Source organism: Podarcis melisellensis (genome assembly GCF_964234715.1).
Source record: "Podarcis melisellensis genome assembly, chromosome: 16".
NCBI lineage: Eukaryota > Metazoa > Chordata > Lepidosauria > Squamata > Lacertidae > Podarcis > Podarcis melisellensis.
In genome coordinates, this window is record NC_138533.1 from 5261 (window position 1) to 143040 (window position 137780).

Here is a 137780-nt window from a genome sequence, read left to right on the forward strand (position 1 = left end):
CTGGGCTTCATTAATGCACATTTTTTTAAAAGAGGATTGGCTCCAAGCAGTGCTTTTTGTCTAAAAAACAAGTTTAGGGGTACTCTCATTTTCCTACTCATATTGAAATACTGCCCCTCAGTGAAGCCAAACTTACACACACAAAATGTTTAGGGGTATGCGTCCCCCCAGGTCCCCCCAGAAAAAGCACTGGCTCCAAGTAATATTAGGAGTGGCAGGGGGAAGAAGCATCTTGGGTGTCGCTTCTCTTAGCTGAAAACTTATACAGTATTGGGGATTTGGAACCTTCTGCTTTTGCTGACTTTTGGTTCAGATTTTCTGCCTGTTAAATTTCATCTGGCTGCCTGGTGCCCTCCCTCAGGCTGGCAGCGCCATTCCTGTGGTTTGGAGCTCATCTCTTCAGCATTAAGATGAGCGACACAAAGGCGGCAAGTGGGGGCGGAGGGAGGGAGGGTCTTCCTCTGCAGCATCAGTTCAGGAAGGCAGAGCGGTCCTTTCCAGGAATCTGCAGCGCCACGGCTGGCACACACACTCGGAGGAGCCTGGCACCAGCGCCTGTGCTTCTTCCCACTGCCGGCACACAGTGGCATGGAAGGGCGGGTGCTGGCAGGAGTTCACTGCCTTTGAGCTGCCCAGGCCAGTCTGTGGACTCCTGGGAGCCTATTGCCGCTGGGCTTACCTGAGGGAACAAGGCTTCCCCACAGGCCTCTTGGGATCTGCCTCTGTCCCATCTTAGGGAGAATGTTCAACTCTGGGATGCAATTGCCGCATTGCAGGGGGTTGGACTAGATGACCCTGGGGGTCCCTTCCAACTCTACAGTTCTGTGGTCCTCTCTAAATCTAGCCTGCATGGGGGCATGTTTAGAAACACACCTTCCAGGATGCTGTGGGGCTGGGCTGGGCTATAGCGTAGGAGTTAAGCAGCTGCATTAGATTTGCTGGGTCTCTCAACTGGGGCAGCAGGCCAGCTGATCCACTAGCATTAAGGATGTCCCCGCGGGCCTTTAAGGAATGTTCTTGCTTGGAGATCCACCCTGGCCAGAGAAACCGGGAAGTTCTGGCATCGCTGGGCTCGGACTGTGTGAGAGGGGAGGGGGGGCTCCTGGCAGGTTCCCTGCTTCCCACGCAGTGACAATTTAGCCGTAATTCAAGCCAGCCTCTCTTCCCCCTCCATCCCATCTCACCACCACCACCAGGGCTGGCTGAGAGGCTCCCCTGACACCCTGCAGGCTGTTTCTTCCAGGCCAGCTAAGCGCCACCTCAGTGCCCTCCAGGCCTCCCCTTCCCACTCTCCCCCTCAATTTTCCTCCTCTTCCCAGGCGCGTTGCTCCCTTTGGAGCTGAGCAGGCAACTGTGCTTGGCAGAGCCGGGCTCACCACCAAGGAAGCAAAAGCCCCCTTTGCAGGCTTCTGGCGCTACTTGGGGAATCGCATTCCGGAATCCCCCCCCCCAGGGGAGCAGCACCTCCCTCTTAATGCCAGACAACATTCCCCTCTCTGAAGTGGGGTCTTGGGCAAGCAGTGGTCCCTGCTCAGTCTAGGCCTTTGCTTGTAGCCCTGTACAAAAGGAGCCTTTTTGTCTCAGGCCAAAATGAAAGGCCATAGCTGGGTGGGGAAGAGCTGCAGGGGGAGAGTGGTGCACCCTCCACAAGACCCTCCTGCCTCCCCATTCAGGCCCCACAGGTGACTTTTCGGCAGCAAACCACGAAGCAGCAGCCACGGTGCTGTGTGCAGGTCCTAGCCTGGCTTCAGCGCACCCTGACATTTTTGTCCTTCAGGGCAACTCAAGAGCAGGCGGGGATGGGATATCCCCATTTCTGGCCACCTTCTTCCTGGCGATTCCCAGCCACAAGGCGGGCTGCAGCGCTGGTGTCCTTGGCGTGGCTGGGAGAGCGGCAGAGCTAGACAGCCCCTCTTTCCCACGCAGCAACCTCCAGCTGGTACTGGGATGAGGAAGCTCCAGGGGTCATTTCCTGTTTCCAGTCAGTTGCAGAAGGAACGTAAAATGCGCACCGCAAGCATTAATGGGGAGGGGTATTTAATTACACTAAAAAGCCACTACAGGGGGCCGATGGAGTCCAGATGTGGGCCTTGAAAGGGCGAGGAAGAGCTTGGCTGCAGAGCTTCCGAAAAAGACTTGCAGCCACCAGATTTATTTCAGAACCTAGACCAGCCTCTGTGGAGTCTGAGCCGCTTTTGGCCTGCTTTGGGGGTCCCTCAGTCCCATCTCTTATGGCTCCTGGGACGGGCATCTGGTTGGCCACTGTGAGGACAGGCTGGTGGGTCGAATTGGCTGCAGCCGCTCTTCTTAAGGTCTTCTTGCTGCTAGATGCTGTCTCCAGTTTCAGAGGTGGTGCTCTTCTGAATACCAGTTTCTGGGGATCCCAAGTGGGGAGCGTTGCTGCTCTTGCTCAGGCCCCGCTCTCGTGGGCTTCCCCTTTGAGTATTTAGCTGGCCCCTTGGAGAAGAGGGGGCTGTACTGTGATGGGGCCCCTCTGGCCTGATCCAGCAGCAGGGCATGGCTCCTCTGACGTTCTCATGAAGCTCCGACTTCTTGTGTCGCTCTGGCTATGACTTGCGTCGTTCTGCCTCCGTCTCCCAGGGTCTTCCTTGGCAGAATGCCATGTCCATGTCGAGGGAGGCAGAGTGAAGCCGCCGCTCACAGTCAAGGGCTGGAACAGGCAAATCTTCCTGGATCTCTGGGGCTAGGGAGTGGGTGGGGCCACCCCTCTCCAACTCCTCTCTATGTGCCTTTGGGGCTCCTGTAGCCGCAGGAATCTCGTTCTGTTCCTGAAGGCAATGCGGGGGCCGCACACAGGCAGGCTGAGCCCCTCCAGGGCCCGGACAAGCCCTGGAATGCCTGTTCCAGCCAAGCTTCGGGGCGGGTCCAGCCACAGCCAGCCAGGAGCGCATAGAAACTCCCACCCCCCGCTGGGAATCCGCCCCCACCTGCCTCCCGCTCTCTATAAGCGACTTTTGGAGCTCTGCAAGGGCTGGGGGCTGGGAATGCAGCCCCCCGCCAAGGTCGTCCCCTCTCCTCCTCCTCCTCCACGGGTGGTCCCAGCGCAGGAGGGTGGCGAGCAGAGGCTGGATTTGTATCTTCTACACAAAAGCAGGAGGAGCCCTCTGGTCTGATCGGTTCCAGGCGCTCCTGGATGTGGTTTCAAGGAGTGTGTCTCCCCCCCCCCATTCTCTGGTGGAATATAGGTTGCCCAGGGAGGCAGGGGCGGAGGAAGGGGACAAGGGGGTGGTCCGCCCCAGGTGTCTTTGCTGAGGGGGTGACATTTGGCACGCCACCCACCTGCGACTCCCAAGCCTACCCCGAGCCATCGGGGGAAGGGGGAGCTGTGTGTTCCGTCCCCTTTGGGAGTGCGCCCACCCTGGGCAGGGCGGGCTTATGCTCTGCCGCTTCAGTCCTGGGGGCTTTCTTTTTCCTCCCTGGTTTCACAGTTTCTGGCATTTCCCCCCTCCAAAAAACGCCTCCCCAGCTCAGATCCTGGAGTGGGTGGGGCTAACTGTGCAGAGCACCTTTGGGTGCTCCTCAGAGTCTCCTCCATGCCACCCCACCCCACTTCCAGCATCAGGGGGACGGGCAGAAGAGATGAGGGAGGGGGACCCACAGGCAACAGCTTGCTCAGCAAATAACCCAGGAGACTTGCTGCCAAAGGGAAGGGGGCACTTCGAGCAGCCACTTCGGGAGGCAGGCGAGCAGGTGCAAGTAACCCGTTCACAGCTGAGACCTGCTGATGACTCTCCTAACTGCAACAGAGGACACTTCTTTCCTGTTTAACAGTGAGATAAAGCAGAGTCAAGCAGAGTCTCTCTCTCTCTCTCTCTCTCTCTCTCTCTCTCTCACACACACACACGATATGTCCGTAGTGTTAAGAGTGGAGGAATCTTTCCTTTCATTTTTTTAAATGTAATTTGTTCTGATAGCGTAACTGAAATCGCCTCTAAGCAGCGTGCAAGTAATTCAGTGCAAAAAAACCCCAGTTAAAACTATGAAGTCAGAATTCAGTTTAAATTCTCGCTGCAAGGCGGAGGGGGAGGTCTCCCATAGGTGCCAGAAGATCAACAGGGAGAATGGGCCTGCCTGACCTCAACTAGCGCATCTGAGCCATGGGGGGGGGGGCTGGGGGTGACCAGCTCATTGGCAGTGACGGATGCTGCTGCCAGCTGGCTCTCCTTGTTCCCGTAAACGAAAGGCGCTGCAGCCATCAGGGTGGCAAAAGGGCGTGTGAAGTAGACCCAAGAAACACGCTTTCCCCCGACGGCAGAACCTGTCCAGCTATGGAGCCGCCGCCGAAGGCTTGGCTGACCAAAAGACCAGCCACTGAGAAGAAGCAGCACGCAGGGCGTCCTTCAATGTGTTTGCACGGTTGAGGGAGACCACGCAGAGACTCCTGGGCTCCTGGCGCCAGCTTGCATTCCGGATTGGAGAACAGCCTTTTGCAGGAAACGAGCCATCGGCTCAGAGATGAGCAGCTGCCGCACCAGGAGCCTGTGCTGATTTGCCATAGGGAGCGAGTGGCCCCGTAACAGAGGCAGCGTCCGCCCAGCGCAAGGCCAGGCAGGGGCTTCCTGCGTCCTGGGATGGGCTCGGCGAGCGGGATCTCTGTGGGGAGAAATGTTTGGCAGGAGGTGAGATGCGAAGGAGCCATGAAGTTCCCCTCCAAGCCTGCTGTACTTTTCCTGCGTGTGGGTGGCTGCAGCTGGCCTGAAAGGTGTCCCTGAAGAAATGGGGTTTGGAGGGGCCATTCTGCTGTAGAATAAATGCCCTGCCAGCAACCCCATCCTCGGAGAGCGGGGGGAGGCGGGACTAGAGATGTAAAATTTCCAGAAATTTTGAAGCCATGGGGGGAGGGAACATTCCCCCCCCCCGGTTTTTTTTTCTGGTAAAAATTGAAAAAAGGTTCGGTGTGGAAAAGTTTTACAAATTGTGTGAAACACAGTGTAGATAAAAAGTATTATGCTTGCAATAAAACAGGTAACCACCCTCCTTTCCCTCAAAAGCAGCAACAAAAAAAGCAAGAAACCATCAACATAAATAATAATCAGATTTGCCCCTTAGCACCAACAGCAAAAGGGTGGCGCTATGGTCTAAACCACAGAGCCTAGGGCTGGACGATCGGAAGGTCAGCAGTTCGAATCCCCACGACCAGGTGCGCTCCTGTTGTTCGGTCCCAGCTCCTGCCCACCTAGCAGTTCGAAAGCACATCAAGTGCAAGTAGATAAATAGGTACCACTCTGGTGGGAAGGTAAATGGCATTTCTGTGCGCTGCTCTGGTTTGCCAGAAGCGGCTTAGTCATGCTGGCCACATGACCCAGAAGCTATCTGCGGACAAACGCTGGCTCCCTCGGCCTATAGAGTGAGATGAGCGCGGAACCCCAGAGTCGTCCGCAACTGGACCTAACGGTCAGGGGTCCCTTTACCTTTACCAACAGCAAATAAAGTTAAAGTTAAGGTTTATTCTATCTCATTTTCTGAACTACAGCTATCATTTTCCATTTCTTCTTCCTCTTTGTCATTTTTCTCATGGACTTCTTATTTATGTTGATGGCTTCTAGCTTTTTTATATACACCGCCTTTCGCGCAATTTTTAAACTACTCCACACTGAACTTTTTTTCACTTTTTCCAAAATGTCCATTTTTTCTGGGAGGAAACCCGGAAAAAAACTTTTTTTTCTCATGGCTTCAAAATTTCTGGAAATTTGACATCTCTAGATAAAACACAGTTAAAAGCAGGTATTTAAGAGTATTCAAAAGATGATTGAAGGCAGCAGTGGTTAAAAGGAAGTAAATCACATGCAGCTTCTACGTCTTCAGATGGGCTGGCCCCAACAAAAATGTTTTGAGCAGTTGCTGGAAAGAGTACAGTGAGAGCACCTGCCTGGTGTCAGTTGGCAGGGAGCTCCAAAGTGGGGGTGCTGGAAGCCCTGGGGGGGGGATGGAAAAATTGGGAGGGGGGCAGTTTCCCCCCTGTTTTTTCCCAAAGTCTTTTTTTTCAGGAAAAAATGGGGGGGGGAGTGTGTGGAATATTCAAACTATACCAAATGATTTTTTTCATTTTTTCGGGGGAAAACCGGCTTCTGGAAAAAAACCTGGTCCCCCCCCCAAGTTTTCTGTTTTTTCCCCAGGCCTTCCCATCTCTAGGTGGGACTGCTTGGCTCCAGGGCTCATCGTGCCCCTTGGGCATCTAGAGGTGGCCCCGGCTGGAGGTGAGAGAGGAAAACCTTCTCTCTGCTGGCTTCCTGTTTTCACTGGGGGCTTCCTGTGTTTATCTCCGAGCTGGACAGCTGGCATTGGCATTGAGGGGTGGGGGCTTCAGGGGGCATCAAGGGAAATCTGGGAAGTTCTTCTTTTGGAACAGAACAGATGAGGGCAGCAATCCAGAGAATAATGTATGTTGCTTGGCAGAGTCAGGTGGGAACTTTTGCAGAGACCCAATATCACCGATCTCTTCACCTCTCTCCTGAGGGTCATCCCCCTGCAATGGAGGATTCTCACCCAAATCCTGCACCACAGATGACCATCCAACCTCTGGGTCTGAACCTGCACTGATTTGTTTTAATTAAACAACTGGATTCTATGTGCAGCTTCTGGCTGGGCTGGATTGGGAGGTGTGGAGAAATCTTCCTGGAGCCCAGAGTCACTCCCTGCAGGTGCAAAAGGAGTTGAATCTTCCACCTGCCCTCCTGTCTGGCATCAGCACAAGTGGCCTGATGGCCGCAGGGAGGGAGCGCTTGGTTCTCCTTCAGCAAAGGATGCTGGGGCAGGAATACCAGTATCTGCAGTACCCAAAATGTTGCTTTGTTTGGCCCGTCCTCAGTTTTGTGTCGCCTTGGCAACAGAGCATTCAGCACACTTGCAAGGCTGTATTTAGCCTCGATCAATCTCTCGTGCCAGATACAAGATAATTGTGACAGATGACTTTCCCCCTTTGGAACACGGTCTGCCTCTCCTGGGCTGCCCCTCACTTCCGAGGCCAGGGCTGGGAGCGGAATTGTCAGGCGGCTTCCCTTGGAAGGGCTTTGGGTCTCTGGAGGCTCCTCCTGTCTCATCGGGACTGACCTGCCCTCCTCCCTCCTCCTCCCTAGGATGCTTCAGTACTCCATTCTCTTGCTGTGGATGCAACTGGATTGGGGCCTCTTGCTCAGTCCCAGCGACCCCAACGTGTGCAGCTACTGGGAAAGGTGAGGAACTAGGGAGACACGGAGGGTTTGTGTGGAATGCCTCAGGAAGTGGGTGGGAATGAGGCTCACATGGCAGAGGGATTGCGCGACTTAGAATCACAGCCCAAATGCTGCTGTTGTTATTAAAATTTCTATACCGTCCTTCACCCAAGGCTCACAGGGCAGTTTACGATATATGATACAGATATACGAGATGTGTGTATACAGATACACACACACACACACACAACCTCCCAGAGGAGGCTGGGGAAGTGGGCCACATACAGAAGGCCCTCCAGGAAGTTTGGGAACTCCCTGTGCACTAGCCCTGCCTTGTCTAGCAAAACGTGCATTTCTGATTTGGCTGCAAACCCCACGGAAGGGACCCAAATGGTCCTCTAGTCCACCCCCCGGCAATGCATGAATCTCAGTTGAATAATCCCTGCCCATGGGACAAAGGTCTCGGGGCTTCTCTTTCAGCCCAGCCACCCCAAGACTGCCCCCCCTCTTCTTGTGGGGCTCTCACTGCATTTCAATGCCATTCAAATAAAGATCTGAAATAAATCAGAGGTAAGAGGGTGCCTCCCTTTTTTTCTCAGGAGTAGAAATCTAAACAGAGCAAGTGTTTTGTGCGTGTTTATTTCAATGTGGTTGGGGAGCGGGATCCAGCTTGTTTTTGCCTGTGATCTGGGGATCTGCTTCCGCTGAGTTCTCGGTGGCCGGCCAAGCCAGGCCAGTGACCCCCAGAGGATTCCCTTTCTCCTGCCTCCCCTCTCGCAGCTTCACAACCCCCTCCAAGGAGTCCTATGTGCAGCCGTACTCCCAGGCCTTCGAGGAGCCTTGCGACGGAGCGTGGCCCTTCGCCAAGACCTGCACTCGCCACAAGTAAGAGCCCGGCTCCTCCTTGCATTTTGCATTTCTCCAGCAGTTGAAGCGGGGTGGGCAACGGCAGATGCTGGGTGCTGGCCTCAAGGCTCTCCCGGGTGAGCCAGGGGCCTGTCTGCCTGGGATGCCGCGGGTGGGGAGGGGGCTGTCTTGTGCCGGCTTCATGCATGGAGAGGTGGCCAGGCCAGGCCTGCTGTTGCTGATGCTCCAATCTGAGGTTCCAGGGCTTAAGCTTGATGCTTCCTCCTGCTCCTTGCAGCAGGGAGTTCCAGAGGGCTTCTCTGGCCAAGCCCAGCTGCAAGTGGCAGCAGGGAGATCTTCGCCTTCAGGGCTCTTGCCTCTCCCAGTCGCCCTTTGGCAATATCTCCCCCCCCGGGGGGGCATCAGGAGTAAGGGAAGGAGAAGGGGGCTGCTGCTGCTCCTCCTCCATTGCTGCAAATGCAGTCAGCAGCTTCCTTGGACCCTGGCCGCAGCAGCCCACCCTGCAAAGTAGGCCAGGCCCTGACCTTTGGCCTCGCGCAGGGTTCTCTACAAGGCAGCCTATCGGCAAGGCGTGAAGATCGACTACAGGAGGCGCCATCACTGCTGCAATGGCTACTATGAGAGCGAGGAGCGCTGCGTCCGTGAGTCTGTCTGTCCGTCCATCCCCATCCCCAACCCCCACCCGGCCCAGCAACCAACCCAGTTGCCGCGGGGTGTGGGGGGGTCCCCAAATCAAACTCTGCCTTTGTGCCATCCCTCCACCTGGCCTGGCAGAAGCCAAAGTGGGGAGGGGGCCAAGCGGCAGGTGGGGGGGTTGGCTACGAGTCTTTGAGGCTGGTCCCCTGCAAGGGGTGGTAGGGAAAGGAGGGGAGGGGGCTCTGCTTGCTTTGGCAAGCCACAAAGGGGTGGGTCTTCGTTTGTGGGCCTCCCTCCCTCCTGCTCCTGGCCTCCTGTCTGGCCGTCCAGGTGGGGCCCTTTCCCACGGCTGCCTGAAGCCCCCTCGGTTCCTCCACAGTGTCTGGTCTCCCCCCGCCCTGCTTGACCAGCTCCCTCCTAGCCTCCCTGAGGTCCCAGTGGAGCTGCTTTTCCAGCAGCTGCCTGGAGACCTCAGAGCAGGCAGGATGTGTCCCTGACCCTGTGCCTCCTCCCCCCTGCAGCTAGCTGCACCCAGGAGTGCGTCCACGGGAGGTGTGTGGCCCCGAACCAATGCCAGTGTGCTGACGGCTGGAAGGGCCCCGACTGCTCCAGTGGTGAGTCTCCACGAGGTCTTTTCTTTGCTGCACAGAGGGCTGCCTACTTGGGAGTAGCTGGAGCTGCACCTGGGGGAACTGGGCCTGCTTCTCTCCCCCTGGCCTGTCGCCCCTCTGAAGCGGCAAAGCATCCTCTCTGAGGGCATCTCCAGGCCAGCATTCTTGGTCCTTGATTTATGGGGGTTGTGAGTTGCTGCTGCGCCTCGTCCCCACCTGCTGCCCCTCTCAGAAGCTCAGGTGGTCACAGCAAGGCTTGGCCTGCGATGGAGGAACCAGGTGCACCACCTTTGCCCTTGTGCACATGCAGATGGACACCCAGAGAACTGCCTCAGGAGCCCCTCCCCCTCCCATGCGCATAAAGGGATGGGAGGCAGGGATGCCTCTTGGGTGGAGCTTGTGGGGCTCACTGTGAGCCTGGCAGGAGTGGCCAAGTGGGTCCTGTTTTCGCTGCACCAGCCTGAGGCAACAGAGGGGCCTCTTCCTCCAAAGGTCGCAGAGGCAGCCAGTTCCCAGGCGTCCCTCTGGGCCTGGAGTTGAAAGCAGGTCACTGGCTGGGAAACAAGCACTGCAGAGGGAACAGGGGCGGGCGGAGAGCGGGGGCTGCCTGCAAAGGGGGCTGCTCAAGTGTGCATGTGGGGGGAGCCAGGCAGACAGGGACCGGCCTCAGGGAGGCTGCCACTGCTGTTGCTCCTCTGGGGCGAAGCTCCTTTGGGCTTCCTGGGGAAAAGAGAAGGGGCTTTTCATGGCACGGGGGGGGGGTGTGTGTTGGGAGCCTCAACTTCCCCTCCTTGGTGAGGGGAGCCAGCAGCCACCAAGGGCCGTTGTGAACAAGATGAGGGGTCTGTCAGGCAGCAGCCCTGGGGTGTGACACACTGCTTCCCCCCCCAACCCCAGAAACCCTCACCCTGCTGTGCGCTGGGTGTTTGGGGGGGGGGCTGCCAAGCTCCTTATATAGAGAGAGAGTGCATCTGAAGAACTGTGCATGCACACGAAAGCTCATACCAAGAACATCTTACCGTAGTTGGTCTCTAAGGTGCTACTGGAATTTTTTTATTTTGTTTCAACTACGCAGACCAACACAGCTACTACCTGTAACTAGTTACAGGTGGGTACTACAAAAGAATTTCAGAAATAAACTGGAAAGAGAAGTTGCTGAATTGCAACTTCTTACCAAACTTAAAACCATGGAGAGACCTGATCTGAATAGAGACATTGGATTCTTCTCTCATTATACATGATAAAGCTATTTTTAGCCATCTCAGCCCTTGCTTTTTCCTATAAGACCAATTGCAGTCATTAACAGTCATCAACAGGTTTACCACACCCACCAGCCAATCATCCATTCCCACCCCCCTTCTGAGTAATCCCCCTCCCCACCCTCCCACTACATAGAAGGGTCTGGTGACTTCTGTTTCAGTGTATCGGAAGAAGTGTACATGCACACGAAAGCTCACACCAAGAACAAGGTTGGTCTCTCAGGTGCTACTGGAAGATTTTTTTTTATTTTGTTTCAACTACGGCAGACTAACACGGCTACCTACCTGTGACTGAGGCTTTATTGTATGTTTTTAGTATTTTGTTGCAAGACGCCCAGAGTGACTGGTGCAACGCAGTCAGATGGGCGGCATGTAATTTTTATTTTTATTTTAAATATTATTAGAGCCTTGTGTGGGAAGACCCTCCCAACACTCACCCGGCTGGTGGGGGTACCCCCATTTTGTGTGGCCGCCCAGAGTTATTGGCCATCCTTTGGTCGGTGCAGTCTGCCCTGAACCCGGCTTGCCTTTCCTCAGCTGCTCTTCCTTCTTCTTCCTCCTCTTCCTCCTCTCCTCCCCCTCCCCCTCCAGGGTGCAACCGCCTGTCCTGGGGGCCAGACTGCCAGCAGCCCTGCAGGTGCCTGAATGGAGGCAGCTGCCACCCCCTGTCTGGGGCCTGCCTTTGCCCACCGGGCTACAAGGGCCCCTCCTGCGAGGAGCTCTGCCCCCCGGGTACCTACGGCCAGGACTGCCAGATGGGCTGCCACTGCGAGAATGGTGCCCAGTGTGACACGGAGACAGGGGCCTGCCTGTGCGCCCCGGGATTCAGCGGCCCACAGTGAGTAGCAGACAGAAAAGCTGGGGGGAGCTGTAGAGCTCTGGTGAACTGGCCTGAGGTCCGTTATGGTCTGGAGCTGGGTTCCAATCTCTCCTCAGGGCAAAACCTAGAATGAGTTTCTAGTGCTCCTGAGAGTCGCTGTAAAGGTGAGGCTGAGGGGAAGGGTCCTTGCCAGCTCAGCCTCACCCTTCCTCATCTCTTGCAGCTGCGAGCAGTCCTGCCAAAACGACACCAGTGGCTTCCAGTGCCTGGCCCTGTGCCCTTGCCAGCACGGGGGCATCTGCCACCCCCCTGAGACCAACAAGTGCGCCTGCCCTCCAGGATGGATGGTACGTTTATGTGTGTGTGAGAGAGAGGAGGGGCCTGGGGCACTTGTGGTTCCAGGCCTTAGGATGGGAATGGGGGAAGTGGCCTGCACTGTCCGTCCAGCCACTGACCTGAGTGCTCACCTGCTCAGGTGCCACCACAGGTGAGGAGAACGCAGGGCTCTGCCTTTCCAGCTGAGTCCCAACCTGAGCGAAGTGGGTTTTTGTGGGAATGTTCAGGGATGCAGGAAAGGATATATTGTTCGATTATAGCCTTTCCAACTTGTGTTAACAAATTCACAATTTAGCAGAGTAACATTCCCCCTTTTAAACTCACAGCGGATGCATTTGCTGAGGCTGACTAAAGCCTCTAGAATAACTGTTCTGGTATTTTCCCCTTATTACCTCATAAAAGATAAGACACGAAAAAGTCTTCTATAAAAGTATAAAAAGAGTTTACTCACTCACATTCTGTTCACAATCGGGTCCCAGAAGGCAGACTCATCTTAGAAAAGTAACACACACCTGGAAACTATCTCATAAGGAAACAGTCCCTTTGTCCTCTCTTGGCTGGAGACCAAGAGAGCATCTTTGGCTAAGCAGATGTTGCTTCTTCAACGCATGTAGTCATAGAGAGAGAGATGGCTGCCCTGCCCTGTGCTTTTGTCGTTACCTGCACAGGTGAGGCCATGCCCACCTCTAGTCACTTGCAGAGGAAGTCTGTCCCAGCCCAGAAGGAAACAGGAAGTTTACCAGCTGGCTGGACAAACATTCCTCCCCAGGTGTAAACATGTTCACTCTAGGAATGTTGTACTTGACTGCTCTTGTGTTTCACATCCCACAGTTTTGCAGGGGGGTTGGGGGCAGCATCCATTGCAACCTACGTGGGGGCTGGGATTTCCTGCCCCCTTGCTGCAGGGCAGGTGAGGGCCCTGGGCTTTCTGGCCTCACTTCCCCCCAGTTTGTATATTACTTCTCTGCTTAGGGTGTGGCAAGAAACGCTCTGCAGCTCCTCTTTCCTCATCTCCAGCTATCACCTCCTTTCATTGCAGGCCACCTGTCTTCTTTCTCCCCTCCCGTCTCCCCCCTGCAAGAGGGTCCTCAGGGGCCCTTGAACTGTCCCTGCAGGGAGGCTTTTGGGGGTCAGGAAGAGTGCCCTCTTTCTCTGTGCACCCCATTGAGAGAGTCATTCCTGCTTCGACAGTCATGCCCAGGCATGATTTCATTTCATTTATTTTATTATTACTATTGCATCCCGCCTTTCCTCCAAGGGGCTCTCCCTCTCCCCATTTAACAGCCCCCCACAACAACCCTGTGAGGTAGGTTAGGCTGACAGGTGGTGACCAACCCAAGGTTATGCCCAGTGAGCTTCATGGCTGGGTGGGGGAACTGAACTCTGGCTTCCCCCCAATCCCAGTCCAACATGCTAACCACTAGGCCACGCTGGCCATTAGGTGCCCCCCGGCCTCCACCCAGGCAGGGAGTTGGTTGTTTCTTCTTCTTGTGGACAGGTAGGATTGATCCTTGGGGGGCAGGGTGTGCGCTTGGCACCACTGTGATCGGGGCTCTCTCTCTGCCGCCCCCCCATGCAGGGCTCCATCTGCTCCTTCCGCTGCCCCGAAGGGCGCTTTGGCTCCAGCTGCCAAGGGGAGTGCAGGTGCCACAACGGAGGCCTCTGCAACCAGGAGTCTGGGCAGTGCCAGTGTGCCCCAGGCTACACGGGGGAGAGGTGAGTAGACTCCACCGGGCAGCAGGGGTGTCCACATGCTTAAAAAGTGAAGCAGGAAATGGGGGGGGGGTAAAAAAGTCTCAAGACTCATCATTTTGGGTACTAGGAAAAGGGCAGCAAAGGAAATAATGGCATCTATAGAAAACCCACTCACTGTTGACATTTCACAGCAGATGAGGGTAGAACAAGCAAAATCTCTTCAAGAGGTGAGTGAAATTAAAAATGAAATTAAAAATGATATGGACAATTTGGATTTTAAAAATGACCCAAAAAAATTGGCAAGACCAGAAGGAACAGTTCATTGGGAGGCGTTCGGCTGACCTAGCATGTTGCTAGGATAGAAGAAAGGATTCTTCTGTTGTCTGGAGAAATAAGGTAACTAAATGATAGTGGAGACTTTGGAAATGTGGAGTAATACACAGAGAGAGGGAAATATATTTGGATAATTTGGCATTAAAGGAGCTGAGAGAAAAGAGTTCTACCTAAAATTCAGGAGGGGACAAAGTGATTGGGGACAAAGTGATTAATTGCCTTGCATCCTTTTTGAGGGGAAGTGGATGAAATAAACAAAACCTACAGAATTAATACACGTTCTACAAAATTAGCAACAGACTTTATGGAGAAATTCAAATGGGAAATGGAAGAAATGCTAACGGATGAGACTGAAGACATGGAATTGGGAGCTGTGGGTTAACAATGAAATGAAACCAGAACTTTTCCTTCTAGGAGTTATGGATTTATAATTAGAAGGACCATGGAACATTATTTCAATATATGACCACAGCAACGAGACTTTTATTTGCACAAAGATAGAAAGATTCATCATTACCTACCATGAATGAATGGTTGCTAAAATGATTGGACTTAGCTGAGATGTCAAAGCTGATGTGTTTAATTAGAGAAAAATAATTGTTGGTATTTACTAAAGACTGGAAATCCCTTTTGGACTTTTTGCATGAAAAAGGAAATGAACTTATGATATCTGGATCTGAGAATTGAAGAAAATATTGGTTTTTAGAAAGCGGAATAGTTGGGTATTACCTTGGAGTGGATGTTTTGAATAACTTTCTATATATAGCAGGAAAACGAAGAATCAGAAGTTTTCCTTTTATTCTTTTCCCTTTTTTTCTCTCTCCCCTCCCCCACCTTTTCTGTTGCTCTTTTTGGCTTGTGTTTTTATTTTATTTCATCTTTGGGATTCTAAAAAGATATTGGATATTAGCTTTTGTATATCTTTTTTTGACTTTAATAAAACCTATGGCAAATAAAAAAAGAAATGATGATGGGAAGACAAGGGATACCTAAGTAGCATACCTGTATTAGCCTTACAAGGGTCCCCGGCAGGTGGGGAGATTGTGCCCCTGGGTGGCCCAGCAGCCCCCTTCCTGGAGTCCCAGGGCTGCTGGACAGGCTGGCCCCACGTGGCCCTTCTCCTTCTGCCCCCAGCCCCTCCTTCTCCCTGCTGTGCAGCTCAACAGCTGCAGCCCCAGTTGGTGAGTATTTGTGGAGGAAGCCACTTGGGCCCCCCCTTGGCGAGTGGATCTTTCCCCCGGGTGAGAAAAGGATGCAGCCTGGAGGGGAAGGAAACACTGATCTCTGCCAGCTTTTTAATGCAGACAATGGAGGAGAAAAATTAAGCCCCTGATGGTTTTCCCATCTAAGTCAGAGGAAGGAGAGGAGGCCAGGGCATGCAGGGGGCTTCAGGCACACCTGGGGGGCATTTGTGGCACCCCCATGGAGCCTGCCTGGCTGAGCTGAGGGGTGGAGGGGGCAAAGCTCCTTTCTCCTGGGCACCTCGCTGCACCAGTTCTCTCTCATCAGCTGTGCCAGCCACAAGGCTTGCCCCTCCCTGCCCCCCCATGAGTTTTCCCTTCATATAGAAAAATAATCCCTCAGACTTTAAAAGCAGCCACGGGGATGGTGTTAAATTCAGAATCTGTTGCCAGCTGTCATTGGTGTTTCATAAAACCGCATACTGAAGAACGGTGTCCTTTCTTAAATGGATCTTGATCAGCTCTACATCCTTCTGCACCCCACCCCTTGTTTGGGGGGGTGTCTGTGTGTGTGTCTGTGTTGATGATATGCAGAGTAGCTTACAGCTAGGAAGCTAAATAACTCTTCTGGGTGATTGATAAAGACCATAGAATATCCAGACTCTTTATAGTCAAATAACTTTCCTTTCATAAACATATAACTGAGAACACACCTACAATCTCATGCTTATTCACTTTGTTCCTGCACAGGATCTCCCTATTAACATTTCGGGATCTTCCTCTTTCTGCTCACTTCAGGCAGATCATGCTGACATGCACTCAGGATCTCTCAGCCACTGTCCCTCACTCACACAGAGAGAAGAGCAGAAAAGGCAGTTAATAAATGACAGTTGCTGGAATAACAGTCACAACGGAATGGAATGCCTTTCCCATGTGACTCACAGTCAACCAATCACATGAGAGAGCTATAGTCAAAGGAAAAAAATTACCATACTAAAAGTACACAGCAAATCCACCTAAGCAAACATTCCCATTTCAGGAAATAAATCGTTATCCATAACAACCGTGGTCTCTTTCTCCCCACGCTCTCAGGTGCCGCGAGAAGTGCCCCATCGGCCGCTACGGGCAGGACTGCGGGCAGGAGTGCGACTGCGCCAACGGCGGGCGCTGCTTCCACATCAACGGAGCCTGCCTCTGTGAAGCCGGCTTCCTGGGCAGCCGCTGCGAGGAGCGAAAGTGCCTGCCAGGTCTCCACGGCCTCTCCTGCCACCTGCCCTGCCTCTGCCACCCGCACCACACACAGAGGTAGGCGGGCAGGTGCCCCCTCTTTCTCCTTTTGGTCAATGAGACTTCCAGGTGGAAAAGAAGCTCTGGAAACTCCCCTTGCCCTCCTGCCCTCTTTATTTGTACAGAGGCTGCCTGGATCTCTCTTGGCCCAGCCCTCCTTCAAGAGCAAGGTCCCACCTGAGTCCTCCTGCTCTGCCCCCTGGCAGGGGCGTCCCTGCGGGAGACGGGCTTCTCCACTGATCTTCCCCCATTTGGCAGATGGGGAAGATTAGCCTTTTGCACCCCCTGCCCCCCACAAAGCCCTTCTTCTCTGGGCCTCCCCCCGGCCTCCAGGCTCAGAGAAGCTAGAAGCTGTCGAGGGACGATGTCCGGGAGCAGCCATCATCTCCTTGTTTGCCCCCCCCCCAGCTGCCACCCACTCTCGGGAGAATGCACCTGCAAGCCGGGCTGGGCAGGACTCTTCTGCAACGAGACCTGCCCCCCTGGGCACCACGGCTTTGGCTGCCAGGAGCCCTGTTTGTGCCTGAACGGAGGGACCTGTGACGGCGAGACGGGGCTCTGCGCTTGCCCGCCAGGCTACATGGTGAGTCCCCCTCGGAGGTCCCTGGGCTTCCGTCTTAGGCGGACGCTAGATCTAGCATGGGCAGGAAAGGGTTGTGCCCCACTGGCAAGCAGAGCCTGGAGCGTGTATTTGGAGGGTGTGACAAATTGGAACTGCAAGTAAAATCGCTCTCCTAACCCACAGCCTGATGGCCACTCTGAAGGTCCTGTGGGCTTGCATTGCCAGGTGGGGCAGGCAGGAAACGGATTGGGGGGGGGTCTCAAAAAATTTAAAGGGCCATTTGCAGGAGAGAAAAACTTGGGCATCCTGATAGGGGGTCTCACCCCTGGTTCTGTGCTGGAATATTTTCCTCCCCTTGATGCCAGTGTTAAAGGAAAACTCCTGGCTCACTTGGATTTGCCAGACAGACACCAGCTAAGAGTACTGGAGCAAAACAGCAATCTGTAGGCCTGCTTTTTATTCAAGGAACTGTTGCAACAGGACTTCCAACTACCACATGGAAGAGGCAGAAAGAAGCCCTGCACAAAGGGTGGCTCGCTGTTTTATAAGTTTCCCCTTTTACCCACAACACCCTGAGTGAAACATCACACATACATCATATACACAGCTATGCCATAATCTGGGAGGGTCTTCTGGCAGAAACCTGAGCATCAGGTTTCCCCCCATCCCTCCCTTGACCTCCACCCCACACCCATTAAGTAAAACAAAAGGTGAGTATGTACATGTTCCTGGATCTTGCACACCCCTGGATCTTGACCAAGATCCTAATAAACTGAAGTTGGGTTTCTATTGTTTCTGGAATGGCTACCTGTGTCTGGCACTCAGAGGCCAGGATGCCAGCGATTATCACCCAGGCAAGGAAGCTGCTGAGTACCATGGTCTCAGGCTTGAGGGATTATGGCTGCTGACATCCCAGACTCCCCTCTTGGTAGCCATTTCCTTCCTGAACAGAACGAAGTTGGAATGGTGCAAATGCAATACTGACTTTCTAAAATTTTTCCATTGAGCCAATACTTACATTTATCAGTGAACTGTTGCATTTTGTAATGTGCAGCGGAGGCCCTTTGAATAGAGATAGGAAGAAACTGTGTGATGAAGTGTTTCGTGGGAACATTTGCAGGAGTGATTGTGTTGAGTTTGGTAGTTGGGGGGGTATGATGTCTGCTGGAGGGGCAAGCCCCCCAATCTTTCCATAAATTCAGATAACACCAGAAAGGAAAGGGGTGCATTGGGGGGATTGTCCCCCCAGCTGTGCGTGGCCCCTCCTTCCCCTCACGCCCATCTTGTGCCCTCAGGGTGCCCACTGCTCCAGCCACTGCCCCCCTGAGACCTTTGGGGTCAACTGCTCCCTGCCCTGCACCTGCCACAACGCCCTCGCCTGCTCTCCCATTGACGGGACCTGTGTCTGCAAGGAAGGTAGGCAAGGTGGTGGGGAGACATGGGGTGTGGGGAGGCAGCAGGTTACGGGAACCTGCCTTTAGGGATCCCTTGAGGTCATCTGGAGTTATTTCCCTTGGCCAGGCTTGGCATGCTCTGCTAGTGCAAAGCATAAGGAGGGGGCAGAAAATCCAAGCTCCATTTCTGTGTGTACCTCTGTTCTCCCTCTCTCCCCCTCCCTGCCTTGGGCACCTTGTTTTCTGCCAATTTTGCCTCCCCAGGTTGGCAAGGCGCAGACTGCTCCCTCCCCTGCCCCGCAGGCACCTGGGGCTCTGCTTGCAACGAGACCTGCCGCTGCGCCAACGGAGCTTCCTGCAGCCCGGTCAGTGGGGCATGCGCATGCGCAACAGGCTGGCATGGCCGCCAGTGTGAGGAGCCCTGCCCGGTAGGTGGCCCTTGGGGAAGGGAGGGGAAGGAGCAGGGTTAAGCTGCCACCAATATATAGACAGATTCCTTTGGGGGGCTGCTGTGGCTGTCCCGGGAGAGGCACTGAGCGGGGGGCTTTCTCCACTTCCTTTTCCAGGTCCCCCCACTGCGCCATGTGGAGAGTTTCCCCCTCCCCTCTTTACATGGCTCAACTCGGGGTGTGGGAGCTGGGCATCAACCTGCTTCTGGCAAATGGATTGTAGTGGGGTGAGCAATTGCCCCTGTCTGTTGCCAAAGCTGAGGCTGCCAGCTCCTTGTGTGCCCAGTCTGGGTGATCCAGGATCTGCCTGACAGGAACAGAGCTTCTCAAAGGGCTGCTTTCTGACCCATATCACGGCAGAGCTGGGGTGCCCCCTGGGCACACCTGTGGAGCGGCCTCCTGCCTTGGCACCTGGGCAGCTGGAAGAGGGCTATGCCTCTTGTGCATGAGACATCTTGCCTGACGAGTGGGGGAGCGGGGACTTGCCAGAGTTGTGCAGGGGATGGTGGCGGGACAGTCCCTCCTTTCCAAATCCAGGGGTGGCTGGCAAAGAGGGATAGAACCACTAGTGGGGAGATTTCTCTTGTGCCTTCCTGTCCACTGCACGGCTGAGCAAGCCCCCTTCTCTCTCCCTCCTTCCCCCAGGAAGGCCTCTACGGCCTCAGCTGCAGCAGCAGGTGCTCCTGCCAGAATGCAGAACGCTGTGATCCTGTTCTGGGGCAATGCCACTGCCTACCTGGGTGGACAGGTGAGCAGGGGCGGGGCTCAATCTCCCACCTGCTGTGGGTCCTGGGCTGGAGAGGGTTAGGGGTTGTCTGGCAATGCTGGGGTTCCAGCCACCTGTGAGTGGCCGAAGGGCAAGGCAGGCCTGCTGGAGGAACCCTTCCTTCTTTCAGGGTGATCTGAAAGTGGGGCATGTTGACATCAGTCCCTTGTCAGGGAAAGATCACTTCCTGTTGAGATTGAGGCTTTCTTCACCTTTTCACCTTTGCAGAGGTGCGGGGGGCACAGACCCCTATGAGGATGGTCCACCCTTGGAGGCTGATGGATCCAATGGGTTTCCAGACAGCTCAGGGGGATTTTCCAGCTGATACGACTGGCGCTCCTCTTGAAGCCCTGGCCAAAATGTGGACTATCCTGATAGGCGGCTCGAAGGCTAGTGGAGGGAAGGTCTTGTGGAATGCAACTGAACCTGGTGAGGGAGCCTCCCGAGTGGCAATGAGAGCAGCAAAGGCCTCTCACTGTGCTGTCCTGCAGAGCTTTTCTTACAGTCTGGCCTGACAAAGGTGGCAGAGTCTGCAGGATCTCACTGTGACTTGTTTGCGAAGCATTTTCAGTGTAAAATCTCTTGGATCCACCAGAATTTTGACTCTGCTGTTAAAGCAGATGAACCTCATGGGGTGTCCAGAGCACAGTCTAGCCCTGTTGTGATGGATGAGTTTCAGTTAGTAAGAATGTAGAGAAGGTACTTGGAGAAGGTGGTTTGGAAACTTCAGCTGGTGCAGACCTTGGTGGTCAGGCTAAACTACCCTGTAGCTGAAGGGCAGTATAGAAATTCAATAAAATCATAAATATATACATTTCCCCGCAAGCTTTGCTTGCTAAACCATGACTTGCCTTGCATTTCCTTCAGTGCCTCAAAAAAGCAATTGTCCTAAGGCCATGTGATGATGATGATTGTAATTAATAATACTAATAATATTAATAATAGCCTAAAGGTCTGTCACAGGAAGATGAAACAAGCTTGTTTTCTGCTGCTCCAGAGGGGAGGACCTGAACCAATGGATTCAAAATGCTAGACAGGAGTTTCCAACTAAATATTAGGAATTACTTTTAGTTCACCACTGACAGAAGATCATTATGTGGTGACTGATACAGGTAATCTGACTATTAATCTCAGTCTGGAGATCAGAGTAATGATGGAGAACCTCAAATGTTTTGGTGAAGGCTGCTTTCTGCTGTCTGCGCCTGGGGGCTTGGGCAAGGGCTAAAAGATCTGGCAAGCTGAAGAGCATACAGCGCCATGTAAGCACCCGTCGTGGGTAGAAAGACTGGCATCCTCTCTTAATAAATTGTGGGACAAGAAAAATGGCAAATTGGAGATTTATCTGTCTGCTGGTGAAAATCTACAATCGGAAAACTGGTAATAGCCGTTTTCTGTCTCTACAAAGAAGGGGAAACTGGCCGTTAAAGTGTCTAAGGCAGAGTGAAAATCCTGATTGGTGGGGGGGGGGCTAGATGATCCTGGGTGTCCCACCCAACTCTACAATTCTGATTGTAGTCTAAGGCTATGATGATTCTGTGAGCAATCCATGCCTCTAGGATTCCCTCCCTGCTGTCAGCCACTCGCAGGTGGTGCTGAGCTGCTTCCTGCTCCTTTGTCCCCCAGGCCCCAATTGCAGCCAGGAGTGCGCAGACGGCCTGTGGGGGCCCAACTGCAGCCAGCTGTGTCTCTGCAAGAATGGGGCCCCCTGCTCCCCCAAGGATGGGAGCTGCGACTGTCCCCCAGGCTTCCGGGGTGTCACCTGCCAGCGCCGTAAGTAAGCTAGCCAGCCTACCAGTGGGGGAGGGGCGTGTCAGATGGGCTGAGTCTCGGTGGGCTCAGTGATGGCCCTGGCTGCTGGGGCAGACTGCCCTCCCCACGGGGACAGGTGGTGGGGAGCCCAAGAAGTCTGCTGCTCTGGCACTGAGCTCCCTCTCTCTCCCCCCCCCCCCAGCCTGTCAGCCAGGGCGTTACGGCAAGAAATGCTCTGTGCCCTGCAAGTGTGCCAACCACTCCATCTGCCACCCAGTGGACGGTTTGTGTGATTGCCCTCTTGGCTGGACAGGCAGTGACTGCTCCGAACGTGAGTTATCCACTTGTTGGAAGGAGACAATGCGGAGAGGAGGGGGAGAAACTTTGGCACACGGCCAGTCCTGGGCACAACCCTCTTGCTAGCTGCTGTGCCCCAAGGGAGGGTTCCTGTGCTACCTGGCTGTGGAGGAGGAGGAGGAGGAGGAGGAGGAGGAGGAGGACCCACCTGGCCTGTGTAGCTGGGCTCTGCCTACATTTCAAACGGTGGGCGGCCCACCCGCCGCCTCTGTGCCCCTCTGCTTCCTCCACAGGCTGCCCTGCAGGGTTCTTTGGGGCCAGCTGCACCCAGCGGTGCCAGTGTTGGTGGGAGGCCCCCTGCGAGCCAGACTCCGGGAGGTGCCTGTGCCCCTCTGGCTATACTGGAGCCCACTGTGAGACCCGTAAGTACGAAGAGACCCCCGCTTCCCTTTCTCCGCTCCCATGAGTGAAAGGGGCTCTCAACTGCCAGGAGGAGGAGAAGGCTTCAGCTGTTGATTCCTGCATTACAGGGTGGGAGGTTTGGACTGGATGAGCCTTGGAGATCCCTTCCAATGCTAAAACTCAGTGGTTTGAGGAGGAGGAGGAAGAAGGTGGTGGCAGGTCAAAGTGCCCCTTGGGCATCCACCACAATAGACTTTTGTGAGCAGAGACAGGTGTGGAGAAACTGAAATGGCTCTGCTCAGGTGGGGAGGTGAGAAGATCTCCTCCTGTCTGCCAATCTCTAAATGGTGGAGGGTAGGTGGTCCCCTCTGAACCCAGGAGGAGAGAAGCTCTTGGAGGGGGGAGCTTGTCCACCCTCTTCAAGAGATGGGGGTCCCCATTTCTGGCAAGAAGGGGCAACTCTGCTGCCTCCCTGTGCAGGGACACTCGACCCACCCCCCCTGACCATGGTTCCTGCCATTCCTGCTGGCAACCCCTCCCTGGGGGCTGTGATGGGCATCGTCACCCTGGCTGTTCTGCTGGTGGGCATGCTGGCGGCCTTCCTCTGCTACCGGCACTGGCAGAAGGACAAGGAGCATCGCCACATGGCTGTGGCCTACACCACAGCGAGGATGGATGCCTCAGAGTACGCCGTGCCAGGTGAGGAATGCCCCGCCTGGCTCTCGCTTCACGCCACCCTCACAAAGCAAGACTCCAGTCTTGGAGAACTTTCGGACTCCCTTGGAAGGCGAAGAGGTCTCCTTCCTTGGAGGTTTTGAAGCAGAGGTTGGGCAGTCCCCTGCCAGCATGGCCACCCTATAGTCTTGTAGAGGGGTGGACTAGATGACACTTGGGATCCCTTCCAACTCTGCTATTCTGTGATTCAGCTCGACAATATCTATGAAATTGGGCTGGGGCGGGATGGTGAGGGCGGTGAATTTCCAGAGAATGGGGGGCTTTTGTACTGACCTGTCTCCGTCTGCCTTTCTGCCTAGACGTCCCTCCCAGCTGCACCCACTACTACTCCAACCCCAGCTACCACACCCTCTCGCCCTGCTGCCCCAGCCTCCCCTGCCCCAGCCCCCCTGAGCAGCCTGGCCCCAGCAAGGTAAGGATCTCTCCGGGGAGTGCAGCACCACTCCGGGGCTGGCCGGGGCCTCGGGCCTTTCACCTGGCGAGGGCCTTTGGGCATTCATTATGCAGTAGGCCCACAACTTACATGGGGGCTACATTCTGGGGGTTTGTGCACAAAGGCAAGACCCCTGGAAGGGACAGGGGGCCTTGGTGAGATCTCAGGCGGCCCTTTTCAACTGCTCTCTCCCCACTTGGCATCATTCATTTATTCCTGGACCACTGACACAAAGCTACCATTTCGTTAAGTTGCGGGTCTACTGTAATTTACAGCATAGGATTACAAAATTGCCAGGAAGTTTATTGTGTGTTGTCAGATGTGTGCTTTTGGATTTGGAAAATAAAGAAACGCATGTCTAAAGGGACATTTCCTCTCCCATTGCTGAGAGGTGCGCAGGGATTGGGCTCTTTGCTGCAGGAGGCAGAGTGGTGGCAGCGTCACTTTCCTCCTTTTTTACTGCACAAAAAGTCCGCTCACCAGTCTGGGCACCTGTGTGCAAACCAAAACCCAAGTAGCTGTAATGTTTGGCTTCTTCTGATTTGCACCCCTGGAGGGAGCCAGCTATGGTGCCAAGTGTGGCTTCTGCAGGGTACAATTTTGGTCACTTGCAAACCGCAGCTGGCATTGGACAGTTCCATGTTGCTGAGCCCCACTTGGCTGTGGTCAGTAATAAAGACAGACACTTTCCGGGATGGGTTTTAAACAGGGAGACGTGCCTGGAGCACAGAAGCCACGTGCTTAAACATGACCCGGAAAGGGAGCCCCATAACAAGCCCCACCCCAAGGCAGGAATTTCATCTGCCAGGCCCTTGCCCGTTCCACCCCCAGCCTTCACAGATGTCTTGGAGAAAGAATCTTAATTGTCGGAGAGAAACTTTTGTTTGAGTTAGGGTCCCACGCGGTCTGGCGCCAGGGTGACTGCCTGTTTTCTTCCCCCTCCCCAGCTGATCAGCAGCACAAAGAGCCTAGAGCGCGACTGGCCGGGAGTGTGTGGGGCCGACTGCAATGCCACGCTGCCCGCCGACTGGAGGCACCACAGGGCCCCTCCAGCGGAGCCAGGTAAGGCTGTGGCATCTCCCTCCTCCTCCACCGTGCCCGTCACTCAGGAACACGGCCACTTTTTCACAGAGTGCCCTTGTCCCTCTTGCCGCTCCTGTAGAGACCCTTCCCCAAAGGGCAGCCACCCCAGCACACATTTCTCCCTAAGGGGTTTGGCAAACCTGGAGGCCTCCCTGGAAATGGGGGAGCAAGGAATGTTCCAGAACCACCTTCAGCAACATGATGGACCCCAAATGGCAGCAGGTGTCGCTGTGAGGCTTCACATGAGTCTGTTTCCAGCATCAGCTGGTCAGGGTGTCCTCTCCTCCACATGTGCTGTGCCAGGTCTGAACCCCACTGATAGGTTCTGGGGCTGAGACCCAGTGAGCTTCACCCAACAGAATCCCTCCCCCTCCTGGACTCCGTTTCCTTTTCTGCAGGAGGCCCCCAGATGGACCGCAGCTACAGCTACACTAACGGACTTGGAAGGTATTACAGCAAAGGTAAGAGCATTGCCTGCCTGTGGAGGGCACAGCATAGCCATTGATAGGCCTCTCCTCCTCCAAGAATTTGTTTTCTCCTCCATCCAGGTTGGTGGTCGTCCCATCCTCCTGTGGGAGGGGGTTCCACTGATTAACTATGCCCAGCATGAGGAAACTCTCTTATCTGTCTGAATCCTCCCAAAATTTTGGGACGTCCAAAAGTTGTGGTGTTATGAGAGAGAAAAACTTTTCTCTGCCCACTTTGCCTCACCATGCATCATTTTAGGCACTCCAATCATCTCTCCTCCTTCTCCTTTCTCTAAACTGAAAAGCCCCAAATACTGCAACCTTCCTTCATAGGGGGGTCACTCCAACCCTGGATTGTTCTGGTGGGCCCTTTCTGGCCTCACTTCTGCCTGGTGCCACCAAGTCCAGGGTGCGGTCTGCAACTGCCCTTGCAGGGCCCCCGCGATACTGCTCAAAGCCCCTCCTCCCCTTCCAGGCTACGCCAAGGAGGAGACCTTGTACCGACGGAGCGACAGTTCCCTGAGCAGCGAGAACCCCTATGCCACCATCAAGGACCTGCCCGTCCTCACAGGGAAGCCCTCGGAGGGGAGCTACATGGAGATGAAGTCCCCCGTCAAGCGCGAGATGTCCTACGCCGAGATCGGCCTCTTTGAGGAGGCTGCCCAGAGCCTGGAGGAGGAGGAGGAGGCAGGAGGTATTGGGGGGGGGGTTATGGCTCTCATTTCCCTTCTTGGTGGCAAGGGATGCAGCTCAGTGCCAAGCAGAGAGGGACTCCCTGCCTGGACTCCTGGAGAGCTGCGGCTGCCAGTCAGTGTAGACAAGCCTGAGATGGGCTGTTGGTCTGGTTCAGCAGATGGCAGCTTCCTCCGTTCCTCAACATTTCCATTTTTGCAACTGGGCTGAGGTTCCCCGTGCCCTCACTTGGCGCCCTCCTCTGTGTCCCGTGGAAACGCTGACCTCCTTCTTCCTCTTCTTCCCCATTCCAGGCAGCTGCTCGGCTGGCGCAGGAGGCATCTCTTCACACGCAGCCTCCACCATTCCCCCCAACCACTACGACTCCCCCAAGAACAGCCACATCCCTGCCCACTACGACGTGCCCCCCGTCAGGCACTACCCGCCATCGCCCCCTCTCCGCAGGCAGGACCGGTGAGGAGGGCCAGAGCCCCCTGCCCCCCCACCCTCTCAGGGAAAGACTGAGTTCCAACTGGCTCAGCAGCAGCAGGACCTCCATCCCTCTGGGCACCAGGCTTCTTCGCAGCTGCCATGGGGGCAGGACGTGGCGGATCTGGGCCCCAGCGCCACTAGAGGAACCACTTTGCCCAGTCTCCTGGGCTGGCATTTTGACTAGCTGGGATCATTTCCCAAGGCAGCCACCAGCAGAGGCACAGCATCAAGGGGACGGCTGCTTGGCTCCTTTCCAGCGCTTCTTGGGTGGGGGCAGATGTCTCAGTCTCTTCCCTGCCCCCAACTTCGACAGAGACTAGCCACTTCTTCAGAACTCATAAGCCTGACTTCCTTGCAGGAGTCTGTCAATCCATGTACAAAGGGGTCACATACTCTCTGTAAGCCAAGTTTTGCACTGTCAGAGACTCTTGAAAAGTCTTCAAAGATCAATGCGCCAGGGAAACAGGGCACCTTTTCCAGTCAAAAGCCCACATTCCTTTATGAACCTTAGAGGCGCCACATGAGCCCAGTGGGGATGCCCAGAGCTGGAGCAGATGCACTTATATCACACACGTGTTTTTGTCCGTGTGTCCGTGAGAGGGGGAAATCTTCATGGAGCCAGCAGCTGATGCAGTGGAATAACCCCTCTCACCGCAGCGACACTCTCTTAACAAACACACACCGCTGCAGCTGGGCTAATTATAAAAACCACCTGGTCCCATTAGAAACTTAATTCCTATGGGAGGGAGGTTGGTTTCAGTTCTTCACGCTGGAAGCAAGTTTTAGCAAAGCTGCCTCTTGCAATGCTGATAAAAGAGGCGCCCATCGGGCTCACCTGGACATCTCTACAGGAAAACAAACTGGTTTATTCAGAGTTCAAAGGCTTGCACTTCACTTTGTGGAAGCAGCCGATCACATCCAGCAATAACAAAAGCACCTTTGCAGTAATGGGGGAGAGGAGGAGCAGCTCATGCAGCTCTTATGTTTATACCCTACTTTTCTTCCAGCACAGAATCCAAAGCAGCACAAATGGTTGCATGGAGAGAGGGTCCCCCCATCCAGGGAGTGACCTCACCTGAACCCCTTAGTTTCAGCAAAATACTGACCCCCCCCCCAGTGCTTCTAGTCCACATCTGGAGAGGCCAGTGAAACTGCAGGATCTCGTCTGTGACAAGGAGCAGGCATTGGGACTGAAGTGGCCACTTGGTCTGAAGAGATCCTTGCAACAGCTGGGAAAGTGCAGTGGGGAGGAGGCCCCAGCTGCCGGGCCAGAATCTGGGACTTTGCAGAGTAAGGCCACACTGGATGGGAGACTTCCTAGGAAGCCTCTCTCAAGGCAGTTGGTTACTCTTCTATTTATTAAAAAAAAAAGTATGCCAGTCTGGGTGCCATTCTGGAAGAGAGGTGAGATATAAAGGAAAGAAGGTAACTCCTCTGGAGTGGCTGTGGGGATGAACACATTTGTGGCCCCTCATCCCCAACACACCCAGAGTCAGGAATGGGCTGTGGGAAAGTCTGCCCGTCCTTCGACCTTCCCAAAGCCAGGGAGCTCTTCAGCCAGTCCATTTGGCCTTCAGCTTCCTTCACAGGCGCTGGCTGCACCTTTTAGCCCCACGGCCCAGGAGTTCACTTGTACACCAGTCCCACTTGGGAGCGTGAAATCCCTGGGCAAGGCTGCCACAGGGAGCCTAAGTGGATCTCTGGCTCCTGGACCGCTGAGGAGAGCCAGTTCGCCCCCAGCAGAAGGATTGCAAATTCTTCCCACGAAACCACAGCCCACAGTGATGGGGGGCAGGGAGGAGGCTGCCCACGGCACCCCCCTGTCCAAAGTGGCTGAAGGGAGAAATGCCTGCAAGGCAACCTGCAGGCGGCCAGAATGGGCCAAGGCCCTCGGGAAGAAAAGGAGCGCCCAGTCAAGTCATCTGCTCCTAAAAAGAGACTCCATCCTGTCACCCTGAGGGAGTGTCACCAGGTGGTCCTCCTCCTGGAAGGGGTCTTTTCTCCACTCCAGCCGCCATGGTAGGCAGCCCAGAAGCATCCTGGCTTTTCCGCAGGTCCCAAAGAGGGCAAAGGGGGGTCTCCTGTGAGGTGGGCCCCAGGGTGGTGCCCTTCTTCAGAGGCCCACCTTCCCATTGGGTTGGAAGCAGTTTGTAGGCTGGCTCTGCAAGGGGTCCCTGCCAAGGCCGAGAGCGAGGAGTGGGCTGCCGTTGAGGATGGGGGCGCCCTGAGGGGGGGCTGGCTCAGGTGCTGCTTCCTCCTCCTCCTCCCCACTCAGAAGTAGCTGCTCCGTCTCTGTGTCCGAAGCCTCCCAGGAGTTGCAGCATTTGTTCTCCAGGCTGTAGAAGAAGGAGTGGGTGCGGAAGGCGGCGCTCATGTCGTCCTTGATGCTCTCCAGGATCTGGGCGAAGGTGGGGCGGAGGCGGGGGTTCTGCTGCCAGCACCAGGTCATCAGCTCGTGGCTGGAAGATCCACAAGGGCGGGAGTGGGGTGGAGAGTGAGAACGGCAGGGGGTCACTTCCCCCTCCACTACTGCACCACCCCCACCCCAAAGGCTCCACAAGGCAGCCTTGACACCAGCCTGCTGCTGGCTCCCAAGAGGAGGAGTGTTTCAAGCCGCCTTGCTGTGGGGGCCCAGATGGGGAGGCCCCCACAGGCCATGCACAGCCCAAGGACTGCCAGCAAGGGGCCCGAGGGGAGGCGAGGGGGAGGGAGGCGCATCTGCCTTTGCACAGCCCAGATGCTACCTGGATGGATGGACTGACAGACAGACACTGCTGGGGCGCTTACAGCTTCTGGGGACAGTTCTCTGGCTTCTCCAGGACGCCGTTGTCCATCACGAAGTGCAGGACCTGCTCGTTGGACATGCCCTGGTAGGGCTGCTCAGCCAGCGTCGCGATTTCCCACAGCACCACCCCAAAGGACCTGCAAGAGAAGGGGCACAGGTGAGGAGAGGCGCCCAGGACAGCCATTGGGCACAGGTGGTCTTCGCAAGGTTTACGGTGGGAGGGAGCAGACAGGCCCTCAACACGAGGGTCCAAACCAAGATGCTGCTCAAGTGCAGGGCCTCCGCCTCCTCCCTCTGCCCCACAAGGACCAGCAAACAAGACGTGGCTCACTAGAGAGTGCCATGAGCAGGAGCCACACCTGTCACCCTCAGCCTCTGTCCCACACATCCTTGAAAGTACCTGCTTCCAATCCCAGATTATCCTTGAGTGAAAATACCATGGAAGGGTAAACAAAGGTGACAAGGTGTGCCAGAACTCCCTGGGACTGGAAACCTGCCGCCCGCCCCCCCCGCCCCGGATGACAAGCCTGCCTCTTCCTCTCCCAAACACCCACCAGATGTCCGAGTGTGTGTTGAAGAGGCCGTCCTTCAGGGCTTCCGGGGACATCCAGCGGACAGGCAGCAGACCTTTCCCCCCTTTGCGGTAATAGTCCGTCTCATAGATGTCCCTGGTCATGCCGAAATCTTTTGAGGGGAACCAAGATGAAGAGAATTTGGCAGGGAGGGAGACAGGCAGCCAGAGGAGCTGCAGTCGGAGCTGCAGGGAGCCCTCGGGGCACCAGGAGGTCTGGTCCAGGGAGGCTGGGGCCACCAGAAATGGGGGAGGGGGTTGTTGCTGCAGCAGCAAACAAACACTGCTACCCCCCTGGGCGTCCGAGCCTCAACCACGACCACCTCTACTTGTAGAGAATGACAGTGATAACACCCCTGAACCCCAACCTGGCCTCACCCCCAATCTTCACAGTGAAGTCCTCTGACACCATGCAGTTGCGGGCAGCAAGATCCCGGTGGACAAACTTCTTGGCGTTCAGGTAGGCCATGCCATCCGCGATCTCGCCAGCCATCTGGATCATGTCCCTCAGCGATGGGGGAGGCAAGCCAGGGTTATTCTAGGAGAAAGAACCACAAAATAGCCTGTCCCAGGGCAGGGGGGAAGAGACCAACAGGACTTCTTCTCTGGGAAAATTTCCTCAGCCACTCCCGGAGAATGCCATGCGCTCAGTCTGTCTCCATACTTTGGTTTTGTCTTCCAGCTACTATTCGAAGCTGGCAAAAGCCGGCAGGCAAGGAGACCCCAGACTGGACGCCACCCTCCAAGATGGGAAAGGAGTTTATGAACTCCCTCAGTGCCCTGGGCAATGGAACTTCAGCACAAATCAAAGCCCAGCTTCCCATAGTGTAATGTGGGCAATCCCCACCCTCTGGCTTTGGACTGTATTGGCGACATGTTGCTCTGCTGCAAACAGGTGCAACTGCTTCTCCACCCAAGCAGGCTGCTTTGCTTGAGCCCTGGAAGAAAGCCTGGGGGAGGCTCTGCCCGTCACTCACCTCAGCTTCCGGCCTGAGGGAACGGAGGTAGCTTTTCAGGTCCCCCCTCGTCATCAGCTCCATGATGACCAAGGCAGGCTGGCCCTGGGAGACTACGCCAAGAAGACGGACCTGAGAGCCAGCAGAGATAAAAGAGGCCAGCTGGCATGTAGAGGACGCTCTCAAAGTGCTCAGCGCGCACACAGGAGGGGGGTCCAGTAACCCTAACGCCACCCCCACAGAGTAGGCCAGTATTAGCATTCCCACACTGCGGAGTTGAATGGGGCAGGATGAGCACCTGGCAGATCACCTCCAACCCTCTAGCAGAGCAAGACGGGGGCAACGACTTTCCCCCTTTGCATTGCTGCAGTTGGTCATCCAAACACCAACTTTGGCACACCCCACGTCATCCAGCCACATGGAAGCTGAAATCTAGCCTGTTCCTCTCTGGGAATCCAGGCAGGGCTGCCCTGAGGTATTTTGCAGCAGACGCTGCCCACCAACCCACAGAACAAGTTGCATAATCCCCAAGGCTGATCAAGTTAGTTTGGCACCCGAGGCAGAATGTCCCACGAGTGTCTCCCCCAGGAGAACAAAGCACAACAATAGCAGCTCTGGTACCATATGCTGCTTTTCCTCAGCTGTCCAAGGGGAGGGCCGGCCCACTTACCACGTGGTGGCACCTGAAGGCTTTCATGACCGAGGCCTCATTCAGGAACTCGATGCGCTCCCGCGTGGTGGCCAGCTCGTTGACCGTCTTCAGGGCCACCCTGGTCTTCTCTCCCTCCTGCTCAATGTCCTTGGCAAGCCCTTCGTAGACCATCCCAAAGGAGCCCTGGCCCAGCTCCCGCAGCACTGTTATCTTCTCCCGCGGCACCTCCCACTCGTCCGGGACGTACACTAGCCAAGGAGAGGCACCGAAGGAAAAGCACAAAGCACTCAGTGTGGGGCACACACATACGCCCCCCAGAGGCAAGGCTGGGGGGCCTGGAAGTTGGTGGAGTGGCAAGGCCAAGGGTGGAATCAGGTGGGGAGTCCTCCTGCACAAGCCCTTCTGCAACACTGAGCGGGGGCGGGGGGGCACAGCTGCTGCTTCCCCAACCTGCTGCCCCCTAAAAGAACTGGACCAAAACTCCCATCAGCCCCAGCGTGGTCAGGGATGATGATGCAAGCCGGGGGTCCAGGAAAACCTGGAGAGCCCCCGGCTAGGGACAGGGGAGGCGTAGGGCATCAGCAGCAGCATCTGTCAGTTCCATAGCAATGCTCCACCTTTGCCCTCACAGACAGAGGGTGCCCCTGGTGTCCTCCCCGCCTCTGCCTCTGCCTTCGAAAGGTGAGCCGTACTCACTGTTTGAGGTGCTGAAGTATTCAGGGTTGACTGAGGCGTACAGCGTGCCACTGGGGTATCCCTCTGTGCTTCTGGGAGGGAGAGACAAAGGGCTCAAGTCCTTTGCATGGCAGGGACCACAGTGGCGGTGAGTTCCCCTCCCCCTTAGGACCCTCCTGTGGGATTTTGGTCCAACGTCATTGCTGACCTGGTCCATGTCAAGTTAAATCAACACTTCTCTGCCAGTAGAAAGTGTGAGCCGACCCTTCCCCAGAGAAGGTTCTGGAAGGGACACACACTGACCATCAGCCAGGCTGGCTCTTGGGGGGTGGAGAGCCATAACATCTGGAGGGCCACAGATTCTCCACTCCGTGTTGCGGGGGGGGGGACGACACCTCTAACAGTGCCAGGGTCCTGCCGGTTCCATATTACCTTTTCTTGTTGTATAAGAAAACAAAGACGGCCAGGCAAGTGATCCCCACCATCAAGACAACGGGCATCAGCGTCAAGAGCACATAGAGGTTTCCGGGTTCCTCTTCCTCTACTTGTAAGGGGGTTCATGATGGAAGTAAGTTTTGGGGGGCAGAGAAAGAAACATGTAATTATTACATAACTATTTAACATTGATCAAACAACTTGCCCCAACTGGGTTTGTTTGTGTGTTTTTAATATCCTGAGGGGGAATCCTGGGCCATTTCAGGCTCTTAGAAACGACATGTACACAACTCTCTCTCTCTCTCTCACACACACACACACACACACTCACACACCCCACTCAACGGCTGCTCTGAATTCCATCTGCTGGTCTGGGGCAATATTTTGTCTGCTTTCCTAACATTTGGCACCACGTGATAAAAAGGATTCTAAATTTATGCACTAAATGACCCACAGCATTTTGGTGCAACTGCTGGCCATCATTTGGGCTCCCTAATTAAGTGGATGGGACATGCTAAGCCTCTGAGGAATATAAATATTGTCCCCATAAACATCCTCCCTTCTGCGCTCCTAGAGATAGAGAGACCACATCACTTTCTGCACAATGGCAGCCTTGATTACGGGAGACATAAAACAGTTGCTCCCTTTCTATCTATTAATCTCTAGACACGTGGACTGGAGGATATTGTTTTGGGAGGGGGGTGTTAAAGGGGGTTGTTACTGATTTTTTAAATCTTTATTTTAGATTTTATTATGATTTATGTGGAAATTGTCCAATTTGGCTGTGTATTTTTTAATGTTTTATTTACTGTTGGTGATTGTTTCTGTAATACTGTATTTTTTCATGTTGTAAGCCATCTCGGGCAGGGTTTGAACTATGGAAAGGCGGTATACAAATAAAATTATGTATTATTGTGAGTTTGTGGGAGCCGGACTACTCTAATCCCTGGATCTAGCAAGTGTTAAAATCTTAATAATAGTAATAATAATAATTTATTCTTTATACCCCACTCCTAAAATAATAATAATAATAATAATAATAATAATAATAATAATAATAATAAAGCAATAAAAGATCAAATATTGAAAACTTCCCTAAACAGGGCTGCCTTCAGATGTCTTCTAAAAGTTGGATAATTGTTTATTATGGGAGGGTGTTCCACAGGGTGGGAGCCATCACCAAGAAGGCCCTCTGCCTGGTTCCCTGTAATCTTCTCGCAGGGAGGGAACTGCCAGAAGGCTCTCGGCTCTGGACCTCAGTGTCTGGCTGAGTGATGGGGGTGGCCAAGGCCATGTGGGGCTTTAAAGGTCAGCACCAACACTTTGAATTGTGCTCGGAAACGTCCTGGGAGCCAATGTAGGTCTCTCAGGATTGGTGTTTTATGGTCCCAGCAGCTGCTCCCAGTCACCAGTCTAGCTGCTGCCTTCTGGATTAATTGCAGTTTCCGGGTCTCTCTACATAGCCCCACATAGAGTGCCAGGCTAGGTTCCTGGGTGATGCTCACTTTTGGGGCTGATTAGTCTCCTTTTGTCACCAAGGCCCACAAAGCGACCATCTATTGATGGAAGGGGGTGAGGACTGCACTACAGCTCCTACCAGGTTTCCAGGCAGCTGGTCCTGCTGTCCCCTGGGACTGGAGCCCAGGAACAGCAGCAGGTTCCTCTCCCCTGTTTTTATTCATCCAAGCAGCTGTGTGCTTCTCCTCTTTGCCCCAAAGGGATCTCTTTCACCATTAGCCCCCAAGCTTGCCCTGAAAGTGGCGTAAAGGAAAACTTTTTTTCTGGAGTTCCCCAGAACACCCACCTGCCAGCATCTGGGGACACATTTCATGAGAAGTTAAACCAGAGATACAAACTGTTCCAGGCGTCCTGGCTTGCCCTGCCTCCCGCTGCCCCCCCCCCCCATCATCACAGGGTTTCTCCGTTGTGTCACCAGATGAACCTCCCTGAACTGCCAGGGTTGCTTAGTCCAAGTCAACCATTCTCTTCCTTCTCTCTTCTGCTCGCCTTGCCCACGCTCAGCCTCCACCACCTACCCGGACCCAGGATGTAAAACTTGATCAGTCCGGTCCACGAGCCGTTCCCTGACAGTGAAGTGGCCCGGACTTTGGCAGAGTAATTTCCAGGCTGGAGGAGGTCGAGGAGGTAGCCCCCGTTCCGAGTGTAGCGGTGGCGAGAGACGCAGACAACCGAGGTGACTTTCTGCAGGAGAGGAAGAAGGAAACCGAGGAGGAGACAGGCGTGAGTGGTGCCTCAGGGCAGTGGCGTAGCGTGGGGGTGCAGGGGGGCCGGCCACACCAGGCGCAACATCTGGGGGGGCACTCGCACTCGAGTGCTAAAATCCATGGGTTAGGGGGCGCAAATTACTTGCCTTGCCCCGGGTGCTGACAACCCATGCTACACCACTGCCTCAGGGGCCTGTGGATCACTCTTTACAGTAGGCCTGTAGGTGGGGAAGTTCGAAACCCCAGGCTTGTGGCTGCTGGCGGGGGGGGGGGCAAGGATGCAGTGGCTGCAAGTGGCAGGGTCTAGTTAACCAGAGCCAGGATGCTACTACTGCTGGATCAGGCCAAAGGGGGACCAACTCCTCCAAAATCCTGCTCCTTCTCACAGTCACCAACCAGATGCCCCGAAGGCATCTATCCCCACTGCTGGTGTTGCTGAGCACACTGCCTCTGATCCATCATGACTGCTAGTAACATTAGAGAGCCTTATCCTCCATTAAGAGCTCTAATCCCTCTTTGAAGCCAGTCACCATCACTGCCTTGTGCGGCAGCAAATTCCTCTCTCCTGCTTGTCCTGAATCTTCAAACCTTCCGTCTCCTGCTGCTAATAAATGTTCCAGCGCATGGCCCTGCTGCCACCACTAGGCCTCCAGCCCCTTCCTCACCTCACTCTCCCGGCTGTACTTGATCTCGTACTTGAGGATGAGCCCGTTGGGGTTCTTCGGCTCCTCCCACTTGAGGAGGACTCGGTTTTTCCCTGCTGGCTCCCAGGTCACGTTGCCAGGGATGTTGTCTGCTTGAGCTGAGCAGAGAGAGCAAAGCAAAGGAGCTCCTGAGTCGCTTCAAGTGGAGTCGGGTGTGGGATTTAGTACGGCTGACGGAAGCCCATCACTCTCTCCCTTCCTTCCACCCTTTGCCCAGGCAGGGCGAGAAGGAGCACAGAGCTCTTCATAGCTCATGGGACACCTTGTGCAAAATGCTCATTCCTGGATCACATTTGCATCATTCCCAGAGCCGGACCACCCATGAGGCAGACTACGGCAACCGCCTCAGGTGGCAGAATCCAAAGTGTGACTCCACAAACAAGCCCCTGCCACCGTCACCACCAGAGAAGCGGTTGCAGCAGCTTCCAAGTTCCAGCAAGATCTCATGAGAGCCCTGCGCAGCATTCCTGAGACCCCAGAAAGTGAGATGGAGTGCCTTGCTGAATGAAGTCTTGGGAAGCTGGCGTGTGGCCTCTGCGTGATCTCGTCAGAACCTGGAAGCCACAGTCCCACAACTCCAGTAATCGAGGCATCAGCAGGGGCAGCAAGGGGGGGGGGCAGATGCACTGGGCGACATCTTCCCATTTCACTGCAGGTGACGAATTGAGACAGGCCGCCCCGATCATTCTGGTAGAGAAGAGCCCGTTGATTCAGACGATGGACTGCACAGGCTACTTACCAGCTAGCGATGGGGACGGGAGTTGTACAAAGAGGCAGGACCAGGGCTGGCCTTACCGTGAGGCAAAGCAGGGCAGGCAGGCATAAAGGGGCAGCTGAGCTCTCTGCTCCTGCCTGGGGCTGATGCCCCCCCCATGTGGCTTGCTGGGGGGGCTCTCTGGCACTTACGTTCCGGCATGGTTCTGGCAAAGACAAAGGTGGCAGCGCTGCAGCCCACAGTCTGCGCAGCGTGGTTGCAGGCATGGATGTCGATGCGATATTCAGTAAAATGGCGCAGGTTAGAGATGGCCGTCCGATCCCGGACCACTTTATCCTCAAAGATGCGGAAATCCTTCTCAGTTTTGGAGCTGCTGGCCCCTGTGCGGTTTGGGGTCACTCCATTCCCCAGGACCTCTGGGGACGATGTGTTGGCAAAGGCATGGCCAGGAAGAGGGGTTACGGCAAAGGTGTCCCTGCGCCTCTTTGGGATCCTGTCACAGCAAAGGAAGCAGAGCGGTGAGGCCTTGGGGCAGAGTGTGGGGTAGGGCAGGCCTGTCTGCTGGGAGATGCTGTCTACCCTACACCTCAAGGTAGACGACGAGTGTCATGCCCAGCCCTTAGTCCATGGAGGACAAACCAGACACAGTCGGGTTAGGGTCCAAACGTATTACAGTAGAAAGCTGGACAGGAGTTTCCACCGTCCTTCTGCCTGTGATACTGATTCCCCCAGGATCCCCCAACAGTTAAGAGTGTGGGGATGTTGCCTGGGGCTTGGTAGGCAAGGGCAGGCAATAGGAAGAAGGGAAACGTCTGGTCCTGCAGGGGTGGGGGAGAGGGGAAGAGACCCCCTTTTCTTCCTGAAAGGGGTCCATTCTCTGCAGCCCAATATTACTGTATAGTCTGCACTGTCTGTGCATTTTGAGAGAGCCTCCAGATGGTGGGACAAACTTGAGGCATCCCTTTAAAGAAATGTTTCTAGTCCTCAGGAAAAGCCTGAAATGTGTGAACATTCCTTTTCATTTTCAGCTACACTCTGCAGCTTACCTGTAAGAGATCTTGTTGATGGAAGTGACCTTCCAGGGGGGTCTGAAAAGAACAAAGAAGGTGAAAATCTCTGCTTACTACCCCCTGGCTCCAGCCTTCTCCTTTGCCTCTGGTGAATATTTCAGCTGCTGAGAGCACAGCCACAGGGGTGGGAGCAGGTGAGAGTTGGTGGCCCAAAACATCCAGGATGGAGAAGGCTGAGGTTGCATGTCACTGGGGAGGGGACTCCCCAGCCCCATCTCTGCCTCAGACAATATTGGAGAGCTGCTGTTGCTGCCAGTCAGAGTAGACATTACCAGGAGACAGATAGGTAGCCGTGTTGGTCTGCCATAGTCAAAACAAAATAAAAAAATTCCTTCCAGTAGCACCTTAAAGACCAACTAAGAAGTGTGCATGCACACGGAAGCTCATACCTAGAACTAACTTAGTTGGTCTTTAAGGTGCTACTGGAAGGAATTTTTTTATTTTGTATTACCAGGAGAGATGGGTAAAACCACCCTAACCTAGAATAAGCCAACTTAGGCCAGTCTTTTCAAACTTTTTCAGACTAGCCCTGCAGGACACTTGTGGAAATAAGGCTCGGGAATCTCCAGAGCCCCAGTTTGGGGGGGGGGGGTGCTGGGCCTGCAAACAGTTGACAGTGCCCTTCCTGCCTAACATTTTCAGGCTCAAGATGCCTGCTCTGCAGTTGGGGAAGAAGCGCTGGGAGTCAGTGGAAGGTTTGGAGTGCCAAGACGGCAGAGAGAACCAGCACCAGTTCTGACAGGTTCTCCCGTCAGCTGACCATTGCTGCTGTCAGCCCTGACTTCCGCCCGCCCACCCGCCCATGGAGTCACAATCCCAAACCCCACAGCCTGGCCTGCACAGCTCTAGCCCCGGTCACCTGGGGATGATGATGGAATTATGCAGGAAGTTTTCAAACTTCTTCTGGAAAGAGACGGTTTCATCCCTCAGGGGGGTTTGCCCCACAGGGCTTTGGCATGGGCAGCACTGCTGCTCCTCTCCATCCTCCTGGCCTTCGCCATCGTCTGTGTCAAAGCGAGTGTCTGCGCTGCTGGTGGGCAGGCGGAGGCCTGGCAGGGCGAGAGGAGAGAGGGTGTGAGCAAAGGCCCTTTGGGAGCTGCGCAAGGTCCATGCGCCACGGAGCAGGCCAGCCACCTCACCTTTGTGGCAATAGTCATTGACAAACAGCTCAGAGTCCTCAGCCAGCTGCTGCCACAAGACCAAGTAGTAGGTGATGTTGCCATTGGGCTGGCTGGGTGGCTTCCAGCGGACAATGAGGTGGGACGAGGAGTTGGACATGGAGATGACGTCCCGGGGAACTGTTGGAGCTGGACATCGGCAGGAGGGCAGACAGTGTAATTGAAAGAGAGAGAAAAAGAGAGGGAGAAAGAGAACCAATATACAGAGCCAGTGTGTTGTGGCAGCTAGAGTGTCAGACTACAACCTGAGAGAGACCAGGGTTCAAGTCCCCATTCAGCTATGAAGCTTTCTGGGTGGCCCTGGACCAGTCACTTCCTCTCTCAGTCTAACCTAATCTCAGCCATCTTTAAAGTTTTGAGGTGGCCTCAGTGCAGCCCTCCATCTCATGCTAGGCCTCTTCTGCCTCCACAGACGGGAGAGCTCCTTTCAAGGTCCCTCTGCTGCAGGCCCAGAACCCCCACGGCATCCCAGCAACTCTACTCAGAGCCCGGTCCCCGTCCAAGGGGTGGATGACACTGGTCACAGGCTCCTGCTCCTCCCGCCCGCCCGCGTTACCTGCAGGCATGGTACGGATGTAAACCACCTCGCTCTGAGCCCCGTAGTTGCGCCTCTCCTCGGCGGTGGTGAGGGTGATGGCGCGCACAAAGATGGCATACTGGGTCCAGGGCTTGAGGCTCTGAAGCACCACCCCCGGCTCCTGCTCGTTGTTCAGGGGCGGCTCCACGTCCACCACGTTCCAGCTGTTGGCACCGCAGGCGTCCTGCCCAATGTATTCCGTCACGTTCTGGAAGGGCCTGGGGGATGAGGCACCCAAGGGAGGGTCAGGCCTGCAGGAGCAGCCGGGAGGGAAGGCAGCGTGGCTCCCCTCCTGCCACCGCCACTGCCTCTCCAACTGCCGGGCACTCGGCAGACCAAGAAGGAGGCTCAAAGAGGTCCATTTTGGCCTCTCACTTTCCCCACCTTCAGTTCGGTTCTCCACATTTCCACATCAGTTTGTGGATATATATTTTTAAGAAGGTTCTCCTAATACACACGCTCTTGCAAAGCAAGGTTCCCAATATAAGGCATTTCCTTTGGACTTTTCAATAATATATTTATTTTTATGCACACTGCACCCTCCTAGCCTGTGCTTTTCAGAACACATTCAAGTTTCACTGCATACGGTTCCAGAAGGGGCGGATTTGGTATCTTCCCCTTCAGGTGTGCTGGGTGTCCAGCAGAAAAGAGCAAATCCTCCCCCCCCCCCACACACACCTGAGGCTCCCCAAAGACTTACGATTCCTTGTAGTAGATGATGAAGCTCAGGCGGTCGTGGTACTCTGGGGGCCGGTAGCGCTCCCACTTGAGGAAGATGCGATCTGACTCAGTGGTGTTGGACACAAAGCGCAGGATTTGGGTCTTGCCTGAAATGGCGGGGGGGGGGTTTTAAACTGGAAGGAGTCTTGAAAACTGGCAGGGGCGAGGAGTGGGGGAGGAACACAAGTGGCTTCAGGGAGCAACAGTGGAACTGGCAAAGAGCTGGAAAATTTCATGGGCAAAGGTCAAAATGTCTCTTTCATTTCTAGCTGTGCAAATGACAAAAATCCCAAACCCTGTTTTCACTGAAAATGTTCTGGGAGAAAAGACCTGGAATAAAAGTTGGTCGGGGGAAGGGGTTGGGATGACGGCTGCTGCTGCTATTGGGGTTGCAGGTATTGACTGGGGCACCCTAAAGATGTAACAGTTTGAAGGTCTCTCGCCTTTTTGATGCAGCAGATGAACAGGGCTGCTGCCCCTCTGAAATGGGAGACAGACCAATGAAGGAAAAAGCCGGGCTCCATGAGCTCTGGTAGTGGCCAGTTTTAAGCAGTGAAGCCAAAAGGACCAACCAACCACAAGTCCAGCCTTTCTCCAACTTGGTCCCCCCCCTGCCAGATGTTGCTAGACTCAAGTTCACCTCATCATCTCCCCTGACCCTTGGCTGTACTGGCTGTTGGAGCGACGGGGGGACAAGAGGAACAACAGCTGGGGGCACCAGTTTGGGAAGGCACCCCAACTTCCTTGTGGGGCAACCCCCTCTCCATCTCCGATTGCCACTGCTACCCTCATTTCTGCTACGAGGTGCCCACCAGGGTCCCTCAATGCTGTGCCCCCCCAAGCCCTCTGCCCCCCAGAGCAACTCACAGGAGGCTCGGTCGCCATTGGTCCGGGGATTGATCTCTGCTTTGTTTTGTCTGCCCTTTGTCCCTGTGATCTCCTCCATGCGGTAAATCTCTGACAGGCAGAGCCTGGGGTTGAAGGCAAAGTACATCTTGCCGACGGGGATAGAGAGGCTGTGGTGGCTCCAGTCCCAGAGCTGCTGGAGGTTCTGGTTGTCCAGCACGTAGAGCGTGTAGTTCCTGGAGGCGAGACGGAGGAGGGTGTTTTACAGCCTGCCCTGCCGGGGGGGGGGGGGGCGTGCCCTTGCCCATGACTCACCCGTCCACCATGGAGTCCCCTCGGATGAGCTTGAGGTTCTTGAAGAAGGACAAAGAGATGAGGGCAAAGGAGTGCTTGATCTTCAGGAAGCCTGTGATGGTCTCAATCAGGCCTAGGCTGCCCTGCAGGGCGGAGGCCAGGTTATCTGTAGGAAGGGAGAAGCAGCTTTTAGGCTTTTTGCATGTTTGAAATGATTGCCTGGTGCTGTGCTGTGATCTTTCTTCAAGCACTTTATGCTTTTCAACACACATTTCTTTTACTCTTTTAAAAACCTGTCCCAAGAAAGGGGAGGTGGCTTCCTAAATGGCATGATTAATAATAATAATAATAATAACAATAATAATAATAATAATACCTTTATTGTCAATGTACAACCTGTGTACAATGAAGTTAACCGAGCCTCCTTCCCCCCCCCCAAACACTCAATCTCATTGTACTCTGTGCTTGTTGCACAACACACCAACCCCGAAAGTCAGTTGCACTATATTATTTTCCATTCAGCAGCCTAACAGCCCATGGATAGAAACTGTTTTTTAGCCTGTTGGCATGACTGATTATACTTTATCTCCTGCCCGAGGGCAGAAGATTAAAGAGGTGTTGGCCAGGGTGTGAATCGTCCCTGAGAATTTTTTTCACTCTCCTAAGGCAACGATCCCTTGCAATGTCATCTAGCGGGCTCAGGGGACAGCCCATGATATCATGTACTGTGTTCACCACCCTCCGTAGAGACTTTCTGTCCGTGGCTGTCAAGCCAACATACCACACTGTGATACAGTATGAGAGGACACTTTCTTTTGTGGAAGGTTATCAGTTGTTGTTTAACATTGTTCTTTCGCAAGACCCTGAGGAAGTGGAGTCTCTGTTGGGCCCTCCTAACCACCTGAGTTACATTGCTTTTCCAAGTGAGGTCTTCACTAAGCTAAACTCCCAGAAATTTAAAGGAGGAGACTCTCTCCACACAACCACCCCTGATATACAACGGGACAGGTTCCCCTCTCTTCCTCCAAAAGTCCAGCACAATCTCCTTTGTCTTGCTAATATTTAGGTGCAAGGTATTCTCTAGGCACCATGTAGATACTTTTTGAAACCCCCCCCCTCCGTATGCTGATTCATCCCCACCTGTAATTAGACCGATTATGGTAGTATCGTCTGAAAACTTAATAATTACAGTGGATGGATCAGATGAAATACAGTCCTATGTATACGACAAGTACAGGAAGGGACTCAGCACACATCCCTGTGGGGTGCCAGTGCTGAGTTTTGGGGTCCTTAAATGATCCTTCAGCTGCAAAGGAAAAGAATATAGACCCCCCCAAGTTAAATCTGAGGAAATCTGAATGCATGGCAGGCTAACCCCTCAAGTCGTCCCTCTACAGATTCAGTCCCTCAGTGGGCAGAGCCAGACCTCCCTCCCTGGAGCGCCCAGCCCCCTGGGGCTCAGCCACTCACCTCCCCGGCGGATGTTCAGGATGAGGTTGCCCTCGATGAGGGTGCAGCCAGCCAGGTCCCTGGCTGCCCTGGTGGAGTCAATGGTCTTGGTGCCCACCTTGCATTCCTTTGGGCAAAGCCCCTCACACTTGTGGCAGAAGATGCTGAAAGAAGGGGGTTGGGGGAGAGACCTGGAGATGATGCAGTGCATCATGCAGGGAGAGGCTTCTCTCCATCCCCCACCCCTCAGAAGCACCTTCCCCCAAAGAATCCCTCAGCCCCCTTAGCAAACCCCAGTTCCTGTTACTATTTGTAATGCAATTTCATTGGAAGTGCATTTCACAAAGACCAAATGGTAATGGGGAAAGGAGGGGGCAGTTGGGAGTTGGCGGGTTCTCTCTGAGAGTTCTGTCTTGACTGGGAAGGCGAGGAGGGAGGGGACTTCTGGCAGACACTGTCTGCAGGAGTCTGTAAATAAGACTTGTGGTTCAACTGTAGCCAACCTGTCAAGTAAAAAGATTTATCTTCAGCTATCTGCATAAGGCATATTTTTTTTATCACAAATAGCTAACAGTTCCCAGGATTTCTTTGACAGACATGAATGTCTTTTAAATGGATAGCAGGGCAGCAGCAGCAACCACCAAGAACCAACTTTGGGTTCATGTTCACACACTTTCATTCTCTCACACAGTATCAGCCAGGCACTGTATCTCACACAGCAGGCAGGATCAGGGCAGGACCCAGAAGGTGCACATTTCCTCTCCCTGGCCATGTGAGTTTGTGTGTGACCTGTACTTGTTCTTAGGATGAATGGGTGGGAAATGAGATTCTGACTCAACATTAGGAAGAACTTTCTGGTGACAGGAGCTCTTTGAAAGTGGAAGGGGCTCCTCAGAAGCTGGTGGACTCTGCTTCAGTAAAAGTAGTCAGACACACACTCTGGATTTAAGGGGTCAGTTTCGAAAACCTGAAGGAGCTACTGGATGTGATCCTGTGGTCAGATATACTAAATGAGAAGGGAGTCCAAGTAGGATGGGAGTTTCTAAAAGGAGAAATATTGAGGCCCCCAAGGAAACCGGTGTGGCTGCATAAGGAGCTTTCAGATGAGCTGAGAGTTAAGAAGAGCATGTATACAAAATGGAAGAAAGTGGAAATCACAAAGGAAGAGTATACATGTGAAGCCAACAATTGCAGGGAGAAGGCCAGGCAGGCAGGCTCAAGCGCAGAATGAGCTCAGGCTTGCAAGAGAGGTTGAAAATAATTTTAAAAGGTTTCTTTGGCTATGTCCGAAGTAAGAGGAAGAACAAGCAAGTGGTAAATGTGGGTTGAATGAGGAAACTGTCAGGTGGATTTTTAGCTAGTTGATTGACCGAACCCAAAGAGTACTCATTAATGGTTTGTCATCATCCTGGAAAAAAGTGACAAGTGGGGTGCCGCAGGGTTCTGTCCTGGGCCCGTTGTTGTTTAACATCTTTATAAATGACTTGGTTGAAGAAATTGAAGGGAAGCTCATCAAATTTGCAGATGACACCAAACTGGGAGGGGTAGCTAGTGCCACAGAAGACAGAATCAGAATTCAAAATGACCTTATCAGATTGGAGAACTGGGTGCAAGCTAAAGACAATAGGGACAAATGTCAGATTCTGCACTTAGGCAAGAAGAACCAGATACACAAATATAGGATGGGGAACCCCTGGCTTACCGGCAGTAGATGTGAGAAGGATCTAGCGGTCTTGGTACCCCTAGCTTCACATGACTCAACAGTGTGATGCAGCAGCAAAAACAGCTAATGCTATTCTAGGCTGCATCAACAGAAGTACAGTGTCCAGATCAAGGGAAGTAATAATATCACTCTATTCTGCCTTGGAATACTGTGTTCAGTTCTGGGCACCACAATTTAGGAAAGATGTCGACAAGCTGGAAGGTGTGCTGAGGAACAAGAGGAACAAGAGTCTTTGAGGAACGGTTGAAGGAGCTGGGTAGGTTTATCCTGGAAAAGAGGAGACTGAGAGGAGACAGGAGAGCCATCTTCAAATACCTCAAGGGCTGTCACCTGGAGGAGGGAACATGCTCGTTTTCTCCCACTCTGGAGGTTAGAACTCAAGCCAATGGCTTCAAGTTGAAAGAAAGGAGATTCCAACTAAATATTTGGAAAAACTTTCTGACATTAAGAGCTGTTCAGCAGTGCAAAAGACTCCCACGAAAGTGGTGGACTCTCCTTCCTTGGAGGTTTTTAAGCAGAGGTCGGATGGCCATCTGTCCTGGATGCTTTAGCTGAGATTCCTGCATTGCGGGGGCTGGACTAGATGGCCCTTGGAGTCCCTTCTGATTCTACAGTTCTATGATTCTGTGAAAACTGGGGCAAAAGTGTTTGAAGTGGCCTGATCAGTCCAACACTTGGCAGAACACAAATGAGCTCTCAGGCCCTTGACAAGTGTGGGGCGGGCCGGCTGGCCCCCTCACCTGCTCTCGTTCCTCTTGTACCCGGAGGGACACTCCGAGAGGCACTGCCTCTGGTGGATGACAAACTTGGAGGAGTCGCGGGGGTTCTCCGACACCTTGCGCAGGCTGGCGCAGTGCTCCGCGGTCACGCAGCGCCACCCCTCGTACTCGTAGGTCAGCTCCGGGCAGGAGCTCAGGCAGTGCCCGTTGAAGTAGAAGTGGCGGCAGGCGGTGCAGGCGTGGCTGTCTCCCGGGCGGCGGCAGCTCCCCAGGCACTCCTGGTGGCAGCACTCGGAGGAGCTGGTGCAGGCAGCACCCCCCGCTTTGCAGGGACACACTGCAAGGGAGAGAAAGGGGGCGGAAGCTGGAGTGGGAGGCAAGAGCAGCACTGGGAGAGCTGCCCCTCAGCTTCTCATTTCCCCCCAATCTTCATCTTAGCTCCCCTTATTCCACACCCCCCATGTCTGCAGATTTTTAAAAAGATCCACATGAAAATCACAGGTGCATTTTTGCGCACATTTCACCCAATATATTTTTGTACACAATTTTGCTTGTATGCCTCTTGCAAACAATTACCCCTTAGCCAGTTCATTTTTTGTATATTTCCACTAATACACACATTTTTGTGTGTATATTTCACTAATACCGTAGACCCGCAATTTATGTGCAGTTAACTTGTGTGCATTCAAAAAAATTTGAAAAGGGAGCAGAAAGACCTGACATTGCCCCCAATGTGTTTTGACTACACATGATGTTTGCTTTATTTGCTATCTCTAATGTAACCTCTGTGAGAGTTGCAAGTCTACTGCAATGGAGGAGTGAGAATTTCGAAAAGCAAGCTGAGTTTTATGGGTATTGGTTTAGTTGAGAGCCTGGCCCTGGCCTAGTGTCCATAGGACTGACTTCCATTCTCTTTTATGCTTTGTTTTAGTAATATTCTATTATGCCACCTTGGAAAAACATTTCTAATTTGAAAGGGGCCCTAGAAGTTGGGGCCGGCCCACCCATGAGACAAGGAGAGGTGAATGCCTCAGGCGGCAGGATGCACAAGGGCAGCAGAACACAATGTAGTGCTTTATCTCCTGCCTTGTTTCTGATGTCATCAGCATATAAACTGATAGTAAACTCCACCCTGTCTTAACACTTTTTAGTATTTCAAATCCTAAACCTTCAGCTAACAGCTCTGTGGAAACAGCAAACAGCAAGGCAGGAGCAGGCAACCTCGCCAAGCCTCATTTAAGCTAGTTGCCTCCATTTACTGGCACACAGACATTTGGGTTTGCATGGATCATCCTAATTCATAGCACAGATTGACCTCCCAATCTGTACCAGTCTGTTAATGAGTTAATGAATCAGAGGAGCCCTCCTGGCCCAGGCACAAAGGCCTCTTTCACCCTCTCCGCTGCCCTAGAGATGGTCCAGTCCAGCAGGAGGTGGTGCTGGACAGTGAGGCAGAAGGGGAAATCTCAGCTGCAACTCTTGAAACACCACACATCTACACAGCAGACCTGAGAGGCACATCTGGCCGCCTCGCCAAGAGGGAGAGCGCAAGGCCGCTGGAGGAACCAGTTGCATGCGCATGATAACGATCTGCCTGTTTGCAGTGTATATTTCATTAGCAGCTCTCTTGTTGACAGCAAACAAGCCCAGGAGACTCACATACTTTTATGAGAGTTTCACAACGGTGAGACAGGGCTGCAGCTGATGGGGGGGGTCTCCCCCAAAGGACAACGCAAAGGAGGCCAGGAGGGCATGGAGGGCTGATTCTAAAGAAGTAGCTCTTCTCAGGTCACTTACTAGATACTACACTGGCCTAAGCTTGCTGCCTTTCCAAAGACAAGTTTATCCCACACAGAATAGATTCCACAGATCAGCTGGGGTACTGCTCTGCCACTTGGCAGCCCAGAGCATTTCTCTAAGGAATCCTGAAGGAGCCTGAAAGGGTCCAAAAACTCGCCAAGGTGATGCTGGGAACGCTGGACCAGCAGCAGAGAAAGAGCCTGTGGGACCAGACCAAAGGGGGCCCTTTCAGTGCAGCACCCCAGGTGCCTTTGGGGAGCCCACAAGCAGAACCTGAAAGCAACAGCAATCCCCCCCCCCGACTCCCAGTGACTGGTATTATTCAGAATACCCATCATGGTTGAAGCCTAAGGCCAAGCTAGCAGTCATCAGAGGGCCTTTTCAGTGGCTGCAATTCCCTCCCTGGAGAAGCCACACTGGCTCCCTCTTTGCTGTCCTTCCACCGGCAGGCAAAGACTTTCCTTTTCAACCGTGCTTTTGGGAACAGACTGGTTTTAATGAAATGGCTGGGGCCATGTTGTTGTATTGTAATTATTTCCACAGGTGACAATTGTTTGGGGAGTGTCCAACTGATGCGCAATCACCAATGTGCAGATCCTTTTGGAACTGGAAGAGGGCAGAATGGGGGCAGGACGGGGCATGCATAGACATGCTCTGCCAACGCATGCAGGAACAAAACCCTCGTGCGAAATGGTTGCCGCCTATATGTTTTAAACAGATTTTATATACGTAAATAGTTTTAATTCTATCCATTTTTTTAAAATATTGTTGCTTTTGATGGTTTTTATCTGTAAACTGCCTTGAGCCCCATTAGGGGGAAAGGTGGGGTATAAACAAATGTGTCGTCATCGTTGTCATTACTTCCTGTGGGAAATGAGCAGAACTGGGGATCTGTCCTTCTGCGGTGGCATTTTTTAAAAACCAGGCGCTAGAGGGCAGGCGAGAAATGCCAGCAGCCAGCAGGGAAACTAATGACATCACCAGAGTTCCTAACTTGCTCACCTCATGCCTCCAATTTTGGAGAGCTCCTAAAAATAGGCCACAAAGGAATTAAAAAGTAAAGCACCTGTTTCCTAATAATAGTTCCTCTGTGTAAACACAGGAAAGAACAACGTTTATTGGGGCCTTGTTTTGAGGAGACTTATGCAGAAGCTCCCAGGCCGGATCATACCAGCCACACCTGTGTGTCTCCAGGCAACTAGCCAGCCAGGCTCCCAAGATAGCCGTGCCGGCAGAATGAGCCATGAGCCCAGCCAGGGAGGAACGTCAGTGTGTAAGGAGAGAGGGAAGGGGGCCCTCCCAGCTCAGGCAGCGGCAGCCTGAAAGGAAGGGGTTAAAAGGACACAGGCATGGCTTTTGTAGAGCCTGGCTGCAGCTGGATCAGGCCCAAAGGGGCTCCTCTAGCCCGGTATCCTGTTCTCACAGGGGCCAAACATTTTCCTGTGGGAAGGCAGCAAGCGGGACCCGAGTGCAAGAGCCCTCTGCCCTCCTGTGGTTTCCAGCACCTGATATTCAGAAGAGCAGAGGCATCATGGCAAGAAGCCACCGGCAGCAGGACCTGTGCTCTCAAAACCCAGCATTATTCACAGCAGCCATTGACCACCTTGTCCTCCATGAATTTGTCTAATCCCCTCTTAAAGCCACAGCAACCTCACCCCACCGTGCCTTGTTTGGTCCTGATTCTCCACTGCCCTCGGCAACAGCTAGTTATATGATAACTGTTGGATTTGTGGCTGATGGACTATAAATAAATTATATTTGGGTTCGGATTAACTGTTGTTTTTGTTGTTCTCGTGCCAAGGAACTCTTTCTGAAGCACCATGGGAATCAAGTGACCCATAAAGCCCTTCTGCTCCCTTGCAAAGCTCAGCCATTCACAAGCCCCTCGCAAGGCCCAGGGTGGACCTGGGTCAACGCACCTTTCTGGCAGTTGCTGGAGGTCCAGCAGCGATACTCCAGCTGCCCCTTGAGGCTGGTCTGGGTCTGGACGCAGGGCTTCTCCACGTCCAGGATGCCCGGGCACACGTCAGCACACTCCTCCGCGGGCTTGTTGTGCAAGATGATGTTTTGCTCCAGGGCGTGGGGGGTTTGCAGCAGTCCCCAGTCGATGGTGGAGATGTGGCAGAGCTCCTGGTTGCGCTCGATGCGCACGGAGCCGTTCAGGATGTTGGTCAGGCTGTGCAGGCCGATGTCACGCAGGTGCGGCATTTCAAAGATGACCAGGGCGTAGTTGAAGAAAAGACTGGTCCCCCGGATGACTGACAGGTTGGGGAAGAGGTCGCGCAAGCTCTCCAGCCCATAGACGCGGAAGAGCAGGAGGTACTCCGTGATCATGACCAGGCGAGGGAAGCTGAAGGGGTGGAAATCCTCGCTGCTGGTGGTGAACAAGAGGAGGATCTGCAGGTTGCCCTCGATGATGGTGCAGTTCTCCAGATTCCGCAGCTGGGAGACATCGACGCGGATATCCATGCTCTCGCAGACTGGAGAAATGGGGAATGGCAGGGAAAGAAAATGAGTCGCCAGGACATGAAGAACAGCTCATGCTCTTCACCTCCCGCACTGTTCCAGCACACAGGACTCTCTTCAGACGGCAACATTTGACCCACACAAACACCCCTCAGGCTCCAGACTCATGGAGCTGGAAGGGAGCCCCAGGGTCATCTAGTCCAGCCCCCTGCGATGCATGAATCTCAACATTCTTGCACCACCTGTTTATGTGAATGGCCCAGGAGGAGAGGCTGCTCTTTCCAACCTCCTCAGAGGGCCTCTGCCTGACACAGGGAGCCTCTGTCTGTCTGAACAGCCAGAAGAAGACAGGACGGACAGACCTCTCAAATTTGCTTTCCCATTTTCCCAATCTTACATTCATCTCACCCCATTTCCACAACAGTTCTTAAGCCCTCGTGAAAACCTGCCAGCACTTTATTTATTTAGAAAAGTATTTGTACGCTGCCAACTCAGCTGGCCACACCAGGGGCAGATGAAATGTATATCTCACCTTTAAAAAGCAGGACAAAACAATCATTAAAAGCACCGTACTAAACTCTCCTAGTTTCCCCCAATGCTGCATTTTATGTTATTTTCACTAATACATAGCAGCTTATGCACTCTTTCTCCTAACATATTGTTCTAGGTTTGTGGGTGCCAAACCCCTCTAATCCTTGGATCCAGCAAGTGTTAAAGCTAAGCCTGGCAAGCTCCCTGTTGAAGTGACTGACTGGGTGATGGGCCATTAAGAGAACAAAGGAAAGGGGGCTCTGCGCCAGACAATAAGTGGGTGGGGGCCCTACGTCAACTCTCAGATAGCTAGAAGGACAAAGCCTGAGTTTTACAGCAGAGTTTGCTATGGTGTGAGCTAGAAGTAAAGCAGCAAGGGGAGGCTCAGAAAGCAGGGTTTGATTTCTGATGGGATCCAAGGCTGTGACTGTGGGCGAAGAAGAAGCAAGACCTTTTGGGGGTTTGGAGACTGGGAGCCCCTCCTGTGTGGGCTCAGTTTGTATATATGTGTAAATAAACCACATATCATAAAGACACTGCGGTCTCCGGTGTGCCTCATTCCAAAGGGAAACACGAACTCTGGGAAAGCGTCCAAAACCCCTGGGATCTCTCAGCGCTCAGAGATTGGGGTGGCCTGAAACAAGACAGTGCAGTATGCGCTTTTGAAAACAGAACAGGAATTACAAGGAAAAGAGACGGCAAAGACGCCACCTTGCTCCTCTCCCCACACCCTCCACCAGGGAGAGGCCCAAGACCCCTGCTGGGACAGACGCCCCATTTTCAACACCCGTCTTGTTGCTCCTGCTGGAAGGGAAAACCTTCCTCCCAGACCCTGAAGCAGCTTGGCTTATGGATCCACTAGTCGTATTTCTCTTGTCACAGTGGCCAAGCAGGACACATTGAAGAGAAAAGTAAAACAATACTATAGTAAAACAACAAGAACAACCCTACAAGAAGCTTTAAAATAAGCTTTATCCCACGTGTCCTCTGAACTGCTTTGCTCGGCAGAATTGGCACCACTGCAGGGGCCACGCAGTAGCCGTTCTGCATTTACGGGGTTCTTGGTTTGTTCTTGTTCTTGTTTTTATTATCTATTTTGTGTTTTTATCTTGTATTTTTATACTGTGAACTACCATGAGAATTATGGAGGAAGGACAGTATACAAATTTAATATGAATGAATAAATGAAGCAGGTCATTTAGGGTGGCACCAGCACTTTGGAACTCCCTGCCTATTGAGATCAAGCAGGTGGCTCTGCTGGACTCTTTTGGCTCCTGCTAAAAAATTGATTGGACAGGCCTACCCAGATGCTTAGAAATGCTGCTGGGAATTTTTTTATCTGTTTTAGTATTTTAACTTCTTGCATGTTCTAAGTATTGGAAATCTTTCTTAATTTTCTCATTTAATCATTTTGTAAAACTCTGAGGTTCTGTTTTTTCCTTTTTTGCAATCAATATTGTTATTATTAATGCTTTATATTGTTGTAAATTGCTAAGAGGTGGGGGGGTGGAGATTATACAGTGGCACCCCGGGTTACAGACGCTTCAGGTTACAGACTCTACTAACCCAGAAATAGTTCTTTGGGTTAAGAACTTTGCTTCAGGATGAGAACAGAAATCGCATGGCGGTGGCGGCAGCAGCTGCAGCGGGAGGCCCCATTAGCTAAAGTGGTACCTCAGGTTAAGAACAGTTTCAGGTTAAGAACGGACCTCCAGAACAAACTAAGTTCTTAACCCGAGGTACCACTGTTTTTAAAAAATCAAGTGGTGCTTTTATTTACGGTAAGTACTGTACACAGTCTGATCCCAGTGATGCCTGACAGTTGAAGCAGTTTCTCTGAAAAGCCCTGGGTCTTCATAAAGTGATTTATTATGAATTTTGGGTGTTTAAGAAGGTTTTTTTATATACAGTGGTACCTCAGCTTAAGAACTTAATTCATTCTGGAGGTCCGTTCTTAACCTGAAACTGTTCTTAACCTGAAGCACCACTTTAGCTAATGGGGCTGCCGCTACACGATTTCTGCTCTCATCCTGTAACCCGAGGTACCACTGTATATGTATGTGTGTGTGTGTGTGTGTGTGTGTGTGTGTGTGTATATGTGTGTGTCTTGCTTTCACTCTGAGGTTTGCCATCCGCTCCCCTTGGCGCTCTGCAAGGCAGAGGTGGGCCTTGTGGGAATCCTGGCTTGGCTCTTGTCGGCCAGGCTGCACACTGTGGCTCTGCTGCACATGCACACCTGCTCCTGTCCTCTGCAGCACCTTTGGGCCCCTGGGAGTGGCTGCCTCTCAAGGCCTTGGGCCGGATCCGGCAGCAGCGGCAGCAGTCAGGCTCCCTGGTGTTGGGCGAGAGGCTGGTCCCAGTCTCCCCCCAGAGAAAGGCAGATAAGGAAGGAAGAGAGGAAGGACACTACAGGAGGAGGCCTGGCATCAGCCCAGCTCCAATCTCTGTCCCCGGATGCCAGTATTTACTTGGAGGTGGGGGCAGGCCCTCAGAGGTCATTTTCATTACCTCCTCCTGGGCAACATGAACAGCAAGGCAAAGAGACACAGCTGCCTGCTTCCCAGGTAAATTTCATCATGGCAGCTGCCACAGCCATGCCCAGAAGGAGACTCCAAGAGTCCACTTTACAGAAAAACTGGCCCCTGGGTTTGTTACCTCCTCCCCCCTCCCCAGCCACTTTCCTTTGGTGTCATGGCTTATAAGATGGTAGAGAACTGCAAGCTGCTCTGGGCCCTTCTGGGGCTGGAAAGTGGGATTTAAAAAATATTTAAATGGGATATCACCGTACATACTCTCTTCCCCTCCAACAGCAGCTGTATGCAGTTTGTTAGCATCAGACCACAGCTGTAGGCTAAAGTCAGGCCCCAGAGTCAGCAATAAAACACCCGGTGTGAGTGCAGTTGACTCTTTATTCAAAGAAACCGAAACAGTGCAGGCCTAGAGATCACAGCAACTCTTCCCCGTAGACCTTGCCCCAATGCGGCCGTTGGGAGGACTGCCCACCGCTCTGCAAGGCTCCTTCCACAAATTAAGCCAGGGACCTTCGGCATGCAAAGCCTGGACTCTGTCCCACCGACCACAGCCGCCCACTAAAAATAAAGCAAGGTGACACTCCTCAAAGTTTCCATTTAAGTAGAAACATAAAATGTTGCTTTTTACCTAGATCTATTTGCTTAACATTGTCTGCACTGACCGGCAGCTGCTCCACAGGGTTTCAGAAACAGGAGGCATTCCCAGACCCTCCTGAAAACGCCAGGAATTGAACCCGGGGCCTCCTGTGTGCAGATCTGCGAGTGGCTGGAAAAGGAATGGTCCTGAAAGGGCCTTCCTGGCTTTCTGGCGATGGGGCTGCAGCTTCCCAAGTGCTCAGCTTCCATCTTTCACAAAAGGAGAATCTGGCACCTGCCCAAACTCGCTGCTTCCTTCCTTTCTCCGGCTCATGGTGTGTTTGTGGTACATGGACAAAGGCAAGCAGCCTTACAGTGCTAGCAAAGCCACAAGAGAAGCAGCCCAGAGAGATGTGGAGGAGAAGGCGCAGCGCTCAGGCATCACGTCCAGGGGAAAAGCCCTGTTTGATCACCTGTTTAAACAGTTCCGTTTCTGTTCCGGAAGGTCTGAATAGCCACGGGTAATATTTGCTCACAGTATTTTGATATCTCAGTGTTTGCTAAGTATGACAAAACACTCACGGGGGGGCTGTGAGGAGAACCGGGGAGGGATCCTCCTGCTTTGCTTGTCAAAACGGCAAGGGAAGGGTGGTGCTTGGGAGGTGAGGGGCCATTTTGAAAGAGCCACCTGCCCACCTGGCACACACGGGGGCTTGAGGCGCTCTTGGCCCTGAACTGGAGCAAGTCAGCAAGGCCTCAGGACGGGCTGCAAATTGTCTGCCCCAGGTGGTAGTGGGGGCGGTCAAAGGATGCTGCCCCATCCCCAAAAGGTACCACCAGTGCTATTTTTCTAGAAAAAAGAGGTGCTGGAACTCACCATGCGCCCCTCTTGCTCTCTTAGAATGGGAAATGGCGCCCACCTGAGAGGTGCCAGAACAGAGTTCCGGCTGACAAAAAGCCCTGGTCACCACCCCCTTCGTGTAAAAGGCTTCCCCAGGAACGTGCAGAAATAGACAACCTGCTCAGAAGTCCGCCCCCCCCCCCATGGCCGCAAAGGGCAGCAGAGGAGACCCTGTCTTGGCGTGGCTTCGCTGCTGCTGCTGCTGCCGCCGCCCATGCTCCTCTCTCATGGTGCGTGTATGTGAAACCTGAAGCCAAATTATCACCTCCAGAGCAACGTTTCAGTCCAAACTGACATTTACTATAAACACCGGGGCTAAATTCTGTAAACGCAAACTTCAAACCCCAAACACTCCACCTGGCAACAAGAGAGGATCGGCTGGTACTCTCGGGAGGCACAAGGGAAGGGGAGCGAAGGGGGGCCCAGCTCCCCTCAGAGACCACCAGGCGCCAGCCGGGACTCTGGCTTGCCCAGGGAGCCGGGAGAAAGACGGCTGGACAAGGCAAGCTCATGCCTAGAACAGAGGCACTTGCTGGCACAGTGGACTAGAAGCCGCAATCACCTCTCTTCAGATGTGGGTTTTTGTGAGTGACAGGAGCTCAGCAGTGGAACAGCTGCTTGGCATGCAGAAGGTCCCAGGTCCGATTCTCTCTGGCATTGCCAGGCAGAGCTGAGAGAGGACCCTGAGTGTGAAGCCCTGGAAAGCCACGGCCACAAAGCGTAGACAGTACTGAACCAGGCAGACCAATGGTCTGACTCAGAAGAAGGCCGCCTTCTCCCTGTGCAGGGGTGCCTGTGATCTGATAAAGACTATCATGGCGCTGATTGACCAGCTACAGAGAGTCCACAGCTTTGTCCTCCCAACACCTCAGCACCAGCCGCCTCACTCTGCCCAATGGTGGGGCAAGGTTTTCAGCCAGCTTTCTCAGTTAAACACCACCATCCCAGTGGGCTGGTGGGGACGGGGTGGGGGCTTCTCGTTAGCTAAAATTGTCGTGCTTGGGGCATGAGCTGCTTTGAGCTTTCCAAGGCAAAACTAGCACCATGTTAACAAAGGGAGGGCACCTGGGCAGCCTGGTGGGCAGATGCTGGCTGGGCTCCAAGGTGATCCTCCTGGCAAGCTGGCCCCATTAGGGCGAGGGTCAGCCTCTTCCATGTCTCCATTCCTGCCTTTCCCACCTGGAGTTAGCTGGAAGCTGCCCCCCACCAACCCACAAAGACTCATCTCTGGTCTAGGGCTCTCCTGTTGCTGCCTGGAGAGTTGCCAGCCAGGCCTCCTGTGACTCACCTCCCTGCAGTCCTTTATGCCCCTGGAATCCAGCAAAGGGGCACAGGAAGCGCCTTCTCCCCACCAAAGGCTCTCTCAGGCAGCAGGATCTAGGGACAGGGGCAGCTGCCTTGCAACACGTCGGACCCAGTGCCAGATTTACATATAAGCTAAACAAGCTATAGCTTAGGGGCCCACTCTCTTGTGGGACCCCAAAAAATTTAAAGGGAAAAAATGGATGTACATTTCCAAAATATAAAATAAAGTTTACATACAGGAACAGTGTTTTGTGTTGTGTAGGCTCCTATGATGTAAGTAATGGGCCCCGCTTGCTAGCCTGCTCCCTAAAATATCCCTGGTTTGCTCCTTTCTATATATTGGGTGCCTACATTCTGCGTGTGCAAATGGCTTTAGATACCTATTAGGTCCATAAGTTACCATATAGCATATATTCAACACAAAAAACAGCAACAATTTGTTGTTGACAAAGGACAGCTGGACATATAAAGGGCCCCATTACCTTCAGGAGCTGAGGGCCTCATCAAACCTCAATCCGGCCCTGGTCAGATCACTGGGGCCCATTTAGTACAGCAATACCTACCCTGGCCAGCAGCAGACCCCCAAAGTTTCAGGCAGGGAGTCTTTAACTTGTGAACACCCAATGAAACTGGTTATTGGAAAATTCAGGTTTGACAAAACGAAGGACTTCTTTGCGCAGAGCGCAGTTAAACCACAGAACTCTCTCCAACAATAGGAAAAACACTCATCTGAAGAAGTGTGCATGGCACACGAAAGCTCATACCAAGAACTAACTTAGTTGGTCTTTAAGGTGCTACTGGAAGGAATTTTTTTGTTTTGACTATGGCAGACCAACACGGCTACCTATCTGGAACTGCAACAATAGGAAGTTATGGCCAACAGCTGTAAAAGAGGAGGTCCGTTCTTAACCTGAAGCACCACTTTAGCTAATGGGGCCTCCTGCTGCTGCCGTGCCGCCGGAGCACAATTTCAGTTCTCATCCTGAAGCAAAGTTCTTAACCCGAGGTACTATTTCTGGGTTAGCGGAGTCTGTAACCTGAAGCGTCTGTAGCCTGAAGTGTCTGTAACCCGAGGTACCACTGTATTCAGGGAGGCTAGGCATGATGGCTGTGTGCTGCCTTCATTGCCAGAGGGAGCGATTGCCTTTGAATAATACCAATTTCTGGGCGACACAAGTGGGAAGAGGGGCTTGGGTTGACCTCATTATACACCAGTCGACTCAAGCGGGGCTGGGAAGAGCAGGGTAAGTTTCCAGTTTGCAGCTCTGTGAAACGTGACGGTCCTGGAGGGCTTAAGAGCCACACAGCCTGGTTTCTGCCATTCTGCTCACAGCAGCAATGCCCCGGGATCCCTCTTGGCCCACTGCTGGCTCTGCTGCTGGGGGTCTTGCTAAATCCCCACAACTGCCGTTTTCCAGGGGGCCCTGCTGCCACTTACTAGCATCAGACCATCTGTTCCTCCAACCTTTTGCTCCTGACTCAATGGGCTGGGGGTTGAGGGCTGGTTTCCCCTCTTATGTGGGGCAAATTCTTCCCTCAGTTGAGCCAAGCACAACCTGCTTTGCAACAACCTCTGTGTTTTGGTTCTGCTCTGTTTGCCGACAGAGAAAGTTACTTTTGTGTGCCTGGCCTATAAATCCGGCCAGTTTACACAAGATACTTGGGTCCCTGTTCCCTCACACACCTGCTGTCCTCACTTTATCCATAACAGGACAGGTAGGTAGACACCAAGGGTTGTAGTCCAACCACAGCTGGAGACCCAAGTTAGAGAAATATTGTGTGACTAGGTTGCCAAAGTCTGGCATAAGTGCCCTTGTGGATTACAGTCCACTCACATCTGACAAAGTAAACTGTTGTCCACGAAAGCTTAGGCCATGATAAATATGTTAAGTCTCTAAGGTGCCCAAAGTTTTTCATTCATTGATTCATTCATTCACCCTTTCTTCCCAAGGAGCCCAGGGCAGCAAGCAACAAGCAAACAGTTTATTGTTTTAAATAGATTTTTTAGATGTGCTAAAACAATTCCAGTACAGATGCAGACTTTTTATTGAATTTCCCCAGAGGAAAAAAATAAATACTTATGCTCAGCGAAGACCAATAAAACAAACACACAAAGTAATTCTCCCTTCTAGCAGCCAACACACGCGATAAACACATCAGTAAATGAGACTCTCCCTTGGCCAAATCATCTATTTAAAAACAAAACACGCAGAAATATGAACACACTCAAGACAACGTGAGTCAAACATTTTCTTCCTCTCTTAAATCTTATCCAGAGAGCCAGTTTCACCACCAGCGGGGGCTTCGTAGCTGCTCTCGTGTGTGTTTTGCGGAGTTTTAATTCTAGCTGCAATTAGTTTATCAGTCAAGACTTTTCCTGCCTGACATCATTCTTAATAAGCGGATCAGGACAACTGATGGGTTAAATACCAGGAGCTCTTGCCCAGTGAGATCCTTGATTACAATAATTAACACACTCCGAAGGGAAGCTCTTTACCCCCTCGGACAAGCCCCTCAAATGTGGAACCCAGTCAGCCGGGGGGCTCTCAGCACCCCCAGCATCACCCAGCTGCCCATAATAGACCACCCCCGGCCACCCGGCCTTTATCTGCCATAGTCCTGCATGAAGTGTACGGTGGGTGTTTCTTTGTCCCGGCCAACTCTTGAGCGCGGAATTGGAGATCTCCCAATTCTGCTCTGGGCCAGGTTGCAGGGCGCTTGGTGAGGTGAGCAAGTCGAAGGCTTCTTCCTACCTGGGCTGACGCTTTGGGGAGGAGGGGGGGGAGTTGAGTCTGCAGCAAAGCACCACCTGGGCACCACCACCCCGCCCCCCGCCAAGCACTTCTGCACCCCCCCCCGCACCCCAGCAGCTGCCCGGCTCAGGAGGCACTTACTTTCTGCTGCAGCGGGTTCAGGCGGAGCCAGCCAGAAGAGGCAAAGGATGAGCAGGGCTTCCTTGGCCGGCCAGAAGGCGAGAGCGGGGCTCCCTCCTTTCACCTTCCGCTCCATGGGCAAAGGAGGAGAGGAGGGGGCAACACTGGGGGGGGGGGAGGTGGAGACGTTGGCTGGGCTCCGCTCTCGATCACAAGAGGCCGGGGTTTCTCTTTCATGGGGGAGGTGGAGAGCCCCCCTCTCACCACAGAGGGTCAGGTCCACAGCAAAGGGGTGAGTGGCAGCCCCTGGGCTCTGGCTGGTCCCTCCCGGGGGCGGCAGCGGCTGCTCTCCATCCTACAGCCCAGAAGCATCTGCCCCCCCCCCCGGGACTCCGGCACCTGGGCACCGGGAAAGGAGGGAGAGTGGAAACATCCCCGCCAGGGCAGCTCAGGGGCGGAGCCAGGCAACACAGGACCTTTTGCACACAAGCACGGCTTGCCCGTTGTGGTTGTGTGTGGCCGGGGGGGGGGGGGGCGAGAGAGAAGCAGCCCGCCTCTTGCTCGAGGGCTGGAGAGCCAGAACTGGGCCAGTTCCAGCAGTTTGTTTTCGGTTGTTACTTCAAAATATTTAGCCTGACAACTGGAGCAAGATGAGGTTGGACGGAGGAACTGGCTTCCCTTTCTTGTTTGGGAAATAAGGAAAGGAGTGAGGAGCAGCCGCTGGAGGGAGAGAAAGTGGGGGGCAATCAGGAGGGGTGGGGGCAGGGAAAGCCCCTCAGGGCAGGAACGGGGTGCAGAGGCGAGAAGAGCGGGGCTCAAAAGGGGCGCCGATGAAAGAGGAGCAGAGGGGAAACCAGGGCAGGAAACCGGCTGGGGGCAGAAGACCAACTGCACTAACTGGCAGGAGCGCCTCTTGTTTGGGAAGGAAGGGCGAAGCTCCGGGGCAGAGCAGCTGCTTGGCATGCGGAGCCCAGGTCCCCACTGGCACCATCTCCGCGCGGGAGATGCCCTGCCCGAAAGCCACGGCTGCCAGTCCTGGGTAGACAACGGGGAGCTAGATGGACCATTGCTCCCATGCAGTATGTATAAGGCCGCTCCGTACGTTCCTTATTCAACCTTTTCTGAGAGGAGATTTCCTTCTTCTTCTGTCTAGAGCAGAGCAGAAGAAAGTCCCATTTCACAGGTGGAGCCAAGATTTGTTCCGAGGACAGGGACCGCTCTCTGCTTCTCCAACCAACCTTGCTGCCCCCTAGGCAACATTTGGACGCCCTTCCTCTAATCTCTAAACGTGGGGACTCCCCCGTTCAATGCACTCTGCACGTGCTCAGGGGGACTCTTCACTGCAAGCACCAACCCAGCCCTGCCCCTCTACCCTCCTCAGCACCCCCACTCAGATCCCTCCCAGAGGTTGGCTCTGCAGCTCAGTAGATCACATGGGGTTTCTGTCGGTCGCCTGAATGGCTGAGTCACATGGTACTCATTTCCTCTTCCTTCTCAAACCATTTTCCTTTTCTGTCATGTTTTTAGATTGTATGTCTGAGAGCAGGAACTGTCTTTATGTTTTTAAAGTGATTTGTGAGCCACTGGGGGAGCATTTGTGATGGAAGAGCAAGATAAACAATCATTTAAACACACATACTAAATTAGAAAAGGTACCACACTATCCTTCCTATTGGGATTTCTCTACCTAAGGCAGAGATGTCCTAACTTTAATGGGTACTTGCAGGCCTCCAGACACTACTGGGACTCCCAGCAGCCAGTGTGTCTGATGCTCTGGGATTATGGGAGTTGTAGTCCAGAAACCTCGTCGCTTGCGGCTTCCTTACAGCTAAACCTTGCCAACTGCTGACTTTTCAACCAGTCAGAGTCCGGTCAAAGTAAACTCTCATTCACCCCTTCATGAACTGCAAACTTTGCAGAAAGCAAGTTTTTCCTTTTTACAGGCGTCAGGCTTGGGGATCATTTTGCAAACAGGCTTGTTAGTTTTCTACACAAAGTTGGGTTTCATTATAAACTCTGTTTGCTCCTTTCTTCACTAAAACTGGAGGAAGGTAACAACCTGCTAGAGACCAAAGGTGGGACTTTAAGGTTAGGGTTCCTGGCCCTTCAGCATAGGTTATGTTGTCAAGTTTGGCTTCTGTTGGATTTAAAGTGCTACACCTTTACAGTGCATTTCTGCTCCCAGCCACTCCCAGAACCCTGGGAACTGTAGTCACAGAACTACAATTCCCAGCACCCACAACAGACCACAGTTCCTAGGATTCTTTAGTGGGAAGTCATGTGCTCTAAATGTGTGGTGTGTGCACAATCTCAAATCTTTTGTGCTTCACCTTCTGGCTGTGAAATAGTTTTCAAATCTGTAAAATTAAAGCTGCTACCTTGAATTGCACCCAGAAGGGCCGCCCAACTTGCTTTAGTCAAGACTGAGGGCATGACCGACAGACTGACAGCTCGAAACAGAAAAGGCGTTGGATTATTCAACATGATGAGGGAGTCCCACCCCTTGGCTGCAACTGCCACACTAGTAATCAGGTGGCTGTTTAGTCGCTCCCTGTCTCACTGTGGCTTTCCAAAAGCCAGCCTGTTCAACTTGCTCAATTAACGACTTTAGGTAATGATTTCAAACAGTTCACCCCTGGCAAAACAGGTTGCCTGTGAAGTATCCAGGCAATTGGCTAAGTAACGAGCCGCAGAGCAGATAATAATCAATCAGGCACAACTTGACAGATCGTACAAACACTTTAATCCCTGGACAGCCTTTGCCAAAATCTAGGCAGCCAAAGCTGAAACAATGAACAGGCCACACAAAAATCCTGCATCCCCAAAGGTCAGTCCTGCACTGAAGTAAGTCTGGCGTCTGTGATGACTTGCGCTCTTTAAAACTATGTGCTTATATATATTGCACGATGCGCACACTCCCTCTCCCGCTGGCCTTCGTGCTCAGTTGGGGCACATGGTGTGCAAGAACTGACAAAGGAGGGCCGTCACCCAGCTCTGCTCTCGCCAGAGGCCTCCTGGTGTGCGCATGTGCAGAGTCGTCTTGGCCAAGTGCAACGTTCCCCCGCACTTCCACCAACACAAGCAGGCAGGTCACACCCCAGGACGGCAGCAAAGGCAGCCTGAGGAGAAGAGGCTCCAGAGCAGCGGACGAGAGGAGGTGTGATCGCTTGCCAAAGAGGAGGAGGAGGAGGAGGAGGAGGCCCTCCGCCCCAAAGCAAAAGGAACAGAAGAATCTCGCGGCACTTTAAAGACTAACAAATTTATTATGGCATAATAAACTTTTGTGGGCCGCGGAGGCCTTGTGCAAAACCGTCAGCTGTCCAGTAAAGTCACAAGTGGTGTACGAAAATTTAAGACATACAAAATATATCAAACAAAGCGGCATCAAAGTGGTGGCGGAGTTGTAAACAGTGGGGTCAGAGGAAATGAAACACAGGGCATGACAAACAGTGATCGCTGCATAATTAACAGAAACAATTCACCATGTTGGTAATACTTTTTACAATTCTTTCCACGAATATGAAAGTGTGTGTGTGAATATCTAGAAGACCAGAGTCCTTATATACTGGAGCACCCTCTGCTGACCACAAGAAGACCCTTTTTACTCCACTCCACAAAAACCACCCTGAACTCTTCACACTGGCCCTCCTGACCTCTCTCCCCATGGTCTCAGTCCTTGCATTGTGGTGCCCCCTGCTGGCCAACTCTGCCCCCTGCAGCCTCTGGAATGATTTTTATCTGCTGTCTACTCTGGGAAGCCCCTTCATGGATCACTGCCTTGCCGTGGCGAAGGGGCTTGAATAACTCAGAGAAGCTATGAGCTATGCCGTGCAGGGCCACCAAAGATGGACAGGTCATAGTGGAGAGTTTTGACCAAACGTGATCCACCTGGAGCAGGAACCGGCAAGCCACTCCAGTATCCCTGCCAAGAAAACTCCACGGACAAAGGCAACAGGCGTGAAGACAGGAGTGCCTGGCGTGCTCTGGTCCATGGGGTCACGAAGAGTCGGACACGACTAAACGACTAAACAACAACACTCTGGGAAGAGGACAGAGCCAGGTGCCTTGCCCTGCTGGGCTCAAGGCCGCCTCGGCCTCTCCCATCTCGGCAGCAGGGGGGGGGGCATCAACGTGTCGCTTGGCTTGGGAAGGACCACCGCGGCTCAGTGGCAGGGCATCTCCAGGCGCCGGTGGGAAAGGCTTCTCATCTGAAACCTTGGCAGGCCACTGCTGCCAGTCAGTGCAGGCAACACTGAGCTAGATGAAGCCCAATGGCAGCTTTCTATGCTGAACTAGTTAAACTAGTGGCCACTGAACCCTCGTGGCAGCATCTCTGCAAGGTGGGCAGATATTACTTTTCCCCCAGTGTGGACTGTGTGGGTGGGAGATTATAGGTGCTAAGAGAGAGAGAGGAAAGAACTTGTCTACAGTCCCTTCATGAAATCCTAGAAAGAGGGGACACCTGAATCCTTGGGAATCACTCACAAACCACTTTGTGAAGCAATCGTTTATCTGCTTGACCTTTTAACGTGAACCAAATTCAGCAAAAACAAAAAGCAGCCGAGCAGGAAGACACAGATGTTTCATTTCTTTGCTTGTATAGATATCATTAACGCTAGGCACATTATTAAAAAGTGACCAGGGACCTTTTTTGGTCACGAATTCCTGGAGGAAGGGATGGGTAGTGGGGGGTGCTGGCATGGGGGGGAGCGGAGTTCTGTTCCCCAAGTAGGTCAGAAATAGTTGGGAAGTGAATCTCCTGCTCCCCAAAAGCAAACATACATACAAAGCATTTTTTTAAGAAGCCCCAAATGCTTGCCTCTGCTGGAAGCCATCTGACCAAAATGCCAAGCCCCAGGGAGCTGGAGGCAGAGAGAGAGCTGTCTCCCGCCCACAATGGGAACACCCCCCCCCTCTTGGCACAGCAGGAGTGTAGGGCAACGCAGGCATTTAATGCTGGGCTCCCTCCCAGCAGGCCCCTTTCCTGTCCACATTGCAGCAACCATGGGCTGGTTGTCGAAGGCTGGAGCTGCCCGAGATGCTGTGCCGCGCCCTCCTGGGTTGGTGAATGGATGGGGTTGGAAGAGCAGGCTGCCTCCTGCCTCCCGGTGTCCCCGATCACGAGCAGCTGCTCCTTCGCCTGCGGAAGAGGGTGACAGGGCTGCTGGCCTCCCCCTCCTGGTCGCTCTCGCAGCCGCGCTGTTTGGGGGGCAGAGGAGGGCAGAGTGAAGGGGACGAAAGCCAGGCAAGGGTGGCTTGGGAGGGAAGACATGGGGGTCAGAGGCAGGGGAGGGTTCCCGGTCAGGAGTTGAGAAGCAGGGCAAGGAGGCCATCGCCCAGGAAAGGGCACTCACCAAGTTCTCCTCCTCCCGCTTCTGCTGGCACAGGAGGCCCATCCGGCAGAGGCGGTTGCAGGCCGACACCATGTTGTAGGAGAGCTGGAGAGGAAATGCAGAGATGAGGCGCACAGAGCCTCTCGCAGGAAGACCTTGCGCCCCTCCCTCACAGCCCACAGATGTCTCTTTCAAAAAGCCTCTGAAGGGGAGATGGTGAGCTGTTGGGATTTGCCCTGGATTTGAAACTGGGCTTAAATACAGTCATACTTTGGTTCTCAAAAGGAATCCATTCCGGAAGTCCATTTGACTTCCAAAAACGTTCAAAAACCAAGGCACATTTTCCGATTGGCTGCAGGAGTTTCCTGCACTCAATCGGAAGCCGCGGATGTCTGAGTTCCAAAGAACCTTCGCAAACCGGAACACTCACTTCCAGATTTGCAGCGTTCAGGAGCCAAATCGTTCGAGTCTCAAGGCACAACTGTATGCAATTGCTCTTTTGATTTTTGAATTGTTTTCATGTGTGCAAGCAACTGTTTTTATATAGGCAATGTTTCACTGCAGATCACTTCAAGTGCCTCATAGGAAGCAATTCATAAGTGAAACTATAATAATAATAATAATAATAATAATAATAATAATAATAATGGTTCAGGTCAGAGTAGGGACAGGTGTCCCGCACCCTCTGGCTTCTTTTTGCTGACTGGCTTTGAGGGTGCAGGCGGGGGGGGGGGCTGCTCAATTTACCTTCCACTTCCGGCGAGCATTGAACTTGCGGAAGTTCTTCATGTTGATGGAGGAGCGGCTCCGGTTCGCAACCTGCTTCCGGGTCAGGGGCTGGAAAAAACAGGCACCTGCAACTCTGCCCATTGCCAAAATCCTCCTGCCTCCCCTCCCCCATCAGTTCAGGCCAGGATGGGGACAGAGAAGAAACCAAGGAGGGTTCCCGAAAATCTCAAGCTAGAGCTCAAGGACAGATCCCGAAGGTCTGGCTCAGTCTAAGGCAGCTTCCCCAGCCAGCCTCCCCTCCCAGGCTCTGACCTTGATCCAAGGGTGGATGAGGCATTCCTCGGCCGACATTCGGTCTCTGAAACAGAGGAAAAAACGCACATCTGACTTTCTGTCATTTCCCCGCTGGAGGGGAGAGAGAGAGGCCTGCAGGAGAATCCCTCTGGGGCCTGAGCCAAAGTCCCACCAGGAGGGAGAGGGGGGCGGAATCTCAAAGGCAAACCTCCCTTGTTTGCTCTTTCCAGAACAATTTGAGAAGCAAAAGGTAGTCATCCTTCAAAATTTGCACTCCTCTGAATGCAGCTTCCAGCTAAGTTGTGTGTTCATTAAAAACACACATATTAGTAAAAGTGAGACACAAAAAATGCATTATGGAAGCATTGTAAAATGTGTCCACTAGGAGAAATTCATCCCAAAATGCTGATGAGGAGGCATTTTTTCATTGCAGATTGCTGTTGAAATGTGGAGAACTGAATTTAAGACAGGAAAACTGAGAACCTGAGAGAACCACCCCTGGTGGGCCATTACCCAGGTTCCTTCACCAACAGCTGCCGGATGAAGTCCTTGGCCAGCTCTGATGTTTGGCTGAAGTACTTGTCCTCAAACTCGTAGGTGCCGGAGACAACACTGGTCAGGGTCTCTGCGTCCGTCTCTCCCTGGAAGGGGGACATGCCGCTCAGTCTGCAAAGGGCAGAGAAGGCAGGATCAAAAGGAAACCTCACGGCGGGGATCAAGCAGGCATTATTCAGAGCAGACAAGCATGGGTGGGCGGGCGTGCAATCATTTAAGAATTATTTAAAAACCTGAATTCTTACAAGAGAGCTTGCACTTACTGAAGGAGCCTTATGCAAAATCAACAAATGTCCTAAAAAAATCAGCTACGGAAAGTAGCTAATGAGGACCAATAAAGGGGGGAGATCTTCTGCCCTCCAGGTGCCATTTCCTCCATTGCTCCTACAATGCTGGCAACCTGCAGAACGGAGGGGCATTTGGGAAGACGCAGCTTCCTTTCTTTATTTATAGACTGGCCTTCATTACGTTGTCATCGCAGGAGAGCTTCCAGTAAAGGTGCAATGAAAACATACTATACAGCACAAAGGGGGGGGGGATCCAATATAAACCCCTGGCCAGGAGGAGAACAGGAAAGCAGCAAGGCCAGACCTCAAGACCAGATTCTGGAATCAAGCCATTCAGGTCATCAAAGGCTGAGACGACAGGGAGTCATCGTCTTTAGCACCATTTTAAAAAGTATTTTCTAATTGTTCTTTTCCTCTGAGGGCGAATTACATTTTTTAATGGATTAAAATGCATCCTAGGTGTAAGTAATTCTGAGGCCCTGCCCTGCCATCACCAGTACTGCCCACGCCCACCCTCAGCCTCAAATACAGGGAGTCTCAAGGTACTTACAATATATAGGTAATCGCCGATGCTCCTGGAAGAAAAAGGGAGAGAGAGAGAGAGAGAGAAAGAGAGAGAGAGAGAGAGAGAGAGAGAGAGAGAGAGAGAGAGAAGCTGAAGGGAGCACACAGCAAGTACATTCCTTGACAGGACACCTGAGGACTGGGGGGGCATGGAAAATCCAGGGCGGAGGGCAGGAGGGCTGTGGGGTGGGCCACCCCAAGCAGACAAAGGGAAAACTCAGGGAGGACTGGTGGGACTGGAGGAAGGCCTCAGCCTGGTGGCAGGTGGGGTGGCTGTCTTCATATTAGACAGGTAAAACACAAACCCAACATGAGCTTAGCTTGTGCACTTTTTTTCCTGTGGTGCTTTGGAGGCCTGAGTCCGGCATGTGAGCACTTCCTGGAGGGCCTCAGGCGCTCGCTCTTCCCCCACCTGCCCCAGCCACCCAAGGGCATGCAGGATGTTGGCACAGAGTCTCTCTCTCTCACACACACACACCCACACGCACACACTTGCTACTGCTTCTTACCACATGTCCGTTGCTGTGCTCAGAGCCTCATAGTTGATCACTTCAGGAGCTGAGGAAGAAGAAATGGGCAAAACGGTGTCAGCGCTGAGAAACCAAGAAGGGGTTCCCATTAAACTAGAGAGACGGGACACTTCCCTGGCCTTCGGGCCCCAGAGAGCCACCACAGCCTCGGTGCTGCCTAGCCTCCTCCTGAATTTATTATCTTCAGCTTTAAAAAGGAGCCCCTCCGATCCCAAACTCTGGTGATCTCCACCACCATTACCATCCTTAACTCTTGGCTGCTGGGAGTCTGAGCCCACCCCGACTGGTCTTGGCTTCCCTGCTCTGGACAATGTCACAGGACTGAAACTCCCGTCCTGCTCCCTGGCCACTGGCTGGCTGGGGCTGATGGCAGCTGGAGCTCATGGGCTGCCCTGCCTTTGTGGGGAAGTGTCTGGGAGAAGGTTCCTCCGAAACAAGAGCAAGCAGCAGGCAAGAAATGGGACGCCCTTTGGGACACTCTCGTTTCGCTGCCAAAACAGTTGTTTTCATTAATTGCAGGTGTTTCCGAGAGGAGAATGTGTCTCTTTTATCAGGTATGCTTAAGCTTTTAAAGGTGTTGTTAAGTCGCTTGGAGATTTTTTGGTGTAAGAAGCAACTAAGAAGTCGGACAACCAACAGCAACATTTTCTCTGCTGTGGCCAAGTCCACCCCGGCCCCCAGCAGGGGCTGAGCTGCTGGTTTGAGGGCACGGGAAGTTCCTCCGTCGGGGGCTCTGGGACAGCTTGCTCTGCCCTCTTACCAATGTACTGGGGAGTCCCACACAAACTTTTGAAGGTCACGCCTTCCTCGAGCTTCTGGGCCAGACCAAAATCGATGATCTTGATCAGGGGGTTGGGGGCATCCTTCTGGAAGAGCATGATGTTCTCTGGCTGCAGAAGAGATCAGGGAAGGAGATAGGACCAAGGCGCCCTCAGAGAAGACTCCTGTGTTGCTCAAAAGCCTCCAGAGATCCAGGAAGCACCTCACAGGGCTGGCGTACCTTGAGGTCAAAGTGAGCAATGCGCCGGGAATGCATGTAGCTCAGGCCAAGCAGGATCTGCTGCAGGAACTGGATGGCTTCTGTCTCCGTCAGAAGCTCCTTCTCTGCGATGAAGTCAAACAGCTCCCCTCCGTGGATGCTGGAGGGAGAGGGAGGGTGGATTTGGGGCAGCTGGCCTGGCGTGTGCCCCCGGGCAAGCCACCTCTTCCCTAAGCTGCCCCACTTTGGGAATTAGGAGGAGGAAAGAAACACAAGGTGCTACAAAATATTATTTATTTTGCAGTCTTCTCAAAGGTGTCACGAGACCTGGAGTCCCGTCCCCCCGATAGTAGTGGCACCCCCGGTTTTATGAGCAACTGGGAGACAGAAGTCTCAAAACAGTTAGATTTCTCCTCCTTCCCCTCGTACAGGGTGTGTCTATGCCTTAGTGTGTCTATGCCTTCCCTTTAGTAATTCGTTCATCTCATGCTTTTCTATGCATTTCTCCATCACGTTCCAAACCATGAACAGCCCATTCATTTTTAAAAGTTGATTTGCTGTGAAAAGGTGACAGAGCCCTTTGACTCCACCCTTAATTGTGCAAACCAGAAGTGCAACTGAGCCCCTCCTGCAAAATGCTGATAGCTTGGGGGCTTCCAAACAGGTTTCTTGGTAAAGGAGTTTTTGTGGCCTGGAGGTCACTTTGCGGTCATTTGCATGGAGGTTTCCTTGTTAAAGCTAGGAATATTTTCAGGTGTCACAAGGCAACTTGTTGCTTCTGCTGCAGCAGACTAAGCCAGAGTGTGGACCCCAAAAACAAGTCCCTCCCCTCCGACACTCACAGCTCCAGGATCAGGACCACCTCGCCCTTCCCGGCAAAGACGTCATGGAGGCGCATGATGTTGGGGTGCTGGAGCTGCTGGAGAATGGAGACCTCTCGCTCCACTTGCTCGCGGTCCAGGCCCAGGCGGCTCCCCTTTCGCTTCCGCAACTTCACGGACTTGGCGGCATAGAAGGAGCCCGTGCAGCGCTCCTGGCAGCGCCTGACCACCCCGAAGTGGCCGCTGAGTGGGGAGAGGAGGGGAAGAAGGGCAGCAACGAGAAGAGCACAGCAAGAGACCTTTGGTCAGGTCAGAGCAGCAGGGGTCATCGAGCTCTGCACTGTCTACACTAACTGGCAGCAGCTGTCAGGAGCCTCTCCCAGCTTCCCTCTGAGATGCCGCTGGGGGCTGGGCCCAGAAGACCCCTTCTGCTGTCCCCAGACCCTCCCGGCCCTGCTCCTCCCACCGGCCGCCGGTGCTCCTGGGTCCTCACCTGCCCAGCTTCTCCAGGAGCTCATAAAGCTCATCCACGCTGCAGTGGCGGAAGGTGGCTGACGTGGTCCAGCCGGGCCGTGGGCCTTGGCTGTCGGGGCTCTCAAAGACCTCGTCATTGTCCTCATCATCCAGGTTGCACAGGGCCTCCTGCAGAGAGCAGGGATGGAGGGCAAGGTCTTAAAGCCCACTATGTGTTAGCAGAACAAGATGTCCTGGGGAAATGCCGCACCGCCTTCCCGACTCATGTGGGCAGCCCCTGCAGTGTGTGTGTGGGGGGGGCACCCTGGTCTCAGCCCTTTCCTTCCACCCACCCCACAGTCGTAATTAAACTCTACCAACTGTAGTGCAACTAGGCCATTTTGGACCCAGGGCTTTATGGTCTTCTGCAAGTTCCCCAACCTCTTTAGACATTCATATTGTTGTGTGTTTGTGGGTGCCAGACTCCCCTAAATCCCTGGACCCAGTATGTCATAGAATTTAATCAAGGTTCTTGGTAGTAGGGTAAGAGAGCAGGAAAAAAATTCACATCCTGCAACCAATGTGCCCTTTGGTTTCAGATAGAACATGAGTAGACAAGTCTGGAAAGCCAGGGACACAATTTTTCACAGCCCTCTAGTGACTAAGGTGGCTCATTTACCAGATGTAATGTATTTAGTGTTAATTCTGGAAGTGGAGACTCCATTCTGACCAAACTAAGCTTCCTAGAGCAAAAAATACATCATGTCAGGAATGAACGCTGAGTGGGCCTGAAACCCCCAGGATCTCGCACAGCTCAGAGATTGGGGCAACAGGCAACAATATGCATTCATTCTGCTCTGACACACACAATTTTCTCCCCCCCCCCCATGCTTTACAAAGAAATAAACCCACTTGGCCAACACTGATTTAAAAAGAAAATAAGCACCCTGAGCACATGTTGTGAGATGTTTAGAACTTCCTGGAAGCACGGAAGTCTCTGGCGGCTAAAGGAAGGGCTCTGTGCACTGAGCATGCCGGGACCCCCAGCTGGGACGGGGGGGCAGCAGCAGCAGCCCAGGCCCAGCCCTGGATGCCCCACTCACCTCGGGGCTTCTGGCCAGGCGCCCCCCCTCACCACTGGCAAGGACCTCGCCCCCGCCATCCTTGGCCATCAGCTGCAAAAGAAAAGGAAGCGGTCAGCTCCTGCCAGGGATGGGCTGCTCTCCGCCCCCTCAGTATCTCCGCCGGGAGCGAGGCCCTTCCCCACCCGCACCAGCAGCGGGGAATCTCCTCTCTGCTTCCAGACCCCGCGTCCCACACTTTCTCACGGCCCTTCTACACGTGCGCGCGCGGGAGGGGCCTCTCCCAGGCCGCCCCCGCCCCGCAGTCCCGCTCCCTCCCCGCCGGGGGACGGTCGCGCTTCTGCTCCGCGGGCCTCGGCGACGGAGAGAGGAGCCACTTCCTCATGGCGGGGGGGGGGGTCTCGCTCTCTCTCCGCAGACAGGCCGGATTCCCCCGCGGGGCTGCAAGTGACGGAGCCCCCTTGGCCGGCTCCCCGCACTCACGCGCGCGCTCTCACGGGCCCCTCTCGCCGCCGCCGCCGCCCTCGGCGCCTCGGAGCTCCGGGAGGCACCTGCAGGCGACCATCGCGACCTCCGGGCGCTTCCACTTCCTCCTCTTGGCGCTCCGGCGGCGGCGGCAGGCGAGTCCCCTCCCAGCCGAGGAGCCTCGCCCTCCTGCGGAAGGAGTCCTCGGCACACCTGCGGGAAGGGGCGGAGAGCCCAAGCGCTCCCCGGAGGCGCCCGGGGGGGAGCGGGGCGGCAGCAGGAATGGGGGGGGGGCTCGCGGAGGAGGCCGCGCACCCGGGCGCCTTGGGATCGCGCTTGCCCGGCGATTTGTGCGCGGCCGCCACTTTCTGCAAGCTTTTGGACTCGGCGTTTGCTGCGCGATGGCGCAAGAGTCGCCCCTCCGGGGGCAGCGCAGAACAACGAGCAAAGCGGGATGTGGTGCGGACGGGCCGCTCGCAAGCAGCTGCTAATGTGAGAGCGGCCTGTTCCGTAAGAAAACACAACCCCGCCTAGGAGGTGCAGGTCTGGGGCGTCTGCGCGCAGGATCCGAAACAAGAAGGCTCTGCGTGCCCGCCCTGGGGGTCGCAACAGCAGGAGGGGCGACTGGGCTCGCATGGCGCTTGCAGGTTTCTCTGGAAGGTCGAGCACTGACTGTGGCTCTTCGGGCTTTCTCGGCCCTGCGGGGAGATGCTGCCAGGGGGACGGAATCCGGGACCTTTTGCCCCCGAACTCCGGCGGCCCATCCCTTTGCCAGGAGAGAGACCAAAGGCTCGGGAGGGGGCGAAATGCCGGACAGGCAGCTAAAGCGGGAGGCAGGAGCGGGGGGGGGAGCCTGCCAGGAGGAGAGAGAGGGAGGGGGCCTTGCTTCACGGCGCCCCCGCCCAGAAAGAAGCCTGCGCGTGCAAAAGCCGCAGCGCGTAAACGGGCCGCGGGAGGAAGGCGAAAGCGTCTCGCTGTCTCTGCGCCAGGGATCCCACGAGCCAGGCCGGGTCCCGGGAGCACCAGCAGCCTCTTTCCCATCTCGGGCAGCCCGAGGTCCTCGCCCTGGAGACGGGGAGGAGCAGGGCGGGCCGAAGCATCCATCCCGGCGGACGCATTCCTTCCCCGCCTGGAGCTGGACGGCGCTGCTGCTCCGGGGGCGCATTTGTCTTTCCAGCTGGCCTCGCACGCCCCAAACGCAGCAGCAGCAGCACAAACACCTTATTTGAGGCAGGAGGAAAACTCGGGGCGAGGGCGGTGGAAATATGTCGCAAGCGGCAAATTCCTGGACTCGGAGGGAGGGAGGGAGGGAAGGAAGCGCGCCTCCCAACACGCAGCTCCGGGGAAGGAGGGCGGGTAATCCCGGGCAAGCGAATAAATGCGAGGAACCAGCCAGGCGGCGTTGGTCCGTGCTGGGAAAAGGTCCTGGGGCTGCGGGAAGAGACCCTCCAGGGAGCCTCGTCTCCCCTCCAGACACCTCAGCTGCGCTCTCGAGGCGCCTCCGCCTTGGGATAGCGCGCTGGAGCAGCCGAGTTGCGATCCTCGGCCGCCGCTTTCCTGGGAGAAAAGCCCGCCTGGCCGGGCGGCAGAAAGGGTCTTCCTCCCGAGGAAGGAGCTGCCGAGTGGGCGGGGGTCCCCTGCTTCAGGGACGGAGGAGACTTGCCTGGCCTTGGAGGCGGCGCAGATCCACTGCGGGTGGGGGAAGGAGGCAGAGTCGATCCCCTGCTCTCGGGCTCCCTTCGCAGAGCAGCGGCGCGGGGCGAGTTCCCAAGAGAGGCAACGGTCCCCCCTCGGCGGGACCGAAGCACAGCCGCCCGCCCGGCGCGCTCTCCGCCCTCCTTCCCACAGCCCGGCGAGCCCCGAATGGGGATAGACAGGGCGCTTCCCTCCGGTCCAGCCGCGCCGGCCCGAGAGAGCAGTCCAGCCCTCCTGCTCCGGCCGCAGCTCCGACGGTCTGGTCCTGGCTCGCTCCGAAGAGGAGGAGCCGCCCCGCCAGCCCGGGACCCTTTCCTTCCCGTGGGCGCCTCGGGGGCTGCTGCAGGGCGCGCTCCGGCCGGAGAGTCCCTTCCGAGGGGCATCTCCGAAAGGCGCCTCCGGCTCCCTCCCCGCAGCCCAGCCGGCGGAGGAGGGCCTGGAGGGGCTCCTTTTCCGCCTGCAAGGAGAGGCCCGGCCGCAGCCCCCTTCCTGGCCAGGCCTCCCAGCCGCTGCCCAGTGAGGACCTTCCATCCTTCCTTCCCGCCGCGGAGCCAGCAGGCCTCTCCCTGCTCGCGCCCAACTGCAGCACCGCTAGAGCCCCCTGGACTGCATGCGCCTTACTTCCGGCAGCCTGGGCACAGACCCTTCAAGGGGTGGACACGGTGGCCCAAGCTTAAAGAACTGTCACCCAGACTGAAAGTGAAGTTAAAACTCTCTTAACCCTTCCCACTCTGCTTTTCTCTGCCTCCCTTGACCAGCTGCAAGGCAGTAGGTATCTTTTTGAGAGCCTAGTGCCTGTAGCAAACTTGGGAAAGCCTTGTCTGCACACAATAACCAGCCCTGGCAGCTCAAGAGAGCCTCCTTGTTTAGGAGCAGTATACTGCAGAATACCAAGGGGGGGGGGGAGAGAGTTATTGACTTCATATTGTGCTAGAAATGCTTCCTTGGGCCAGGGCTGCTCTGATTTCGGCAGAAATCCCATCCTCACTTCTCAGGGGTTGGTTTGGATAATGCTGGAGAGCAATTACCTCCCGTCTTTGTGTTCGTGTAGCTGCAGCTCTGAAAAATCCAGGCTAAGGTCAGGCAAGGTGAAGCTGCTGTTACACAGGCAGAGAACGTAAGAGTCTGGCTGCAGCTGCTGGACCCAGCCAAAGGCCTGCATCCTGTTCTCATGGCCAACCACAAGGACCTGAAGGGGAAGCCCAGGAGCAGGACTTGAGCTGAACAGCAGTTCAGGAGTTCAGAAATGCATGAAATGGTGTCTGAGCCAGCCCAGAGCCCCACTGCCCAGTGGGATAGCTGGCCCACTGCGCCTTCTCTGGCTGCCTCCTCCAGCCCCCAACTTGCTGCTCTTGCACAACTCCCAGTGCTTCCTGACCTGGGGCAGGAGAGGAGTTATTTTTAATCCGGCTGAACTGGCCTAGCGCCTGTTGCCCACTTCTGCTTGGCCGGGACTCCTTATCAGAACGGACAGGAAGGCAGACGCTCCCCCAAGACATGGCTGGTGATAGAAGGAACACGGCTTCTCAGGGCCGGATGGGAGAGAGCAATGGGGAAGAGGAGGCACTGCAGGCCCTTGCCCCTGTTCTGCCCCTGGGCGAGAAAGAGAGATTCAACCACAGCCTCCTGGCCTTGATTGTTAGGAGAAACCTCCCACGCCCTATTCTGCTCACAGAGATAAAACCTACAAAATTCATTGGGGAGAGGGAAATGTAGCTCAGAGGATCTCCCAACCGCTATGAGTGCCCTGGCCAAACTACAGTTCCCAGGATTCCTGGGGGAAATCCATGACTGCGCAAAGTGGTGTGGTGCTGCTTCTCCCCCCCCCCACATGGGGGCCCAGCTGTTACCCTGCAAGCCCCTCGGAGGCACAAAGCGTCCCCAGGAAACACAGAAGCTGCCTGAGGCCCCTGGGTTAGAAAGGGAGGGAAAGGAGTCCGAAGGGAGTCGGAGGGTGGAGACTGAGGGGAGCCCAAACAAACCATACTAAAATGTTCTGAGGGAAGGCAAGTTCATTTAAAAGTTTTATTCTTTTATAAAATCTCTTTCCAGACAGTTTCATAAGATAACGAATAAATTACTGAATGAGAGCTTTATTTTGGAATACTGAAAAAAAGAGAGGCTTCTCTAAGTACTAAAATGTTAAGGGAAATAAACTAGAAATTGCTTTTTTTTTGTTTCTGTTTAGAAAAAAATAGTAATACCCTAAATACAGAGACATCATAATTCACCCAGAAATTCTGCCACAGTGAGGGGGACACGCCCTCCAAAAATGGAAAACGGGCTCCAATTTGAAAGACAACAACAACAATGAAGAGAACACAACAACCCCAAAGTGGAGGATGTGAGACCAGAAGACCGGGGATTTCGAGGGCTGCTGGATCAGGCCCAGCAGCAGAAGAATCTGAGGTGGGGCAGCAAGGAAAGAGAGCAAGTGTGTGTGCCCCAGCAGAATTCCCCGCCTGGCTCCTCCCACCTGGAATCTGGGGAGGGGAGGGGTGGCAAGAGAGGGCCCGCCCCACAGTCACAACGGGGTCTGGGCAGAGGCCCCAGAAGCCCAGAGAGTGGGAAGCCCAGGTTCATCCAGGGGTGGAAGCCCAGAGGGTGGGTGCTGCCGCAGGCCGTGGAGCAGGCTCTGCTTGCCGCCCTCACCCTGGGCTGGGGGCGCCTGAAAAGCCGCCAGCCTCCTGGAAGTGCACGGATCCCGCTAGCACTTAGCCCAAGTACTGTTAACAGTGATGTGTCCTTATGGCTTTGGGGGAGAGATCACAGGCCACGCACTTTCCAGTCCTGTCTTGTGCTGAAACCCAAACACTGTCATCGAGGAGACCGCCAGGAGAGCTTCTGACGGGAAACAAGGAGGGGGCTGCCCCCAAACCCACAGAAGATGAGAACTCTCCTCAGCCCGGAAGGGGAGGGCAAATGGTCTGGAGCACAAACACAGAGAGACACGAGAAGAACCGGGCGGGGGGCAGGGTGGGGCAGCTACAAAAGAGCACTCAGGGACTGCCTGGGCTGCCCCACCTCCTGCAAGGTGGGCAGTTCCAAGGGAGTGAGCAGCGCTGGTCTCCCCCCAGCTGACAGGGGCCTCGTCCATGTCGCGTTGGCTACTGGAAAGAAAAGGGGCTTGGGGGTGCCAGGCAGCCTAGAGGGCTTCTTGGGGGGCCAGAGCACTCCTCTGCCAAAGACCCCTGCCGGGAAAGGCAGCAGAGGCCCCCCCAGGCACATGGCCTCGCGCCCTTCTTCCCTCCGCAGGCCCCTCTCTTCCTTTCACGCAACGTGGTCTGGGGCTGGCAGCTTTTGCCTGAAGGGGCTCCGAGGAGGCAGACGGGCCCTAGAATCCATACTTGGCCTGCGTCTGACGCCGACTGAGCTTGTTCTCGGCCCACGTGTTCTTCAGCTCCAGCTCACGCTCTTTTGCCTGCCCCAGAAAGAGAGGGAGGAGGCTCAGAAGCAAGGCCCTTCGCTTGGCAGGGCGCCTGTCCCACCCGCACCACCAAGCGCCGACACCAAGACACCCACCCTGCCCCAGTGGCCTGACCCACTCTTGAAAAGGGGGCTTGGTTTGGGGTTCCTGGACTTCAGGCGCAAACGGGCTGGACTGCATCTCCCATCAGCCCCAGCGGTCAGCCTGGAGGTGATGGTGGATGTTGCAGTCCCAAGGTGTCTAATTTGTAAGAGTTTGGAAAATCAATAAAAATAATTGGCAAAGTGTCTGGTGGGCCATGGATGGCCCACAGCCCCTGCTCTAGAGCAAGCCCTGCGGGAGCCCTGGGCAGAAGAGGACCCACTTTGCCAACTGCGGCGGCTTCCAGGGCACAAGATCCAAACTAGGGTGACAAGATCCAAACCCGGCAGCCTCACCTGGTGAATCAGATACGTGATCTGGTGCTTCCTCCGCTGTTGCCCCGTGGGCTGCTCCCCTTTTTTCTGGAGAGAAACAGAGACAGGAGTTGTGATTACCAGCAGAGCAGGAGGGGGGGAGGGAAGGCTCCCCCTGAGAGGGAACGGAGGGGCCCCCTCACCTTGCTGAAGGACTTCATGTTCTGCTCCTCTGTCAAAGACTTGGTCAGCCACTGCTGGGCGCCGCTCAGCTGGTCGTCCCCCTTGATCTCCACAAAGTTGATCTCTTCCCGCCCGCGGTTCCGCTTGCCTTGCAGACGCTTGAACTGAGCAAGGGACGGGAGGAGGGAAGAGGGATTCAGTCTGCTGAGCATCCCAAACACCACTAATCCCAGGCCCACTGAGGCTGGGCTGGAGCTGAAACAGCCAGAAGCCCCTTTTGCAGTGTCCACAGCCAACCAGCCCCCTCCTGGACCTCCTGTGGAAGAGCAAGTGGATGCAGATGAACTGCCTCCTTTGAGCAGTCCCAAACCAACCTCTAACCTTCACTTCCAGGGGGGAAACCACTTTCTGCTCACTCAGGGGACAGAAATGGGGGTGGGAAGAGGGAGGGAGAGGCCACCCTTTCATAAGACCAGAGAACAAAACCTTCCCCTTCTGGGGGTCCTATCCTGCCCCCCCCCCCTGGTTCTAAGCAGAAGGCCCTGTTTAGAGTTGCTGAAAGCTAGAAGCCAAGAAGATGTCAGACCTGCACCCACGCCTCTTGGCTGGGGCTGCTTGTCCCTACCTGCCCGGCAGCCTTGGAATCCAAGTTCTGCAGTCCCTGCCAAGTACCAGAGACCCCCTCACCCCCAAACGCTGGCAGGGCCACCACAGCCGGAGGAGAGGGTGCCCCACCCCGCCAGTAAGGGGGCCCTGCTGAGAGCAGCTTCTCACCGCTTCATCGTCCATGAAGGAGGAAGAAGCGCCTTCGCTGCTCATCTCTTGGGGCGGGCCCAGCTCCGGGTCTGTGTCCGAGTAGTAGCTGCTGCTGCTGTAGTAATCCTGCTGCAGAGGAAGCCAGGTGGAGGAAAGGATCTCCTTAGCACCAGGAGAGGAATCTGCTGCAGGACCAGCCACTTTGCCTGCCACCCCCCCCATGCCCATCCCAGCCTCCTTCCCGGAAGCCGCTCGCCCTCCCCACTGTGCCAGCCACCCTTGAGGCTCAACCCACCAGCTGCAGAAGGAGCCTCTGGCTCTGCCCCTCTCACCTGGTAGTAGGGGCTGGGGCCGCCTGCATCGCTGCAGCCAGGGTAGAGCGCATAGTGCTGCCCGCCATAGTCTTCACCAGGCTTGGGGGCCCAGCCGTGGGAAGCCGAGCTGGCCCCCGGCCCCGTCTTGAACTCCAGCGGGGCGTTGGCAGCTGCGTCCTGGCTCTCGGGCTCAGGGTCCGGCTCCGTCCCAGGGGGCAGATCATCCGGCACCACGAGGCCAGGGTAGGTGTAGGCCTCTGGACTGAGGGCTGGTGCATCGCTCCGGTCGGACAGGGAGAAGTAGTTCTCGGGAGCCACCTCCTCGTCGCTGTCATTCTCCTCCTGCGTGATCTGCTTGGTCACCTGCAGGGCGGCGCTCTTGGCGGCCGCCTTGATGGCTGATGGGGAGGGAGTCGTGGTCGCCGTCACGGCCGAGGGTGCCTTGAGGGGAGGCTTTGGCTTGGAGGGGGGCGGGCCTTTGGCAGACTTGGCTTCCGGGGAGCTCTCGGCAGCAGCAGCAGCCGCTTTCCTAGAGAAAGCATAAGGGAGCAGCAGCCGATTCGTCTCTTTCACCGTCAGGTTCTTGGGCTGAGGAAGTAGAGCAGACAAGCCGGAGCCCTCGCTCTGGGCCTGGAGGGTGGAAGACATAGGGGAAGGTGAGGCAGGGGCAGGAAGGACTACATCCACCTGGGCCTGCTGGCAAGGGACGGCGGGAGCCACAGCAGCCCCTCCTTCACCCAGGAAGCTGCACCATGAAGCAACACCAAGCCAGGCAACAATAGCTGCCTCAGGGCAGGAGCCAAGCAGGAACTAGCCGTGCCTTCCCAGAAAGACACGAGCTGTGGCTGACCGTGAAGCCTGCACTGACTGATCGACTGAATTTTGTCTCACATGTGAGATTTCACTAACATGACTAATCCAGAGAGGCAACTGCCTGACTAGGGGCAAACATGAAAGCAAGGTGCTCCCCCTCCCCCCCCTTACAGGAGCACCACTTGCCCAAGTCCTCACCTGGAAAGAGGGATGCTTCTTTGCTGGTTCATCTTCCTCGGAATCCGACTGAAAGAGAGAGAGCAGAACTGAGTGCAAGGAGAGAGAGAGAGAGAGAGAGAGAGAGAGAGAGCGCTATTTTGAATCCAATGCAGATCTGGACTGGGACAGAGGGAGACAGTGTAAAAGGTCTCTACATTTTCAACTAACTTATATATATATATATCTACCTCTGTCCCAGTCCAGATCTTTATTGGGTTCAAAATAGTTTTTTACACAGGAAATTGTGTGAACATGTGGAATTGTTTTGTCATTGTTTGTATATATGAAATTGCTTCTAACAATGATGCTACCAGAAATTTTATGGGACTTAATCACAAAGGCAATAAAGTAAGTAACAAACAATCCTTCTCTCAACTTAATTCACTCAGATCTTAACACTGCTAGGCATATGGACTGCAAAAACCTGTATTTGCAGTACAGTTTTTTCTTACGTTACATTAGTCCTACTCAGAGTCACCTACTGAAGCTAATGGATGTGACTAAATAGGGTCCAAAAATTTCAACTGGTCTACTCTAACTTAGCTAAATAGAACCCGCGTATTGTTTGTATTGTGGGCCTGGGATGACTTATGCATGAGAAGGGTGCACATAAATTTTACTTGAAAAGCAAAAAAAAGGTTTCCCGTTGCATGGATAGGAAGAAACATTTGGCAACTCCTCCTCCCTTCCCTCCTGCTGCAAGTAAGTGATAAGGACAGATCCAGCAGCTCCTAGAAAGCAGAAACAGCAGCTGTCTTTGTGTGGAGCTTTGCAAGAGTGAGCACCAGCCCCACTCCCTGAGGCGAGTGCCCTTATCACCACAGCCTTCCTTCTTCGCCCTCCAGTTTTAGCTTAGAAGTGCGATCCAAAGGTCAAGGAAGGAATCGGACCACAAAAGGCAAACCTTGGCACTCCAGACAAGCAGAATGATGAGCATCTTGGATTCCAAAAAAAGCAGCAGGTTCCCAAGCTCTCACAAAACCTATCAGTTGTTGGGCAGCGCCCACTGCGGGTTCAGAGAGGTGTGGGCGGGGAGCCTTGAGTTCATCAACTCTTCACCACTTGCCCATGTTTGCTCCCTCTGCTTTTCAACCAGCTGCAATCTACCAGGTCCATCTCCCTTCATATACACTGACTGGCACACGACATTCCCAGTCCTACTTGCAGAAGTAGGGGATTGAGCCTCCTACCTTCTGCATGTAAAGCAGATACTCTAGCAATAAGCTGCAGGCCTTTCCCCCAAATAAAGTTAAGGTTCTAGTCCTCATGTTTCTAAATAATACAGAGTCGTCTAAATAATACTGAGTCCATCTTACTGAGTACTGTCCAGACTGGCAGGTGGCAGTTCCCCAGAGTTTCAGGCAGAGGACATTGCCAGTCCCACCTGGAGACAGCCCACCCAGACCCACTGAAGCAAACGGACTTGATAGCCACTGTCAGTCGCAATGGGTCTCCTCTGAGTAGGGCAAGATCCCACTTGGGTCCAAAGTAACAAAATGAATTTCACAAAGGACAAATGTAAGGTTCTGCACTTAGGCAGGAAGAACCAGCTGCACAAATATAAGATGGGGCACCTGGCTTGCCAGTAGTACCTGTGAGAAGGATCATGGGGAAGACAGGCGAACTAATACCAGTGTACTGGAAGAAGCAAAGATCACCAGTGTTGAAGCAATGATTCTTCAACATCAACTTTGTTGGACTGGTCATGTTGTGTGGATGCCTGATGATAGTCTTCCAAAGCAACTACTCTATTCCAAACTTAAAAACGGAAAGCGTAATGCTGGTGGTCAACAAAAGAGGTTTAAAGACTGTTTCAAGCCAAATCTAAAAAAATGTAGTATAAACACTGACAACTGGGAAACACTGGCCTGTGAGCGCTCCAGTTGGAGAACAGCCTTTACCAAAGGTGACATAGGCTTTGAAGACACTCGAACTCAGGACGCAAGGGAGAAACGCGCTAAGAGGAAGGCACGCTTGGCAAAGCCACACCGTGATCAACTCCTGCCCGGAAACCAATGTCCCCACTGTGGAAGGACGTGTGGATCCAGAATTGGCCTCCACAGTCACTTATGGACTCATTGTTAAAACCATGTTTATGGAAGACAATCTTACTCGGCTATGAATGATCACCAAAGAAGAAAAAGAAGGGGTCTTGATAGATCACATGGCCCAAAGGTGTGATGCAGCAGCAAAAAAAGGTAACACTATTCTAGGCTGCATCAACAGAAGAATAGTGTCCAGATCAAGGGAAGTCATAGTCCTGCTTTATTCTGCATTGACTGTGTTCAGTTCAGGGCACCACAATTTAAGAAGGATGTCGACAAGCTGGAAGGTGTGCAGAGGAGGGCAACCAAGAGGATCAAGGGTCTGGAAACTAAGCCTTATGAGGAACAGTTGAAGGAGCTGGGTATGCTTAGCCTGGAAAAGAGGAGACTGAGAGGAGCTAGGACAGCCATCTTCAAGAAGGGCTGTCAGATGGAGGAGGGAACATGCTTGTTTTCTCTTGCTCTGGAGGGGAGGACTCAAACCAATAGATTCAAGTTACAAGAAAGGATATTCTGACTAAACATCAGAATATGTTTCTGACAGGAAGAGCTGTTTGGCAGTGGAACAGACTCCCATGAGAGGGGCGGACTCTCCTTCCTTGGAGGTTTTTAAGCAGAGGCTGGCTGGCCATCTGCCCTGGATTCCTGCATTGCCGGGGCTTCGACTGGATGAGCCATGGTGTCCCTTCCAACTCTAAGACTCTATTATTCTAATGCTTGTTGATAGCTTTCATAAAGATACTAAATATTTCATTTAGTATTTTATGCTGTGTAATTTGCTACAGTATGAAAAACTGCTTTCTGATTTAATAGCGAGTTCTTAAATTGTACATGTTTCCTGCAGGAAGATGTGGCAAGATGCCAGCAGAGTCGGGTCAGCTCCAAGCATATTGTTTTCAAGGTGCTACCATGAGACCCTCGGGGCTGCATTGCACACCAGTCCTACTCAGGAGGAGACCCACTGACGATAAGGGACAGGGCCAAAGGGGGACGCCAGTGGCACCATGCCTCCGTTGCCAGGGGTCTACTCTCGAGTCGGCCTTGCGGCTGCGGGCTCCTCCTGTCCCTCCCTGCCGAGGAAGCGGGCCCGATCCTGCGCCCTTCCTCCACGAAGGACCCCCAGGACACTCACGTCCCCCAGATGAGGCGCCGCGATCCGCACGGGCTGCGTCCTCTTCTTGCCCGGGGCCCGCTCGGAGGCGGCCGGGGCCAGAAGCGGCGGCGGGGACGAGGCCGGGATAGGCCGCGGCGCCAAAGGAAGTGGGAGGCCGGCTGTGAGGGGCCGGTGGGGCTGGGGCAAAGCGAAGCCCGCGCCGGCCTTGGGCGGCGGGAGGGCGGAGAAGAGTCCGCGGCCGCCTCGCCGGCTCAGCTCCCGGCCCCTCTCCCGCTCCTCTGTCGCTTCTTCTTCTTCGTCGTCGTCGTCGTCTCCGTCTGTTCCTCCTCCCTCCTCCTCGGCCGCGTCGCTCTCCTCCTGCTCCTCCTCCTCGCTGCTGGCGTAGGCCACCAAGGACATGGCCTCCCCCTCCTTACCGCCGGCTGCTCCTGCTACGCGAGGCCGAGGCTGCGCCCGCCGCACTAGGCCGCGCTCGCTGGAGCGTGAAGCCCGCTAGGCCGCAGCGGTCGCCATGGCAACGCCCCGCCGCCGGAAGGAAGGCCGGGTGAGGAGGCGGGCTCTGGGCTCCCCCCGCCCCCTCTTTCCCTTCTTCCTTCCTTCTACAGAGGCGGCTCGCTCCAACCTCCGACTCGGCTCCGGGCAATGGCGGCCGCCGTGGGAGGAGGAGGCGGCGCGGGGGCTCTCGCCTTCTTCCTCCCTCAGTGCGGGAGCGGGGAGGGAGAAACTACGACTCCCAGGAGCAGCCGCGCCGGAAGTAGCCGCTGGGCCAGCGGCATGGTGGCGCGCGGTGGCTGCCGGGAAGCAGAGTCCTGGGTGGCGTCCGCTCAGCTTCCCTTTCCTCCCTCGCCTCCGACCTCCAGGGAGGGAATGGCACGGCTCCCATCAGGCACTTCGCCAGCCCGCCCGCCCGCGCGCGCGCGCTCAAACCTGCCGCGGAGCCAAAATGGCCGCGGGGGCGGGGCGGGGCGCCTTTGTCAGCCGCCTGAGGCGCCTGGCCCGCCAGAGGCGGAGGAAGCCTCGAATGGGGACTCCTCGCAACGCGGCTGCGGTTCATCCCCTTTGCCAGCCCCTTAGGCTCTCTGCCCCCGCCCTTGAGTAAAAGCCAGCAGACCCCCCCCGCCCTTTGCTGGCCCCAGGTCCGAGCAGCGCCCTCCCGCCGTCGGGCCCACTGGGTTCTGCCGGGGAGGCGCCAATCCCATCGCCACGAGCGACGGAGAATCGAAAAGGCGGCCGCGAGGATCGCCTATTTTCCGCGCAGCGAGCGGTTCCTGGGCTGGCGCGGCTGCTGCCCCGTCCCGGAGGGACGCCCCGGGTCTTGGCGCGGGTTCGCCTCGCTCCGCTTTCCCCGCCTCTCGGGGCGCCCCCGCCTCCTGGCGGCCGGGGGCGGGGAAAGGCAGCGGCCTGGTGGGCGGAGGAGGCGGAGCCGGGCCTCCCTCGCCAGCCTCGCGTTTCAAACACAAACAAGCGCCCCCGGGGAGCCCAGGCGCGCCTCCGCCAGCCAAACTGTTGCGCGGCGGCGGCGGCGGCGGCCCGGAGAGCAGCGCCCGCCCGGAGGAGCAGCCGGAGCCGCGGCGGCGGCAGCAGCAGCAGCAGCCCCAGGAGGCGCGGCGCTCGGCAGCCCGGAGGAGGCAGAGGCAGGCCGCCCGCCGGCCCCCCCCGCGCCGCCGCGCCATGTCCCGCTCCAACCGGCAGCGCGAGTACAAGTGCGGCGACCTGGTCTTCGCCAAGATGAAGGGCTACCCGCACTGGCCCGCCCGGGTAAGGCGCCGGCCGGAGGGCGGGAAGGGGCCCCGCGCTCGGGCCTCGGGCGGGAAAGAGGCCGCGTGGCCGGGGGCGGGAGAAGCAGCAGGGCCCGGGCGGGGCGCAGGCGAGCGCCAGGTGGGCGCTGCCAGCCAGAGCCGCCCTCCGGGGCCCGGAGGGGTCCCTTCGGCCTGGCCGCGCGGGCTTGGGGCTTGCGTCCCTGGGCGGGCGGAGAGGCACCTGGCGGCGGCGTGTGGAGCGCGGACATGTTTCCGCGGGGCGGGAGAAAGGGGCTCCGCTGGGGAGTCGGGGAGCCCCCTCGCCGGACGCGGGCCGCGAAGCCGAGCCCCCTCGTGGCCGGGAGTTCCCCCGGCGGGTCCGGGAGCAGCACGAGGCGCAGGTGAGGCCTGCTCCAGGCAGCCGCCTTTCCTTCCGCGCGGCCCGGCCGCCTCACCTGCGCCCGCTTCCTGCTCTGGGGGAAGGGGAGGCCCTTTCCTTCATGGTCATTCATTCGGCAGAAATAGCTGCCTGCAATGATAGCAATATACTAATACTGAGGAGCTGAATTCTTTAGGATTGAAAAGCGTCCAGTTATTTGCTTAGAAACCCAAGTGGCCGCAGCACTTGCTAAATCCTGGCTGCTGCCTGGTGCACTCAAAGTTTGGGCTCCAGGTGTGTTTTTTTTGGACTACAATTCCCATTATCCCTGACCACTCGTCCTGCTAGCTAGGGATGATGGGAGTTGTAGTCCAAAAGGACCTGGAAGCCCAAGTATGGGAAGCACTGACCTAAAAGGAGGAAGTGGTCATAATGCCCTCCAGGTGTTGTTGGACTACAACTCCCATCACCTCTCACCATTTTCCATGGTGGCGGGCAGGGGCTGATAGGAATTGGAGTCCAGCATTGTCTGGAGGGCAGCATGTTGGCTATTCCTGACCCAGAACGCTGTTGGGTGGGCAGTACCCAACTAAGTCCAAACCCTCTGAAAATTACAGACCCAAATTGAGTCACAATCATTCATTTCAGTGAATTGAACTCTAAGTAGGACTAACACTGGATACAGTTTGACGGACCCCCTCGGGAGGTGGTGAGATCTTCTTCCTTGGAGGTTTCTGAGCAGAGGTTGGACAGCCATCTGTCAGGGATGCTTGAGCTGATATTCCTGCATTGCAAGGGGTTGAACTACCAGACCCTTGGGGTCCCTTCCAACCAGACTGTGCTATGATTCCAGCCCTTTCTGTTGAATCCCACTGATTTGTCATAGGCTAAGTTTACTGCACGGGTGGCGCTGTGGGTTAAACCACGGAGCCTAGGGCTTGCTGATCAGAAGGTCAACGGTTCGAATCCTCGCGCCGAGGTGATCTCCCGTTGCTCGGTCCCTGCTCCTGCCAACCTAGCAGTTCGAAAGCACGTCAAAGTGCAAGTAGATATATAGGTACCGCTCTGGTGGGAAGGTAAACGGCATTTCCGCGCACTGCTCTGGTTCGCCAGAAGTGGCTTAGTCATGCTGGCCACGCGACCCGGAAAAACTTCCTGCGGACAAACGCCAGCTCCCTTGGCCTATAGAGCGAGATGAGCGCCGCAACCCCAGAGTTGTCCACGACTGGTCAGGGGTCCCTTTACCTTTAAGTTTACTACATGGTGTGGTGTTTCTTTTCTTTTTATGGGTGTTCTTAGCCACCCTGGGCTGTGAATGAGGAAGGCTAGCATGCAAGGGGTGGCACTGATGTGTCTGTCCCAGGAATGTGGTTTCTGAGGTCAGAGGCTTCCTCCCACCAGCAGCCAACTAACCCCCCCCCCCATTTACACCAGATCTTCCTGTTTCAAAATTTCATCCTATATTGGTGCAGAGCTAGCTTCTACTCAGAGCTGCAGGGCCTTCTCTGGCATGGCCCCAATGCTATGGAAATCTCCCTCGAGAGAGAGATCCACCGGGCCGCTTCTCTGCAGACTTCTCAAAAACAGATCATGGAGCATTTTGTTTCAGTTGACTTTCTTTGAACAACTTTCTTTGCTGGCCTTGCTGTTTGTTTCAACCCCGCGCCCCCTTTTTTGTGGAGTTGGATCATAGAGTGGTAGAGCTGGAAGGTTACCCTAGGGGTCATTGAACCCACCCCCACCTCAATCACAGCTAAATAACTCCTGGGAGCACCTCTGCATAAAAACTTCCAAGGAAGGAGAATACACCACCTTCCCATGGTGTTTTAGGATGATTATTTCTAACAAAAATAATAATAGTTGTTAGTTGCTTTTTAAAAGAAATACTCTTGTTCCTTGTTGGATGTCGTGTTGGTGCGGGTGTCACTTTCCTCATGCAGACCTCCTGTGCCGCCGCAGAGTTCCCCTGCGTGATTTTTGGAAAGGGGTCTGAGCTGCCACATTGGCCTCTAAAGACCCCTTTACTACCTTTGCTTATGGCAGTTGGATTTGGGTGGGGTGTCACCCCATTTTAAATGAGGAAAGCTACGCAAAGGGGGTGAGTGTAGTTTTGTTGGGTCAAGAGCAGCGTTAGAAACAGATATGAAATCTAGGAGCTAAATGGCACCTTAAACCGAGGTTATGGGAGCAACAATGGAATGTCTAGCCATGCTTTTTATAATATGAATACAAAGCTGAAAATGAATGAACTGCAGCTAAAATCTTATGTTCATTTTTCACATGGTCTAGTCCTCATCTGAAGACTGCAAAAAAGTAAGCCATACTTCCCCTTCCCGCCTCCCCTAATATTCTTACGAGGGTCCCTTCTCCAATCCTCAGAGAGTGGTTGGAAGGGGGGAGGCAGCAAAAGGTCCTCCTTTTGTTCCAGCCAAGGCAGTTTTAATCTGAAATCTTAGGTGCAGTACTGCGCATTAGTGAAGTTCCCTGTCGCAGAAGGCAACTAGAACAACAGGTGTTTCGAACGCTGGTCAAGAGCATTAGCCAAAAGCTAAACCTCTCGATTTCCTCCATCTGTAATAAAGGTAAAGGTACCCCTGCCCATATGGGCCAGTCGTGTCCCACTCTAGGGTTGCGCGCTCATTTCGCTCTAGAGGCCGTGAGCCGGCGCCGTCCAAAGACACTTCCAGGCCACGTGGCCAGCGTGACGAAGCTGCAGTTGGCGAGCCAGCACCAGCGCAGCACACGGAAACGCCGTTTACCTTCCCGCTATAAAGCGGTCCCTATTTATCTACTTGCACTTAAGAGTGCTTTCGAACTGCTAGGTCGCCATCTGTAATAGTGTGGAGTTATACCAGCCTACCTTACAGGGATGTTAAGAGGATTGTTGACATAATGTTTGGTTTTAGCCCGTTAAGACCTTTTAAAAAGCTCTGTATAAGTACATGTGTGTCTTCTTGTTTTTACTTCTTGTGTCTTCAGTTATTTAATTATTTCTGTTTATTCCTGTAACCATGAGGGCTAGAAACTTGGGGTTTTTATCAAAATGAAAAAAGGGAAATTCAGTAGTAGTTCAGTTGATTAGAGCGTGGTGCTGATAATGCCAAGGTTTCAGGTTTGAACCCCGTATATTCCTGCATTGCGCAGTGGGGTGGACGAGATGATCCTCAGGCAGTGGTCAAAATTAGCCAGGCGCGTTTTGCTACTGGTGTGGATCCAATTGTGCTCATATAGAGAATTACTCAATGTAGAGACTTACTCCATAGTAATTTCCATTTCCACCCTGTGCGTTCCTCCTTCCTGCACACTGGGACAAGTGAATTTTGTAAGAGGAAGCTACAACTAAGCAATGTAGCTGAGCTCATAGAATTGTAGCATTGGAAGGGACCCTGAGGGTCATTTAGTCCAACCCCCTGGTGAATAGATATTCCTTTGCAGCAACTGCAACCTGGATTCAAGTTGCCATTTGTCGCCTAGCTTATATACTCAAGTTTCTAACCCTGCCATGTCTCTTCCAACTCCACAATTCTATGGGTCTGTTGCTGCCAGAGAAACACTTTTCTACTTACCTCTGAGTAAACCTGCCTAGAACTTGGCTCCATGGCCCTCGAATGACCATCAACATGATGAGCAATGAAACTTGCATATATGTGCGTGAATATTTGTGTGGCTGAAGTTGGATACAGCCCATAAACTTTGTGTGTTTTGCCTGTCAATCTAGGATCCCCCTCCTTCTTCCAAGAGGCTATAGCGGGTGCCTTCCTTTAATCAATTCAATATTCCAGCTCCAGCAGTGTTGCCAAAATCTTGCCACACACCCCCTCCTTGTTCACACAAACCAGCACAGCACGTTTCCGAAACTTGTCTGCTGTTTGTTGTTAATTACATTATGTCCTGGCCCAAACCCCGCAGGGAGCCACTGTCTGCCAGTGCCACATGCCCCGTCGTCAGGGATGATGGGAGCACTGTCCCTGGTGTGGACAGTACTGAACTAGATGCCCCAATGGCCTGACTCTCTTCCTCTTTAAACCAGACTTTTGTGGGAAACCATGAGGACTAGAATCTTCCTCTGGCAGAAGGGATACAGCTCAGCATTCACAATTCGCCAGGCACATTTTGCCCCCTGGCTGTCGGCCACTTGTGACCAAGTGAAGATGCCCGGGTGCCAGGATGGGGCCTGAGGCTCCCCCCATCTGGGGATCCTTGGGCCTTGCCTGTTTTCACACACTAACAACACATCCTGTAGAATCGGAACACATTTCAGAAACCACAAAGTTGTTCTGACAAATACGACTTTCCAGCCGTCTGGCCCCAAAATGGCAACTAGACATTCCTGGTTTAAGGAGCCATTTGGCTCCTCGCTTATATATCTGAGGTTCTAACATGGACGTGGTCGCAGCTCGATGCTTGGAGCACCTGCTTTGCATGCCAAGAAGTCCAGGGAGGACTGGCAGAGATCCGTGCTTGAAGCCCTGGTGAGCTGCTGCCAGTCAGTGTAAGCAGTACTGGGTTAGACCAGCAGCCTGTATAAGGCACCTTCCTATACAGGGAGTGGAAGAGACCTTTCTAACCTAAAGCTTTATGATGGGGCTGGCTGGCCTGCAGCTCTCTAGATGTTGCACGACGGGCTCCAACTCTCCCAGTCCCTTAGTATTGGGGCCAATCCTGACTGGGTCCCACGGGAGTTCAGCATCATCTGGAGGATGTCGGATAAAGGGCAAATTTAGGGAGGAGCATGAGAAGCTGCCTTATACTGACTTGGGCCATTCATCTGACTGACTGGCAGGTGTTCTTTGGGGTCTCACTGGCAGACTTCCCCAGCCCTTCCTGGTGATGCCAGGAGTCGCAGCTGCAGGGCATATGCCCCAGCGCGGAGCTTTCCCCCAGGAACTTATTTTCATTTTCACAGGTGTTTAATTCCAGTAATCAGGGTGGGATGTTTTACATCAGGGCTGTTTGCGATTTTAATTCAGCGATTCTCCGTCCCCCAAAGGCATCACTTTTAAATCTCTGGGTCAAATAAACTTTCCACTCTAATGTATATGTTCTGGAGTGGAAGCATACACATCAGCTGGGCATCTTGCTTCCAACCCAACTGAACCTTGAGTGCTACCCAGGAGCATAATTCGAACCTCTCCAGCATCGGAGCCCACAAAGGTTTTGCACTGCAAAATTTAATAGACTCCTAGGCTTGGAAGGGACCCAAGGGTCATCTAGTCCAACCGCACAGGATCACAGAACTTGTATCTGCTTAGGGGAGCCGTTGCGTATAAGGACACTGAGGACACATTGGATGGGGAACTGCGCGTTGCAGGGGGTTGGACTAGATGACCCTCAGGGGCCCCTTCTGACTCTTCCATTCTATGATTCTAAGCAAGATCACTTCCTGGAAGGCAAAGTGCCAAGAACTTTCCAGAAGTAAGGGCGGCTGGTAGGTCCTGGGCAGAGGAGTGTTTCTCCACGATAAGGAAAGTAGATGACCACGCTGTTCGTTTGGCATAAGCCGATATAAACGAATGGTAGAATAATAGGCGGCCTCTTGTGTCATGTTGATGGTGCTAGAGCTCCAGAGTCTCATCTTGGCTCCGGATTCACTCTCTTGCAGAGGAAACGGGGCCTGCACTGTGCTTGAAAGGCGGCCACGGATTCTGGCTACGCTGACAAGCTCCTGTTCCTTTTATATGTTATACCGATTAAACATTATATAAAGATAAACAGTAAATGAGCTCATCAGGGAACGCAGGAGAGGTGGAATGAGCTATGACCTAAATGCGTTTCTTTTGCATTCAGGTATTTCAAACCAGGTTGTTAGGGAGCATCGAGGCTGCAGTCCCACACCCAAAGCCACTTACCTGGGGGTAAGCCCCACTGAATTAAGAGAGACTTCTTCTTTTAAGTAGACATGCATAATAGGATTGTGCTAATGTAGCTCCACTTCTAAAATAATCCGGATTAAACTTCAGAAAAGCCTTGTTTGTGTTTTTTTAATGTACTATTCCATGGGGCTGCTGCAGCTGGCCATGGGGGTCCTGAGTCCGGCCCCAATCCTGGGGTGGCGCTTTCCCCCATCTTTCATTCCATGGGGCCTGGCTTTCCCCACACCAGACACCCAGCTCCCTCTGCTGCCCCTGCAGGTGCAAACGTCCTGCTGCTCCAAAGGGAGCTGGGAGCCCCCCAAGTGTGGGGTGCCCTATGGCGGCGTCTGCCAGGGAACCTTCTCAGGGTCGTGGCTTGATTTGCTGCGAGGGGCCAGGCGCCCCCAGAGCGGTCGATGGGGAAATGGATTTCTAGGTTGCCGTGGCAGGAATCGAGTGGTCCTGTGTGGGCGCGACTTCCCAGCCGCAAAGTGGAGGCCTGCTCAGGCCTCTCTTTGGAAGCAAGGGAGTTATGGGCACCTAGCAAAAACTTCCTCCTCCTCCTCCAGGCTGGCTTCCCTTGGTCTGCAGCCATTTTTGCCTCTGCCTGCACCGGCCGCCCTGTTTGCTGGAAACCCTGCTGCCAGGGGGCCTGGGAATGGCTGCCTTTTGTCATTGCCGCTCTTGCAGAACAAAACAGGAGCCGCCTGGCTCTCTCCTGCTGCCGCCTCTTTTCTTCCTTCCTTGCTGTGGCCGTTGGGGGAGGAGGGGGGAGGAGGCCTCTCCCAAGAGGGAGCCAGGAAAGCCTTGCGGTTTGGGGGGAGGGGGCTCTGTCCTCCGCGCACAGATGGTCTCTGCTGGCTCTCCCAAGAGGTGCTCCTCTTTCAGCACATCCAGGGGTCCTCTGGGCCCCCACCCCATGGAGGCCCGCAGAGCAGGACCCCCGGCCCGGCTTGGCTTCTGGTGGATCTCCCAGTCCCCCACTTGGCGTGTGCTTCCTCCTGATGCAATTTTGTCTTCTATTTTCTGTGTGCTTGGTGCATTTTGTTCAGTTCTAACACTTGGCCATCTTACATTACCAACCCAAACAATTGCAGTCTATTTAAAAACCCATCAGAAGTTTTAAATGAGCACAGAAGCTTGACCCAGCAGACCCGATTTAACCGTCTCCATTTAGGCAGCTCCGAAGTGTTCATTGTTTCGATGCTGAGCGAATCAACCTGTTTGGAGGGTTTCTTAGCAAAAGGATGCAATTTATAGAGCTGAGCTCCATGGGGGATGACCTAACATCGCATTCCTTATTGCAGCTATATTGGAGCTGTTCAGTTTACAATTTGCAGAGTTTCAAAAGTCAAAAGTGGGCAGGTCCCTGCCCTCAAATGGCTTACAGTCCAAAGCAGAAAATACAGAAGACCTGGAGAGATTGAGAGGAAAGAAAAATGGATGTTACTGCTATTATTTTATGGCTGTGAAAATACCCAAAGTTGGGTTAAGAAGGGAATAAACAAAGCGGTCAAAGTCAAGCAAAGTTGAATAAGAAATGAAGCAGAGCGTAACTAAACAACCTGGTGGTATAAATGCAGCTATTGTTAAAAGCATGTTGAAATGTTGTTGTTGTCGTTTAGTCGTGTCCGACTCTTTGTGACCCCCTGGACCAGAGCACGCCAGGCACTTCTGTCTTCCACTGCCTCCCGCAGTTTGGTCAGACTTTGGTCATACCTTGGGTATTTTAACAGCCATGTTGAAATAAAAATGATTTATTCAGTGGAAGGAAGAAGTCTACTTGTGAGTCTGCATGGGGGGGGGCAGGATAGGAGCTGGTGCCACATCAGGGGCAGGATTCAACCATGCAGGGCAAGGAGGGGGCTGGCACTTTGCAAGGCTTTGGGCATCAGGGCAAAACCCACTTCTCATTGCCCCAGCATTGCAAATGGACCCATTTACCCTTTTAATGATGTTTTGGGCCTGTTTCCTATTATAGGGTCACTTCTGGTGATACTTATTGCTCTCTGTTCTGATATCTGGGTAGTTTGTAAGTAGCTTGGTTATTAAAATAAATTACAGACTTGGGTGGGTTTGTTTGAGGGCAGGGGCAGTTCACTGAAGCTGAATGTTGGAAGATGCAGGACTGCTGCAGTGAGAGTTAAACTGTGGAACTCCCTCCCACTGGAGGTGGAGGTGGCCACCAGCCTGGGTGGCTTTAATAGAGAGTGGGACAAAGTTATGCCGGAGGGGGGAGAGGGCCATGGAGGGCTCCTAGCCAGGGCGGTGGGGCGGGAAGCAGCAATGCTGTGAATGCCAGTGGCTGGAAGAGGCAGGAAGGGAGGGGGCCCAGGACTTGTGATAGGTCTGCTTGGGGGTTTTCTGAAAGAGGCATCTGTTTGGCCACTGAGAGCTGGATGCTGGAGTAAATGGGCCCCCTTGGGCCTGATCCAGCAAAGGGGCTCTTCTTAGGTTCCTATGAGATGGTGGGAAACAAATAGGGCTTGGTTTCCCCTCTTGTGACTCTCTAGTGGTTTCTGGTGATGGGCCTGGGCCTCTTGGCTCCCAGCTGGAGCAGCAGGCGGAACTTGTCCCTCTGTTCCAGGCTGCTTTTGAATCCTGCTCTTCCGCAAAGAGCAAAAGGAAAGCCACTCTCTCTCCATTTGCTCAGCCTCTGCGCTTGCCGAGTGACAGGGGCCTCATCTCTGCACATCCTATTGTAGGGGGTTGGGCCAGATGACCCCTGGAGGTCCCTTCCAACTCTACAATTTGGGTTGATCCAGGGTCCAGTCTGGTTGCATTTGGGGATCAACCCAGGAGTGGGGAAAGGGGCCTCTCTGGACCCCAATTTGCCCACCCCCCCATTCCACATCCCCACACTGAGCATCTTGGAGGCCCCTGCCTGCTGGCCTCCCTGTCGCAATCAGGCTCTGCCCCCCCCAGCCAGGGAAACCTGTTTCCCAGCCGGCCTTTCCTGTTGGCCCAGATGGTCTCCTCCATCACCCGCCACCCACCCACCAGACACCCAGGTGCTCCTTAGGGTGCCCTCCCCACCCCATCCCTTTCCAGATAGTGCTGATCAGGCTCCCAAGAAACCTTGGGTGGGAAAGAGTGTTTGGGAGGGGGACACCCCCCCCCGTCTGCCCCTGCATGGGGCCGGCAGGGCAAAGCCAGGCCGTGGGGGCGGGGCTGGTTTTGTGGGCCTCCTTTCTGCTGCCAGGCTGTGTGCCTCTGGCCCAGCCTCCTGGCGGAGGTGGCTGGCCTGTGTGTGCTTGCATGCGTGTGTTAATGTGGTGCCAGTGCCAGGGGGGCAGAGGGCAGAGGCCTGCTCTGCTTTGCTCTGCTCTGGCCCTCTGCCCTCTGGCTAGGCTCCCCTCCCTCCCCTGTCAGGCCAAAGAGAAAGGCCTTCACACAGAGAGTTAAACTTTGGAACTCCCTCCCACCGGAGGCAGGGGTGGCCACCAACATGGGTGGTTTCATAAGAGGATTGGACAAATTCACGGAGGAGGAGAGGGCTATGGAAGGCTAGGTCCTTGTGCTCAGATCCTGCTTGCCAGCCCCTGCGAGAAGAGGAACCAGGTTCTTCTTGTGTTCTTATGAAACCTCCAGGTCCAGAGGCAGTCTATCACAATCCCTACATTTCTAGATTATATTGAGCTGCTGGGAGAACCGGAGGCTGGGCTAGATGGGCCCCCTTGGCCAGATTCAGCAGCCAGGTTCTTCTTAGGTTTATATGGAGCCTCCAGGTCCAGAGACAGTCTATCTGGATTCAGGAGGCTGGACTAGATGGCCCCCTTGGGCGGCTCCAGTGGGCTCTTCCTGGAAAGGCCCCCTGCCTGGGGAGGCCTGTCTTTCCAGCCAACCTTTGCACTGCCCCTTTGCTCTCTGGGTGGCTGAGGCTTCCCGCCTTGGCAGGTGCTGGGGCTGTGGGTGCCCAGGCCCTGCTGGGGATCTCCCTCTGCCCTCCATGGCTGCTCTTGAGGGGCCAGGAGCCCCTTTGCTCAGCTGCCTGCCTGGGGCAGGGCTGCCTTTCCCCATCTCCATTGGGAGGCATCAGGGCTCGAACCCGGGACCCTTCCCAGGCCAGGCAGTCTGCTCCCCCACTGATCTGTGGCCTTCCCTCTGGAAACACAGTTAAGGTGCCAATCCTCACGGTTCCAAACATCAGGAGCTGCCTCCGGGTCTGTCTCACTCAGTACTGTTGGCACGGGCTGGCAGCAGCCGCTCACTAGAGGAATTTGGGCTGGTGGAGGCGTTCCCAGCCCTACCAGGAGCTGCTGCCTGCGGAGAGGGAACCTGCCACCTTCTGCCTGCCAAGCAGCTGCTCTGCGGCAGAGGGTGGGGGCGGCTGTTGCTCCTCTCCCTCTCCTCCCACCCCACTGATAATGGCTGGAGGGTGAATGGGACCGGCCCCCTTGGCCAGATCCCCAGGTGGGACAAAGGGCGCTCTCTGAGGAAGCCCAAGCGAGGCCGAGAAGCAGGAAGGGGCCTCCTGGCAGTGACTCAGCAAGGGTGGCGGCAGAGGCCACTCCTCCTCCTCCCTCGCTGTGAGTCAGGAGGGCGGCTGGCAGGGCAGGGCCAGAGGGAGAGGCTGCCGGATCAGGCCACAGGCCCCTCTACTCCAGACTCCTCTCCAGATAGACTGCCTCTGGGCTTGGAAGCTCCATAGGAACAGAAGGGAGGCCTGGCTGCTGGATCAGGCCTGAGGGGGCCTGACAGGGCCGACCAGAGGCTCCAAAGGAAAGCGCCCCCCTCCCTGCAAGAGCCTGTGAATTCTTCTCCTCCTCTTTTCAAGCCTCCAGGCCCAGAGGCAGTCTGCCAAGACCCCTAGCTTCTGTGGGGCATTTGGCCAGTGGGAGAGATGGGCCCCCTTTGGGCTCTTGCTGGGTTCTGAGGGTGGGGGCTGCCTCTTCCTCCTCTCCAGCCCACCTGCCTCCTTTGTTCCCCTTTGTGATGGGGGTGTTGGGTTTCCTCCCCCAGGAGAAGCAGCACCTGCCTCTTCCTGCAGCTCAGAAACGGCTCAGGGGACCTGGGAGCAGGATTAAGCCTTTTGTCTCTCTCCAACCTTTTTTCTTCTTAGCAATCACCAGATTGGGGGGGGGGGCTGTTGTCTGGGCCAGGGAGGGGCCCACATGGAGGGGAGGGGCATTTCTCAAGCCAGGCTGCCAGCAAACAGCTTGTGGACACAATCATAAAATAACTGTCGAGTTGGAAGGGACCCCGAAGGGTCATCTAGTCCAACCCCCTCAATGCAGGGATGGCAGCTGCAGCATCCAGGACAGGTGCCTGGAGGGGGCAGATGGCGCTTTGCTGGCCTTTTGGGGTCTGCCCAGTCACCCCTGCTTGAGTTAAGGCTTGCTTTTAAGCATCATGACCTCCCCCCCCCTTAAGAAGCACCCAACTGGGTCAGAGGAAGACTCCTGCCCCTGTGAGGCCTCAGGCAGCCGTGGGAGTAGCCAGGGGGAAGGGCCATCCTAGGGGCCCATGGAGCCCACCATCCTGATTTCCAGTACCCCAAAGAACCAAGGAGTCAGGATAGACTGGCTCTGGACCTGGAGGTTCCCTAAGAACAAAAGAATCTTCTGGATCAGACCAATGGCCCACCAAGTCCAGCATCCTCTTCTCCTGTGCAGAAGCCAGTCATTCACTTGGGATAATGAGGACTAGAATATTGCTTTGTGCTTAGGGTGAGAGCCTGCAGGGCAGCTGCTTTGCTTGCAGAAGTCCCTGGCTGTTGGCCAAGCCAGCTGGGGGTGATGCCAGGAGCGGGGGCTTTGGGGCTTTGGTTTGAGGTGGCAAAAGGAGCCCCTGGGGGCCAGCTGTGGAGATCAGAGCGGCCCCAGGCCAGCAGGTGGCTTTGCAGTGCCAAAATCACATGGGAGCGAGGGAGCTGGGTGGCCTTTGTGAGGCAGAGAAGAAAATCCAGCAGGAATTTGGAAGTGCTCCTCCTCTCTTCCATCTGCAGGGGCCAGTGGCTGCCTGGCCATTGTTCCTCCCTGCCCCCCCCCAATCCCTGGTGCTGCCCCCCCCAGCTGCAGAATCTGCTGAGCTAAATTGGCGCTGCAGTCTAGACAGGAGCTTACCATTGGTCAGAAGGGGGCAGGGAGCCCTTGCAGTCCTGGCCCTGTGCCGAAATAAGAGTGGCTGCCTGCCAGATCAGTGCCCCCCCCCCATGTGTGTTCCCTCGCACCCAGGAGGCTGGCCCTCCCCACCGGCCCCCCTCCCCAAAGCAACCTGTAAGACGGGGCCTTTTAAACGGAGCCCAACTGCTGGGCTTTTCCTTTCAACATTCAGTGTTCATTTGTCCACCATCTTCCTCTCTTCCCGCACCTGAGGCGGTTTGCAGTCCGAAGAAACAACAGCATGTGCAATAAAAGTTACATATAATGACCCAATCCCATGTCAAAAGTCATAATATAAAAATATGACTTTAAGCAACTTAAAATAAACAGTTGAGATTCCGGCCTTGCAGGGGTTGGACTAGATGACTGTGGGGTCCCTTCCAGCCCTACAATTCTGTGGTTCTTTGAACTTGTATCAAATAATGTCCAATAATCCATTTGAAACATAGCAATACACAAGAAGATTAACTCAAAAAGATCAGTGATTAATAATAGAGAAGAAGAGTTGGAACAAATCATTGATAAACGATAGCTGATAAAAAATAACAGCAAGTTGGAAGACATTAAAAAATGCAAAAGGATCACACTGAGCAACAAATTTATATAACTTATTTTTTTAAATCCCCAAAATATATTTATTCCCCCCCTCCGCCCCGGATCAGACCTGGGGGGTGGAGAATGTCCTGGTGCCCCCCCCCCCCGGGGCCAGTCAGCTTAACTCAGAGCCCTCGTGCGGGGTGCAAAGTCCCTCCCCACCTGCTTGCCGCTTTCCTTTCTCTTTCCAGTGGTCCTCTGTGATAGACTACCCCTGAGCCCAGAGGCTCCACTGGGGTCTCTAGCCTCTCTCCTCTGTGGCTTTGCCCCCGTTTAGAGCTGCCTCCCAGTTGGGAGATCATCCCACCTTCTGTACACCAGGCAGCTGTCCTCTCCAAATCCCTCCCCCCCCCCCCCGGATACAGTTGGGCTCTGACTCCCCTCCACCTTCACCTGCGACTTAATGCGCCTCCATCTTTTTGATGATACCAGTAGAGGTATGTGGCCAAAAGCACTGGCCTTGTCTGTGATCTCAGCAGCTCAAATAGTCATTGCAACCTTAGTCCCAAAATCTGACATGGGCGCTTAGCACCATTGCGGAGCTATTGTGGAGAAAATGAGGAGATACTTTGAGATTTCATTGCAGACTAGAACCTGCAGAACCTTTTTGTGTGCTTTTGTTACATATAAAGGGGAAGCCTTGTTTTCAAGGCAGCCATCCTGACCTCCGATTCCATGATTCTGTGACTCCAAAAAACTTCTGATTCCTTTTCCTCTGTCCAGATTGATGAGATGCCAGAGTCCGCTGTGAAATCGGCTTCCAACAAGTACCAGGTCTTTTTCTTCGGGACCCATGAAACGTGAGTAGAAGGAAGCGGCCGGTTTCTCCTTTGCGAGGGGATTTGCTTCTGCCCCTGAACAGAGCTGCGCCTGTGGATCTCAGACTCTGGAGCTGCTGCTTCCTGTGTGAATTGGGGCTGGGGTCCATCATGGGGAGAATGGCTGCATACGATTGCCACTGGGAAATTCTGAATATGGAGCCAGCGTGCTAATACTGGATAATCATAATTATAATTAAGTTTTTTAAGTTTATTTTTTTAAGGCATTCCACCACCCCCTGGCCAGGACTGTGAGACAAAATGTTGAAAGCCTCTCTGAATTGTAGAGTTGGAAGGGACTCCAAGGGGCCACGGGTTCAAGGTCTCCCCTCTGGAGCAGGAGAAAACAGTCTGGCTTCATGGGATGGCCCTTCAGATATTAGCGGGCCATCATGTTGCTTCTTGTTCTCCTCTTTTCCAGTCTGAACAGACCTAACCTTCTCATCATAGAAACAACTGTTTAAAAATTCCTGCCTGTGTTTTGAGTTTTCCTCCTCCCTCCCTATCCCATTTCCCTTGTGTGTCATGTCCTTTTCTTTTACTGTAAGCTTGTGCAGGCAGGGACTGCCTTGTTCCGCTCTGGCAGTATTATTTTGGCTGAGTAGCAGGCCATACAGATGCGCCAAAGAAACACATAAATTAAAAAACCTCAAGCGAGGCCTACCACGCGTATAGGCTTCTCCAGCGGGGCTTTCAGGGGCCGGTCTGGGCCAGCCCACGCCCTTGTTTGTGTGTGTGACTCGCGGCTCCTCTCTCTCCACCCAGGGCGTTTCTGGGACCGAAAGACCTCTTCCCGTACGAAGAGTGCAAGGGGAAATTTGGGAAGGCCAACAAGCGGAAAGGCTTCAGCGAAGGCCTCTGGGAGATAGAGAACAACCCCACCGTCAAGGCATCCGGGTACCAGGTGCGCACTGGGGGGGATTACCTCCTCCGCCCAAGAGAGCCGCAATTCCCAGGGGCCCAAACGCGCTACAGTTCCCAGGATTCCTGTGCGCCTGAAGTGTGGGGCAGCCAGGGCTGCTGCTCCTTCTGTGGGGCTGGCTTCCCGGCCTCCGGGGCCCCAGAGATGGGAGGCTCCAGTCCCAGTGGGGAAACCGAGGCTGAGTGTGTGCTCTCTGCCTCTTCCTCTGCAGCCAACCCAGAAGAAGGGCCCCACGGAGGACGCGGGGGCCGAGCGGGAGCCGGAAGCAGGGCAGAAGAAGGAGACCCCCGAAGGGAGCAGCGACGAGGAGGGGAACCTGGTGATTGACGAGCAGTCCAAGGAGAAGAACGAGAAGGCTGGGAGCAAGAGGAAAGCAGAGGGGCCCCTCCTGGAGGTAGGCGGGGGGGGGGACGACCACACGTGGCCCACCCCACAGCCAGCCCTCTTGCAGCGGCCGGCTGGGGTGCAAAGGGTTAAAAGCGAGGGCAGGAAAAGGGACTGTGGCGGCTCCTCCCGTGGGGCTCCCTTTCTCCTTCTCCCAGGATACCAGAGGGGTTCATTGATCGATCGATTGTGTTCCTGCCCTGCCTTCTCTCCCCCAAGGAGCTAAAAGTGGGGTACATGGTTCTCCCCCCTCACCATTTAATCCCCACAACAGCCCTGAAAGGTAGGTTAGGCCAGGAGCCAGCGACTGGCCCTCAAGGTCACACCCAGTGAACTTCCTGCCCCCCCCCAGCCAGGTGAGGTCCCCCTCTGGGCTGGAGGCCCCTTGCAGATCTCTTGGGGATCTGCTCCTCCTGCTCTCCACACGTGAGCTGGTGCCGGAGGCTGCTTTCATCCCAGCTCAGGCCAAGCGTCCATCCAGGTCAGTGTTGCCTGCTCTGACTGGAAGCAGCAGGGGCTCTCTGGGGCTCCAGGCACAAGTCTCACTCCCGGCCCGGTCTGGAGATGCCTCTGGGGTGGGATAGTGAGCCAGGGGTCTTACTCATGCGAGGCACGTCTGCCCCCATCTGCAGTGTTTTCCCAGGGACGGATCCTGGGTGCTGTGTCTTGGGGGCCCCTGAGGTCCCCACATCCCCACATCTCTTTATAAAAGTACTCCTATGCCGCTAAATCACAAGACGTACCAAAGCGTTAAAATAGCGTTAAAAATATTTTTGTGAAAGCATTTAGAATATTAACAGCAATTTCAGAGTAAAAAAGGTTAAAAGCCAGGATTGACAAAAAGTTGTGGGGTTTGCACTCTTTTAATTGCCTGCATAGGAATAGAAACGTTTTTGGCAGGCATTGAGAAGTTGGCACAGAAGGCAACTGCTGCATCTCAAGTGGCAGGGAGGTCCACAGGCCGATGACACTCAAGGCTGCATTTCTCGTCACGTTGTTCTGTGCTGCTTTGTCATCTCTTGCATTTTTTTTATTTTATTGTGCCCAGCTTCCCCCCCCCCCAATATTAATAAGGGTTCCTAGTTAGAAGGGGATCCCCAAGGCTGAACTAGCCCACTGCAAGGCAGGAGTCGCAACTCAAGAATCCCCAACAAATGGCTGCCCAACTTCTGCTGAAGAACCTCCAATGAGCCATGAAGCCATGGTGTCGGAAGGGACCCCCCCAGGCCATCTAGCCCAACCCCAGCACCACAGCTCTTGAGCGCACAGAAGGGTTGTGGGGAGACAGGCTGGACCTCCCTGACCCCTCTGTCCGTCTTGCAGGACTCCTCCCCCAAGCGCGCCAAGGAGAGCGAGGACCAGGAGGGCGCTGGGGGGGAGAAGCCCAAGGGCTGTGAGGGAGACGCCCCCAAGGAGACCGAGAAGCCCAAGAAGCCGCAGCCCAGCAGCCTCCTCCCTGATGGCGGGGAGAAGGAGGAGAACAGCAGCCGAGCCGCTGATGCGCCGGCCGGAGGCGAGGGGAAGGAGGAAGCCTCCGAGGAAGAGGACGAGGAGGAAGAGGACGAGGAGGAGGAGGAGGAGGAGGAGGCCAGCAGAGACCACAAGGAGAGGTGAGGGCTCCCTGACCCGGAGGAGAAGGGAGGGTCCTGGAGGGGGAGGGACCCCAGGGGTCATCCAGTCCAGCCCACTGCAATGCTCCCCCTCTGCTCTCTCGCAGCCTGTAGCCGGCCGACCCGACCTGCTCTTCTCCTCCTTCTCCGGATCCGATCCCGGCCTGCTGGCGGTTTCCCTGGGTGCTCAGAACCAGACTCCGACCCGCTGCCTGTGCCCCTCGTGGGGAGGGGGTCTGGAGCCACATTCTGCGGAAGGAAGCGGAAGGAAATGGCTCTGCCCAGCTGCCTCCCTCTGCCCCCCCCATCTCTCTCTCTCTCTCTCTCTCTCTCTCTCTCTCTCTCTCTCTCTCTCCTCTCCTCTCCTCTCCTGGCCTCGCCATTTTGCGGGTCCCGCGCTTTGAGTTAGTCCTTTCTAGGGGGTTGGGAAACGCTGGTCAGCCACTTTGAAATAAAAGCAGTTGAATGCCTTTTTAAAAAAACAACCCTGGTTTTGGATTTGCTTCCAGGCGCTCTGGGGTGAAATTGGGAGGGGGGCTGGTCCTTTGCCCCTTCTCAAAACGGGGGAGAGGGTGGAATAAAGGGCATTTGGGTGTGCAAGGCCTCACCCTCAAGCCCATGGAATGAGCCTCCCATGCCGCCATCTGCATCCCCCTCCCCAGGTTGCCTCAACGCAGGTGGCTGACGTCTGCTGGGCAGGGGACACGCGGGGATGGATTGCCAACGTCCACCAGAGCACACCCTCCCCCCCCCCACTGGCCCAAAGGGGCTCCTGGGAGACTCTGGGCAAGCAGCAATTTCTGGCTGGCCTTTTTTCCTTTCACATAACTCATTTGGGGGTGCTTTGGGGCCACCCCCTGCAGGGGGGAGGGAGGTGGGGAAGATTCAGCCAAGGGCCCCCAAAGGATCGGGGGGGGGGACTTCCAGGAGGAAAGGTTGCACCCTTCAGGACTTTTAGTTACAGTGGTGTCCAAACTTTTGTCAAAGAGGGCCAGATTTGATGAAGTGAAGGGCCGTGAGGGCCTAACAAAGGGCCAACCATAGTTGTTGGTTTTTTTAAGGATTTTACCCCAGGAAATAAACTGCCACAGGGGCCGGATTAGGCCCCCGAAACGGACTTTGGACATGCCTGGTTTAGAGAAGGGGCGACATGATAGAAGTTTATAAAATTGCACGTGGCACAGAGAAAAGATGGGTGTTGGGAGACAGGACAGGCGAAAGTCCTGCCTAGTTAAAACTTTGGACCTCCTTCCCACAGAAGGCTCCGATAGCTGCCAGCCTGAATCGTTTTAAAAGAGGATTGGGCAACTTCATGGAGGAGGAGAGGGATGTGGATGGCTACCAGCAAAGATGGCTGGGCTCTTCTCTCCACACTTAGAGGCAGCCCTGCTTCTGAATGCCAGTTGCTGGAAGCCACAGGGGGGAGAATTGCTCTTGCGCTTGGATCCTTCTTGTGGGTTCCCCCGAATAGGCTTGGCCCCTGTGAGAACAGGATGCTGGTCTAGATGGGTCCCTTTTGGTCTGATCCAGCAACCAGGCCCGCCGTAAGTTTGGAAGTCACCCAAAGGGGGAAGACAATTGAAGCAGAAGCCATTGTGCGTGTCCTCCTGTGCTCTGCAGTCACTGATAACTGAGCCAAGCTGAGTGGCACTGAGGGGGGGGCAAACCTGTCTCAGATTCCACCCCCAACAGACATTTTTTTAATCCAGAAGGACCCCCAGGAACAATCCTGCAAAGCACTATTTCCGGTTCTGCTTCCTGTACCTCAAAGGCGTCTTGTAGAGCAGGGAGGCGTTCAGCAAAGGGCAGCCCCAAAGTTTGTGGGGGTGGGGAGAGGTTTTTCTACCTTTCAATCATAGAATCCTCCAGCGGTCGAGTCGGAAGGAACCCTGTCCCCTGATGCTAGACTGCAATGGGGTCATCCAAGGAATCTGAACGTTTGAGGACTGGACAGGTGAAAGAACGTCATTCAAACACATTAAACTGTACAATGCTCTGCAAGAGGTTGCAGTGCCCCCCCCCAGTTTGGAGGACTTTAAAGAGTTTAGATGAATTCATGGAGGTGCACAAGGCCCTTGGGGGCTGCTGGTCCCCCCTTAGCTATGTGCTGCTGTGTCCAGTACAGGAGGCAGTAAATTCCCCCCAACTGCTGGGACCCGTTGTAAGTGGGGCAGCCCTGCTTGTGGGCTTCCCATAAGAGGCATCTACAAAGACAAGGCTGAACTAGATGGGCACTGAAATACAGGAAGAAAATGGAAAAGGAAGAACCAGGGCAGTTAAAAATTAGAATTCACTGGTGTGCAGTGCTTGGTTCAGTCCCTGAGAGCCCAGGGTTCAAATTCCCACTAGGCCACAAAGCTCCCTGGGCGACCTTGGGCCTGGTCTCAGGCTCTTGGCCTAGCCTACCTCACAGGGTTGTGAAGATAATTTGCAGGGGGGGGGGGAGCACCCCTTTGAGTTCCCCAGAGGAAAGGTGGAATATTACATGGAGATAAGTAATAAAATACACAAACGTGGGAGCACAAACATGTTTTGTGAAAGATACCCAGAGGTGGTGAGTGTGGGTGCACACCCAAGCAGAGAGAGAAGGTGGCTCCATAAGACACTAAAGACACTCCACACTAAAATCAAAACGCAAGAACATTCAAACTGCTGGAACCGACAATCCACAAGGAGCACCTCCAGCCAGCCAACACCTGGGCGGACAGGTGAGTTTTAAGGAGGCACCAGAAACTGGACCACAGCTGAGGCCCCCTTACTTCCTGCAAGGCTGGGGGTGTTTGGGGGAAGGGGAGCCTAGATCCAGCTGTCTCCCCCCCCCCTTGGTGGGGGTAAATTAAAGGGTGGGCCAAGAGCTGGGCAACGTGGCAAGTGGGGCCACAGGCCAGGGAAAGAGAGTTTCCACCGGTGCCCAGAGTCGGCAGGGGAAGACCTTGGTCAGGCTCTCACAATCGACTGCAGAATCGGGAATGTCTGTTTCCCAGGAGACCAGGTGAGCCGTTTGCTAGGAACCTCAGATCATTTGGAAGCACAGACAACAGTCTCCTTCAGATCAGTTGACATCGCAGACATCTGCTTGCTTTTTTTTACAGACCATTTAAATTCTGATTTATACAGAAAAGAAACAGTGTTGAAGATGTAATATGTCTGCATATCCTTTGCAGGTAGGTGGGGGAAATAGTTCTGCTTTGTTTTTAAATAAATTGGTTAGTAAGTTTTATGTTCAATAAACATACTGGGTTTTTCACTCCTGTTTAGTGGAAACTCTGAAAAGTTGTCCTGGTTATTCTCTGGGGAGGAACCTCCGAAGCCACCTTAGGCTGAGTTAGACTGCTGGTCCATCTCTCTCCATATTGCCTGCACTGACTGGCAGCAGCTCTCCAGGGTAAGGAGACTCACTCCCAGCCCTTCCTGGAGATGCTGCCGGTGGGACCTTCTGCCTGCTAAGGAGCTGCTCTGCCTCCTGACCCCACAGCACCCCCAAAGTGTCACAACAGTGTGATGCAATTCTTGACCATTAAAAGCCTTAAATTGGGGCCAGGCTGAAGAGCTGCAGCACAGTCTGCATCTAGGGGCCCAGTTTACCCTACTCCTGAGTAATGGGTCTATCCATGAGGAATCAATCCCTGAAATGGCTCCATTGTTAAGGATAATGGTTTAATTTCCTGAAATGGGAATGTTTGCTTAGGTGGATTTGCTGTGTATTTTTTAACATGGGGTTTTGCCTTTGGCCATAGCTCTCTCTCGTGACTGGCTAACTGTAAGTCACATGGGAAAGGCATTCCATTCTGTTGTGACTGTTATTCCAGCAACTGTCATTTTTTAACTGCTTTTTCTGTTCTCTCTGTGTGTGAGGGAGAATGGCTGAGAGAGAGAGAGGTTTCTTCATGCTGCTGAGTGCCTGTCAGGGTGATCTGCCTGAAGCCAAGCAGACAGGAAGATCCCGAAATGTTAACAGGGAGAATCCTGTGCAGGATCTCTCTATAGGAAACAGTGAATACTGCTGAGGTGAAAGTGAAAACCTTTATAAGAAGTTGTAAAGCCTGCATGAGGTAAAACTTGGGTGCAAGTCTCAAGACAGTTTTGCTTGTAAGTCTAAGACTTCAATCTACAATTCAACTGAGAACATACCCACGTTTGAATGAGCACAAGATTGTAAATATATTCTTCTCAGTTAATTGTTTTTGAAAGCAAAGTTCTCTTGAATGTAAAGAGTCTGGACATGGTCTAGTCTTTGCTAAGAAGCTATAAATCACCAACAAGAGAGCTATTTAGCTTCCTAGCTGCCACTTTGCATATCATTAAGTTTTATTTTATTTTTCCACATAACACCCACCACCTGCAGGGTCTCCCTCTTGGACCTTCCTGGGGGCACCCACTGAAGTTCTTCCATTGCTGCCGGCACATCTGTGATACCTGAGTGTCCCATTGTGGCCATATGGTGCCCCCACCTGCAAAGCCCCCCGTGGCAGAAGGACATTCCCCCCTGACGGAACGGGTGCTGGCCAGAGGCCCCTTCAAGCTAATCACCTTTTTGCTGACTTGGAGGGAAAAGCCACAGACACGGATTCAGTCATGGAGGTCCTGAAATTGGGGGGGGGGGGGCAGCAGCAGATTTCCTCAAAAACTTACTGTGCCTTGCAGACAGAAGGGCACCAGCACCCCCAGGGTTTAGAAAGGGTGCTAGTCCTCATGAGCCCCAGGCAGGGGAGGCTGCACAGGATTTCCTGAAGCCCTGGAGTCAGTCAGGGTGGGCAGAACAGAGGCAGACAGGCGCAGAGAGTCCAAGGCAGGGCAAGGCGGCAGTCCTGGGCTGTTCTGCATGGGGCGGACTCCTTCCCCCTGGAAACCCCCAGGAAGGTGGATTTATGAGCAGCTGCTGTTGGCGCACTGTCCACTAGGGGGCGCCATTGCCTATGGTTTGGGGAGCAGATCCCAAGAACGTGCCTCATTTATGGGCTTCATGGTGGGAGGACTCACCTTTTACCGGGGAAAGTGGGCGGCGGGACAGGATGCCCACCCCTCTTTGCAACCCGCCCCTCTTCCCTCTGATCCGCCTGCAGTTGCCCCTGCTGCGCAAAAGCTGCCTGGACCAGGACAGGTGTGGACGCTCCTCGTGGGCCTCGGAGTTTGGTTTTCGGGGACGGATTTTTCCTCCAAGTTCGGCTGACGGGGAGGCTCCACCACTGCGCAGCGTAGAGTCAAACTATGGAACTCGAGGCCACAAGGTTTCAAGACAGCATCAAAGCGGGATCACGCAGAGGGCGGGGTTGGGCTGCCATACGCCCGGAATTTCCCGGACACACGGGTTCGTCCGCCGGAAATAGCATATACCAACCCGTGTCTGAAGGTTGGGGTTTTGTTTTTTGGGAATTTCGAAAAAATAGTTTTAAAACAAGTTTCACTCGTTGAAATATGGCAGCCCTAAGTGGCCACGCATTGTGACGGCTGCCCACGTTCAGCTCCACGTTCAGGAGCAGTCTATCTTTGCACCCCATGTGTTGCAGAGCTGCCCTTGCCCTCGGGCTCTGCTTGCGGGCTTCCCAGATGCCCCCTCCCTCTTGAGCCTGATCCAGCTCTAGGCTCTTTCGGTGGTCCTTCTGAGCCCGCTCTGCATTACTTCCCCCTGCAGTCCCTCTGGCTACCTCGACACTATGCAGTGAAAGCGCATCCCCCTCCCCCCAAAAAATGAATTCTGGGAACCATAGGATTTTTTAAAAGGGGGGGGGGTTGGGAACTATAGGAACCTGTATTCTCCTCTCCAAATTTAGTCCCGTTTTCGTCACGTGGTGAATGAATGGAGAGGCGGCAGAGCGGGGAAGGAACTGAGGCGCAGATTCAGAAATTCATCGCGGGGTGGGGCGGGCAGAATAAGGGGGGCACGTCGCAGAAAGTGAACGGGAACAAATGGTCCCCCAGGGGGGAAAAAGCTGCCCCCCCCCGGTTGAGGGCTGCCCTTCACTGGAGGTATTGGCTGGACTCGTAAGATTCCTGCGTTGAGCTGGGAGAGGTTGAGTGGATGACCTCTTGGGTGCCCCCTCCCAGCTCAATGATCCCACGAACAGCGCATTGGATCGACACACGCACAAACCGCCCCGCGTACCGGGCGCTGGCAGTTGTCAGAGGCTCGCAGTTTCCTCTCCTCTCCAGATTCCTTGGCCAGCCCCTGCCATCTGAAGCAGGAGGAGGCAGGAAGGGCTCTTCCCGTCTCTTGGCCTTAGAATCTTAGGATTAGAAGGGACCCCAAGGGTCATCCAGTCCAACCCCGAGCTGACGCGCCCGTGACAGGCGGCCATCCAGCCTCTGCTTAAAAGCTGCAGAGGAATGTGGGAGCCCCTTCTCGTGTAGAACTGCTCTTACGGTACTATCGGAAAGGTCTTCCTAATGTCGGGATCTCCTTCCTTGCCACTGGAATCGGGGTCCTGCCCTCTGGAGCAGCAGAAAACCAGCTGGCTCCGTCTCCCCTGGGGCAGCCCCTCTGACATTTGCTGCTGGGCTCCGCGCTGCTCCTTCGTCCGCCTTCCCTCGAGTGGGGGGGGGAGGGATTAAGGCCAGCCCCCTCCCCTCGGAGCCCTCCTCCTCCTCCTCCCGGCCAGTATGAATAGCGGTGCTGTTGCGCCGGGGCGCTCGTTCGCTGCCCAGCACCGTCCGCCGAGCTCCGGGACTCCGCTGCTTCTCGGTCTCGTCTCGGTCTCGCTGCCGTCCAGCCATGGAGGCGTTGGTGGGCTCTCGCGCCTTGGGCGAGGAGTCCCTGCAGATGTGGGACCTCAACAAGCGGCTGGAGGCTTACCTGTCGCGCGTGAAGCACCTGGAGGAGGAGAACGAGGGGCTGCGCGCCGAGGTGCAGGGCTTGCGCCTGAGCCCCGTCGAGGGCTCGTGGCGGGCGCGCTACGAGGGCGAGGTGGCGGCGCTGAGGGCCACCCTGGAGCAGGCTTTCCGCGACAAGGCGTCGGCCGAGCTGGCCCGGGACGCGCTGCGCGACGAGGTGCAGCAGGCGACGGGCCGGTGCCAGCGGGAGCGCGCGGCCCGCGACGAGGCCAAGAGGATGCTGTCGCGGAGCAGGAAGGAGCTGGAGGAGGAGCGCCGGGCGCAGCTGTGGCTCCGCGAGAAGGCGGCGCAGCTGGAGCAGGAGGTGCGGGCGCTGGACGAGGCGCACCGGGACGAGAAGGCGGCGCTGGGCCAGGAGGCGGCCGGCGTGGGGAGCCTGCAGAGCGGCCGGCGCGGCGCCCCGACGGCCGAGGGCTGCTTCCAGCCCGCCGAGGTGGAGGACTACGCGCAGCGCCTCTCCAGCATCTGGAAGGGGGCCGCCGAGACCTACAAGGCGGAGGTCTGGCAGCTGGAGGCCGCCCTGGGCGAGGCCAAGGAGAAGCTCTGGAGAGCCACCGAGGGCAACCGGCAGGGCCAGCTGCGCCTCCAGCAGCTGGAGAAGGAGCTGGCCGGTCTGAAGATCCGCAAGGAGGTCCTGGAAGAGAGCCTGGCGCAGCAGTGGCAGCAGCAGCACGGCGAGGCCGGCCAGCTCCAGGTGGGTCAGCAGGAGGGCGGGGCGGGGCGGCTCTCCAGTGCACTGCAGCCAGTTGGGCTACATGGCCCTTGGGGGTCCCTTCCGACCCCACCGTTCCAGGGGCAGCTTGTGCGAGTTGGGGGCTGGGGGAAGAGACCCCCTCTGCTTGGAAAGGCACCCGAGGAGCGGCAGCAGCAGCAGCAGCGAGAGAACTGCCAGGCGGCTCCTCTGGCGTCCAAGTGTCCCGCCCACTAGGGAACAGAGTGGAGATGTTGGGTAGATGGGGCGGCCGGTGGGTTTTATCTGCCCATGAGTTAAAGAGAGTTGAAGCCAAGCCTGGGCACTGAGGGAAGGGGATTCATAGAGCAATAGAGTTAGGCCCTCAAGTGTCGTCAGGCCCACCCGCTGCAATGCAGGAATCCCCAAGAGGGGGCCATCTCAGCCCTGCTGAAAAACATCCAGCACAGGAGAGCCTGTCACCTTCCAAGGGGGTCTGTTGCACATGCAGAACATTGCGCCTGGGCCCGCCTGGGTGGGGGTCTCCATGCCAGACTCCCTACTCTGAGTGTGCAGGAAGAGGGGGGCTTCCAAGAGTCTGTGTCGGTGCCAGGGGGTGGGAGGGGCAAAGCTTTGGCTTTTCCCAGGACAAGAAAACTCCCATTTTATCTTGGACCCTTTGACACATGTCTGTCCCTGGCTGGGGGGAATAAGAGCCTTCTCTCTTTCCTAGTTGCATCAGCTTTCTAGACTGCTGCTGCTTCTTTTCAAAATAGTCTCATTTGTGCTGGACCTCTGGTCTGCCCCAGGGTGGGTTTCACTCCTACTCCAGTTTGTGTGCTGTTTGCGGGGAGGGTCCCTGCCTAAATGGTCCCTCTCCTCACCTGTGGTGAAGTTTTAGGGCGCCCTCACTGCTCCTATGTGGCATGAGAGACTATAAGGTCCAGCTGGCCAAAGGGGGTCTGCCTCGTCCAGCCGCCCGTCTTCAGAGTGGCTGCTTGGCTGCCCATCATTCCTGAACTGATCTGAATGGCCCTTTGCGCCACTTCTGACTCCACCATTCTGTGATTTGTGCCTCTTTTGTGGTTTGTGTGCTGCTGTGAGCTTGGACTCCAGTTGTGGAATTGGGGGGAGATTTGGGGCAAGGAGGGGTGTGGGGACAGGAGGGCAGGGAGGTTGTGGTTCAGAAGCAGGGTTGGGATTTGTGCAAATTCTTGCTCACGTGGAAGAGAGAGAGGTGGTTTTGGAGACAGCCAGGAAGTGGAAGTGGGCCTTCTGGTCCTCAAATATTGCTGGTCTCCAGCTCCCTTCAGCCTTGACAATGGGTCATGCTGGGGGGAGTGGAAGCTCTTTGGGGAAGCCTTTCTCCATTCCCCCTTCAGCAGGCTCAAGTGATGCCGTGCTGCAAGGCACCGTGTCAGCTTGTCACAAGGAGACCCTGGAAGGATCATAGAATCCTAGAATTGTCGGGTTGGAAGGGACCTCAGGGGTGATGTGCCCTGGCAAAGGGTGTCTCCTGAGCCAAAACACCCAGAGGAAACTCTCCCTGCAGGGGGGGGGGGAGTTGGACCCTTGGGGCTCTTTGGGAGGTGGAGGTTCCTCTGGCAATTCCCAGGCCAAGGCCAGGAGCTGTGTCCGCCGGCCATGGTGGCCCTTCCGTGAGCTGAGGGAGCCCCCTTGGCTGACAGAAGCCTCTGTCTCTCCTCTGCCTCAACAGCTGGCCATCGAGTCCCTGGAGGAGGAGAAGCAGTCCCTGCGGGTCCAGATCGCCCAGGTCCTGGAGGAGCGCCAGCAGCTCATGCACCTCAAGATGTCCCTCAGCCTGGAAGTGGCCACCTACCGGTGAGAGAGCTCATTGCCCCAGGGGCTACTCTGGGGAAGGGTGGGGCCACGGGATGCCTGGGGGGTGCGGCAGAGGAGCAGCCTGGCCCTCTGGCCTCTTCCTGCCCTGGCTTTGCTCCTTGAGTGAACTTCAAGAGCCCTGTAGCTGGATCCGGCCAAAGGTGGACCATCTTGTCCAGCCTCCTGTCCTCATAGGGGCCAAATGCCCCAAAGAGCTTGGGAAGTTAGATAGACTGTCTCTGGAGCTGGAGGTTCCATAAGGACCACAGAAGATCCTGGCTGCTGGGTCAGGCCAAAGGGAGCCCGTCTAGTCCAGCCTTCTGTCCTCGCAGTGGACAAGCAGATGCCTTTTTGGGGAAACCCACAAGTAGGATCCAAGCACAAGAGCAGCCCTCTCCCCTCCTGTGGCTTCCAGCCACTGGCATTTAGATGCATTGCTGCCTCTTCACTACGGAGGCAGAGCAGAGCCAGCACGGCTGGTAGCCATTGAGAGCCTTCTTTCCCTCCTCCTTTCGAACTGCTAGGTTGGCAGGAGCAGGGACCGAGCATCAGGAGCTCACCCTGTGGTGGGGATTCGAACTGCTGACCTTCTGATCAGCAAGTCCTAGGCTCAGTGGTTTAACCCCCGACTTACCCCTGCTAAAAAAGAAATACAGCTCTTTTTTAAAAAAAGAAAAAGAAGGGAGCAGCAGCAACTCTCCCCTCCACCTTTCCAGAGACCCTTCCCCATTTTGATTGATTTAATTGATTTCTACAGCTCTGTGATTCTGTGGTTTATTTCTACACCACTTTCCATTCAAGCGAATCCCAAAGTAGCTGATAAACATCAGTAACTTAACAGGACATCACAAGTACAACATAAATAACAAATAATCATTAAACGAATTTTGATCTATAAAACTGCACTAAAACACCAGCAACTCAAATAACAACAACAACAAAGGCAAGATTCCCACTTACAACATAAGTCACATTATATGATTAACAAATAACCAATAAGGCATTTATGATCCAAAAAGCGATATTAACGAAACAGCAACTAAGAAATACCCCCTTTCTTCACCACTTTTCCTGTATAGGCAGAAGCAGACTCTTCCAGGCGTCCCCTCTAACTATCCCCAGTTGGGTGAGGCGTCTGGGCTTTGGCACCCTGCTTTCCAGGCTGTGTTCTGGGTGCCCCCCAAGGGGAAGGAAGAGGGACCCCACAGCCCCTTCTTTCCATTCCTGGGGCCTGTTTTCTCTTCTCCCGAGACCCCTCCTCCTCCTGGGAACTGGGCTCTGGTTCACAAGCCCCCCTCCCCGCATGGCTCCTCCAGGACAAAAGTGGGCTGGCCGCTGAGGGGGTTCAGCACTGCCATTAGCATGAGAAAGGGGGGCCCTGTCTGGGAGGAGGAGGCGGCAGAGGCTGCCCATGACATCACCCCAATGGGCCCCAAATGCAGCTGCAAAGGATGTCAGAGCAAGGCTCCGCACCCCTCTGTGTGGCTGTGAGGTGGGGGCTTTGCAGGCTCCACGCCTCCACAGGCACTGCAGCAGTTGGTGGCCTGTTTTGCTGGAAGATTCCCCACCCTGTATAAACTGTGGAACTCCCTTCCGCAAGAGGCTGGGGTGGCCGTCAGCTTGGGTGCCTTTAAAAGTGGGTTGGACAAGTTCATGGAGGAGGAGGAGGAGGAGGAGGAGGAGGAGAGGGCTCTTGACGACCGACCGCCAGCCTTGAGCTCCAAGCTCTGTCTCCACAGCTGGAGGCAAAAACACTTCTGAATCCCAGTAGCTGGAAATGGCCGGAGGGGAGAAAATTCTCTTGCGCTGGGATGCTGCTGGCGGGTTTCCCATGGAGGCATCTGCTTGACCACTGGGGGAGCAGGAGGCTGGGCCGGCTGGGCCAGGGGCCGGATCCAGCAGGCTCTTCCGAGGCTCTGATGGCCTTCCTCTGCCCCCTCTAAAATGGGTTCTGTGCGAGAACAAATCTTGAAGGATTCGGTTCAATGGAGGGGGAGAGGTGGCCTGGCTCTGTGCTGAGAAAGGCCACCTTTTGCAGGCCAAAGGTCCTACGGCCAAAGGTTCAGCGCACCATGGGCAGCATCTCCCGACAGGGCTGGGGAGAGGGTCCCCTGCAGAGCGGCTGCTGCCCGCCAGGGCCAAGGGAAGTCTTGCAGAGCCCCCATGGCAGGCAAGTGCCCTTGTCTTCTCCCAAGAGACCCCCACAAACCAACCAGCCCCTCTCCCACGTTTATTTCCAGGACCCTCCTGGAGGCTGAGAGTACCAGGCTGCAGATCCCGGCTGCCGACTTCAAACTGACCAGTGGCATCAGAGGTATGTATAAGCAGGGCAGAGAGAGAGAAAGATGGAGGGAGAATGAATGATCGGAATGGCAGTAATCCCATGGGAGAAAAGAGGCTTATTAGGACTGTAGAGCTGGAAGGGGACCCCAAGGGCCATCTAGTCCAACCCCACTGGAATGCCGGGATCACAAGCTAAAGAAATCTTTTGCGTCTCTGTTCTCTCTACAGATGGGAAGCTGGAGTTGAGCAACGGCCTGTCCCTGGACAGAGGCCCCCTGGGCCCCCGAGACCCCTGGCTGAGCCCAGCCACCTTCCCAAAGGCCAGCGCAAAGCCCCGGCTGCCCAGGGGCCAGAATGAGTCCTCAGCGGGCAGCTTCACTTCCTCTGCGCCCCCCAAGAGCAGGAGCCCCTTGGCCAGGGATTTCCAGAAGGCCAGCACCATCCTCCCGGACCCCTCCGCCATACGTTTTGAGGACCCCTTGCCAGCCAAAGACGTCCTGGCTCCCGTCGACTTGCCCGCTTTTGAGCAGACTGAGGTCTGGACGGCCACCCAAATCACAGCTGTCTCCCAGTCACTCTTGCACGAGTCCCTTCCGTCTTTCGACGCTGTGACTCCTGACGCCTTGGAAGAATCCAGCTCGGGCACTGAGCAGAGACTCCAGGCGGACAGAGACATGAGGGGTGGCAGAGAGACTGGAGCAGGAGAGAAGGAAGGACTTTGTGAGGAGGAGGAGGAGGAGGAAGAAGAAGAGGAGGAGGAAGAGCAAGAAGAGGAGTGTCTCAGCAATGAGCCAGCAGGAGAGGCCACATCCCAGAACGGTCCTTACCCTGACCGGCTGGTTACAGAAGCATTGGAAATAGCACTCAAAGTAGTCAACGCGGCAGATGACCAGCCAGAGACCAGCTTCCTTGAGGGCTCCGACTCCCCAAACGGCCTCCCTCTGGATGGCTCGCCCCCCACAGAAGACGTAGGCAGAGCGGACCCTCCTCCCAGTACAGAGAAAGTGCTGAAAGGGCACACAGGGGACACTTTGCCAGGGGCAGACCTTATGTGGGGCACCCAAGGCTCTGAAGATCCCCCAGAGGCGAACGGCAGCCCCGGTGAGGCCTGCGCAGAGCAGCATGAAGGAGAGACTCAGAGGGCTCTGGCAACAGACCCCCCAACTCCACAAGAAATGGGGTTGCTGGAGGTAGAAGGGCAGGCCAGGGAAACTGCAGACGGCGTCCCGGTCACCGGGAGGATCGAGGCCTACCAGGAAGTGGTGCCTCCGGGAGAGGAAGGCGAGGAGCCCCCGCTGTCATGTAGCACAGAGCAGGGCGGGCACAGCAATGAGGAGGTGCCCGAGTGCCCAGAAGGGGCAGGTGCCCTGGGCAAAGATGTGGCTGTGGCGGTGAGGGAGGGGAAAGAGAGCTGGGACCCTGGTGCCAGCAGCCCCCCAGAGGAGCAGGCAGGTGCCACGGGAGGGTACTTGGAGGAAGCGGAAGACCTGGAGGTGGTGAGCACAGAAGCCCTGCACCTGTCGGAGGATGAGGAAAGGAGGGAGCTGTGGAGCCCCTCCAAGGAGAACGAGGAGGAGGACTTGCAGGCGCTGGATGGGGAGCTCCTGCAGGCAGGAGTGTTTGTTGCTTGTGAGAACGTGGCACCACTGAGCCACGTGGCGGCAGAGAGTTGCTCAGAGCAACCCTTTGTTCAGCTGGAGCAGGCACAGCTCCAGGCACCAGGAGCCCCTCTGGAAGAGATGGATTTGGCCCTGCGGGAGGGAGAGGTGGGAGAGGCATCCCAGGAACCTGACGCCTTTCCTGCAGAGGAGACCCCCTTGGCAGAAGAAAACTCAGCAAGGGAGGAAGGCGAGAGCTTGGAAGGGGAGCCCGGAATGGTGGAAAGCACAAGGGATGCTGAGGGGGGCAAAGAGAGGGGGGAGGAAGAGGAGGACATCCCCAGGCCCCCGAGAGAGGATGGGTTGGGGAATGAAGATGCCATGGAGAAACAGGGATTCTCAGACACAGAGCCTGTCTGCTCCCAAGAGATGGAGGTTGCCTTGCGAGGCAAGGATGTCCTGGGGCAAGGAGAGATCTCCAGGGCAGAGGAGCAGGATGTGGCAGGAGATGCTTCGGAGGAGGAGCAGCAACTGGCAGAGAAGGAGGAGGGAGCAGGAGAAGGAGGAGAAGGGATCCCAGCGGCTGCTCTTGACACTGACAGAGACATCCAGGAGGGAAGCTTGGTGGTGGGCCCAGAAGCCTCCAAGGCTGAAAGGGAAGAGGAGGAGGAGGCAGGCATTCTAGAGATGGAAGAAATAGCAGCCCCCTTGGAGACAAAGGACCTGCCATGGTGCCCGGAAGCTGAACAGGATGAGGCCGATGCGCAGGCAGAGGAAGAAGAGCAAGCAGTGGCCAGAGTAGAAGAGGTTCTCCAAAGTCAGCTGGCCACCCACCTGGGCGAAAGCCTGGCCCCCCCTGCTGACAAAGAGGTGGAGGTTCCCCCAGAAGTGCAGGGCAGCCCCACTGACGGGTTTGGGGGCAAGGACCAGGCCGACACTAGCTACGGCCAGTCGCAAAGTGAGTCTTTGGGATCTGAGGACTCCCTTGAATCTTGGGACAGCTCCCCAAATGCCAGCCGTGAGACCGAGGGGGTTGAGAAGGGCCTGGAAAGTGGCAAGGCGATTATGCTGGAGGAGACTCTGCCGGATCACACCCCCTTGCATCTGTATGAGGGGCAGATGTTGGCTGCCTCTGGGGAGCCCCAACAAACGCCTCCAGAGAGCCAAGAGGCTGCAGAACTGCCTCTTGTGACCCAAGATGGATCCGCATCTTTAGAGGAGGTGCAACATCCTCCAGTAGAGGAGGAGAGTTTGCACAGCCCCCCAACAGAGGAGAACATCAACAAACAAGAAGGTACAGAAGAGGAAGGGGGATGCGCCATAGAAGCTGCTCCCATCCCAGGCACAGACGATCCCAAAGTATCAGAAAAACCTACGACAGATGCTCTGGAACTCATTGGAAGTGATGGAAACCTATTTGAAGAAGATGCCAAAGTGCTCAGAGGGGAGGAGGATGCAAAGGACTCTGCACAGTTGGATGCAGAATCTGAGAAAGAGTTGGCTGGTGGGGAAGTCCCCCAGAAAGGAGGCGAGGAAGAAGAAGAAGCCCAGTTGGTAGAACAGTTCTATGAGGGAGAACTTGGCCAGGATTTTGCATGGGGAGCAGAGGAGGACAGCACTTTCCAAGGAGAACGGCTGGATCCCAGCAACGTGGAGGAAAATGCCTTTGTGGAAGGGGACGCTCCTTTGGAGCTGAGTGACCAGGGGGACACAGAGGCTGAAGGTGGCCACAAGGTTTCTCCCCTGACCAGCGTGGCTGACTTGGGTGAAATTGTGCTAGAGGGGGAAGAAGGGTCTTTGGATGTGCAGGGAGGAGACCTCACGGGACCAGAGGCTCCAGCATGCGGGAAGCATGAAGATTTGTCCTGTGCCCAGGAGACAACGGACCTTGAAATCAGCGGAAGAGAAGACCAGGTCCCACAGGAAGATGTGGCTGAGGGGGACCCACGTGGCGAGGATCTCCCAGGTGAGACAGTTGCGAGCATCTCAAGAGAGAGCATGAAAGATGCTGACATCCTGGAGATCGTGGAACAAGCTCTGGAGTTCAACCAGGAGCTGATCAAGGCAGCTGAGCCGTGTGTTGAGGCCGAACCAACAGTGACAGGAGGGGAGGAAGGTCCATCCCTGGAGAATGAGGAAGAGGAGAGCCGGGCTGCACCAACTGCCTTGCCCGATGTCAGTGACTCCCAGGTCCCCACAGAGGCCCCAGAAATCTCCTTCCCCAATGCCAAAGACCCAGCAGGATCAGATCCTCTGTGGGCTGACAGCAATGCTAATGGGCTGCAGCAAGACCCCGGCGTTGCCGATTTCACAGAGGAGATCCTGAATGGGATTGGGGTCCTCCAGCCTGGTGAGACAGAGTGCAATGGGGGCATCTCTGAGGAAGAACCAATGAAGAAAGTTACCATAACCCAGCAGTTCCTCAGGGAGGAGCTGGACGAGCCCTCCACGGTGGAGGTGACAGCAGACCAGAGATTGCCTCAAGTGCCGTCCCATGAAGAGACACCAAGGATCGAAGATGTGGAGCCGGAAGTTCAAGAGAAGGTTCTGCTGGGACATGGCAAAGGCCTGGAGGCCACAGATCCCAATGAGAACCTCTTTGTCGACATCTTGCAGGCTGCCTGTGTCAAAGGGGGGAAGGGTGCTGATCCAGGGGCTGTCTCCGTCCCACCACACTTTGGGGATGAAGTTCTCCACCTGGAGTCCAACCAGCACCTGAACTTCCGGACGGAAGAGGAGGAGCAGCAGAGATGGTCTTCAGAAGACAACTGAAACCCTGCCTTTGTCCCTCCCAGCAGCTGACTCCTGCCAGAGGCAAAGCAAGATCTCTAGGGGACCAGGAGATCACTCTCTTCCCATGCCCCACAACCTCCACAACCTTTTTAAATTTTGTTTTTCTAGATTCCATACTACCATTTTTCATTTTAAAAATAAAAATAGGCCGTCAAATTGACAATCAAAAGTTTTGATTAGATAGAACTCTTCTTTTTTTTTAAAAAAAACCCCTCCTTTGAGACTTTATGGTAGCGATTTGTTAAAAACCTCCTGTTTGTTGAAGTGAGCATTCGAGCCCAGTGCCTTATAGGGTGGCAGAATATAGGGCCAGAGTTTTAATCACGATAGGCCTCCCCTTCCCCTTAAAGTGGGCCCAGTTGTTTGGGAGAGGGGGCAGTCCGAAGCCTTGTGACACCTGCGGGGCTGGCTGCTACTGTGGGGGAAGCGGCTGGATCTAACACCTCAGTGCCAACACTCGAGCCCTTTCGACCATAGCGCCTTCAATCCTCGAACCGTCAGCCTCCCCCAAGTTACGTTGCAAAAAACAAACCCCCAATGCGGCTTGGCACATCCCCTTTTCAGGATTTTGTGGCTGGCACAGCAATTCTTAAGCTCCTCGGCCCACAGATCAAGGTATTGCTGAGCTGGGTCCCACCTTCCTTGCTGTCTGACCGCCTCCTGCTTCTTTGGGGCCTGATAGTTTATGGAGATTGAAAAGTGGGATTTAAGCTGCAAAAATGTTGGTTTCTGTGCAAGTCAGGCCAATGTCTCCCATGCGCAAATTTGAAGGGAGTGTGTGTCTTCGGGGGCTGCTTTGTAGTTCACCCTAGAAACAAGCCAGCAAGAGGAGTGTTTGCAGCAGGACTGGGGCAGAGCCACCCAAGGGCAGGCAGCAGATCCTGGGGTGTGGAGGGGCTGGTGGTTTGGTGTGGACCCTGCTAGTTGCAGAGAGAGAGGCAGCTGCTCCCTGGCCTTCAGGTGAAGGACTTAAGAATTCTGCTGCTTTGTTGCCTTCAGATATGGAGCCAGCAAGACGGACCCCGGCTTCTTCCGACTGAGCCTCCTTGATAAGCTAATAAAAGCAATTTGTTTCCCACCACTTGCAAACTCACAGCGTCTTGCTTTTAAAACTGGACTTTTACAAAGAATGTGTGATTTACAAAGCGTTCTATTTTGATGTGGCTTTCTCTTTGGGTGGGTGGGTGTGGGAGGGAGAGAGACAGAGAACACAGGACACGTGGGCTTGTCAAAGAAAATAGGCTGGTGATCTCAAAGGGGTCTTTGAATGCAAGTCTTCATTTCTAAATTGGAGGGCTGTGGTTCTCCAGGGGTTGCTGGACGACCCTTGTCCCCACCCCTTTCCATCGACCGTGCTGGCTGCTGGGGCTGGTAGGATACGGAGGCCAACATCTGGAGGGGCACAGATGTCATAGAATCATAGGGACCCCTAAAGGACATCTAGTCCAACTCCCAGCAATGCAGGAACCACAGCTAAAGAATCTCTGACAGATGACTACCTAGCATCTGGTTAAATACCATCAAGGTAGCTAAGTCCCCACCTCCCAAGGGAATCCATTCCGCTGTCAAATGGCTCTTGCCCTCAGAAAATTCTTCCTAAGAAAAGTTTTTCTTTTCTTGCCATTTGAATCCATTGGTTTGAGTCCTGCCTTCCAGAGCAGGCGAAAACAAGCTTGCTCCCTCTTCTATGTGACAGCCCTTCAGCTATCTGAAAATGGCTGTCATATCTCCCTCAACCGTTCCTCATAAGGCTTGGTTTTCAGGCTCTTGATCATCTTCTGCACACCTTCCAGCTTGTCTACATCCTTCTTAACTTGTGGTGCCCAGAATTGGACACAGTATGGTCACCCTCGCTGCCACAAAGAGGCGCCTTCCTTGAACTTAGACATCAGACGATCAGGCCAAGGGCCGACTGAGGCCAGCAGTTCCCAGAGTGGTCAACCAGGTGCCCTGATGGGAAGTCCATAGGCCAGAGGTCAGGAGCCCAGGTGTTGCCTGATCCTTCTTGCATGACCCCACTTCCTGCCTAGAGGATTGTGCCTAGCCATCATGACTAACATGAGCCATTAAGCAACTTTGTTCTCCTCTGCTGTGAATTTGTCTGGCTCCCTTTGAAAGCCACTACTGCATTCGAGAGCAGCCACTTCCACGTTTAACTGCCTGTGAAAATGTCCTCCATCCTGAATCTTCCAGTGCAGGACTTCATGACCTTCTGTGGCACAGTGGGAAGTACATCAGACTAAGACCTGGGAGACCATGAAGCTCACTGGGTGTGACCTCTCAGCCTAGCCCACCTTGCAGGGTTGTTGCTGGGGGAATTAAATGTGGGGTCGGGGGTAAGAACCATGTATTCCACATTGAGCTCCTTGGAGAAAAAGGCAGAATGGGAGAGCCAGTGTGGCATGAAGGTTCGAGTGTTGGACCAGGACCACAGGGAGCAGGGTTTGAATTCCCACTCAGCCATGAAGCTCACTGGGTGACCTTGGGCCAGTCACCATCTCTTAGCCCAACCTACCTCTTCACAGGGTTGTTGAGAGGGTGAAATGGGGAGAGGGACCACTATGTACACCACAAGATTGTTGGAAGATAAAAGTGGTATATTCAGTCAATCAATCCACGCCTACAGTTTAGCTCCTGCCTCTTCATCCACCCTAGAACTCCAAGTGGTGCTCATTCAGTGTTCATTCACATGGACCTAAATGGAAACTGGCCACGCATCCTGGCACAGATGCAGACCTGGGGTGTGTGTACGTCTGGCTGGCTTCAGGGGGCTTCAGCCCAGACCCCCTGGGAACACAGCCAATTTCTGCAAAACTTGACTCACCATGAGGAAGCCTCCTCAAGTCTCTGAGCCAAGGAGGATCCCTTCCCCTGGTGGGGATGTTCCCTGGCCAGCAGCCTGCCTTTGTGGAAAGGGTGGCAGACAGGGAGATGGTTGCTGCTTTTTATAGGACGGGCCAGAAAGCAGGACTGATGGAGGGCCTCAGATATGCAGGTGGCTGATGCAACCTCCCACTCATCTCCCTGGAGGGCAGGAATATTTTGGGAAGCAGGGGAGGGAGTTAAATGCTTCCGACTTCCCTGCCCCTGCTGGGACTGAGAGCAGGCAGTGGTGGGGATGAGAAGAGGATCCCTCCATCCCCTGGGGGCAGGCAGAAGGGTTTTCCCTGCCGGCTGCATTGTGAGGCTGACTTTGAGGGGCTGGGCCCCGTTTCTTCTCTTCTCCTTTAATTAATTTAAAAATCATGAAGGAAAAAAAAAACATATTACAGCTGGTGACACAATATTATACACTTCAAAAACAAACTGGCATACTGATAAAGCCCTAAAGAAAGGGGCGGCTTCCAATGTTCTAGAAAGAAGGGAAGAAATCCAGCAGGTTTATGAAATGGTGACTGGATTGGAAGAAGGTAGAGAACCCATGAAGGTGCAGGGCAAAACGACCAGAATGATCAAGAGTTGGGATGGATGTCCTCAGGGTCCCTTTCAGCCCTGTGAATTGTATAGCTGTATGATTGGAGTCTACATAAGAGGAGAATCACAGATCATTTTATTTAAGTAAACAGCGTGATCCATCACTCATTTGTTGGGAGGAGGGTTTTCTACAAACTAACAAGATGGGCAAGACAAGTGACTTGTTGCCACAGGGAATATGGGGATCCTTCTGAAAGGGGACGAGTCTCTCTGCCCATGGCCCACTCCCCTGGCCGGAGGTGATGCCATCGTGGTGTCTGTGGGTCAGAGGGAAGGGGCAGGTTGACGGCTGGAGTTGACATAGACACAGTGACCTGATTTTCTCAGCTATGGCTCTGGCTCCCCCACCACCACCACGAAATCCAAGGGGGGAGCAGGATCTTTCCCAACCCAAGGGCCACATTTCTTCATGTGCAACTTGCTAGGTAGGTGTGGCCAGAGGCTAAAGTGAGTGGAGCCATGGATGTGTCAGAGGTTTCTCTGCTCCCCACTTCTCCATCATCTATCCAGGCCAGCAAGTGGCCTTGTCAAGCATTCAAGGAGGGTACAAAGGAAGACACGTGTGTGTGTGTGTGTGTGTGTGTGTGTCTCAGCCCTTGGGGATAAATACCAGCCTTAACTGTTAATGTGATCAATCATTCATCTTATTATTTACTATATTCCTCAGCCGTCCTTCACCAGTTGAGACCCCAGGGGGGTTTACCACATATTTAGTACATTCAATATAACATAAAAAGCATTTATCATTACAGTACAAACTCTTTAATTTTTATTCCCTTTCAAAACATAACTTTTAGGATAGCAGCCATTCTGTTGGCCAAAAGACGAGAGAGATTTTGCCATCCTTCTGAAGGGACTGCTGCATCTACTCCAGCCTCCAGCCTCTCAGTGGCCAAATGTCTCTGAGAACCTACATAAGCAGAACCTGTGGATGAGGCCAATGGCCCACCTAGTCCGGCCTCCTTTGAACAGTAGCCTGTGGGAAACCCACAAGCAGGATCTGAGCATGAGAACTTTTGTCACCTCCTTTAACTCTTTCCACCCCATCTGGTTGCTAGCAAGGATGCTGCATCTGAGAGCTGCTAGCCAAATTCACCTATTTTTCCTCCTCCCTCCCCAATCCCTTTTCCTTTTGTGCTGTGGTCTTTTTATATTGTATTTCAGTGTTTCCCAACCGGTGTTCCGCGGCACACTAGTGTGCCGCAAGACGTTGCCTGGTGTGCCGCGGGAAAAATTTAAAAATTCGAAAGATATCCGGAGAGGCGGCCTTCAGGCGAGTTTTAATTTTAATTTTCCTTCTCCCACTTAATGCCCCACGCTCGCCCGAGCAGCTTGCAGTCCTCGATAACGACGGCGACCCGAGGGAGGGGAGGGAACAGGGAAGTCGAGGGCGGCGGCGATCCGTGATGACGTCAGTGGGCCGCGCCGCCTCGCCCTGGCACGGTGTGAGAGCCCCGGCTAGTGGCGCGAGCTTCGGAATAAGTGGGATCCGCGTGTACGAGACCGAGATCGCGGGTAAGGAGCTCAGCCCTGGGCAGGAGGAAGCGGGGCCGCGCGTGCGGGCCACATCCCCACAGAGAGCGAGCCTCCCCCGGCCCACCACTCCGGGCAGGTCCACTCGCATGAGGGGGCGGCGATGGCGACGGCCGGCAGCTTGCCTGCAATGCCATCCCTCGAGCAGGCGAGGAGCCTGGAGGCTACCAGATGCGAGTCCTCTTTCCCACCCTGCTTGGGAGTCCAGAGCACTTGGTCGCATTCAGGATCTAGAGTGGGGAAGCGGGGCTTGTGTCTGGGCTGGACACATTGGGCTGCCTGTGCCGCTCGACCTGCGGGGAGAAATCAGGGTGGGAGTCACGACCGTGAGGCAGGGCTGCCAAGTGTGGCAGAAGAGGACACGGCCGTCGCACCTGTCCTTAGGTAGGAGCTTCTTCCGTGTCGACCTGCTGCCCTAAAGTCTTGGCTTTTTTCTTGGCTTTTTGGCGGTTGGCACAGAAGGAAGGCAAGGGGGAGGGGGAAAAATTGAAACTTACACTTTCGTGCGTCCCTCCCGGCGTGACGCTGCGCGCTGACGTCACGGGGCTGTAATGGTGGTGTGCCTCGAGATTTTTTTCATGAAACAAGTGTGCCTTTGCCCAAAAAAGGTTGGGAAACACTGTTGTATTTGGAACTGCCTGGGGGGGGGGAAGTCTTCTTCTTTGGCTGGCCAAAAGAAATTGGCTTCAAAATAAATAAATTAAACCGTTTAAAATAAATGACGAGGCTGTTTTGAGGTATGGCATGCGGTGCCCACCCCTGGCACTGCCATGGCATGCCATTCCAAAAAGCACATTACATGGCATGCCTCAATTGGGCCTTTTGTGATGGCGCCGCTGAGTCACGGGAGGCAGAGAAAGGGCTGCCTTTGTGCTCCCTGGAGGGGAAAGGGTCTGAGTCACCCAAAGCCTGGCTTGGAGGTGGCTGGGTGGGCTGGAGAATAAAAACAGGCGGGTGTGTGTGTGTGTGTAATGAGGATTTATTTCTCTCTCTCTCTCTCTGGCTTTTCTGTTTAGATGACCAAGACAGAAACACAGACTAGTGGTCAAGTTATGGACAGCATGAACATGTGCAGTTTGGAGACGGGGGATAGAGAAAAGAAAGATGGGTTTGACTCAGTGTGGTCTCGCTTTAAAGCATTTGTTAACAAGAGTGCCCTGAGGTCCCTTGCATTCTCAGTCACAGCAGCCACTATGGAGAAATTATCTTTTAACACTTTAGTTCAAAGTATTCACTGTGGGGGGACGCAGGTGGTGCTGTGGGTTAAACCACAGAGCATAGGACTTGCCTTTCAGAAGGTCGGGGGTTCGAATCTGTGATGGGGTGAGCTCCCATTGCTCGGTCCCTGCTCCTGCCAAGATAGCAGTTCGAAAGCAAGTGCAAGTAGATAAATAGGTACCGCTCCGGCAGGAAGGTAAACGGCATTTCCGTGCATGGCTTAAAGAAGTGGCGTAGTCCTGGTGGCCACATGACCCAGAAGCTGTACGCCGGCTCCCTTGGCCAATAAAGCGAGATGCGTGCCGCAACCCCAGTCGACCACGACTGGGCCTAACAGTCAGGGGTCCCTTTACCTTTTTATTCACTGTGGGTGTGAGCTTAATCCATAATGTAAGATTTCTCATCTGCTTTGATGCCACGTGCACTGTTGCATACAAGACTTTGGCATCTGTGCATGTTTGTGCTGGTAGGCAACAATTTCAGCACAAACACAATGCAAAACATTTTTTTTTAAATTCCAATAAAATTTGAAATAAATAAACAGAAAGAGGATAAGAGAGAAGTTTATCTTCCTTGTCTCCTAATGTTCAAACTTGTGGACTTCCAATGAAGCTGAACATCGGAAGAATCAGGACACAAAAAAGGAAGTCCTTCTTCATGAAGCACGTGGTGAAACTATGGAACTTCCTCCTTCAAGAGGCTGCGATGGCCACCAACCAAGATGGCTTTAAAAGAGGATTGGACAAATTCATAGCAAAGTGGCCTATTGATGGCTACTAGCCAAGATGCCTATGCTCTGCCTCCATGCTTGGAAGCAGCTGTTGTTGGCATCTGTCGGTCTTGAGAGACAATGGAGTGAGCCTCTGGGGGTGAAGTCAAACCTCTGGATTAGCAGCACCAAAGGGATCTCCCAAGGACACAAGCCTGGGCAGTGGGTCTGGAGGCTGCCCAGACCCCCCTCTCAGCCTCACTGATGTGGCCCAAAGGAAAGCAGAGAAAGATGTTTGGCCCCAGCTGGGTTGCCAGAAGGAGGCGTACAAAGCGCCATCCAACCGCCTTAGGGACTCCTCTCCGGATCTGTGCAGGGTTTACTCCTGAACCTTTTCGTCTCCCAAAGATATTCTGCAAGGCAGAGGAAGCTTAGGAGCAGAGTCTTCCTTCTCCTAGATGGGTTTCCTTTCCAGGTGGACGAGACCCGTCTGCCCCTCACTTCCCTCTACAGCACATGCAGATGCCACCTTCTTGACCACTGGACACCCTCTTGGTCTCGTCCACTCCATAAGCTAGAGCCTATCTTCAAATACAGGGGACGTCCTTAACACACGGAGGGTTAGAGACCCATCGGCTGCCCTCACCTGGTTTAGCTGACCATTTGAAGCCATTCCCGGGGTGTGGCTGCTGACAGCTTCCAGGAGCTGCAGGTGGGAGCGGAGTGCAGGGTGGGGACCAAAGGTGGGCAAAGGGCCCCAGAAGGAGTAAGATGTGTCTCCCACCAGAGGTACCTTCCCTCCCCTAACACCCCATAAACCCCTGGAGGCAGCAATGCGTCTGAATACCAGAATCCCATGATGCCACAACGCAGGCAGCAGTTTTTTCAGTGAGGTCCATTATCAGCTATCGAGAGAGGGACCTTTAACTCTGAGAGCAGCAGAGGTTGTTTCGATGCTACGTGTGCTTCTAAATCAGTTTGTAAATATTAGTCGGTCCCATGTATAAATCCATGCCAATCTGCTCCAGTACACCAAGCAAAAGTCATGTGTGATTTTTATACTTTAAATAATGTATATATCTTGTCAGGTCTATTCTAGGAGAGAAAAAAAGAGCAACTATTTAAAAGGGTCAAACAACCTAGGAGAAATTCTGCACTACTCTTTCAAGTATAATTACCACAGATCAGTGCTGTCAACTCTGGCTGGCAGCAGCTCCCAGGGTTTGAGGCAGGCATTGCTCCTTTCTTGCCTTGGAGGGCTGTAGGTCTTTGAGGGGTGTGTGTGTGTGTTTCTAGGTCCTGACGCTACAAGGCTGATTCCTGTGTCCCAAATGGGAGGCTGGGGCTTTCCTGATCCCAGGGGCTTTGCATCCAGAGGCCAGCCTTGCCTGGCAGGGATCCCCCTCTCCTGTGCTCAGCCGTGCTGGACGGAGCTGGTGGGGAAGGAGCCTAAGCTAACAGGCCCCTTCCAGCTGCCCTGACCAGGCCTGATAAGCAGCTGCCTGGCAGACAGCGAGCTCCTTTTAAGGGCAAACTGCAACACCAGAGAAGGAAGCAAAGTCCCGCTCTTGACTCAGGAGCGAGACCTGACCCCAAGGTCTCCGTGTTCCCTGGCCTGTGCCAAGCCCAGCTGTGTTTTCTCTGTCCATTGGGGCGCTGGCTGAGGGTGCAGATCACAGCCTGCCTCTCCACCTCTGCCTCCGCGAGTCTTGGCTTTGCAGGGCATTCTGGGGGCATCCTGCAATGTGCACCTTGCTTAAGTTAAGGATGCTGTGCAACTTCCCCTGAAGGGCGCCTGAGCTCCAGCAAGAGCCTCTTCAAGCAGCTCCTTTTGCAGAGTCCACATGTTTGCACATGGTCCTTCTGGCAAAATATGGACACCCTAAATGCGTTGAGTCGGGCTCTCTGTAGGGTAGGGAACAGGTTATGACTGAGGGTTAGTCTGTGTTCCTTAGGAGTGTTGGCAGCCTCATAGAACTGTAGAATTGAAAGGGTCATCCAGTCAAACGCCCAGCAAGGCAGGAATCACATCTAAAGGAAGTTCAGGAAGGCATGAGCTTAGAAGGCACACAGGGTGGGCCCAGTTTATGGAAGACAACATCTGCCAGAGACCCGTTCCTGTGATCAGCTGGGGATATAAGGGGTGAGACAATCTCCCAGCATCCCTGGGCTTGTCCACACTTACAAAGCACAGGTCTTTCCCTTTGCCCTGCTCCTTTCCCATGGAAAACCCTGTTTAGTGCTAAAGCAGAGCAAATGTCAATCCAGAGAAAAAAAGGATTTCCCTGGGGAAAAGCAGCAGGACAAGAGGAAGTGTGGATAAGCCCAGTGAGTGAGTGTGTGTTCACCAGGACTAGCACCTTGAACTTAGCCTCATAGCAAACTGGCAGCCAATGTATCCATTTCAGTAACAGGATAGTACCTCCTGCCCCAGTGAGCAGCTTTTGCAGCAAGAGGCTGGCTAGGGAGCCTTGAGGAGGATGCTGAGCAGCTAGAGCTGAGCTGCCTGCCCCCATCTTGGGGGAGTGAAGAATGAAGAGAGAGGCAGGCATACAAATGGGGGAGGGGGCAGGAGGAGTCCACATACCAGCTGGTGAAACTGAAGCACATTCTTTACCACTTTGAATGCTGACAGATGAGGGCCAGAGAGATACAGATGGCTGTTGCTGGTGAACTTTGTTCCCCAGGGAAGAAGAGAAGGGGAGCGAAAAGGCACCATGGAAGCTGGTGGGTTGGGAAAAAGGGGGGGGGGGAGGACTCAGGGAATCCGTGGGGCAGGAAGGCATTTGCCATGGAGCTGCACAGCAGGCAGGGCTTACCCAGCAAGGCCGGATTGGCAGGAGGGTGCTGTGTGGCAGGAGCCACCTTGACCTCCTGGCCTGGACCCTGGACCCCATCTCTGCTCCTGGATGTGAGCTGGGGCCAGAGAACCCTCTTTGTGAGAACCTAAGAAGAGCCTCCTGGATCAGGCCTCAGGGGGCCCATCCAGTTCAGCCTCTTGCTCTCACAATGGAACCTAGACAGAGTGCCTTTGGAGCTGGAGGATCCATAAGAACATCAGAAGAGCCTCCTGGATCAGGCCAATGGCCCATTAGTCCAGCTTCCTGTTCTCACAGTGGCTGACCAGATGCTTCTTAGCAAAGCCCCCCAGCATGATCCGAGCACAAGAGCATTTTCTCCCCTGCTGTGGTTTCCAGCAACTAGCATTCAGAACACTGCTGCCTCCAGCAGTAGGGGGCAGAGCCCAGTCATTGGCTGTGACTTTAAAAACTTGAGTAGGAGCTTGGTTTTTTCCTCCCTCTTCCCAGTCCCTTCTTCCTTGCGTGTCATGTCTTTTTGAGCTGAGGGGCAGCGATCATCTTGGAAATGATTTCTGTAGGTCTCCCAGAGAGCATTGTGGCTTAATGGGTGAGGAATTCATGCTGTAAACAGGTACATTATCTTAACATGCATTGATTGTATGTGGGCCACTCTGGGAGCTTCTTTGGCTGAAGAGCAGGACGCAAATGCTCTGAATAAATAAAAATAGTCTGCCTGCCTGAAGTCTGCCTGCTCCTCCGTGCTAGGATATCACAAGGGAACAATCCAACTCCCGCTGGTCTGAGAGGAGGAGGCTAGATGGCAGCAGGAGGAGCTTTCTGTACCTGGACCCGGACCCAAAATGTACTAAGGATGAGGTTTCCTGGAAACAATGAGCCCCAAGGCCGGCCGGCCCCGCCTTTTTGGTCACAAGGAGCCACTGGAGCAAATGTAAGCCTCTTTCATGGGCCAGGACAGGCGGTTGGGGATTGTTAAATGAAGCCGCTGGGGCACACTTAATCTAATTTGCAAGTGGTGCTGGTGGGTGTGCATGTGTCTGCAGCAGGATTGTGGGATGCTTGAGGAAACAGAAACACACCACTGTGCAATTGTGCACGGGGTGCGGACCACAACACAACCGCACTTAAGAAGTGCCACACCTGGCAGTCCTTCTCTTGATCTACAAAAGTGGTTTTGAAAACAGGAGGGAGTTTAAAAATGGCACAAAGCCACCCTCAATGCACAATCGATGAATCTGTGACATTTCAACCCAGGGAAATGAGAACTCTGCGGTCCTGAAGTTCAAGGTGCAAAGTGGGCCATTTGTATCCCTCCATTTGGCATTTCCAGTTTTGACGTCACAGAGAAACATGTGCTTGTAGCCCGAGAGATTCTAATGAGGTGACTCCCAAGTTTTAAATTTCCTTATTTTAGCTTAGACGCATAAAATCTACATAGCACACAAACCTGAAGGGGCAGGAGTAAAAGGGAGCATGGTCCGGGGAGTCTTAATTCACTGCGTAGCTGCATCTCGCTAACACAACTTCTTTTTTGTTTCCATTGCTGCTCGCATCAAGTGAAAGGAGGGAGATATCTAACCCAGAACAGCCACCTGTGGGAGTGGACCTTGACGGGAGAATCTGCCTGATTTGCACTTTCTGAAACAACACAAGACCGAAACACAGGCACCCTTCAAAATTTGCATACAGTTCTCCAGTCAAGTAATGTGTGAAAAAGTGCATGTGCACATGTGAAGCATGAAGAATGACATACAAAGATGCACAATATCAGGCGGAATAGCCCTGCATAGATGGGTATGGGAAAGGCAAGATTGTGGTGGGCATGGGGAGGAATTTGCACAAACGTGATGCTGAATTTTCATGAGGGCTCATCCTTTTAAAAAACCCTCAGTCTGATGTGGAGATGTGGGGAAATGAGAGAAAGCAAAATGCCCTTCTGCACTCCCAGGGGATCCTTGGCTGTGGCCTCCTCCATCCACGCCCCCTCCATCATCCCACCCAAGGACAAGGCCACATCGCCATGGAAAATGGAGGGAAGCCTCCCTTTCCAGCAGGCAGGCAGGCAGGCGGCTGATGCCCCCCTCCCTCTCTTGGCCCCAATCCAGACAATTAAGAGCTTTGTTTCCTGTGATGGCTGCTTCAATGGAGGCCCACACAAAGAAGCTCTGCAGGGGGAGGATGGGATGGGGATTGCGGGGGGGGGGGGGGAGACGATGACCTCAGTGCAATGACCTCACTCAGCACAACTCCCCAAATCTGCAGGCCTTATAAGGCTAGATTTGGAGGAGGGGCAAGGAGGGAAGAGAAACACACACACACATCCTTTGGGGCTTCTAAATATAAAAGTCTTTTTCTTTTCTTTTCTCTGGAATGAGTTTAACATCCTGCTATTTCGTCCAAGTCGTCTGTCTGCGTGAGATGTTCTGTTTATTAGCCAGGTCTTTTTCTTTCTCTCTCTCTCTCTCTCTCTCTCTCTCTCTCTCTCTCTCTCTCTCTCTCTCTCTCTCTCTCCCTGCCCCAATTCCTTGAAAAAGCCTTTCCCCCCCCTCATTCCCAAAGAGGGACTCAACAATGGAGGCCCCTTTGTTTCAAGGGATGGGGCAGTGGGGGCAGAGATGTGAGGAGGCGTCCCGGGCGGATTCCCTTCGGGCGGATTCCCTTCGGCCCCTGAGGAATGTCGAGGAGGAGGAGGAGGAGGAGAGGGGAAAAATGAAGGGAAACGAAAAATGGTAAAGGACAACATTGTCTGGGTGGCTGGTTTGTTTTTCTCTTCTCCTCCCAACACCAAGACTGGCTGTTTGCTGCATATTGGTGAACAACAGTTCAGAGCGCAGCCTGAGCTGCAGAAGGGGGCATGCATTGCATGGGGGCTCCTGAGCATGTGGGGATTTCAGTCCCAGGAGCCGGAGTGATGCCAGGCTCTTAATGGAGCCAGGAGAATGAGGAGCCACAGCCCAGTCATGCCTCATCCCTAAAGAAAGAGCACACTGGGATAAAAAAAGATCATAAGCATTTTGCAAATTCAGAGTGAGATATATATATGAATGAGAGACTCAGCAGAAGGAGAGCAGTGACAATGAATGAGCTATCTGGGGAAAACCCACAGTATTGCACTTTCCCTGACTCAAATTATGACTTTGCAAAATGTGATAGCCTAGAAAACAGCAATTAATGTTTACCGTTTTGAATTTTATTGTGCTATTATCTTCTTCAGTAGGTTGTGGAATGTCTGGAGAACGTTGTTTTTGGGTTTTTTAGGGGGCACCGGGAATGAGTTTGCAGGACCAAGGGACAGTGGTCCTGAAAAAGGTTTGGGAACCACTGGACTAGAGCTTCTGTTTACCATTGCCTCAGCAACTCTCATTCATTGGAGGTTTTTACGCAGACCTTAGGTGACCATCTATTAAGGATGTCATGGCTGGGATTCCTGTGTCGCAGGGGTGGGACTAGGTGACCCTCAGGGACCTTTCCCACTCTACCATTCTAGTATTCTATGCTTCTCCTGAAGAGGCGTTTCTTTTCAGGCACTGATCATGATGAGGCGAGGGAGGGTGGCTGTGTGAATCTCAGCCTTGCCATGTGGACCTTCCAGAGATGAGGGATCTCTCAGGCAGCTTCCAGGCGGCCCACTTGGTCTGAGCAACAGTGAGGAGTGATAAATCAGGAGACAGTGATGGAGATTCTGGCCAGAGCCAGAAAAGGCAGGTTAGCTCAGCCTTTGCTCTCCCCTCTCTCTCCTAAAATAGGGCCTCCTTTGGAGCAGGGGGGCTTCCCATCCTCCAGTTGATCCCCTGGCAGCCCCTCCCTATCTGCAGCTGTTGCCAGCCCAAGGCCCCAGAAAAGTTGAAGCAGGAGGGGGGGTAGGTTTTTTATTTTAAATTAAGTGTCTAAACCCCAGAAAGCAAAAGATCACAAGAGGCCCCCTCACCTTTGACTGGACTCCATGGAGACGGATTAAAGCCCCTCAGCTGTGGGGAGGGGGGCGCTTTCTGGAATGCACTTTCGGAGACATCCATCAGCAGCCCCCCAGGGGTGGGGAGAAGGGGGTCGAAGGAAGGGGAGCAACGGAGACTGACAGAGCTCTCCAGTTTCATGGAAACTGGGGAGGGGGGGAGATGGATCAGGCAGCAGATGTTGCTCCTCTGTTTGGAGACCCAGGCCCCTCTCTCACACTCCAGATCAGGCAGGGGGAGGAATTGAGGAGGGGGCACAATGGCAGGTCCCGCTGCTTCAGCTGCTCCAGTCGCTCAGAGGTAGCAAAACGGCTCACAGTGGAGAGTTTGCAGAATCCAGGATGGTCCAGCAGTCCAACCCCCAGCAATGCAGGAATCTCAACTAAAGCATCCCTGACAGGCAGCCATCCAACCTCTGCTTAAAAGCCTCCAGGGAAGGAGAGTCCAGTTTCCAGAGGGAACCTGTTCCACTGTCAAACTGTTCCTAGAACTGTAGAGTTGGAAGGGACCCTAAGGGCCATCTAGTCCAGCCCCCTGCTATCTTGGGTGCACCTTGCATGGGGGGGGGAGGGAGAGAGAGATGAGTCGATGTTGCTAAGAAGCTGCCACTGAGTCCTGTGTCTCCAGTCCACTGAGAGCTAAAAGACTGGTGGATTTCGGCAAGAGGGCAAGATAAAACAAGAGGGCAAGATAAAAAGAAAGACCTTTCTGTGTGCCCAAGCATCTTCTCAAAGCTCCTTCGTTGGCATCAGGAAACAGTAATTTCTTGAACAGTAGTAAACAACACGCAGAATCTTAGAATGGCAGAGTTTGGAGGGATCCCCAGGGAGACCCTGCAATGTAGGAATCAAAGCTAAAGCACCCCGGACAGGTGGCCAAAATGGCCACCCAGCCTTTCTTTAAAAACTTTCAGGGAAGGGGAGTCCACAATGGTTTCCCTGTAATAGTTGGGCTCTAGGACTGAAGTCCTCCCAAGGGAAAGGTGACAGAGGAGGAGGAGGAGGAAGGGGCCAGAGGGCAACTAAGGTCCCTTTGAAGCAGTGGGCTCCTCCAAGGTCCGCCAGGATGCCCAGAGGCTGCCCCCAGTGAGAAGAAGGCCTGTGGGTGGATGGAGGCTTGTGTGTCTCCAGGCTCTTAAAAGATTCAGGACAAGGGCTCAAGGCCACAGAATCGCAGGTGCAAATTTACAGAGCCAAACTTTGGCTTCAATTTATTTGCTGCATTTATTTCCCACCTTTTCCTTCAAGGAGCTCAAGGTGGCATTTAATCCCCAAAACAACCCTGTGAGGTAGGCTAGGCTGAGAAATTGTGACCGGCCCTCAAGATAACACCCAGAGAACTTTCTGGCCAAGTGGGGGGATTTGAACCCTGGTCTCCCCCAGGCCCTTGTCTGCTGCTGTAACCACTAAGCAACATGGCCTCTCTAACTCAAAAGCCAACCAATTTCCCATTTGCATTGCTCTGGCTAAATCATAAAATTGTAGAGTTGGGAGGGACACCAAGGGCCATCAAGTCCAAACTCCTGCAACGCAGGAATCACAACTAAAGCATCCCTTCTTAAAGTGATTCAAATTTCAGCCCAGTTCACTCCAAAACAGGTCCTTTAACCCTTTCCTCAACAGAGCCTGCTCCAACCCACTTCCTTTCAGTTGCCTCCAACTGTTCATCTCCTCCCTAGGATCCAATCCCCCCCCCCAATTCATCACCCACCCAGAAATGTTTGAGGTCCCAGAGAAAGAGCCAGGCCCAACAACCCCCCCCCAGGAGGTTTGCCCCTCACAGAGCCCCTAGTGGTGAGAGAGGAGCACTCCTACCCCAACACCAGCACCCCTGCCCCCAAATTCTATTTCTGTCAGGGAGTGAGCTTGGGGAGGCCAGGAGGGCAGAAAGCAGCTGGCTCTCTGCTGCGGAGCAAAGATTAGACTGGAATGGCATCCCGTCCCAGAATGCCTGGATTCTGGGGTGGGCTGCTCAGCTGCACCAGCAGCACACATGGCCCCCCACCCCATGGAGGGTAGAGAAGAGACTGGACTGCAGGGAGGCCTTTGCCCCAGGGAGCAGGTGCCAAGGGTCTTGTGGAGTATTTGCCTGCTGGCGCTTGACTCTGCTTGGGGGTCAGGGATGGGCTGACTGCTTCACACCAGCTGAGCCAGTCCCCAGTGAAGCTGCAAGTCAGCAGCAGGGGGAGACCCCCCCCATGGGGCCAGACACATACCATGACAACAGGCCCTCTTCGCTTTGTGGAAAGGGAAATATAGTGTTCCTTGCCTCTGAAAATGTGGAAAGTGGTCCTGTGATTTAAAATTTGCTCAGTTAATCATTTCTCCTTTTTTACCCAAAAAGGAGGAGGGAGGGGAGAAAACTGGGGCAGCTTTCCTGCATTGTAGGGGTCGGACTAGATCTTCCTTGTGGTCCCTTCCAATTCTAAGATTCTGGGATTTCAGGGCAGTCTTCCCAGATGAGATTTTGTTAAGGTCTCCTCCAGATTTGGGTGTGTGTGTGGTTTTTAGGGGGGTGGGACTGTACTCGGCCACTTGCTCTTGACACAATAAATGTGCATTAGTGGTGTGTTTGTACTGGGCCGTCCACACATCACTTGGCTTTGTTAGTGGTTCTGCTTCCCCTGATTCTTCTGCATTATTGCTGTTTGGAGGTGCAGCAGCAGCAGCACAAGAAAGCAGGATAAGGATAAGAATCCCAGGACATTTGTAGGATGAAAAGTTCCAGGATTTCAGAAGGAAGCGACAGGACGTGCCCTGAGGGGCAACGAAGCAGGATGTTCATTTCAAACCTTTCACAGGTGTAAACAAGCGTTGGAAGCGAGATCATGGGTGATCACCCTGATAGCATTGTGGGCACAAATAATCTTGAATGCACAATAGAAGAGAAGACCTGGAGGGGCCCTCACTGGACATGGGGACCAGCAGCAGGAAAAGCATGGCTGCCCTATTCATCCTAAAGCAGGACGAGGAGGAAGCCATTCTTGCACAAGTGGCAGCAGAGGGGATGACAGAAGGTGAGGTCCACATTTTAGGTGGGGGGGCTGTGGGGGTCCTGCAGGAGGCAATGACGGCCACCAACCTAGATGGCTTTAAAAGATTAGACAAATGAATGGGAGATACGTAGCTACCAGTGGCTACTTGCCATGATGGTTAGCTCATGATGGCTGGGTTAGGGTTCAGATGTTTTCTGGGTAAGTTAGCTGACCTCTAACTCAGCCAAAACAACAACCCCAAAGCCACTTGCTTTGAGAGGGTAACTGGGGCAGCTTGGTCTGATCATATCCCTTGTCACTGGCAAGGTTGGCTAGCCCAGCTGCAGATTGTAGAATTGCATTGGAAGGGACCCCAAGGGTCATCTAGCCCAACCCACTGCTGCAATGCAGGAGTCACAGCTAAAGAATCTCCGACAGGTGGCCATCCAGCCTCTGTTAAGAAACATGCAGTGAAGGAGAGTCCAGAGAGAAAGCCAAGAAGCCTCCTTCCAAAGTATCACAAATCACAGAAGCTGCCCCTCCACAAAAGACACATGAGTGAGACTTCCAGCTGGTCAGCTCCGCTGAGGAGAGACAGGGTTATTTTCACACCAGTTGGCTGCCAACTGTCTGGCTGGGTAGGGTTTCAGTTCTGGGCTTGTCGAGAAGCAGAGATGGATAAGCTTCTTTTGAGCAGGGTGGAAGCCGCGGTCAGGCTCAGAGCAGTTGGGCTCCTTTCCTGCTGTGAGATGGTTTTGCATCTCCAGAGATCGCTGGGGGTATTTGGGAAGGGGTCAGGGCTCGGCCCCACCTGCTGTCCCCAGGCAGGAAGGGGGGAGCCCTCTGCATCTGGTGCAGGATCCCTCTGTAGTGGCAGCTAGAAAATGGCAATAATGAAGAATTATTGGGGGTTTGCCAGAAGGAGATGTTTGCTGCAACACTGAACTGTAAAAGATTGTGAATGTTGATTTCAAGTTTTACTGTTGGGCAGTAATTATAGTGTTTTTGTGTAGCGCTAACCGCAGAGTGTTCCTTGATGAAGGGCAGTCTATAAAATGATTGTGATGGCAATCAGAAGACATTTTCCCCAGGTACCAGCTGCCCCGTGGATGCATTCTGGATGGCAATTCTGTTTTCTTCATCACTGGAACCCAAGAAGAGCCTGTTGGATGAAGCCATTTGGCCTCCCTAGTGCAGCTTCCTTTCCTCACTGTGGTTGAGCAGTTGCCTGTGGGAAACCAGTAAGCAGATTCTGAGTACAAGAGCACTTTCCCCCCTTCCTGCAGTTTCCAGCAACTGGTATTACTCAGAAGCATTACTGCAGCCAATGATCACCAGGCCATGTAGCCATCAAGAGTGCTCTCCTCCTCCTCCACAAATTTGCCCAGTCCTCTTTTAAAGCCATGCAGGTTGGTAGTCCTTGCTGCCTCTTGTTGCAGACAGTTCCATAGTTTAACTATGTGTTGTGTGATGAAGGACTATCTTCTATCTGTCCTGAGTCTTCCAACATTCAGCTTCACTGGAAGTTCCAATGTTAGGAGAGAGAAAAACTATTCTCTCTCCACTTTCTCCATGCCAGAGAGCTGCTTGATCTATCGCAGTTTGCACTACAGACAGTTGACAGATAATCGGGTGGGACGTTTATTTTGTGCCTTGTGGGGCTGGTCAGAGTCCCCTTGACCTGCTCTGTGTCTTTAGCAGGGTTTGTGGTCCTTTCCCTCTGAAGTGGACCCCTTCTTTATGCCATTGTGTCCTCATGACCAGGGAGCTCAGTCTAGGCACTCTGTCCTTGCTGCCCACACACACTCTGGGACCCTTGTACATCAGTGTTTAGGGAACATAGATTCTGTCTTCTACCGAGTCAGGACATTGGCCCATCCAGCTCAGTACTGCCTACACTGATGGGCAGCAGCTCTCCAGAGTTTAAGGGAAGGAGTCCCTCCCAGTCCTACTGGGATTGAGGCTGGGACATTCTGCATGCCAAGCTCTACCACTGAGCCGCGGTCCTTCCTTCAGGCTGTAAACTGGATTCCAGGAGTCATTCATGGTGGTTTTGACTTAAGCCCCATAAAGAAAACCAGAAGAGCCCTGCCTTGCTGAACCAGCCAAAGAGGGCCCAACTAGGTCAGCATTCTCTTCCCACAGTGGCCAACCAGATTCCTCTTCTGGAAAGTTCAGTCTGTACTGGGTCCCCTCTTAACTGCCTTTTCTCTGAACTGAAGAGCCCAAGATATTTCTGCCTTTCCTCCTAGGGGAGTCGTTCCTTCCCCTTGATTGTGCAGGTTGCTCTTTTCTGAAACTTTTCCAGCTCTGCAATGCCATGAGGTGAGGAGGGCAGAACTGGACACAGGACTCCAAGCGTGATTGCTCTGAAGATTTGTATAATGTCACAACCGTCCCAAGCAGCCAATCCTGCCTAGTTAGGAGAGTTTATGCTTAACTCAAGAGTTAAGTTCCAGCAGCAAGGGCAAAAGCAGCTGGCAAGGACCAAACCCCAAAGAGGAAATGTATCACCAGTGCGAAGCCAAGACTTGATCTCTCTCCCGACCCCCCCCCCCCTTCAGCCCTTTTCAGATAATGGGATGACATCAGACTCTGAGTAATGCTCTCTCAAAGGTCTGGAAATGCCTTTATCCTGAGAATCAGCAAAGAAAGAAAAGGCAGCTTCTGGTTTAATTTGGACTCTTTCCTGTTTTCCACTTTTTGCTTGCAGGTGGAAACAACATAACCCCAAATACAAGGTTTATTTATTTTATTTTAAAAATGTACATTCTTATTCAATTTCTCAAGTTGCTCAGAGCAACTCAGAGAGGTTCATAGTGTGCGGAACATCATTCTCTTTGGCCTGATCCAGCATACTCTTATGGTGTTCTTATTTTTCTCCCTTAAAACCAAACTAGTGTCTGGGAAGCAGTGCAGATTCCTAGGATCTTTGGGGTATCTGGCCACTTTAAGAACAGGATGCTGGCTGTTGGCCTGATCCAGCAGCCAGGCTCTTCTAATGCTCTGAATACCAGTTGCTGGAAACTGCAGGAGGAGAGCATGCTCTTGCGCTCAGATCCTGCCTGTGGGTTTCCCACTGAGGCATCATTTTCACTGTGAGAAAAAGATGCTGGACTGGATGGGGGACCTTTTGGCTTGATCCAGCTGAAGGGCTCTTCTTATTTATCTTGCGGTTCTCTGGACAACATTCAGCCCCCTAACTCTTAACTTAACTCAAGTTCTAAAGAGCTTTTGGCATGGCACAGGCTGTTGTTGTTTTTTTGTTGTTTAGTCGTGTCCGACTCTTCGTGACCCCCTGGACCAGAGCACGCCAGGCACTTCTGTCTTTCACTGCCTCCCGCAGTTTGGTCAGACTCATGTTTGTAGCTTCGAAGACACTATCCAACCAATGGCACAGGCTAACACATCCTATTTAAAGACAGGCATTTCAGAGTGTCCCAGGGCACCCCAATGGTGAGAAAGACTTCTGCTCCCCAACAACTCAGACACCCAGCCCCTTTAATTACCGCTTTGTATGACGTGGTCCCAGGGGAGTCCTAATATATTCTTCCTCCTAAAAAACTCTTCTTTGAGGAGGCTCAATCCAGATTCTTTGGCCACAGCCCTTATCTGCCAGCAAAGTATTTTAAACATCTCTGCCAATTTGACACAGCTGTCTGAGTGATGTAAAGCTGACAGCTGATTTAGAGGTGAGGAAGGGAGGAGGGTGCCGCCTAGTGGCTAACTCCAACTAGTTGAATGCACAAGGGCTTTTTAATTTGGGCCACTGCATGGTTGGAAAGCTTAAAAATCTTCTTCCCCGAGCTCAAGATTTTGGAGCAAAAAAATAAAAATTAAATGATGACAAATAAATGTTTACTTCACCAGGAGTACATGGACCTGCCACCAGGATATTCTGGTGGACTCTCCTTCATTTGCGGTGTTTAAACTGAAGTTGGATTGGCCAACTACCAGAGATGCTTTAGCTGTGATCCCTGCATTGCGGGGGATTAGACTAGATGACCCCAGGGTCCCTTCTAGCTCTACCATTCTATGATTCTATAAAAAGCAAGTTTAAAGGCTTTCCAGAACTGTTGCATGAAGCATCTTACAAACCTTAAAATATGAATGCGAGTTGCTGGAAACCACATGAAGGAACAATCTGCTCTTGAATCCTGCTTGCTGGCTTCCTACAGGCAACTGTTAGGCCACTGAACACCACATGTTGCTGATTGAACCCTGGACCCTCTGAATGCAAAGCAGGTGTTCTGCTGCTGAGCTTGCAGCCCTTCCCAGAAGGGCTGTGGTGGAGATGGAGTGTTTGTTCGAGGCAAGAAGCCCCTTTGGGATCCTAGGTAAGAGTGGCCAGCCTGAAGGTGACCCATCTTCTTGACACCCCATTGTCTGTGAATCTTCTCAGCCGTTGGCTTCCAGGTGGCTCCAGGGGGCCTCTTCCACCCAGCGAGGGCTGCCAGGAGGTGATCAGAAAGGCATCTGTCTGGGTCTGCTCAGAAGCTGTTTGCAAAATGACAGGCCTCATCCTTTGCTGCCCGCCCAGCACCTGCCCTCCCTGACCCCCGTTGCCGTGGTCTTATTTGCTGGGGGAGAAGCAGCTCTCTCACGCCCGGTTGTTGCTTTTGAGAGCGAGCCAAGCTGCCACCATCTTGACCACCTCCCCACTCAGTCCCTGGGCTGCACCCACTTTCCCAAGGGCTCTTTCTCCCCAACAAGTTGATTACTGCCCTCTGAGGTCACCTTGCTCTCTTTGCCGTCTGCTACAAAAAAAATTGCTTTCTTCAAAACTGGTTAGACACACAGAGGACTGGTTTCCAGGTCCTTAAAGGTACCAGGACACCACACATATCTGCATGCAATTTACATATGCTAATCTATATACACCAACGGCTGGGGCACATTAAGATTGGGACAGGGCAGTAGCTCAGTGGTAGAGCATGCAGAAAGTCGCAGGTTCAATTTTAACATTTTGTATTACTGTGTGTTTGTCCATGGAGTTTTCTTGGCAGGGATACTGGAGTGGCTTGCCGGTTCCTGCTCCAGGTGGATCACGTTGAGCCAAAACTCTCCACTATGACCTGTCCATCTTTGGTGGCCCTGCACGGCATAGCTCATAGCTTCTCTGAGTTATTCAAGCCCCTTCGCCACGGCAAGGCAGTGATCCATGAAGGCGATCGTATAGTTCAAGCCATGGTTTTCCCAGTAGTGATGTATGGAAGTGAGAGCTGGACCATAAAGAAGGCTGATTGCTGAAGAATTGGTGCTTTTGAATCATGGTGCTGGAGGAGACTCTTGAGAGTCCCATGGACTGCAAGAAGATCAAACGTATCCATTCTGAAGGAAATCAGGCCTGAATACTCACTGGAAGGACAGATCGTGAAGCTGAGGCTCCAATACTTTGGCCACCTCATGAGAAGAGAAGACTCCCTGGAAAAGACCCTGATGTTGGGAAAGATGGAGGGGACAAGCAGAAGGGGAAGACAGAGGACGAGATGGTGGGACAGTGTTCTCGAAGCTACAAACATGAGTCTGACCAAACTGCGGGAGGCAGTGGAAGACAGGAGTGCCTGGCGTGCTCTGGTCCATGGGGTCACGAAGAGTTGGACACGACTAAACGACAACAACAAATAACTGTAATTTTTTCTTGATTTTCTTGTTAACTTTTTGCAAACTTGATTGAGGTTACTGTTGTTGTTTTGCAATCAAGCAGCATATAAATTTTATGAAACAAATAATAAATAAACAAATCCCTGGCAGCATCTCCTGGTAGGGCTGGAAGAGACTCCCTGCCTGAAATCCTGGAGAGCAGCTGCCTCCAGTCAGCGTGGATAGTCCTGGGCTGGGTGGGACCCATAGGTGCCAATTCCCTGGGGTCTTGGGTTCAAAAGCACCCACAAAATTCCCCATGAAGGGGATGGGCACTCACAAATTTCAGTGCCAGGGCCATGCATGCTGCATGGCACCCATGGCCCCAGGCACCCATGGTCACAGGGCCAAGCTGGCATTCCTGATGGGACCCTAGTGTCATACTCTACACAAGGTGCTTCCTGCATTCCTTAGGCAACAGTGGCTGGGTGCTGCCAGTCACCCTGTAAAGGAAAACCTTCTTTGCTAAAATAAACACTCTGTTTTAAAAGATTATGTAATCCATGGCAACAGTAGTGGGGTTCAGGCCCCCAACAGCATCTGATCCAATCTGGACTCCTCCAGCAAAGGCTGGCTGGTCCAGAAGAAGGCAGGTGCTGCCCCACAGTGGCCACATTCAGAACAACACCCAAGCCCAAATCCCCTAAATTAAAGAAGCAACAACACTGTACATTTAGAGTGCTCCCCCCCCCGACCAAAGAAACCTGGTAAGCTGTATTTTGTCCTTCACAAAGCTGTAATGCCCAGCACCCTTAAACAAGCTACAGCTCCCAGAGTTCTTTGTTTTTGGGAGTGGTGAGGAAGTGCACCTTAAATGGATGCCATGTAAGCAGCACAGCATCCCACATTCCACTTCTGGATAATCTAAAATAAATCCAAACTGCAAGTGGACGAAATATACTGATTGCTGTATTGTTGTTGTTGACACCTGTCTGTCTCGAGAGACACTGGAGTGTGCCTCCGGGGGTCAAGTCAAACCACTGGAGAATCCCAGCACCTGCTTTGGCTGCAGA

The 137780-nt window shown here is 54.0% G+C and overlaps 5 protein-coding genes and 1 pseudogene across 9 annotated transcripts; 3 read left to right on the plus strand and 3 right to left on the minus strand.

Moving 5' to 3' along the window:
* The first annotated feature begins 4126 nt into the window (after nt 1-4126).
* Nucleotides 4127-26024, plus strand: PEAR1 (platelet endothelial aggregation receptor 1). 2 transcript variants are annotated; one of them, XM_081891370.1, is made up of 22 exons: nt 4128-4640; nt 7098-7193; nt 7953-8057; nt 8580-8680; nt 9197-9289; nt 11137-11383; nt 11589-11712; nt 13281-13417; nt 16003-16215; nt 16606-16780; nt 18055-18175; nt 18418-18581; nt 19248-19350; nt 20992-21138; nt 21320-21448; nt 21708-21836; nt 22297-22515; nt 22851-22963; nt 23932-24046; nt 24466-24528; nt 25010-25228; nt 25521-26024. In XM_081891370.1, the coding sequence occupies exons 1-22, from the start codon at nt 4627-4629 to the stop codon at nt 25682-25684; spliced, it is 2991 nt and encodes a 996-aa protein (XP_081747496.1). In that variant the 5' UTR covers nt 4128-4626; the 3' UTR covers nt 25685-26024. The 2 variants fall into 2 exon arrangements, with proteins under 2 accessions (XP_081747497.1, XP_081747496.1); XM_081891371.1 differs by lacking the exon at nt 25010-25228 and having other exon boundaries at nt 4127-4640.
* Nucleotides 26025-27029: 1005 nt separating this feature from the next.
* Nucleotides 27030-57111, minus strand: INSRR (insulin receptor related receptor; the record flags this gene model as incomplete). 2 transcript variants are annotated; one of them, XM_081891315.1, is made up of 22 exons in its annotated part: nt 27030-28157; nt 28486-28620; nt 29038-29167; nt 29433-29592; nt 30032-30142; nt 30681-30910; nt 31359-31429; nt 31770-31881; nt 33809-33974; nt 34663-34799; nt 35608-35909; nt 36463-36504; nt 37346-37535; nt 37626-37793; nt 38221-38459; nt 38942-39068; nt 39829-40043; nt 40123-40267; nt 41572-41714; nt 44014-44329; nt 47712-48272; nt 56997-57111. In XM_081891315.1, the coding sequence occupies 22 exons, from the start codon at nt 57109-57111 to the stop codon at nt 27812-27814; spliced, it is 4161 nt and encodes a 1386-aa protein (XP_081747441.1). In that variant the 3' UTR covers nt 27030-27811. The 2 variants fall into 2 exon arrangements, with proteins under 2 accessions (XP_081747441.1, XP_081747442.1); XM_081891316.1 differs by having other exon boundaries at nt 31770-31878; nt 56997-57107.
* Nucleotides 57112-60218: 3107 nt separating this feature from the next.
* LOC309358521 (death-associated protein kinase 2-like) lies at nt 60219-69316 on the minus strand (annotated as a pseudogene). Its single transcript, XR_014173399.1, has 12 exons — nt 69154-69316; nt 68624-68695; nt 67561-67709; nt 67089-67310; nt 66268-66406; nt 66028-66157; nt 65220-65295; nt 63845-63997; nt 63350-63395; nt 63056-63145; nt 62330-62413; nt 60219-62174 (listed from the first exon to the last, which is right to left on the minus strand). The product of XR_014173399.1 is annotated as a death-associated protein kinase 2-like (transcript).
* A 3457-nt stretch (nt 69317-72773) lies between these two features.
* PRCC (proline rich mitotic checkpoint control factor) lies at nt 72774-80956 on the minus strand. 2 transcript variants are annotated; one of them, XM_081891675.1, is made up of 7 exons: nt 80047-80956; nt 76849-76896; nt 75856-76467; nt 75542-75649; nt 74788-74931; nt 74627-74692; nt 72774-74183 (listed from the first exon to the last, which is right to left on the minus strand). In XM_081891675.1, the coding sequence occupies exons 1-7, from the start codon at nt 80425-80427 to the stop codon at nt 74097-74099; spliced, it is 1446 nt and encodes a 481-aa protein (XP_081747801.1). In that variant the 5' UTR covers nt 80428-80956; the 3' UTR covers nt 72774-74096. The 2 variants fall into 2 exon arrangements, with proteins under 2 accessions (XP_081747801.1, XP_081747800.1); XM_081891674.1 differs by having other exon boundaries at nt 75542-75652; nt 80047-80952.
* A 673-nt stretch (nt 80957-81629) lies between these two features.
* HDGF (heparin binding growth factor) lies at nt 81630-98915 on the plus strand. The gene is made up of 6 exons (XM_081891966.1): nt 81630-81786; nt 95420-95496; nt 96280-96418; nt 96648-96830; nt 98144-98430; nt 98538-98915. Exons 1-6 carry the CDS (start codon nt 81700-81702, stop codon nt 98542-98544), a joined length of 780 nt encoding a protein of 259 aa, XP_081748092.1. The 5' UTR covers nt 81630-81699; the 3' UTR covers nt 98545-98915.
* Nucleotides 98916-104721: 5806 nt separating this feature from the next.
* On the plus strand, nt 104722-115525 carry NES (nestin). Its single transcript, XM_081891291.1, is given in 6 exon segments — nt 104722-105097; nt 105100-105138; nt 105141-105952; nt 107646-107770; nt 110011-110084; nt 110282-115525. Coding segments are annotated over 6 exon segments (5262 nt in total). The 5' UTR covers nt 104722-105027; the 3' UTR covers nt 114424-115525.
* The last annotated feature ends 22255 nt before the right edge of the window (nt 115526-137780 follow it).

Bases quoted from the DNA above. Each gene is read 5' to 3' on its own strand.
- PEAR1 (XM_081891370.1), top strand. The intron at 18,176-18,417 runs GTAGGCAAGGTG...TTGCCTCCCCAG, and splicing joins GACCTGTGTCTGCAAGGAAG to GTTGGCAAGGCGCAGACTGC. The intron at 22,516-22,850 runs GTGAGGAATGCC...CTTTCTGCCTAG, and splicing joins CTCAGAGTACGCCGTGCCAG to ACGTCCCTCCCAGCTGCACC.
- PRCC (XM_081891674.1), bottom strand. From the start codon at position 80,427: ATGTCCTTGGTGGCCTACGCCAGCAGCGAGGAGGAGGAGCAGGAGGAG. The intron at 75,653-75,855 runs GTGAGAGGGGCA...CTTCCTCTGCAG, and splicing joins GCCCCAGCCCCTACTACCAG to CAGGATTACTACAGCAGCAG. The intron at 74,184-74,626 runs GTGAGGCTGCCG...TTTCTGGGGCAG, and splicing joins TCACGTATCTGATTCACCAG to GCAAAAGAGCGTGAGCTGGA.
- HDGF (XM_081891966.1), top strand. From the start codon at position 81,700: ATGTCCCGCTCCAACCGGCAGCGCGAGTACAAGTGCGGCGACCTGGTC. The intron at 81,787-95,419 runs GTAAGGCGCCGG...TCCTCTGTCCAG, and splicing joins ACCCGCACTGGCCCGCCCGG to ATTGATGAGATGCCAGAGTC. The intron at 96,419-96,647 runs GTGCGCACTGGG...CTTCCTCTGCAG, and splicing joins TCAAGGCATCCGGGTACCAG to CCAACCCAGAAGAAGGGCCC.